Genomic DNA, 143237 nt, shown 5'->3' on the forward strand with positions numbered 1-143237 from the left:
AAATGTTTATATCATAAATAAACATTGATTTTCGCTTAACTTAAATGTTCAAACTTCCAAGAGGCAGGGAAGACAGGACTCGAGTTCTCTGAAAAGACCATTTTTATTTAATGTACTTAAGATTAACTTCTGAATAGAGGATAATTGCCATTTCCGAAAAAATGTATTTTTAAGAAATTATTTCATGATGAATTCTGAAGGGAGCTTTTTTGTCGGGGCTATTTTGTCGGCGGGCTATTATTCCGCGGCTATTTTGTTTGCAGGCTATTTTGTCGGAGCTATTTTTTGTGCGGGATATTATGTCGGGGCTATTTTGTCGGAGTTTTTTTGACGGGGCTATTTTGACGGGGTACCGTATAAATATAAAATTGGTTGTACTCACATATTATAGAAAGTCTCGTAAACCATTTTTTTTATTAATTTAACAAAACAAAAGTAAAAATAATATACATAAAAAGCAAGTTTTCTTAATTTTCAATTCCAGCAAGCCACTGAAGAAATTAACGTTCTTTACGCGTTAATTTTACTAAAAATACAAATTAAAATTAACATTTCTTCTGAAGCTATTTCTTTGTGGCATTTATGTAATTAACTATTAATATTTTGTATTTTGATAACGACGTCCGAGGTGGAATTCGAAACGTCAATAAAATCAATTTTTCAAGTTAAATTGTGGCTTATTTCCCAATTAGAATAGGTAAATTTAAAAATGGGTTCTTAACCAGTGGCGCACCTAGAATTTTCCCCTGGGGAGAAGGGGGTTTGCTTGGGCACCGAAAGTTTTTTGTATTATTTGTGGAAGACAAGTTACATTTTCCTACTTTCTTTTATATATATTTCTATATGCTCTGGGTGGGATTTTAACCCCCAAACCCCCCTCGGTGTGCCACTGTTCCTAACCTAATCCAAACAATAATATTTTAATTAAACCTACCTAAATATCAAATAAAAACCTAAAAGTTTCTTTGAGATAATAGAAACGTGATTTCACTGTGATTGCACGCGCAGTGAGGAATTCCCTCACTTGAAGAGGGATGTCTCTTCTTTCAACTATCACACAGCACACTGACCGCCTGAAATATTCTATAACTTTTTCATACCCTCTCATGAACCATGCTAAAGGCATTCCTGGGTGCTTAAGGTTATCGTATTAGTTTACACAATTTCATTGGTTATAAACAAATATGGTGAGGGATTCCGTCATAGCGCGTGTAATGGCGGGTTAGGTAGCGCGACTAGAATTATAAGCCTTATGAGTCATTTACTTAAAACATTTCTAAAGGTCATTCACAAAAGAATATATACAAAATGCGAGGAAAACTAACAAGAACACAATTCGGACTTCGTGATGCTCTGGGAACACGGGAGGCCCTTTTTTGCTGTACAAGTGCTATTTCAGAGATGTAAATTGTGATTACAAAGATTACCAGAAAGCATTTGACAGAGTAAAACACGAGAAATTAATAACTCTAATACAAGAAATTGGAACTGACCACAAAGATCTGAGAATTATCAGAAACATTTATTAAAATCAAACGGCCACAATCAAAATAGAAGACCAGTTAACTGATAAAATTGCAATAGAACCAGGAGTACGACAGAGCTGTATTTTATCTCCACTACTATTCAATATTTTCTCTGAATGGGTAAGGAATCTTTAGACGGTTATGCGAAAGGAGTATTAATAAACGGTGAGTGGTTAAATAACATTAGATATGCAGATGACACCATAGTTTTTGCCGATAATCTGAACGATTTACAAATATTAACAAATCGTATAAAAGAAGTCAGCAACCGATACGGACTAGCTCTTAACATAAAGAAGACCAAATTTACGACAATTAGTAAAAAACCAATACTAAACGCTCAACTTAAAATTAACCAACAAAATATCGAAAGAGTTAAGCAATATATATATCTGCGCACGAATTTAAATAGCCAAAGGGACTACTCAACAGAAATTAAACAACGAATAATAAAAGCAAAGCAGCATACGTTAGAATGGATCTCATTTTCAATAGCCGGACATATAATTAAAAACAAAATGCCGTCGGTTGAAATGCTACATATTCACAGTTCTGCTCTACGGAATGGATGCGTGGACACTGGACACTAAGTGCTGCATCTATAAATCGGCTAGAAGCTTTCGAAATGTGGTGTCACAGGCGCATCTTGCGTATATCCTCTGTTGACCGAATTACTAATGTGGAAGTCCTGCGTAGAATGGGAAAAAGTGTGAAATTCTCATAACCATCAAAACAAAAAAAAATTGAATATCTAGGACATGTAATGAGAAATCAAGAACGTTACGGCCTTCTCCAACTGATTCTCCAAGGGAAGGTAGATGGTAAAAGAGGAACGGGAAGAAGGCGCATTTCCTGGCTTCAAAATTTACGAAAGTGGTATAACACGACTACCACTGAACTGTTCCGCGCTGTGGTAAACAAGGTCAAGATAGCTATGATGATCGCCAACATCCGGAACGGATAGGCACTTTAAGAAAGAGAAGAAAAAGTATTTTTAATGAGAAACAAGCCACAATTTTACCAAAAATGATTTTATTAACGTTTCGAAGCCCAAAGCGAGTTTCGTTGTCAAAATACCAAATGCTACTAAAATAAACAAAAATGTTGTACCTAAGTAAAAAAATTCTTCTAAAAATTTATTTAATCTGACTCATTTATATTGGCAATTCAGACGTATATTATACATTTTAAAGTAGAAGACTTTAAAATGATATCGCCAATATTTATGAGTTGCGTCTCTGGGACGACTTTACTAAAAGATAGTTCATTCGAGTACATGATAACAATCCCAACTCAAGAATATCCGTCACAAAAAAATCATAGCATGTGATCTGTTTTTAAAAAAACAACCAAATGCAACGATGGCAGTAAAATTCTCGCGTTAGAGATTCCATAGTAAATCACGAGGAAAAACCAGGAAAAAACCTCGTGATACTATCCCGACATCGTAAGTATTTGGTCTTACATTTAATTTACTTTTAAAAAACTAATACCAAATTCTGACTTTAATATGTTTAAATTATAAATAATATTAATAATACATAGATATACAATCAGTAATACTGTAATATAAAATTTGTAATAACTTGATATGTTATTGACTTACTAATCGTGGTATTTTCTTTCTATTGACTTCCTCTTTTTTTATTTTCTATTTCCATACTGAAAGATGAAGTCAATGGAAAGAAAATACCACGATTAGTAAATCAATAACTTATCAAGTTAGTACAGATTTTATATTTTAGTATTACTGGTTGTATATCTATGTATTATTAATATTATTTATAATTTAAACATATTAAAGTCAGAACTTGGTATTAGATTTTTGAAAGTAAATTAAATGTAAGACCAAATAAATACGATACCGGGATAGTATCAAGAGGTTTTTTCCTGGTTTTCCCTCGTGATTTACTATGGAACCTCTAACGCGAAAATTTTACTGTCATCGTTGCATTTGGTTGTCTTTTTAAAGACAGATCACATGCTATAATTTTTTTGTGACGGATATTCTTGAGTTGGGATTGATTTCATGTAATCGAATGAACAATTTTTTAGTAAAGTCGTCCCAGGAACGCAATTTATAAATATTGGCGATATCATTTTAAAGTCTTCTACTTTAAAATGTATAATATACGTCTGAATTGCCAATATAAATGAGTCAGATTAAATAAATTATTAGAAGAATTTTTTTACTTAGCAACAACATTTTTGTTTATTTTAGTAGTATTTTGTATTTTGACAACGAAATTCGATTTGGGCTTCGAAACGTTAATAAAATCATTTTTGGTAAAATTGTGGCTTGTTTCCCATTAAAAATAGTTGATTGTAAAAATGCCACAAGGAAATAGCTTCAGAACAATATTAAGAAGAAGAAGAAGAAGAAGAAGAAGAAGAAGAAGAAGAAGAAGAAGAAGAGGAAGAAGAAGAAGAAGAAGAAGAAGAAGAAGTAGCGCGACAGATATCCTTCGTTGCTAAGCAAAAAATGAGCATTCAGTTAAAATAATAATTATTAATATTTTACAACTTATTCTTACTCTTACTCTTTTACAACTTGCCAAAAAGAACACCTTTAGCCAGTTTAGCAAATATTTAGGCGAATGTATCAACAAAATATTAGTTATGATGAATTCAAAATACAGTTTTAGTCATGAAATAATCATACCAAATTACACTGGAGCTATTAAAAATTACCGATTTGTATTGATCTCAACCTGAGAGAATGGTACGGATGTACATCAAACGAACTTTTCAGAGCAGCCGTCTCCAAGGTCCGAATAGCTATGATGATTGCCGACCTCCGTCGCGGAGATGCCACTTGAAGAAGAAGATTGATCTCGTGACAAATTGACAAAATTTAACTGTCAACTGTAATTTGAAATCTCTCTTTGTAATTATAAGTGAAACCGATACTCTGTATCGGAATGTATCTATATGTAAAAATAATATATTCAACACTGCCTGGGGTAATTGCGGGGAGGATCGAGTAGCTCTGCGGTTACCACAGCTGGTCCCAAGCCCGGATAAAATGTGGAGGGTGATTGGCAAGGTTAGCAACCTACCAATCGTAAAAACGAATACTGCTCATAGAAACAATGTGAAGCCTCGGAACCGGATTGATAATATGAAGACGATCACGGCAAGAAATAAGGACACGAGAAAAACATCCAAAACCCAGATGAGAAAAACCACTTGGAACATAAGATCGCTCAACACTAGAGATCAAAAAATAACCCAAGAGCTAAAAGAGAAAAAAATAAATTGCGCTCTACACGAGACCAATAAAAAAAAGGAAAAGGCCAGTCAAAATTAGGCGAATATATACTAATCTACAGTGGAATAGCAAAAGAAAATAGGACCAAAGAGGGTGTAGCCTTACTAATACACCAAAGATACCAAAATAACATCAAAGAGTGTCAATATGTATCAGAATGGGGACACGCGCCAACTCGTAACTTTTAATGACAACAATTTTCAAATCAAAATGTACACCGGCCAATTCGTAACTTTTTTTTACCTGACCTGCCAACCCGAAACGTTCTTCAAGCGAATTCGAAACCATTGATTAAATCTAATACCTTAAATCTAAACCGAATGTTTATATCTTAATAAAATAATTGAAACAATATTATAGTGTTTCATTAACACGTGTTAAAATATTATTTCCATCAAGTATAGCTCTACACGAGCTTGGTTTTTATCAAGTAATTGTAAATTTAATATTTTTTAGATGTTTATCAATGATAAATTATTTAAATCCATCTGATAATTTAAAAGCAAAGAGATTTTCCATAAGTTTATTTCAAGTCTAAAAGATTATACCTTTATTTAGTTACGAATTCACCGGTAGTTGATCGGTTACCGAAAAATTACCTGAGAGGGTCAGAGTTACCAATTGGCCTGTAATTAGGATGGGGGATTAAAATAGTTACGAATTCACCGGGACCCCAGAATGGATTGTCACAGCAAAAATTAGAATGGAGAAAGAAGACCTGAACATCATCGGAGTATACGGCCCAGAAAATAGTAAGCCCCAAACAACAAGGGAAATATTCTATGATCAATTGCAACAAGTAGTAGATCAAGTTAGAGGAAAGTTGATAATACTGGGGGATTTTAACGCTCGAATAGGCAACCAAGTAATACCTGGAATTAAACAAAAGCATAATGAGAATGTCACAAACGAAAATGGAGAACTGATGATAAACTTCTGCACGAATAACGAACTTCGAATAAACAACACCTATTTTGACCACAAAGACCAACACAAATATACAATCAATGGGCGCGTTCACCAGATTGGCAATCAGTTTGCGCTTTATGGTTCTGAACGACTTGCTAACGTCAAACATGTTTGGAAAGCGGTCGCCATTTTTGCAAACATAAGATATTTAAGTTGAACTTTGCAAACGTGTTGAAATATGGCGGGAATTTAAATTGTATATATTGTAAAATATATTGATAAGGGTTTTATATATAAAATAAAGGCTACTGAAGACATTCTGCTACGTTATTATCTATTAAATAAATTTTCTTTTTTCCTTTAATAAAAAAAAATAAATTTAAAAACGTATTTATTGAGAAAATTTATTTTAGGTTACGTTCAAACCAAGCAAGCAAAATGTCAAATTTTAACCTAAATAACCAACCGTTCAGTTCGCTGTCAACAAGTTTAGAATCAAAGCGCAAACATTTGTGAATGTGTTTGCATCTGGTGAACGCAGTCAATAATACCAGTGAACAAAGATATATGATAGATTATGTTATCACTACAGAGATATACATATACATCCATCAAAAATAATTGACGTAAGATGCCTCAACTCAGCAGATGTAGGTAGTGACCACAGCCTAGTATTATGTAAAATTAGAATCACCATGAAATGCTTCACACCTAAGAGAGTGGCACCAACACAAACAAAAATCAAAGTCGAAGGACTAAGTACGGAATCCACGGAGTACTTATATAGAAAAAGAATATCAGAGAAGATTGTTGATAATGAAATACTAGAAAAGGATCACATTAAGGAAAGCTGGGAAAAACACAAAAGTAACATAATTAACGTATCAACAGAATCACTTGGAGAGAGGAAAGTAACGAATACCAATATATCAAAGAAGAAAACCCCATGGTTTCGAGAGGAAGTGAAGATAAACTGTGAAGAAAGAAAAAAGCCTTTTTACAATACAAAACACAACAAACACAACAGGCATACAACCACTATAAAAGAATTAGAAACCAAACAAACACTTTAGTCAGACAAATAAAAGGAGAACACTGGGAGAGCTTCTCAAAACAGATGGAACACAACTTCTACGGAACACAAAAGAAAATATGGAGAATGATCAGAGGACAAAGAAAAGAGATGAACGAACTAATAAAAACGAAACACATTCAGAAGGAAACTTGGGCAGACTATTTTCGATCTCGGTTTGCTAAAGATTTTATTTATTTATTTAGCGTATGGACTTTTTCAGTACGATAAATACACAAATATAATATATATTATTCAAACACCAAAACATAATGAATGAATCTAAATATTAATGTCCAATTTACATAGCCATTCAATTGCATCTGGGGAGCATTCCACAAAGTCCTGGAGGTTTCCACGGTAGGCACGATTTAGGCAATCTGAAACACAATGACTTATGGTCTGTCTAGGCGATCCACAATCACACTGTGGACTTTCTGCACGACCCCATTTGAACAGAGAATCAGCACATTTACCATGTCCGGTACGTATGCGATTAAGCCTCGCCCAGGTGGGCCGGGGCAGACCCGATCCGATGAAACCCTGGGTTGGGATGGATATCTGAATATAGTCTGCTGCTATTGTTGGCATCCATCTTGTGGACCATTGCCTTTGTATATCATAGGAATCACCAATTGTTCGGGCAGTTCTGATTGGAGGATTTCTAGACCTCAGTCGCTGGTGCTCTTTTGAGATGTCTGGTATGTCTTGATGGATTGGTAATTGTATGTTGGCTACAATTTTCTGATACTCTCTCACTAATGCTGCTGTACGGCGTAGATCTGGTGGAGCAATATTGCTCAAAGTAGGCAGCCATCTCACTGGGGTTGATTTTATTGTTCCAGTGATTATTCTCATGGTTTGATTAAGTTGGACATCGATTTTGTTTGTATGTGCACTATTTAACCATACTGGTGCACAATATTCTGCCACTGAAAAAACCAAAGCTAGAGCAGAGGTCCGAAGAGTATCTGCAGAAGCACCCCAAGTTGTTCCAGCAAGTTTTGTTATTATATTGTTTCTTGTTCTCAGTTTACCGGCTGCGTTTGTAAGATGGCTTTTGAAGGTGAGTGTTCTATCAAGTGTGATGCCTAGATATTTGGGGTTGTTGTTATGTTTGATAGCTGCATCATTTAGAGTTACATTGAGGGTATCGCCCGCAAGTTGATTCGACAGGTGAAAGAGACAGGTTTCAGTTTTGCTTGTGTTAGGACGTAAGCGCCAGTTCTTAAAGTAGTTACTAAGTGTAGTTAGGTCCTCGTTTAGAGCTCGTTCTCCAGCTTCCTTACTATTATCTTGGAAGCCAATGGCCAGGTCGTCTGCATAAGCGAATTTTCTCGATTTTGTTTCAGGTATATCCGCCGTATAAAGGTTAAATAATAAAGGAGCTAGCACTGAGCCTTGAGGTAAGCCGTTGTTAAGTTTTCTAACGCTACTTCGTGCATCATTTATCACCTGAAACAGTCTGTTAGTTAGTAGATTGTTTATCAGCTGGCAGGTTTTGAGACAGGGTATGATTTTCATCAACTTATAAATAAGACCCTCTCTCCACACAGTGTCATAGGCAGCCGTAAGGTCTATAAATGTTATGGCAGATTTTTCACGTCTTTCAAAGCCAGCTTCGATGAATGTAGTTAAGGACAGCACTTGGTCACAACAGCTTCGTCCTTTTCTAAATCCAGCTTGCTCAATTGGTACAGCGTCCTCAATGGTGTTACATATTCTATTATATAAGAGTCGTTCTAGTAATTTATAACAGCAACTGAGTAAGGCGATAGGCCGGTAACTTTCAGGCAGCTTGTTGTCTTTGCCAGGCTTCTGGATTGCGATAATTTTTGTTCTTTTGAATTCTGGGGGTAGCATAGCTGTAGTCACAATGTCGCTAAAGAATTCTTTGAGCCATTGTCTTGTTTTTGTACCAGTGTGGACTATAAACTCAGGATATACTCCATCGAAACCAGCTGCTTTTCCCGTTTTGGTTTGGTTAAGCGCTTCGTTTATTTCATCCAATGAGAAGGCACGTGAGTATTCTGATGATGCGGGGGTATTTGCTTTAAGTTGTTTAAGAGCTTTTTTTACCATCGATGTATGAGTTTTCTCAGATGGAGCTCGAGAGTTCTCAATTATTCTATTGGCTATCTTATTTGGCTCAATTGTTGATTTGTTTAAGTGTTGTGCTCTGCTTGCTTCGCCCAGTTTGCGGATCAGTCCCCATGCCTTCCGACTGGAACGGGAGAAATCAATATGTTCTACGGTAGATTTCCATTTATTAAGTCTAGTTGAATCCAGTGACTTGAGTAAGTTGTCACCGATTTCGGGATCTTCTGATTTCATAAATTCTTCATATAGTTTTTGGCTTTCTTCCGTCCAGCCTGGGATGTACTCCTTTCGAAAACCTCGGGGGATATGTTTTTTGGCGATAGAGATAACCATTCCTAAAAAACGGTGGTAATTGTTGGCCTTCGGGTCAATGAAGCGAATGCAGGTGTCCAGCTCTTTGGCGTATTCAGGCCAATTTGCTTTGTTAAAATTCCAACGGGGTCTTGGCGTGGATTCAACGATAGAAATTTGTATGCCTATTTCGATTATGACAGGTCGATGTTGGCTGCGAGGGAAACTAGGCAGTACAGTTCGGGAGCTTGGGAGTGGTTGCAACTGTGAGTTACTCGAAACCCAGCATAGATCAGGGTTGTAGCCTTTGCGCCATCTTCTAGAAAAGAAAGTAGGTTTATCTTTCAGACTATGGATAAGGTGGATATTGTTTTCTTCGGCCCACTCCAGGAGTTTTTCCCCATTTTCATCATTGTTTTCATACCCCCATTTATTGTGGTGACTGTTAAAGTCCCCTATGTAAACTGTAGGTTGGTTGCCCTCAGTTTTGATTACATTTATTGGCCATTTAGTTAATGGTGGTTTGTAGATGTTCTTTATGGTTATGTCATTCACTTCTGTAGAGATTATGGATACACTATTTTCGCAGCTGCAGTCCTTCACCTTGGAATTTTGTATACTGTTATTCACGTAAGTTGCAGTTCCGTAAACATTGCTGTAAGTGGCTCCAATCATGCTATATCCCGGAATTTTACCCCTCTTAATAAGCTCGGTTTCTGATGATGCGTGAGTTTCTTGAATGGCTATGACGTCGACGTTATTTTCGATTAGTATTTTTGAAAGAAATTCAGATTTTGATCTACTAATTCCCTCTATGTTTATTTGACATATACGGAGGGTTGGTCCGATACGTCTCGTCAAATGGTGTTGATAAACACCTTTGTAGTTTTCCATATTCCTATATGGAGATTCCTTTCCTTGCTTTTCTTTATCGTACTGGTTGCCAGGAGAGCTTAGCAGCTAGTTTGGCGTCCAAAAATTGATAGACCATTTAGCGTTACCCAGGGTGCACCACGTGGAGGCGATCTATCACTACACCCCCTAATCTGGAGGCGATCTATGCTAAAGATAACGATAACGAACCACCAACACCTGAAGTGACAACAAACGAAGAAATAAATATTGAAGACGCAGAGGTAACGGAGGCATTACGGAAATTAAAAAATAGAAAATCACCAGGAGAGGACAGAATATCGAATGAATTCCTAAAGTATGGAGGACAAGACCTGACCAAACAATTATTAAAACTAATCCAAAAAATAATAGAACAAAACAGAATACCACAAGAATGGAGATCACGCATCCTAATACCTCTCTTCAAAAAGGGAGAAAAATTGGACCCGGAGAATTACAGAGGAATTAATTTATTAAACAGAATACTAAAATTAACGACCAAAGTGATAACAAACAAACTGAATCAAATTATAACATTAGCAGAAGAACAACAAGGTTTTAGGTCGGGAAGATCAAGCGCCGACGCTATATTTATAATGAGGCAGATTCAAGAAAAATCGTTAGAATAAAACAAACCGGCATACTTATGTTTCGTGGACCTTAAGAAGGCATTTGATAGGGTCAAATTAAAGGACGTTATCCATTTATTGTACGCAAGAGAGGTACCTCTAGGAATAATTAAAACGATCGAAAATATCTACCAGAACAACACAATAAAAGTAAAAGTAGATTAAGAACTAACTGACCCAATTAAAGCTGGCAATGGGATAAGACAGGGAGATTCCCTGAGTCCTCTGTTGTTCAACCTGATTATAGACGAAACAATAAAAAAAGTAAGAACAAAAAAAGGATACCAAATGGGAGAAAAACAACTTAAAATAATCTGCTATGCAGACGACGCAACACTAATCTCTCAAAGTGAAGATGATTTACAACGTATGCTGCACGAATTTAATATAACCGCTAGAAAATTTAACATGTTAATTTCTTAAAAAAAGACTAAATGCATGGTTATAACAGCAGATCTAATAAGGTGTAAATTAGAGCTGGAGGGTCAAAAAAAAAAGAACAAGTCATGGGGTTTAAATATCTAGGCATCACATTATGCAGCTACGGAAAGCTCGAAACAGAAGTGGAAGATCAGGTGAATAAAGCAAACAGAGCCGCAGGTTGCCTGAATGAAAAAATATGGAGAAATAAAAACATCGGGAAAGAAGTGAAAGGCAGAATTTACAAAACAGGCATCAGACCAATAATGACATACGCGGCAGAAACACGACCTGATACAGAAAGGACAAAAAGAATGCTAGAAACAGCAGAAATAAAAACATTGCGAAAAATCTATGGTAAGACGCTGTGGGATAGAGCCCAGAAGTGCAGATATGCGAAGGAGATGCAAGGTGGACAACATTAATAACTGGGCGAAAAGCAGAAGAGTAGAATGGAACGACCACATAAGCCGAATGACAGCAAATAGAGTAGTAAGGACGGCGAGAGACGGTTCCCCAATAGGAAGATGATCAGTGGGAAGACCAGGAAAAATGTGGAATAACAACTTACTAGAGGCACATTGAAAAACAGAGAGAATAATGTCTATATAAAAAGAAGAAGAAGAAAAATAATATATTCGAGTCGCAATAATCAATGACAACCACAAAAATTACTTTCATACACCTTCAGTACACCTCTTCAGACATCAAATCGGTTTTTAAATAATAATTTGTCTGGTTTTCCTTTTGTCTCCACTTTTTGCTGTGTGCAATCATTCTTTATGATTATAGTTTCTTATGCATTCATGTCACGAATATAAACTAAATTTATCTGCTAGAATTTCATCGAGTTACAATCCAAAATAAAATTTCAATCATCTTTCCAATTATTTTTTAGTCATATTAACGGCTGCAACTTAATAGATCCTGTAAATCATTTAAATAGAAAATTTACAATCCGTTATATTCAATTTCGTCTGTTTCTAAAGAGCTGGTGTAACGAATGAAAAATGTACGGGAAATTCTAGGGACATTGAAAAATTGTAAAATGGCAATTTATACAGACGTTCCTTGATATTTTCCATTTGCATCACGAAGGAGCAATATTTGAATGTTGTAAAATCTTGAACTAATTTCAACTGTGGAATATAGACCCATTAATCATCAGAATCGTTTCGCTTTAACGCGATGCACGTTTCATTCTCGCGTTTTTATACCTTGCCACGTACAAGAGCGGTATTACTTTTTTGACTAAACGCTGACTTTTAGTATATACTTACCTTAAATAATGTTAACATTTTAAAACATCCATTTTTTATTATGTGGGATGGTTTTATGAGGCCATAAACGAAATGCAAATTTGTATTTTTATCTACAAAAAATGTGTTTTTCTTTAAATCCACAGTGATGAGCGCGACAGTAACCGGCAAAATAGCATAAAAGATGGAAAACGTATTAAGTTGTGAGATAAAAAGGAATGAAACTAGTCGAGCTGGGAGATGTAGCGATATTAACATATAAATTCACATTGTTTTGATTGTTTTCCACCTTTAGACGTATCGGACGAATTTGGCAACTGCCACTGTCACAGCGACAGTTTTAGTTGACATACTCCTCTGATACGTGTAAAGGTGGGAAACAATCAATACAATGTGAATTTATATGTTAATATCGCTACATCTCCCAGCTCGACTAGTTTCATTTCTTTTTATCTCACAACTTATAGTTCAGAGAAATAAGATTTTTCTCGTGACACATCCCCCTCCAGGGCGAAACCAAATTTTTTGAGTAGTATGGACATCTATATTAATAACCTTTATGTTTCCTGCAGTCGATTTTGATGATATACATAGTTAGAAACAAATGAAGATCAAAAAACGATAAATTTTCGCTTTTTTCGTCTATAACCAAAATTTAAGCATTTTAAACAAAGAGAGTAAGGAACTCATAAACTGTCTAAAAAATTTTAATATGGCGTTCGCTGAATATGTTTATCCTTATTGGTTGCTTAGAAAATTGCAAAGTAAATCATATATTTTGAGTTTTTATAAATATTCATACCTTACGTAAAAATTAACTTAGAACCTTCTTATTACACGAATTTCTGAGACTTCTGGTGCTTAAATTATATTTTTAATTTTAAAGGAATTAGTCAAATAGTTTAAAAGTTATTTAATTTGGTTATCCCAAATTTTTTTTTTTTGCAACACTAAAAATCAGAAAATTATAAGGATACAGTAAGACCTCTGACAGTTTATGGAAGAAGAACATTTATACTATTGACTTAATTAAAAAAGAATGACAAAAAGTAATTTTAAACAATGTAAAATTATTTTGAAAAAACACGTCGATTTCTTGCTTACTTAAAAACAACTAGAATAACTTTTTAACCGTCACCCGTAAAAAAATTATTTTTTCATATTTGGAAAGACCGAATTTCTATACACATTTAGAAAGAAAAACATTTGTCCTAGGACAATTAAGGACAAAGTTAGCCCCCCTTTTTTTAATTTACATGTTTTTGCAAAATAATTATGCAGTATTTAGAATTATTTTTTGTCATTTTTTTTAATTAAATTAATAGTATAAATCTTCTTCTTTCACATACTATCCAAAGTATTAGTGTAACTTCATCATTTTCTGACTTATAGCGTTGCAAAAAAAATTAATTTGGGATAAACAAATTAAATACCTTTTAAACTAATTGACCAATTGCTTTGAAATTTAGGATATGATTTAAGCACCAGAAGTCTCAGCATACCGTGTAATAAGAACGTTCTAAGTTAATTTTTAGTTATGAATATTTATAAAAACTCAAAATTTATTATTTATTTTGCAATTTTCTATGCACCCAATAAGGATAAACATATTCAGCGAACGCCATATTGAAGTTTTTTATACGATTTATGAGTTTCTCACTAAAATTTGTTTACAATACCTAACTTTTTGGTAATAGACGAAAAAAGCAAAAATTTACCGTTTTTTGATCTTTATTGGTTTATAACTATGTATATCATCAAAATCGGCTGCAGGAAACATAATTATAGGTTATGAATATAGATGTCCATGCTACTCAAAAAATTTGGTTTCGGCCTGGAGGGGGTTGTGTCACCAACAGGATATTTTTTTTCCTTATTTCTCTGAACTATTAATAGGTACGTTTTCCATATTTTGCGCTATTTTGCCGGTTATTAGCACGCTCATCACTGTGTAATAACATTCCGCTTAATGACTTAACATAATTAATACCAAATTATGAAAACATGAAAAAGTTAAGACTCCAAGCAGCATAATCTTTTCGTCGTATGATAACAAACATAGAGATAAAATATATGTAATTATGCAAAATTTTGGGATACCAAGGAAATTGGTAAAGTTAGTTCAAATCACCATGACTCACACAGAAGAGCAAGTACGAGTTCAAAATGAATTGACAGATCCCTTTCAAGTAACTAAAGGGCTAAAACAGGGAGATGCAAACCCTTTCAAAATCACACCTTTTTTATACTGAGGGTTTTAGAAGGATTTGATACTAATAGCTTTATTGATACTGTAGAAACCTACGAAATGTTTTTTTAGCAAACTTTCTAAGGTAAAAAATAAAAAAGATAGAGGTTAAAAACCAATATATTATTATTTTTTTGGAAAAAAATGGCGAAATCCAATTGGAAGCATAATAATGTAAGTTATCGGTGTTTTTTTGTATTGTGTACGATAGAAACTCATATAGCCGCATACATTGATTCACACTCGACTCATGGAAGCATCGAAATCATAACGTGTGTTCCAAAATTATTGTCACCATAGAGACTGTCTGAACGACAGAGATAGCAATACAGTGCATGTCTATTCTTAATTCAGATATACTTTCCAGTTTACGTCAACTTTGCAGTGTACGTCATCTTAACAAGAAAAGTTAGGTTATGTAGAGATGTTTGATTTTATTTATTATTGTTACTTTATAATTTTGTTAATTCTTTTTATTTTTGATTAAAGTTATGTGTTACAGATTTTGACGGATTTTTTATGTTTCATAATGTAAAATTAATTGATAAACCAATGATAAAAATTCAGATTAAAACAAGGCATACGTAATTTTTTGCACGGCTAGCTTTGATACCAATAATTGTGGATCGCTCGTTACGAATATTATGTATACGGTATTATGCAAATATCTGGAATAAATTTGATATTTCGTGAACCGGCGATCTTGAGGAAAAATCCCGAAAAATGTCGATTTTTATTTTTAAATAACGATATTTTGGCAAATATTTCATATGAGTGACGTCAATAATATGGTGGACGTGATGACGTAATCGACGATTTTTTTAAATGAGACTAGGGGTCGTGTGATACCTCGTTTGGAAAGGTATTCAATTATGTATTTAGTAATGTAAATATTAACACAATTGTATATACAGTGTCCAAAAAAAATCTAAATTAAATTAATTGACAAAAAAAGAAGAGTGTAGGCAGGTGGTTGGCGGGAGCTGGATTAAACACTGAATTTAAATGATTTAAAAGTCCGTTTTATTGAAGAAATAATCTCAGCGAATTACACTCGACCTCTAAAATTATTATCGACTTGTTGCCCTCGTGACACTTTGACATCCCCTTCGAGTCGTGAACTTAAAACTGTCAAAGTATAATTATTTTGACCTAATATTCAAAAGTCAAATCCGTAGACAATAACAGTGGATTTAAATCGTCGTCATGGAAACCAATTGTATTTTTTTGAAAATTTGGTTTTGACAACCTTGTCAGAGAACGTATTTAACAATAATTCACGTATCAGCTTGCATCAGTGATACATTTGTAAAATGCCACGAATTGCCCGTTTACATTTATTATTATCAAGCAATAAGTAAAGACATTCCTCTGTTTTCAAATGATTAACTTTGCATACATTTTTGTATTACGTATTGTTGTATGTTTTATTGTTTCGTAAATAAAAATTGATATAATTTTATCTGTTGTGGCTTTTTCCAAACGTACGGCCGTAGAAAAAATATTGTTCCTAACTCACGCGGAAAGTATCTTTCCCTCACTCGACTGCTTGCCCGAACTCCGCTATCGCGTCGCTCGTTCAACGGCAGTCGCGTGCGGAAAAGTATCACTTTCCGAATTAGTTACGAAAACGAAACGAAACGCAAACTGACACGACAGAGCGGAGTTGCCAACTGACCAATATATTTTGTAGCTTGAAGTAGATCATAGACATTTTATATGTCCATGGCATAGAATAGAATATAATCGAAGCAAGTTTAAATTAAAATTAAAAAAAAGGTTACAAATAATATTTAGTTAATAGAAGAGTTCAGCGCCAACTAGTTTCAGAAATAAAATAGTAAAACAAAATACAAAGTTAACAAATGAATAAAATCAATAGAAAAAAAAGACTAAGTTTTCACTCTAATGGCATATAAAACAACATAATGCTATTCTACATCCCACCAGAATGAAAACAATGGGAACCTTCTCTGGTTACACCTCCGAGGCTTCTACAATTTGCAAGCCATACGGATGCTGAGACTAACGAAGATGAGGGAATTCTACAATTTACAATTCACGTCCCATCTGCTCAGCGCGGTAAAGTTCCAACGAGAACGGTTCCCTTCATACTCCACACAGAGTAAATGTAAAAGGATGTAAAGGATCAGTTACACGAGAGCTGTAAAATTATTGATTTGTCTCCCGAGTGACACTTTGACAGTTTTCATTTCACGACCCGAAGGGGAAATTATGTCAAAGTGTCACGAGGACAAAACAAATCGATAATTTTTAAGAGCTCGAGAGTAACACGGTAAGATTATTTCATGAATAAAACAGTCTTTCTAAATCATATTAATTAACATTTTATTGATATTTTCGCCTGAATATTTGATGACGGGAAATTGTCGAAAAAAATTACCGCTGTCATTTTTATTTCTGTAGTTTTCTATTGGACGGACTATATATGAATGAAATAATAAAAAAAGACACTGAATATTGGTGAAATATTAAATGCAAAGAGAAAAACTTACCCCAATGAGGAAGATAAATAAATTTTTCGACTAAACCCTGTCACTAGATAGATCATAGATTCAGAAAAAATATTTCACTTTCAGTGAAGTGAAAACTGACGTGACAGAACGGATTTGCCAACTGACCAATATATATATTTTGTCTCTTGAAGTAGACGATACAGGTTTTATTTGTCTATGGTATATAATAGAATGAAGTATAGAATCGAAGCAAGTGGAAATTTAAATTTAAAAATTACCAGAGAACTGTAGTTCTCGTCAGTGGCGCACCCCCCCCCACACGCGACACTATTATTTACACGAAATTTTCGATTTTCTAAATCTGACTGAATTGAAAATTGGGCCAACTCCCATCTTAAACTTTAGGAAAAGACTCACCCATTTATATATGTCAACCATCCATTTTGGTTTAAGGGTGTGGATTTTACGGCCCTTCCTATTTAGCGTCTGTTTTTCGTTCTCATCCCCAAAACTCCCAAAAACTTCGAAAATGTATGTCCGAACTTTGCGGATTCAAATAGTAATGATCATTACCTTTCCAACGCATCTCTAATTTTGAATATCGGTTATACCATTCAAAAAGTTACCGAGCTCAGCAATTGGGACCGTGCAAGTTCGGCAAAGCGACACTTATTTCTACGCTCTGCAACTTTATTCGCACTTTTAATTATATTGGCCAATCGTATTAGTCCTGGTTACTGGATAATTGTCAAGGCCATAGTCCAAAAAAATAATAAGAAGAAAAAATAAGATTCAGGTTATGTTATTAAAACGTAAACAATTGTATGTAGTAAATACAATTAGTTACTAAATGCAGTACTGCAAGCAAAATACAATTAATTAAATTTACCTTTATATAATAATTGCATATCATATCAATATTGTGGAGCAACATATAATTTTTCTTCTTTAATGACAGTCTTCAATGTATGCCAATTTGACAATTTCAATCGACAATATGAATTATTTTTAATTTATTATTTTTAAGAAAGTTGCAATATTTCTCCGCTATTCGCGCACGATCGTTTCTCAATTCCGTTCCTAGTACTTGCACACCGCGAATATGACTCAATTCCTATTTTAAAAAGGGAAAATGTTTGTGGATATGTATGTATGTGGAAAAGTTAAACCGATCTAATTTTTTTTCTGTGTTTGAAAAGGGGGTCAGGGCCGATTCAGAACCGGTGTAGTTTTTAAATTTTGACCAGCCATAAGCCAGCTAGGACTTGGTAGGTACAAAATGGCATATTTTTTGGGGTAAATATCTTCAGTTCAAGAAGAGACAGAAGAACCGCAAATACACCAAATCAATAGTGTTGAGTTGTGCTTTCAAATGGTGTTTAAGCCGTCAAGTTCAGACATACATACGGCTCAGTATAGCCAAAAAACTGAAAAACAAACTTTGAAAATTTTGGTTTTTCGATAATTAATCAAAATTTCAAAATACGAATTGCGCCAATAACTAAGCGTTTGTAAAAGTACTCTAGACAAATCTAACGGCGTTATACCTCATATCCGGAAAAATTCGAATTTTTAAGTTATAGGCTTCATAAGTATGATCAAATCTATTTCCTATGGGAAAAAACGGTTTTTCAAGCTCAATAATTCCTGTAGTAGTTTTAGTTATCATACTTAACCTTAGATGCATCAGATGCTACTTGTCAATACGTTTCAAACTCATGTTTAGTGATCAAAATCGGTTAAGCCGTTTAGAAGTTATTAAGCTACAAATGTATAATCCAATTAACGATTATTCCCGAAATGGTTTATGTAGTTGTAGTGGTTACGATGCTAAATTTGAGCAGGCAACGGGCAATCCGAGTATATTTACCGACCATCCCAATATTTTTTTCAATATATTTCGAATAGAAAAAAATCTAGTGTCCATTCGATGGACACTAGATCATTTGGGAGATAATGCGACAAAGGCGACCATTTATAAAGCTTAACGTGTAATCGAGAAACATTGCACTCAACTTCATACATTTAATTTAGAAATAGCTTTGAAAAACTCCTGATACAAGAATAAAAATCCGCTAAACTCCGTAAAAATGAGTGGCGCATACAATATTCCAGCTACAAAATATCTGATATGAATATTCCGTGGCGCGAAAATGTATTTTCATTTTGATGCAGAACAAAATTCTAGTTTTATTTTAAATGATTTTTCCTTAATATTTGCTAAATTTGAAGTAAACGCGCCACAAAAGAGCTTCAAAATTCAAACTGTATCAAAGTTACTCTTTTAGCAAATATTATGAAAAAATTTTTTAAATAAAAAGTAGAATTTTGTTTTGCATCAAAATGAAAATACATTTTCGCGCGACGTAATATTCATATCACATCTTTTGTAGCGTTTAGCGGTTTTTTATTCTTGTAAATATTACAAAGAATATTTAGTTGATAAAAGAGTTGGGCGCCAACTCTTTTTAGGAATAAAATAGTAAAACAAAATATGAAATTAAAAAATGAGTAAAATCAATAGAAATTTGAATATAATAGATATTATAAGATACATGTAACGTTTATAAGGTTACATCATAACAAAATAAAACACAGGATTGTCATAAGAATTTAAAATTTCGTAGGTATGTACTGAATAAAATACCAAACAAAAATGAAACGAGCGGTTTTGGGATAAAACCGCAATATGCGGATCGAAAATATAATGTTAATTACACAGCGTCATCGTTCCCTCGGCGAAGTTAACGAGTCTTTTGTTTTCTACAATGTTATTCTCTAAGGCGCACAAACCACATGATAACTCCTGTGTCTGAATACATTGTTTCATTTCAACATTTAAATAAAATTACAATTTACGTTTCTGTTTGGAAATGTTCAGTTCAAACAGAACTAGGAATACATTTGACTTTGGGGATTATTAGATTGCTAAATCTCCAGGGTATTTTTAAAAATGCACAGTTTTAATTTAATGTTAGAGATGTTAAAGTTAGTAGTAATAATTGCAGCGTTTGACTGAAAACACTAAAATTTAAAAGGAGAAGCTTTTAATAATATCTAATGTTTCTGTTTTATGTCATGGGAGCTACTTTTATTACTCCAAAAAGATTTTTAAATAATATTATTAAAACTACAAATTTTTGTTCTGATTCTGATTCGCTTTTCACAGGGGAATACTCTTGTTTTGTTCTCTTTTTCTCTGGTGCCTTTTATCACAGGTTATTGTATGATTTCACTCTATTAAAGATTAAGCTCCATTCTTTTGTAGTTCCTAATTTTATTCTCTAGTTAGGTATCTCGGTCTGTTGATATCTTCTCTGACCTGACCTTCCCACCTGCACTTTGGTCTCCGCCTTTATGACTTTTATTTGTAGGTATCCCCTTTAATATTTCCTTTATTAATATAATATCCTGTTTCCGTCTTGGTGCATGCCCGAGCCATTTCAATCTTTGAGCCTTTATAATATGTCTCACTGTATCTTCTACATTTATCTGAGTATGTTGTATTTTGTTGTCAGCAATGTTATTCTCACACACCACATGATAACTCCTGTGTCTGAATTCATTGTTTCATTTCAACATTTAAATACAGTGCGGTGGAATAAGTGTTGCCCCCCCCCCTGTTAACTTGTTTATTTTATGAACATAGGCAAAACGCTCGGACAGGTCGATTTTTAAACTAACCATAGTATATTATAGCATCAACGTTTCGAACTTTACGCGATCCCTCTTCAGGTGACAGCCATAACTTTGATTTTTTAAATAGGAAAGTACACCATGCGATACCTCATTTAAAAGCCCTTAAAATGCTGATTTCAAAAATGTATAATAATTTAATCCTGTTTGAGAGCATAGGTGCAAAATTTCGGTCGAATTCTTTCTAAATGCAATCATTTGTTTCGAATCCTGAAAAAACTAATAAATATTTTTGAAAAATTTAAACGCAGAATGTAATATTACATGTCATCATGATATTTAATGTCAAATATATCATTTAAAAGAAACTTTTTGTTTATTCTAAAGGACTGTCAGCCCTCGGTAATAATCTAATTTTTCATTCTGCGTTTAAATTTTTCAAAAATACTTATTAGTTTTCTCAGAATTCCAAAAAAATTAATACTTTTAAAAAGAGTTCGACCAAAATTTTGCGCCTACGATCTCAAAAAGGATTAAAGTATTATACATTTTTGAAATCAGTATTTCAAAATCTGTTAAATGAGGTGTCACATGATGTACTTTACCATTTAAAAAAATTAGAGTTATGCTATTCACCTGAAGAGGGATCGCGTAAAGTTCGAAACGTTGATGCTATAATATACTATCGTTAGTTTAAAAATCGACCTGTTCGAGCGTTTTGTTTATATTATTGAAATAAACAAGTTAACAGGGGGGGCAACACTTATTCCACCGCACTGTAATTACAATTTAGGTTTATGTTTGAAAATGTTCAAAGAGAACTAGGAATACATTTGGCTTTGGGGATTATTAGATTGTTAAAGCTTCAGGGTATTTTTAAAAATCCACAATTTTAATTTAATGTTACATATGTTAAGGTCAATATTAATAATTGCACCGTTTGTCTAAAACACTAAAATTTAAAAGCAAAAGCTTTTAATATATAATATTTCTGTTTTCTTTCATGGGAGCTATTATGATTCGCATTTCGCAGGGGAGTACTCAGCTTTTTTGTTTTCTTTTTCTCTGTTGCCTTTAACCCATTTAGCGCCAACGGTTCGAAAACGCACCATTTTTTTGTAGAATTTTTTTTTGACAATTCGTTAATTTTTTTTAAATCTTTGTATTTTTTAAGCAACCAGAAGATATAAGTGTAACTAAATTTAATTTTGTTTAATTTCCAAACTCATGTTTTCATCACAAAAATATTTTCTAAATGTCGGACATTTTCAATCCTTCGACACAACTTTATTTTTTCCGTAGTAATTTTATTGGTATGATACTTTTGTGGTCAAATAAATTAAAACATTATTTTTTTAACCTGTTTGTACATCAATTGTTATAAAAATAATAAAAAAAAATTATCTGAGTCATCAAATCTCGCGTTTGAAAATAATGGTTCGATAACGAACCGTTGGCGGAAGTCGACTTATAATCCTGTCTGATCAGGAATTTCAAGGTGACGTACAGGCAGTAATTTGTTGGGATATTTTTATGTGTAAAATGTGTAAAATTGTGTGTATAAAAAATGTGTATGTTTGCGCTTTGAGCTCCTGCAACTGCTCCACATAGTGGATACGTTTGCCGCTCCCGGACTGTGCAATTGTGCGCACTCTGCCTCGGCGTTCCAATCTGTGGATGTTTATATGTAAGGGGGTGCATACCCTATCGATTGGAGCAGTTGCAGGGAGCGCGAAGCGCAAAAGGTTCGTAAAAATAGTCGATGGTTGGCGCTCTCGGACCGTGCAACAGTGTGCGCTCCGCCTCAACGGTCCAATAGGTGGCTGTTTATATGTAGAGGAGAGGATGCCGTCTCGATGGGAGCAGTTGTAGGGAGCGCGGAACGCAAGAGGTTTGTGAACATAGTGGATGGTTGGCGCTCCCGGACCGTACAACAGTGCCCGCTCCGCCCCGGCGGTCCAATAGGTGGCGGTTTATATGTAGAGGATCGCATGCCGTATCCATGGGACCAGTGGCAGGGAGCGCGGAGCGCAACGTTTCACTATGTTTGTAAACATAATGTATGGTTGGCGCTCCTGGACCGTGCAACAGTGCGCGCTCTGCCTCGGCGTTCCAATTGGTGTTGGTTTATATGTAGAGGAGCGCATACCGTATCGATTGGAGCAGCTGCAGGGAGCGCGGAGCGCAAGGTTTTTGTGAAAATAGTGGCGCTCCCGGATCGTGTAACAATGCGCGCTCCGCTTTGGTAGTCCAGGCCCATTTACACTCTAAATGTTTTGAGACTTTTCACAAAAAATAAAATTGTGTATTTCAATTTTTATAGCTCAATTCCGCCAAAGGTTCGAAAACGAACCATTTTGTTGTTGTGACACCTGCCATTATCAAAGTGTAAAACAATTTTTTTACGATTGTTTAAATTTATTTTACTCTAGTTAATTAAATATATTACATATTATTGCAGTATTTCTGTGCTTGGCGGTTAATGGGTTAATCACAGTGCTGTTTTATGACTCCGCCCGATTGGTGACTAAGCTCCATTCCTTTCTAATTTCTATTTTTGTTCTCTAGTTAGGTATCTTCAGTCTGTTGATATATTCGCTGACCTGATCTTCCCATCTGCAATTTGGTCTCCCTCTAGGTATAGTATTTGTAGGTCTTCACTTAAATATTTTCTTTAATAATGTATCTTCTTCCCATTTTAGGACATGCCCGAGCCATTTTAATCTTTGAGCCTTTATATGTTTGACTATATTATCTTCTTCATTTATCTTAGTATGTTGTCTTTCGTTGTCTGCAATGTTATTCTCTAAGGTGGACAAACAACGTGAAACATAATAATTCCTGTGTCCGCGCCCAGATATCTGGAATTGGCAATGAAGTTCAAAAGACCTGGAAATGGAGCACGACATTAAACTTAAAAGCACATTTCGAAACTGAATTTGAAATGAAGACCCAAGCACTTGTGCTACTAAAAATAACAATTAATTGGACTTCGTATGTCCTAGGTTTTCACCCAAAGTGATCGAAGGTATAACCGGAAGCCGATATTTGAACCCTTTTTGTAACTTCGCGTCGATTGATAAACGATTTGACTAACTTTGATTCAGTTTTGCTAAAATTTCGGTCATGCCATAATTGTTTAAACGGAAATGACCTTACAACCGGTACCAAACATTTAAGCTAGATTTTTCAGTACGCTTTGATTGGCATGTCACATGTACTATTTCTACGACTATAATATGACACTTCTGCTTAGAACTTTTTAACCGAAAATTATATAAAACCAAAAGTATACATTTGTTCTCATCTTGTTTCGAATAAACGTTTGAGACTTTAAAACGTTACTTCCGGTTGCAACTCTAAAACCGGAAGTCCGATGTCAAATTTCGCATCTTTAGTACTATCCTTGGGTAATAAGATTTAATTGGATACCCCACTTGTCATTCTATCTGCATAAATAACGGATGCGTTATATTCGCGGACGGACGGACAGACAGTAATGAAACCGGAAGTATATATTTTTTGTTCTTGTCGATCTAAGGCGCGTCGAATAATATATCCCATGTATTATTCCGGTGACTTTAAAACAGTACTTTCGGTCGCATTTCTAAAACCGAAAGTCCAAGGTTAAATTTCCTACCTTTAGTACCATCCTTGGATAATAAGCTTTCATTCGACATCTCATTTGGCACTCTACCTAATATAATGACGGAGAAGTTATTGTCACGATTGGACGGACAGACGAACAGACAGTCATGAAACTGGAATTATACATTTGTTCTCGTCTTGCTAAGTCGTGTAGACATCGCTTGCACTATGACAGTGACTTTAAAAAGTACTTCCGGTTGCGTTTCTAAAACCGAAATGCCTAGCTCAAATTTCTCACCTTTAGTACCATCCTTGGATCATAAGCTTTCATTCGACACCTCATTTGTCATTATACCTGGTATAATCATATATATAATTAATAAAAAATGTTGGATCGGAAATAATACCAAAAGTAACAATTTCAGAGGTAGCTACAGCATTGGGAAACATGAAGAGAAATAAAGCTGCAGGAGAAGATAGGATTGCCACAGATATGATATTAGAAGGAGGTAAGGAACTCATTGCAATTGTAACTAAGCTTATAGCCAGTTGTTTACACCAGGGCAAAGTCCCTAAGAGCTGGAACAACTCTAAAGTAATCTTATTACACAAGGAAGGTGATAATCGAAAGTTGGAAAACTACAGGCCCATCAGTCTATTATCACACCTGTTTAAAATACTCACCAAAATCATAACTACCCGACTAACAAGAAAATTAGATGAATACCAACCATATGAACAGATAGGTTTTAGAAAAGGCTATTCAACTTCCCACCACCTGTTAACCACAAAAATATTAATAGAAAAATGTAACACGAATACAAGATTCCAGTTTTTGTAGCATTTGTAGACTACTAAAAAGCTTTCGACACTATAGAATACACGGCCGTAATAAACGCAATGCAAAATTGTAGAAGAGACAGCAGATATATTAACTTAGTAAAAGAAACTATGAACCAAGCTACAGCTACATACTACCTAAATGAGAATGAATACACGCACTCTGTACCAATAAACAGGGGAGTCAAACAGGAAGACACTCTATCACCCAAAATGTTCACCTTAGTTTTGGAGGACGTTTTTAAAAATCTAAATTGGAAATATAAGGGAATAAACATCACTGGCCGCTACCTCAGTAATCTACGATTTGCGGATGACATAATCCTGATATCTACTGACCTACAAGGACTGCAAACCATGCTTCCAGTACTACACACAGAATCTTCTAAAATAGGACTGAAAATGAATTTAAACAAAACAAAAGTCATACGCTCCGAAGAAACGATGACAATAATAAACAACAAAGTTATAGAAAAAGTTGAAGAATATATATTATACTTATGACAAAAAATATTACTAAATAGGGAAATTCAAACGGAAGAAATAAAAAAAAGTAGAAAGTTAGCATGGGCAGCATTCGGCAAACTGAAGTATATACTCAGGAATCAGCAAATTCAACTGCATCTTAGATCTAAAGTTTTTGATGCATGCATTATTCCGATATTAACATATGGGGCACAAACATGGACAATCACAAAAAAGAATATGAACATACTCAGCGTCACTCAACACGCGATGGAAAAAGCAATGCTTGGCATATCACTTAAGGACAGAAAAACAAACACATGGATATGACAGAAAACCAAAGTCACCGATGTGGTACAAAAATCACTAAAATTAAAATGGGAATACGCTGGACATGTAGCTAGGAGCGATCTTAACAAATGGCACAGAACAATTTTAAAGGAAAAATTGGCTACACGTAGCGTACAACAAAAAACAATGGAAAGGAAGACTTGAAGAGGCTTATGTTCAGATGTGGACGTGAATGGCTAGACGAAGAAGAAGAAGAAGAATCACGGAGGAGTTGTGTTTTCGGACGGACACACGGACAGTCGGACGGCCACACGGACGAACAGACCGACGTGGATAATTCAACGTTTTCACATTTTTTCAAAATTGGGTGAAAACAATAACAAAGAATCTAATGGAGAAGGAGATAGAGATAAAATCAACGAACGAGAACATAGTGAGTTTTTTGCAGCCGATCAGGATTTTATGGAATTGGAACAAACCCAAACTATAAAAGAATCTGATTTTGAATCGCTTGCATCTGAGGAAGAAACACAAAAAAAGAATGACGATTTATTATATAATTTATTATTTAATATAAAATGTTTCTGTTTTATTTCATGGGAGCTACTATTATTATTCCAAAAAAATTTTTTAAATAATATTATTAAAACCAAAAGTTTTTTCTGATTCTGATTCGCATTTCGCAGGAGTACCCAGCTTTTTTGTTTTCTTGTTCTCTGTTGCCTTTAATCACAGGCTGTTTTATGATTTCGCTCGATTGGTGACTAAGCTCCGTTCCTTTGTAGTTTCTAATTTTGTTCTCTAGTTAGGTATCTTCAGTCTGTTGATATCTTCGCTTTCCTGATCTTCCCATCTGCACTTTGGTCTCCCTCTAGGTTTTGTATTTGTAGGTCTTCACTTTAATATTTTCTTTATTAATGTATCCTCTTCCCATTTTAGGAAATTTGTCTTGTTATGGTGCCTATCCTTTACGGATATTGGACACTAACGTGGCTATTTTGACTTTGTTGACTGCTGCCCTGAAAAGTCCGGTAGTGGTTAAGTTAAACTATTTTCGCAGGTTATGCAGCCAGGATATTCTTCTTCGTCCTGGACCTTTTTTCCCATGCACTTTACCTTGAAGTATGGTCCGAAGTAGGTCATATCGTTTTTCATTGCGCATTATATGGCCCAGGTATTCCAGTTTGCGACGTTTTATGGTTACGACTAGTTCGCACTATTTTAGGACATGATTGACCCATTTTAATATTTCAGCTATTATTTGTCTGACTATATTATCTTCTTCATTTATCTGAGTATGTTGCCTTTCGTTGTCTGCAATGTTATTTTCTAAGGTGCACAAACAACGTGAAACATGATAACTCCTGTGTCCGCGCCCAGATATCTGGAATTGGCAATGAAGATCAAAGGACATGGAAATGGAGCATGATATTAAGCTTAGAAGCAGATTTCAAAACTGAATTTGAAATGAAGACCCGAGTACTTGTGCTACTAAACATAACAATTAATTGGACTTCGTATGTCCTAGTTTTTCACCCAAAGTGATCGAAGGCATAACCGGAAATCGATATCTGAACTCTTCTTGTAACTTCGTGTCGATTGATAAACGATTTGACTAATTGATTAATCCATGTTCACATATTTTATGTATGCTTCCATGACGGATCAATTGTAAAGGGTTTTTACACACATATTTTTGTATATTGGTGGTTAGCATGTTAGAATCACGTGAGTAGAGCCTACAACTTTTTAAAACCGTAGTCAGAATTTTAAAAACTTTGCATTATCTTATCAGGTACGCATTTTAGGTAAATACTGATGATGATCGGTCATCCGATCGAAACCTAGTTCTGTAATATAGCCTTTTTTAAGGATTTTAACAAATGTACCTTTTATAAAGGATTTTGTTCGTTTTTGTAATATACGGTATACAGCCAACTACAGGAAAACTTTTTCCTCGTGGATTTTTACTTCTTTTATTAGTTTAGAATCACTAAAACTATCGCGGATTTGCGACAGTTCCGTCACGCAACTGTCGTCGCATTTATTAGTTTTAGAGTTAATACTCTCGCGTATTTACGTATGTTACTTAATATCAAGTGTGAATTCGTAGCATTTAATATAATTTAGAAAAAGAAACTAACGTCAGAACGTGTATGTATCGATCTGTAAATTGGTGCCGTAATTTGTAATTATTACTGTAAATACTAGTTATTAAAACTATTTTTCGCTCAAACAGTGACTAATAACAATTGTGTTAAGTGTTGATTATCAAGAACAAGCTGTAGCTTCAGTCAGTAAGACCTTTTTTACGTAATAATCTTCCAACTTAAACACTTTCAGTGTGAAACTGTCAATAGTTTTCCACGGTTGCTCTCTGGCCCCAAACGGTTAGGCAACCAGTATTGCAGTGATGTATTCCAAGTTGTCGCTTATTTCCAGACAACCAAAGCGTTAATATAAACAAATTCGAGTTACTTTTGACTACATGAGTAACAATTTAAATCAATGTTCCCCCACTGTTAGCAACACCATGTCTATACCCAATTCTTCAAGTAATCTTACTAGTTCATATGCAACCGCTACAATGACTAAAGCACGTTCTAGGTATCCGAAGAAGACCGAAGCTATTTTAATTCATGCAGAACCAAATTTAGTACTACTAGACTATGTCAAGGCCATAGGTAATATTGTTAATCCGAAAAACATCTGCTTCGCCTCAAGAATTTCCAATAATAGAATCTGTATTTACCTAACAAATTCTGAACTTGTTGATCAAATTATTACTGAACATCCTACAATTAAAATAAATACAGTTGAACTACCAGTACAGTAACCCCAGCTAAAAGGCTTATAATCTCCAACGCTTGTCCATCAATTCCACACGATATCATAGAGAAACATCTCAAGGATCTTGGTCTACAACTCGCGTCACCAGTGTCATATTTAAAAGCTGGAATCCCCGGTGATGTATTTACCCATATTATGAGTTTCAGAAGACAAGTATATGTCACTCCATCCACAGAAAACTTTGAGCTCCAAACTTCAATAATAATCCCTTTTGACAACAACTCTCACAGAATATTCCTCTCTACGGATAAAATGGTATGTTTTCTATGCAAACAACAAAATCACACAGCCAATAATTGTCAAAATCCTCCTAGAAATCCCTCCCTAAATGAACAATCGTTTCCTACTGAACCCATCCCCACTTCCCAAATATCAAATAATGACACACTATCAAACCCAACAAATAATATAGATCTTAGTCAACAAATAAATACAGTCGATGTTCCCATTACTTCCATAACCTCAAATAATGATTTTATTCCCCCATCCACCAGTCAGAAACGAAGTCGTTCGGATATCAGTGATACAAGCTCTTTAGAAACACAAACTTCTAAAAATACACCCACTAAAATCAATGAAATGCCGTCACCAGATGTAATTGTTCCCACTAAGCATAAAGCCAAAAGATCTAAGAAAGACTCTCCCGATAAGTCTAAATTAACTAATCCCACAATTCACACTATCCAAAATCTTTTTCAAGAAAATCCAGACTCATTTTCCCTTCCTGTTGAAAATTTTCTGGCCTTCCTAGAAAATACATTCAGCAGTGATAACCCATTGCACGAAGCACAGGAGTTCACTCAAAATGTCCAGGCACTCCTTGACGATATGAGAAAAATATACCCCTCACTTGAAGACAGAACAGCGAAAAATAGATTCACAAGAGTCTCTAAGAAAATTAAAAAACAGTTAAATATAGACAACACAGAAACGGAAGTACAGCATCTCAATCAACAAATAATGATAACGATTATCTCTCAGACGCTTCCTTAACTACCTAAAGCCATTACTTTCACGCTAGTTCAGTGGAATTGCGATGGGTTTTACCCTCGCTTAGAACGCATACAACAGTTAATCAACAATACAGAAGCCGATATCATTTGCTTTCAAGAAACTAATTTTAAACACTCTCATAAACGAGAGCTTAAAAACTTTGAAGGTTACCATTTTCTTCGAACAACATTTACTAGAGCAAGTGGAGGAACCTCTATTTTCGTGTCTAACGATTTATTTTCTTTACATCATATCCTAACCACTAATTTGGAGGCTATAGCAGTAACCATCTGGTGTCGAGATAAAATAACTATATGCAGTATTTATATTCCACCTAACTATAACCTCTCTGAAACCGAGTTAGATGATTTAGTCCGCCAACTACCTAGCCCATTTATACTAGTCGGAGACTTTAACGCCCATAATACTATGTGGGGCTCCAAGAAAATTTTCGGAAGAGGAAAAATCATAGAAACCGTATTGAGTTGCAATAATGCTTGTTTGATGAACAGTGGAGCTAACACATATTTTAATATCGCATCAGGAAGTTACTCCTCTATTGACTTAAGTATATGTGATCCCAAGTTAGCTGATTCACTCTCATGGTATACGTTAGACAGCCTATACGATAGTAATCATTTCCCGATAGTCATAACAAATAGGCATAAAAAATATTGCCCCGTCACTAAGTGGAATATTGCTAAAGCAGACTGGAATCATTTCAAAAGTAGTGCCGAAAACTTACTATCCTTAGTACAAGGGTCTGAAGATATAAACGAGACAATAACTCTTTTTAATAATTGCATTATCATGGCTGCAGAAACTCATGTTCAGAAAATAACAATATGCCCCTCTAAAAAGGCTGTACCATGGTGGAATCCAGAATGCGAACAAATAGTGCAAGAATATAAATCTGCTCTTAACAGATATCGAAGAAAGAGAAGTCAAGAAAGCTTGATTTGCTTCAAAAGACTAAAAGCTAAAGCTAAATATGTTGTTAAAAAAAGTAAAAAAGATTCCTGGCAAAATTTTGTTTCCACTCTTACCAGTGATACTTCTCCAACACAAGTGTGGACAAAAATAAGACAAATGAAAGGACAGAAATCTTCACCAAAAATCCCAGCAATTACACGGGAAGGAAAAGTAATTACAGATAACCAAACAATTTCGCATATTATGGCTGAAAGTTTCGCACTGAAATTTAGATATGAACTCGAGCATAACCAAAGTTTAAATGAGCAAAATCCGTTAACTTCTCACACTCCTCAAATTAGTAGACATGATATAGCCGCTATCAAACTTCCTTTTACACTAGAAGAATTAACAGTAGCTCTAGCGTCTTGTAAAAACTCCACTGCCGGGCCAGATAATATTCCATACATATTTTTAAAAAATTTATCTAATTCCAGCCTTGCAAAACTTCTAAATCTGTACAATAGAATATGGCTTACTAAGAAATTTCCTCGCATATGGCGCGAATCAATCATCATCCCAATAAAAAAACCTGATCAAACTTCCAATCTGCCAAAATCATATAGGCCAATTTCACTAACCTGCTCGTCATGCAAACTTCTCGAGAAAATGATAAACTCAAGATTAACCTGGCTTCTAGAAAAATATGCTATAATTAACGAAGCCCAATCTGGTTTCAGACGCCACCGTTCTACACTTGATAATTTAGTGTTACTGCAAACACAAATAGCTACCGTCTTTTCGAATAAACAAGATGTTATCGCTAGTGCTTTTGATATAGAAGGAGCCTTCGATAGCATTTCACGACCAGCCATTCTTCAAAAGCTTCTTCAATACAATATTACAGGCAATATTTATTTCTTCATACAAAACTTTAAAAAAAAAAGGACTTTCAAGGTAAAAGTAAACGGTGAAATATCTGCAACATACCCGCAAAATAATGGAGTCCCACAAGGTTCCGTACTCAGTACAACCTTGTTTATTCTCGCAATAAATGACTTATTTTCGAGTGTTTGTCTACCAGTCAAATATGTAATGTATGAGGATGATCTTATTCTATATTGTCAAGGAAAAAATACAACCGCCACATGTAAAGTACTGCAAACCGCCGTAAATCAACTTAACGAATGGGCTAAAAACACAGGATTAACACTATCACCTTCCAAATCAAAATTAATTCGATTTAGCAGAAGACCTTGTAACCAAAATCCTATTGTATATCTCAACGAAATTCCATTGCAAACTGTAACACACTACAAAATACTTGGTTTAACTTTTGATAGTAGACTAACTTGGAAAGAGCATATTAACAAACTAAAAGGAAATGCAATGAAGAGGCTTAATATAATCAAGGCACTGTCACAGTATACTTGGGGTGCAGACGAAAGCATTTTACTTAATATCTATAGAGCCTTAATTCGCTCTAAACTGGACTACGGTAGTTTCATTTACATGTCTGCGTCAAAGTCTGACTTAAAGTTACTCAACTCTGTGCATAATACTTCCATTCGTCTCTGTTTAGGCGCCTTCAAATCTAGTCCTGTAGAGAGCCTTTATTGCGAGGCTAACGAGCCACCCCTCTGGATTCGACGAGAGTATCTCCTACAATCTTACTTTGCTACAGTATCTGCAAATCCATCTAACCCCGTCTATCGTCTAATAAATTCAAAGCCCCTCTCGGATTTACCGAGAACGATCCAATCAATTATTGAAATCCAGAAATCAACCTTAAGAAATGCCATCGATCTTACCAAAACACTTCCATATCCAATTCCAACTACCCCTCCTTGGAGCAGATCAATCCTACATTTAAATACTTCTTTGTTGGCCTATAACAAACACGAAATTCCGAGCATTTTAATAAGACAATACTTTGAAGAAATCATAGAAAAGAACCAATTCCAAAAAATTTTATACACAGATGCTTCCAAAAGTGAAATAGGAACTGGATGTGCTGTTACCACAGTTGATAAGACAATAAAATCATTTTTATTACCAGATGTATGCAGCGTATATACTGGTGAATTATACGCGATATTAGAAGCTTTTAAATCCTTAGAAATCGATAGTAAAAACCAAGCAATGTGCACAGATTCCTTATCATCACCCTTCTACATAAAAATTTTATATGTTCAACCTCCTTTAGTTCATGAAATCCATAACATATATAGTACACTTGCCTCTCAAGGCGTAGTTGTTACTATCATCTGGGTACCATCCCATATCGGCATCCCCGGTAATGAAAAAGCAGATCACGTCGCCAAAGTAGCCTCTACCCTTAATGGTCAGCACTCAAAAGTACATGTTCAAATCTGTAGTGACTCGAAGCAGATGTTTAAGCAGCAACAACATATATCTTGGCAAATCCACTGGAACACAATCAAAAACACATTACACGAGATCCGGCAGACTGTCAATATATTTGAACTCCCAACTATGACTAGAAAAGAAAAAGCAGTCATTCGAAGGTTGAGAATTGGACATACCCGATACACACACTAATACTTAATGAAGTCTGAACCGAAGCCTAATTGTCAAATTTGCTGTAGTGTTTTGAGCGTGAAACACATCCTTATTGAGTGTCCTCAGTATGTGACTCAAAGAAATCGACATAAACTTAAGCCAAATATTAAAGATATTTTAAACTCGTCTGATAAACTTCATAACCTAATTAGTTTCTTGAAAGACATTCGATTATTTAACACAATATTATCTTTTGTCTTTATAATCTCTACCTATTATTCAAAATTTAGTGATTAATAATTAATCACTATAATCCATAATTAATAATTATTGTAATAATTAGTTGTAAGTCTCTATAGTATCTAATAATTGTACTCCCAATATTTCTGTCATAATTTTTACCTAAAGCTATTTAAGATTTAGAAATTAACTGTTATAATAATTAATTTTAAGTCCTCATTGTAATTAACTATTGTATAACCAATACTGTTTGTGTCAATGGCCATTGCAGCCGAGACACATAAATTTAAATAAAAAAAAAATATAATTTAGTTCATTTATTACAATTATTTATTATAATTTAGTTACATTATTACCATGAAATATAATTTACGTATAAAGCGTAGACTGAGTAGGAGCAATTTAAGGTTAATTTCTAAAATCGAATTCAGACCCCTTTTACTTCCACGGTTTATATAGGGTTAACTTTTCTTTAATTTTTTTTTTGTATTTAATTATGAACCATCTTCTTCATTATTTTCTTATCAATAATTCTTCTTTTTTTAATAGAACTGAGTTTATATTTTGTTAGTAAAGTAAGTTTTTTTATCCTACTTTCAATATAATATCTTTCTTTGAAACAGTTGGTGCAGTGCATATTTCCATTGTACTCCATAACTACTTCAGTAGGTACTCTATGGATTTTTGCATATATGTAAGATCTAACAAATTTTAGTAATACATTATAAATTTAATATTCACCATTGCCGCGCATACGGGTATTACGAGCCATCGTATGCGCGCCAATGGTGAATATTAAATGCTTAATTGTATGCCAAAAAATGTGCAATAACTACGTATTAAAACCCACCAAATTGCATGTTCATGACTCAACCGGTTTTAAAGTAATAAATAAATCGTCAGTTTGTCAGAAAAATTTCAACACCCCCTATCTCGGAAACGAAGCATTTGCGGACATAAGTTTATAGAGCAAACTGCCATTACTTTTTCATGCAGAATTACCCCTTAAACTTTGCCAAAAATTTTTAAAAACACCCCGTATTGATAAAAAACTTGTTTAGTTGTTAAAGCACCTAACTTTTTTATTATCCAACATAAGCGAATCAATCAAACAACAAAATGTTGAGAAAGCATGAGGCTATAGTTAGGTTTTAATTTCAGTATTCTACAAATGCTAGAATATTCCACACTATTCCACATTTCCGCCAACTTTAAGAAAAAAAAAAACACAGTTTGATTCGTACACCCGGTATACAATGAAAATTACTTGTTATGCAAGAATATTATTATAGCGATATTGTCAAGGAATAAGGCTAGGTATAACATATTAAAAAATTACTTAAATTGGACAACAGGTTTAGGAGATATAAGACATCAAAAACGACCCATTTTAAAGGTGGCCAGTTAATTTTGGCCCAGAGTGTATATTTATACATACGAGTACGAGTTAAAATAACATTACATCAGTCAAACGTTTATGCATGTATTAGACAGATTTAATCTTTGTTTAATTTATTGCTAAATTTTAACCTAAAATTAATCACGGCTGCGTCATATTAGTAGATAGTTTATATTAAGGATTATCGGTTATTGATTAGTAGTTTCATTAAACAATAAATATTTTCGTTTTCAATTAAATTTAGTAGTTAATAATTTAATAAACTGATGCACGGAATATATCTCTAAACCACCACGTGTACAACTACATATTGCTTTCAAAATTATACTAATAAGTATAATAGTAATAGCAGTGACTTACTTGAGGATCGCATACATTCATAATAATATGTTTCATTTTCTTGTACTTATCTAATACTCCTGTGACTTTAAAGTACTGAATATTATTCTGTTTCTCTTCCTGTGCTATCCATACAGTAAAATCTACAAAAACAACATAACAGGTGATTGCATTGGCAGTTGTACTACATAATTGTAGCTTAGGTACTTTTATCTAGTATCTACCTACAAAAAACTATTTTTGAAACCTAAATTTTTGATATCAACATCAACCTTAATACTTAAAAAATAAATAATAATGTGGAGGTTACAGGTACCTACTTAAAAAGTTTTTGAACTGCAATTTTTTCAACTGTGTACTTAGGTTGCCCATGTTTTCCCTCCCAATGAAATCGTAAATATGTATCTATAGCCATTAAAAATAATTTGCACTGTAAACAAGTATATTCCTTTTGAGCTCCATTTCTTTCAAAACACTGCAGTATAATGAGTTTTAATAGTTATTTATGATATAAGTGTTAACAGTACACGTTTAAGGCACGGATGTGAAAGTTTGCAGAATGAGCGAAGCGAGTTTTGCAATTCACATGATTGCCTTAAAAATGTACATTTTAAAACGTATATCCTACAATATTTTTTCTACAAACGTAATTACAGGACAATATCTACAAAAACTTTTAATTGAACTTGACTGATATTCCATTTCTATATTTTTTAACATTACATCAAAATTGCCTATACGGTCAATACGAACTGCAGTGCCTTAAAAATTTTAAAGCACTAGTGCCTTAAAGTAGCATTTTTAATGCTCGTATGGAGTGCTAAAAATTGCATTTTTAACACGGTTGTAGTAAATAGTTATTTATGAAAGAGTTCGTGAAGTATGCTTTTTTGCGAACGCTCGCGATTTTTAGAGTGCTGCCGTGATCAAAGGTATATAAAATATACATTACAAAATAGAGCCCAGTCTTGATTTAAGTTCAGATCACACTGCAATAATCTTAACACTAAATTCAACTATAATATGGAAGGAACCTGTCGTAAAACTCTGCAATAGAAGAACCAATTGGGAATAATTTCAAGCTATTATTAACACAAATATAAACTTTAAACATTGATTTAGAGAACCCCATGAAATAGAAAAAGCAATGCAACATTTAACAGAAGTAATACAAGATGCTGCATGGAAGTCAACTCCAAGGAAAAAAAAAATACCACCCATGATCATAACATTCCTTTACAAAGTAAAGAAACTTTAAATGAAAAAGGAAGAGCTAAGGCCAAACGGCAGCGGTCAAGTGATCCCCTGGATAAAACAAATTAAATCGGTTAACACATCAACTGCGTACAGCTTTAATCCACACCCGTAATGAGACTCTTAAATATTATACCTCCAACCTATCACCTAATGACCGTTTATTATGGCAAGCGACCAAAAAATTCAAGAGACCAATAGCATCTATTCCACTAATTAGAAAATAAGATCTAAGCTGAGCAAAAACTGATGAAAAAAAATCAAACACATAAACACCTCGCCCAGGTATTTAGTCTTCATACCGAAGAAGTCAATGCTGAAGATGAAGAAGTATACAAATTTCTCGACGCTCCTTGTCAATTATAGTTACCGCTGAAGCCATGTACATCAACAGAGATCTGGAAGGTGACAAATAAAATAAATCCTCATAAGGCTCCAGGTTATTAATTAATTAATGGTGATGTACTAGAACTCTCCTCCTATCGTTCTATAAGCCTTCTACCAATAATGTCAAAAATTTTCGAAATACTTCTCTTAGTCCGAATTTTCGAGGGAATAAACATAAATAGCATACATAATACCTGACCATGTTGTCTTTCGGCAGAACTACTCAAAAATACAGCAGTGCCATCGGATTGTAAATTATATAAAAGAATCTTTACAGGGAAAGAAAATGAGTGCAGCCGTATCCCGCGACTGTGCAGCAGGTTCGTGTGCGGCAGGTTCATATAAACAACATTCATATTCCCTTAAAATCAGATCGTGACCTCAATTTCGACCAAAAGTTGACATGAAAGAACCATATCAAAACCAAAAAAACACAACTCAGCTTAAAAGTTAGACAAGTGTATTGGCTGCTAGGTAAAAGATCCCAGTTATCATTAGAAAACTGTAAGGGGATACAGGTTCACGTGATAAATTATGGTCACACGGGGTAATATGGAACAATGGCGGGAGGAAAAGGACTATGGGTAATAATTGCTGTTCCTGCGTGAGCAGTTCCATCAGGATGATGAGTAAGGTACGTTGTGTATAAAGGGATTTTTACTACTGTTCTTTCGGTTGGGTGTGATTCTGAGATAAGAAGAACATCTAATTGATTTACTTTTAAAAATGCTATGATTTACTGTACATGGTTTGGTAGCCCGTTGGCGTTCCAGGAGGCTACTTTAATTTAACGGCATAAATTCGTTATTTTATTAATGGCTGTTGTTAGCATGTTCAGGACTATGCTATTGTGGTTCAGTAGTTGATTGAATAGATTTTTGAATTCCTTTAAGAAACTTGTCATCATGTGTGATAAAACTTCGCCATTATTTTGTCTGTTGATGTTTCCTGAGGTTACTTGAGCATAATTGATTCCATTTTGCGCATATTGTTAAGTCATTTGATGCAGTGCTGGATTGGGATTGATGTATCCTTGTGTGTTTCTAGGTCTAGTTATGTCGTTATTCCTGTTTTTTGCTTTTAATAAGTCTCGATAAACAGTGCAGCTTTTATAGTTCGCTGGGTGGTTGCCCCTGCAAAGAGTACATGTTGCAGGTGTGTCTTTCGGTTTTGTGCAACTTTTGGTGTCGTGTGGTCCTCCACATTTAACACATTTATAAGGTTTAAAACAGTATGATTTGGAGTGTCCGTATGCCTGACATCTAGTGCATTGCACAATGTTGTTCTTGTGTTTCGGAGCTTCTACTCTAATTCTGGTATTGTACATATACATATAAATATAGATTCCACATTAAAAACTTTATTATTGTTGTTTTTTGGTTCCAAATCCACGAAAAATAATGGTAGGGGCTCTTTTGTTACTCTGTGCCAGATGTTTCAACCATTTCTGACTTTGTGGCCTTGCTTTAATAATTCAGCTTTTATTTTCTCTAAGGGTATATAATGGTATAAGCATCTTAGTACAACACTATATAAACCTCTTTCTTGTTTGAGTTGATTACGTAATTTATTATTTTCTTATAAGAATTAGCTATTTTAGCATTTATTTTAAAAACATTTTCAGGAAGAGTGGTAGTATAATAAATTTCGTCTTCAGTAACTTGCGCTATAGAGTCAGTCATTGCTTTGTAATCTATTACTCCATGAACAGAAATAGGGGGCGGCTTGGAATCTTTCGTTTGGGTATTTGGGTTGTCATCGTTTCTTTTACTGGTATGGATTTGGTTTGTATCTGCGTTTTCTTCTAAGAGTGTTTCAAACCTATTAGATGTGCTTACTAAAGCACCTTGCTCAGTAGTTTCTGCTATATTTCTACGTTTTCTTTTTGATCTCGACTCTTCTGTCACGGACAAACATTTGCATCACTTTCCATGTTTTCATCATCACTTGATGAGGACGGTAGGGAATAAACTATTCTTTCTTCGAAATGTTTTGTGTATGTTTGAAATGTGTATGTTTGAAATGTGTATCTCTGGCTGTGGAGAAACTGCATTTTGGCTCATTTGAGGTAAGGATAAGTTTTGGAAATTAGATGGATGAGCGTACATATTTGGAAGAGGTGGGAATTGATTTTGATAATAGTGCATCATGTCTGCTGATACAGAGTTTTGTTGTTGCATAAATTGATGATTTCGTTGCATTGGTATCATTGTATTTGAGGGTTGATTCATTTGTACATTATATATATTGTTGACTGGAACGGATCCGTTCCCATTTCCGGCCAAAAACATTTTTATAAATGGATGATTAATATTTCTTGACATGTGCAATTGAGTCTCACCCAAGAATAATTAAATAAAAACATTCGAAAATAAATTAATTGTAAAAAGTCTATATATAGTCTTTGTGTAATTCTAGTTCTAATTAATAATCTATTTGGCAACATTGGATTTTGCAAAAACACTTACCCAGCTAGTGGATAGTGATCTAATAGGTGGATCTAAGAGGTTTTAAACACTCTCAAAAAAAAACGCAGATACAAACCAAATCCATATCAATAAAAGAAACGATGACAACCCAAATACCCAAAGGAAAGATCCCAAGCCGCCCCCTATTTATATTTATGGAGTAATAGACTACAAAGCAATTACTGACTCTATAGCGCAAGTTAGTGAAGATGAAACTTATTATACTACCACTCTTCGTGAAAATTTTGTAAAAATAAATGCTAAAACACCACCTGATTCTTATAGTCAAATAATAGATTACATGAGAGAAGAAAAAATAGTACACTATAGCTATCAACTCAAACAAGAAAGAGGTTTATATAGTGTCGTCGTAAGAGATTTACACCATTCTACACCCTTAGAGGAAATAAAAGCTGAATTATTAAAGCAAGGCCGCACCTCACACAGTCAGAAATGTTTTAAACATCTGGCACAGAGTAATATCCTATCATTATTTTTCGTCGATTTGGAACCAAAAAACAATAATAATAAATTTTTTAATAATATTGCGTAATGATAAATACCGACTGCTACAGTTGATTCTACAAGGCAACATTGAGGGCAGGAGAGGCCCTGGACGTAGACGTATATTCTGGCTGGCCAATCTTAGGAAGTGGACTGGTCTAACCTCAACTAATCTACTTCGAGCTACTGTAAATAGAATAAGATGGGTCAATGTGGCCAACATCTCCAAAAAATGGGCACCTTTAGAGGAAGGATCAGACAAATACTCTCAATATACATTGAAACTAAAACATGAGACTACCCGCAGGGATTTGGAGAGGGAATGTCAACAAGAGACGCAATACACATAATCACACAGTCAATAACTGAGAAGTGTTAAGAACATGATTTTGACTTACACATCCTTTTGATAGATTTCAAGCAAGCATTTGACAACCTAACAAGACCTGACCTAATAGAAAACGTGGAAATCCTAGATATCCCCATGAAACTTATAAAGATTACAAAAATGAAAATGGAAGAATCGACAGCAACAATAATATTATAAAATAAATGAGGGATTCACCGAAAATATAGAAATAGCAACTCGAATATACGACAGGGCAACTATCTATCAACAAGACTATTAAAGGAACAATAAGAGCTCCAATAATAAAAGGTACAATCGTAACACTGACGTCGCGTCGCAATTTGAGCCGTGTACTGACGACATAGAATTTTTAATGTATTGGCCATGTAATTCGATGTTGGGCGTGAAAAAGGGACCAGTCAATTTTTGGCGAAAACGGGATTAATTCAAATATGGGTTAAAAAAAAGTATGTTTTAACTGTGGGTAAAAGGGGATAAGTCAATGTAGCTAAAATTGTAAGTTAAATTGATTGTTCCAAAAGAATCACTTACAAAACAGTAAATAAGGTTTAGTGTAAAAAGGGATATTATGTTAACATATTCCTTTTGCCACTGCTCATATAAGTATTTATCTACTAGTAAATAATGAGACAACTTGACTTAGCCCCTTACTTACGGTTACCTTTTAATACAACAGGATGTTGCGTTCTGGGGATAGTTAACATCTTAACATCCCCTACAGATGGTGACATAATACAAAGAAAGACATTTACATCATACCATTCCAAAATTGATCATTTACATATTGATGGCATTAGTAATAGTGTTTGTAAGAACTTTTTTATGAAAACTTATAATATTGGTAATTAATTCTTAGAAGTTACAGCAGGGAAAACAGGTTCTCAAATATTGAGACGTAATGACAGTAGACCAACGAAGATACCATTAAAATCGAAGGAAAGTTACCCATAAAGAAAGGGTAAGGGATCACATTTTATCTATACCCTTATACGAAAGTCACTATACAAGAAGGCAGTCATTGTGGAAATATTTACCTTCACACTACCCTCGCTATTTATGAAGCTTACAATAAGAGGTACACAGATAATGTTATTAATCGTAAATTTTATGAGAAGATCTATCACAGCCTGAACATAACTATAAAAAAACCTATGAAAGACTCATGCGGTACATGTGACAAATTAAAAATGAATATTATTGTATGCAAGAATGAGGAAGAAATATATTACAACTAAAAGATCAGTTAAACGAAGATCATTTACAAGTTGATCAAGGTTACAAAAACAAAGAAGACGATACATTTCTGACTAAGGATCATGCTAAAATAAAAACTATTATTTTTGATATCTAGCAATGTCTGCTAACACTAGACCAGTGGTCGGCAAACTTTTTAGCCAAAGAGCCAAATATGAACATTACAACAATTTAAAAAAAATTGGGAGCCAAATCTGCTTGTTCAGCCAACTTATATTACACGAAATAAAATTAAAGCCTTACTACCTAGTCCCATCCATAACACCCAAAAAGTTAAAACGTGGTTTTTTCGTGTTTTAGCGATATTTTCGTTTCTAATCATGGTAGAAACTTCTATTTTCTTTCGTTTTGTAAGGTTTTATTTCCTATAACACTGTCTTATTTACAAAAATTTTGGCGTAAAATCCATTTTTTTTAAATGTTGATATAGAGAACCAAAAAGGGAAAGAACAGAAAACGTGAGCTTTTTCAGCTGATCATAAGAATCAGGAATACTATTTCAAGCGTTGAAAATGATCATGTCTTCCTTCTCCAGGTCATTCAAAGCAGACCACTTGTGTTGTGAATTTTTTTCTTTTCCAATATTTCCAATTCAACACGAAGACGTTCGAATTTAGAGCGCCATACCTTAGTGTTCTTAAATACATATTTCAAAGCTATTAATGCAAATGTCAAAAGGAGAAAATTTCAACTCTGTTATCGTAGCCTTAAGAGGAATTTTGACAAATGCTAAAGTTTGTAAGTTTGATAAAAGCTAATTTATCAGAATAAGATGTATGGTTCATTCCACGAATATACGACTGTTTTGGATTACCGCGACAACGAATATTTTAGTGTACAACATAAGAAGTACGAAAGTAAATGGCTCTAATAATTATTCCAATAAACAACAATGTAATTTTCAATTTACTTTCGTTCTTCATATTTTGCACAATAAAATATTCGTTGTCGAGTTAATCCAACACATTCGTATGTTCGTGGAATAGGGTATTACTCCAGGCTGTGGGTGAAAAATAGGTCGATTTCAGGATATAATACAGGCATTTTTGAAACCTATTAGGTGTTGTAAAGGACGATGCCAGGAATAACTTCTACTATAATGTGACCAAAAATATTGTGAGCTTTTTTTGTTATTGCGATTTTCATTTGTTAAATTTGCAATTTTTAAAGGTTTTTAATTTTGCAGCTTAGGATATTGACTCTAGGGAAAAAATTTTTAATATAAAGTTGTAGTGAATTAAAAAACCTATAATTTGAGCTATGGTAAGTATAATTTCGCTTATTGGTTATTGCAACACAGCCTGCGAAAGGTCAAAAATGGTCGTTTTTTTACAATTGCGTTATTTATTGTACAAATATATTTTTTTATTTTTTAAAGCTTTAAAATTAATATCTTTCAATTCCAAACATAAAAAAAAATTGTAAAGCCGGATTAACGAATTTGTTGCTTAGATATTTAAATTGTTTATCCCAAGAAGTAAAATGTCGAAGGCTATAACTATTTGAAAAAAAATCGTAGAGAGTTGGTGAAACATCCAATCTCCTTCTAAAGAGTTATATCTTCATATTCTGATGTAAATAAATGCGTAAAATATTTTTAAACCTCTAATTTTTGGATTTGAAAATAAGGGGACAAATTTCGTTAAAAACATTTAGAGCTGAAGCGGCCCTGTACATCCTATGAGTTTTTAACTTACAGATTATTGTTGCTAAAAACGAAACGAAGATTTATAAAAAAAAAATAAAAAATTTCTACGACCAACTGAAGCCGAGCTAAATGTTGGGCTTGAAAATAAGGGGGCAATTTTCGTTATAAACATTTAGAGCTGAAGCGGCCCTGTACATCCTATGAGTTTCTAACTTACAGATTATTGTTGCTGAAGACGAAACGAAGATTTATAAAAAAATAAAAAATTTCTACAACCAACTGAAGCCGAGATAATTGTTTCTTTTTTCTTTAATCGTAGTGCCCTTATTTAGAAGAATTAAGAAATTATTTTACAGTCATTGACTAAAGAAAGACTTATATTATCTTAAATTACAAATAATTATGAAATATATTTACATTTAATTATTAAAAATTATTTTTAAAATCGGTGCTTTTGCGAGCGTTCGAATTTTGCAAATCGCCCGGCTCGCTGCAAATCCGCGCGCTCGAAAAATTTTTACGTAACTTCTATTAAATTTTGACCGAAAACAATTTAATAATATTACCATTATAATATACAGTCTAGTTACCACTGTATTTTTTTTCTTGATAAACTTTTATATGTGAAATCTCATTTCTGAAGAAATAATATTACAAAAATGATACATATATATGCAATATATAACTATATTTTTAATTTTTTCATTGTTATATAAATATAATAATAACGTTACCTCTTATTATACAATATAAAACTTTTTCTTCTTGTAGTGACTATCCGTGTTGGATGTTGGCGACCATCATGGCAATCTGTACTTGCACACTAAATCGGTAGAGCTGCTCTAAAAAGATTTGTAGTTGTTGTGTTGAACGACGTACGTAAATTTTCTAGCAAGGTAATCCTTCGCCTTCCTGGTTCTCAGTTTCCAAATGGGGTTTGCCAAATTGCCATGATGGTCGCCAACATCCAAAACGGATAGTCACTACAAGAAGAAAAAGTTTTATATTGTATAATAAGAAGTAACATTATTATTATTATATTTATATAACAGCAAAAATTAAAAATATAGTTACATGTATCATTTTTGTAATATTATTTCTTCAGAAATGAGATTTCACATATAAAAGTTTATCAAGAAAAACAAATACAGTGGTAAATATACTGTATGTTATAATGGTAATAATATTAAATTGTTTTCGGTCAAAATTTATACAAGTTACGTAAAAATTTTCCGATCGCGCGGATTTGAAGCGAGCCGGGCGATTTGCAAAATTCGGCCGCTCGCAAAAGCACCGATTTTAAAAATAATTTTTAATAATTAAATGTAACTATAGTTTATAGTAATTTTTATTTTAAGATAATATAAGTCTTCCTTTAGTTAATGACTGTAAAATCATTTCTTAATTGTTATAAATAAAGGCACTACAATTTAAGAAAAAATAAACAATTATCTCGGCTTCAGTTGGTTGTAAATTTTTTTTATTTTTTTATAAATCTTCGTTTCGTCTTTAGCAACAATAATCTGTAAGTTAGAAACTCATAGGATGTATAGGGCCGCTTCAGCTCTAAATGTATATAACGAAATTTGCCCCCTTATTTTCAAACCCAAAAATTAGAGGTTTAGAAATGTTTTACGCATTTATTTACATTAGAATATGAAAATATAATTCTTTAGAAGGAGATTGGATGTTACAAAAACTCTCTACGATTTTTCTTCAAAAAGTTATAGCCTTCGACATTTGACCTCTTGAGATAAACAATTTATAATATCTAAGCAACAAATTCGTTAATCCGGCCTTGCAACTTTTTTTTATGTTTGGAATTGAAAGATCTTTATTTTAAAGCTTTTAAAAAAAATATTTGTACAATAAATAACGCAATTGTAAAAAACGGTCATTTTGGACTTTTCGCATGCTGTTTTGCAATAACCAATAAACGAAATTAAACTTACCATAGCTCAAATTGTAGGTTTTTTAATTTACTACAACTTTCTATCAAAAAGTTTTTCTCTAAAATCAATATCCTAAGCTGCAAAATTAAAAATCTTTAAAAATTGCAAATTTAACAAATGAAAATCGCAATTAAAAAAAAGCTCACAATAGTTTTGGTCACATTTTAGTAGAAGTTATTCCTGGCATCGTCCTTTACAACACCTGATACGTTTCAAAAATTCCTGAATTATATCGCGTTTTTTCACCCACAGCCTGGGGTAATAGATAATGTTTTCCTACCAAGTATTTTTTAAATGAAAATATTGCGCTTTCCGTGGATATTTGTGCCAGAGCCGCACCTAAGGAGCTGAAGAACCACATGCGGCTCCGGAGCCGCACTTTGCCGACCACTGCACTAGACCTTCAAAGTGGTTAGTCGTTTTTTAATACAGGCAATTGTGGACATTCGATCTAACGGTTCACGACTGTGACAATTCACAAGCTCACTGCTATTTATGGCATGAGTCTTTAACAAAACGCGGCGGAAATGAAATTGGTTCCTGCTTATATCAAAACCTTACTAAAGATTTAGATCCTATCGTCGAATATCTAATAATGTATTCAGACTGCTAACTGTCCTGGTCAGAATAAAACAGTTTTATAACAAAAGCTTGTTTAACCGCTTTAAAATGCTCTGCAAATTTAAAAATTACACAGCCCAACAAAAAAAGTTTTTTGTCTTGCTGCCGGAAAAAAATCAACTGATTTTAGTTCATTCATCTGTGCTAATTCCAAAAATACAAACCTTTTCTTTGTATCAGCTCTAGTTTTCGAGATATAACATACTTATCAAATACTTAAATATTCTTACATTTCTGTATATTCCACCACTATAATTGCAATATATTTATAAACAAACTTAACAAATTCTAAGACAAATGGGCAAATGAACAAAAGGGCCTATTTTGGTGTTCATTTAGGAGATCAAATAAATCCTGAGCTCCACATGTAGTGTGCAAAACTTGTACTGAAATCTTACGACAGTGGACGAAAGGACAATTTGTTTAAATTTGGTTTTCCAATGGTATGGAGGAAACCAAAAAATCATTTTGACGATTGCTATTTCTGTCTTGTGAATATAAAGGGCATTAATCGTAACAATCGACGTACGAACATATGCCTGGATTCAGCAATAAGACCAATTCCACATCAACTTGAGCAGATACCCATTCCAATATTTAGCAGTCTACCTATATTGCCAGAGGATAATGCCGAAACGGTATTTGACGAACTGCAGACTAATAGATTTGAGGAAGACGACAGTGATTTTGAAGGGGATTCAACACGTCCTAAGCGCTTTACTCAGGAAGAACTAAGCGAACTTATCAGAAATTTGAATCTTCCAAAGGATTCTTCCGAGTTGCTTACCTCCAGACTAAAAGAAAAGAATGTTCTTCACCCAGACACCAAAATTACGTACTACCGTAATAAAGATAAAAGATCTTTTGTCTTTTTTTCTCAGCAAGATGGTATGGTTTTTTATAAAAATATTAAAGGACTGTTAGAAAAAATGGGTGTACCGGAGTATACACCAGATCACTGGCGTCTTTTTATCGACAGTTCCAAACGAAGTTTAAATGTGTCCTTCTACATAATGGCAACAAATATGGAAGTGTACCAATTGGGCATTACAGTGGAATAAATGCTCAACAATTTTAACAAACACGGTTGTCATATGAGTATTAAAATTCATTACCTCCACAAACACTTAGACCGTTTCCCAGAAAATCTTCACCAAGATATCAAAACGTTGGAAGAGGGGTATCAGGGAGATGGAGCTATCACATGATGGAGGATTACTGCTGGGGTCTTCAAAGGGACCGTCCTTTTAAAGCCTTTACAAGAAAATCATATAAAAGGAAGTTTTTATGTGACGCCTAATAACACCTTCTTGTTGCGACGCTGCCGGTTAGGTTAGATGAAAAGTTAAGTTTGTTTGGCAGATATGTGTGACGATTTTTGTAAGTACATTATTGTACAATAAATATCTTACTTTTTATTCGTATTTGGTTAATTTCATGGGTAGCAACACTACATATATGTAGGTAGTGCTGCGTTAAATTACCCTATATGTTAGAAATGTGATCTGTTGTCGTATTTTCTGAAAACGATCTGATGGAGCAAATCTGGTGGCATTTTTGGATTCAGCAGACCCAAATTACCCAAAAACAGTAAAAAAATTTCCGGCAGCAAACTGTGTGTTTACCAGTGTTATCGATCACAAACTGTTAATACCAGTCCATACACATATAAAGTGTGAAAAGGATCATAGTCTAATCAAAAAGAGACGAAAATTTAGTAGTCAAATAAAACATCCACATGATTGGGCTCAACTAATTCGACAAGTGGGAAAAGAAACGTAAATTTTTAGTTTCGGTGCTGTTCTATTCTTAATTTTGTGGGTTTATTTAATTCCGTACTTACTAGTTAACCGCAAAACGGATACTCGGGCTAACAGGATAAACTGGAGACATTTTCGATGGTAACGATACGAAAAATCTAAGTTTCAGTACAAGTTGTCCTTTGACAAAGGGGAACATTTTAAGACCGTAGATTTAGAACCGAGGAGAAAAGCGGCTACAAATGTATTACCCAAGGTGGCATATACCAAGCCTGTGCCTATATCGCTAGAAAAGAAAAAGCATCTGATGGATTTACTGCCGCATATATCAGAACAACTGTGGGCCTTTTATAAAAATTTATCCACAGATAAAGACTCAGCTGATTTGCTCTTGGATTTCGTCATTTTTTGACGACAAATAAAAGTTTGAGATATCTGTCAGCTAAATTAGTAATTAATATATTATGATGTTTTATAATATTTTAAATATACGTTGCATTTAAGTGGTAGTGCTGCCCAAAATCGGTCTTGGTCTTGCAGTCTTGGTCTTGTTCTTGTATTTTCGCAAGATCAAGACCAAGACCAATACCGCCTAATTTTAGCAAGACCAAGACCAAGACTGACCGTGCAAGATTTGAGCAAGAACAAGACTGACCCTGCGAGACTCTTGCGTCTTGCAGTTCGGACCGAATGTCGTTTTAGGGAGTATAGTAGTTCGGGTATATGCTTAGATGCATAGAGGCTCTATGAGACGCAAAAAATATGTAACAAAAATTTGGAAAATTGGACTTACAGTACCATAGGCATACATAGCCAATCAAACTATCCAATAAAAGAAAACTTGGCACATTTGATACGTATTCAGAGGTCATAAAACTACAATGTAAAAATAAAACATTTTAAACATACTTCCCCAGTAGACGATTTTTTCGCTCTGAAATTAATTGTCCAGATTTTGATAATAGGCGCCACAATAGCCGCCATCTAATCGTTTAGAAATAATATATGTCATCTTACCTTAGCTGATAAAAAATATAATAATACTCATGAGGAACTGTACATACTCCTACGTCGTATGGAGGCCCCTATGTGGAATAAAAAATGACCATTAAAAAGTGTCTGCTCCCATTATTTGGGCGAATTGTTAATTTTTACATAAATTTGTATTCATCAAAATTTTCGAACGGTCAGATCGATGTGTCTCTTATTTTGGTCAATTGTTACACTATTAACACCCAATCAACTGATTTATTCAAACTAGAAAAAAAAACAGGTCCGGCTTTAAAAAATTAGTTCGTTTTGGTCTTAGAAACAATTTCACCCTGTATACGGTGTTTGAAAATTCTAATAATTTTACAAATTAGACAAATAGACAACTAAATTGGTATATTTATTTTTTTCCCACACGATTACTTATTTTTGTGTAAAAAAATCAAAATTTGAATTTTTGAAGCAAACACTTTTTATTGGTCATTTGTTATTCCCCATAGAGGCCTGCATACGAGGTAGGAGTATGTGCAGTTGCTCATGACTCACCCCGTATAATAAATATTGGCGGCCTAAATGATTATGACTAAACATCGTTTGTGCTGAGTGTGCGATATCGGCACACCAGAAACAAACCAAAATTTGCTGAAAAAGCGCGGATAACTATCAAATAACAGTCTATTTCTATTATATTTATTGAACATAATGAACAATAAGTTTCTTTGACATTGTTTATGACACCGACACATATGTCACGTTGTTAATCACGAAACAGATTATGTTACCTTTTCGATGTGTATATCTTTGATAAAGAAATTTAAACTCATCATTCGACACACACAACAATATCCTACTTAGAGTATTGGATAGTAACGGGTATAAAAGAATCTTTATATTAATTCTTGGTCAAAAAACTTAATATAAAGATAAAGTAAAATCAAAGCAATTTTAAAGTACTGTTCTGTAATTTAATTTGTATTGTATTTTACTTTTTATTTAAATAAATGGCAAATTGTATAACTCTTTTATTCCATTTCATATAAGGTGAGGGTCGATCAATCCTTTTCTACAAACATAGAAAATGTTCTTGGAATACAGTCAACTTTATATCATTGTCATTAATTGGGGTTTTGTATTTTAACCATGTTTTAGCACATGTAAGCTTATTAAATGCGAACGTTTATTAAGAAACATACATAGTCTCTCCCGTGAGCCATGGTATATAGTTGTTAGTTAGAGCAGTGGTTCCCAACCTTTTTCCCGTGATCGCCCCCTTAGACAGGTTTCACCAGTTGTGAATAATATAATCGCCCCCCTCTTGTCCACGTGTTGGTGAACATTGTTAGTAATAATTGTTAATTTCTCCCTTGGGCCTGGTGATACTCACATAATTTCTTTATGTCTGGCTCAATGTTGGTTAATAGCTATGTACCTCAAATCCCCTCCAAGGTGGAGGCAATATGTTTGAAGATCCTCAGAATAACCACATGATGATTTCTGGGGAACTTGGTCAGACCTTCTCTCTGTATATTTTCTTCAAAAATAGATAGTTTGTCAATGAATGCTCCGACTACTCCCTTCGCTTTGGCCATATTTATGTTCTTCCTTTGTAATTCCAGATTCGTTCCATTTAATTTTTAAGAAATATCTGATAGTTAAGCGATGTCATTTCGCTTCTCCTGTGTTGCTGTATTCAGTGTGGGGTCAGTAGTTATAAGAAATTCGATAACAGTATCCATGAGACTGCAGAACCGCCGCTAAGCAATTACCTTTTGAAAGCCAGCGGATTTCCGTTTGTAGTACTGTAGTAGCAATGTATTAAATATCTCATCATTTTCTTTACAGAGTGTCAGAGTGTACGAAATATTCCATAATTCTTTGGTTTTGCTTTAATTTTATTTACCTCATCTATGACAAGACCAATATTTACATATGAAGCACAGACATGGACCTTCACAAAGGAAAATATGGAAAGGATGGCCAATACTCAAAGGGCAATGGAAAGAAAGATGCTGGGTATCAAATACATGAATCAGAAATAAAACCAAAGTGAAAGATGTAAACAAGCATGCAGCTACTCTCTAGTGGAAAACATGACAAAACAATAGACAAAAAGACGGAAGATGGAATGAATCGATATTCCACTGGAGTCCTTGGGACCGTAAAAGAGGAAAGGCAGACCACAGATGAGATGGTCGAATGACCCAAAAAGATACGCTGGTATCAGATGGACAGGAATAGTACTGAACGAAGAAGAGTGGAAAAATAAGGGGGAGGCTCACGTTCAACTTTGGACAAATGAAGGGCAAAAGATAGATAGATGACAAAACGACCACAATTTCGGCTGTACACTTTTTGTTAGTCAGATCGGCACGGTCGGTACCTACTCTCATTATTCTTATCCCACTTCTATCTCTTTCTATTTTGTGCGGATATTCGCCTAATACGAAAGCTCGATAAAAGAAAAAGGCAGAATTAATTATAATGTATTACTTACCTATAGAATTAAATTGTATCATAATTCATAGCCCTCTGTTACTAGACGAGATGTTTGTGTTATTATTACCTGCATTGATGTAAATTTAATTACTTTTTATTATCCTATGGATGTCCGATCGAAAGTATTGTTTTTTCTTCTCTATTACCCATTTCTCGTTTCCCAGATGCTAATCGCCCACCTTATCGCCCCCTTTTCTCTATTGCCCCCCATATCGCCCCCTTCGCTCTATCGCCCCCCTGAAAATGTCAAATTGCCCCCAAGGGGGCGATAGCCCCCCGGTTGGGAATCACTGAGTTAGAGTATAGGCACGGATCGCTTAGATGCTTGGATCGTGAGTTCATACCTTACCCAATGTCAGTTTAGATATTTATTAATTTTGTTGGCCACTACCATGGCTATGATAATTCAAGATTAAAAAATGTACCTACTGTGTTACAGTTTACATATTCTAAAGTATTCAAAATCATGAAATAAGAAATTTTATATTATTTGTTATTTCATTATTTCGAATACGTTCTCTCTTTACACTGACTATAATACTGCGCATAGACGCCATCCCCCACCGGTACCTTTAGAATCTGTGCACTGTACCTACGTTGTTCTAAGATCTAAAGTAACGCTTAAAGAATAGCAATAGGCTAATGTGTAACTGCGAGACTTGCAAGATTCTTGCTGCAAGACCAAGACCAAGACCAAGACCGAGAGCGCCATACCAAGACCAAGACCAAGACCAGGTGTATTGGCGCAAGACCAAGACCAAGACTGTCTAAGTCTCGTCTTGTTCTTGCATTTGGGCAACACTATTAAGTGGTCTTGTTATCTAAAATTTTCCATTATTCTTTATAATCATTCTTATCTTCAACTACAAAGAGAATAAGTCATTTGCGTATTTGTGAAGTAAGAGGTAAATCAATCAAATATCGATTTAAAAATATTTTTCTCCCAAATATTCAGAAAATACCTAAGCTTTAATTTACGTAGGAAAAATACATGTAAAAACAAATTTTAAGTAGATTATCATTCTAAACATCTGTAAAAAATAATCTTTTTTTTTTGGAAGAATTTTAAATATCGTTTTTCTCGTTTTGCCCTTTTATGACTTGTCCCCCTTTTCACGATCAACAGCGAATTATAAGCCCTACTCGCGAGGCTCATGTGTTGCTCATTATCGCATTATATTTTAATTAGTTTACAGGTAAAAAATAGTCAACCAGTTGTGTTTGATATGTACGCAAATAAAGATTTATTTTCGGCTCATAAGTATTTTTGTACCACACATTTCAGCATTGATTATCAGAAACCTAAACAATTTAAAGCAAGAATTTTCTAAGTTCATCTTCGGAATTTTTATCATCTCGGATTCAGTGTTTGCCAGTTTCCCGGTCATGAATAAGCTTCGTACATCTGGACTTTCTGTCCTCTTCTTGGATCTCAATAGTAGTTGACGAGAAGATTCCTTGCACTCTCTTCCCATTTAAGGGGTGCCCTGGACTGAGAGCAGGTTTTTGGTTTCGATGGCTATTTATACTTGGGGGAATTATAATGGGTCATTACGCTCTTTTAACTCTCTAATGCAATTATTCCTATTGAGAGCTGTGTAATTATTTAAAAAATATTTATTTAATTAGATAATCTTTATTTCATCAAGGAAGTATACACACAAATGACATTTCTTCTGGAACGAAATTAAATTTGTTCTGAAACCGTAGAAAAAAAATTAATTATTTTTAAACAAAGATTGTTCAAATAATTATACAGCTTTCAAATAAGAATATTTGTATTTAGAGCATTAAAAGGTACACCTCTGGTAACTTAACTTTAATTTATTATAGCGAAACTTAAGCATCTTTGGGAGAAGACAATGCGTTGTTTAGTATTTTCACTCGAGTTAAATCAGATTAACAAAAATAAAATTGCTCTATTGGAAGCGAAGAAAACATATTTTTTGGTTTTTTGCGTATACCCATTTTGAACTTAGAAATTCAATTTCATTCAACCTAGTTTTTTGGTATTTTTGGTATTTTTCACGCGCAATGCCGATCGTTTTTGCATAATAAATGTTATGAGTATCTGAGTATGTTCAATAGACGACAATTTGTATGGAGTAAGAGAGCCGAACTAAGAAGATAAAGCTTCGAATACTACCATCCTATTGTTTATAACTTCGTCACAAGTGCCGGTCAAAGTTAACCAGTTGTACCTCAGGAACCACTTCCCATAAATAAGCGTCGTTTTCTAAATTTAATTTATGCTACCCTAATATTTATTGAGATATTCTATTTATTTCTATGCCAAAAAATTATTTATAGCTTTAAAGTATTCCTGAAGCCGTCCAGATATACCGATAAAATACGTTAGGTAGGTGGATTACTTCTAAAAACAAAAAAAATTGACAAATTTCTATAATGGTCTAGTTTTTGTTGTGCAAAGTTTAAAAAATCCAATTAAAAAAAATAGGTTGCAAAATCATTATGCTAAATCTTTTTATGTTTTAACCTTTGTCGAGCGGCATAATTTTACACCGGAAACAGACGGCATATATACAATTGTACCTATAACATATTTTCTTAAAAATTCCTTAATCTAAAAGTAATATTTATTAGTTTTAAGGTAATATTATTTATTGCTAGCATAACTGGTAAAAAAATGTTTAATATTGCAATAAATAAATAATAATATTCGGTAATTTGTTCTTGTATGGATTTACAAACAAAAATTGAAAGCCGCTTTTAAGTGATCCCTGTTACCTATCGTAAATTATTGAAATAACTGCAACAATAAACTTTTGGAAATAGTGGTCGTAAACAAATTCTAGGAAGAGTAGTATTGTATTGTATTTCAACTGGAAACGTAGATTTCATCCACATTTAGTTGTTTTGTGTTTGTCAATACACGTATAACTGAAAATTATCATTAGTATTAAAGATTCTACATCTAGTTTACCAAAATACCGACAAAAGAGGTATTAATAAAATCAACGAAGAAAACTTGTGTGAGATGGGGAATATGGAGCCTCTGCCACTCATACGTGCAGCTATGTCTCGTGATCATCTAAAGACTATGCTAATATTTATAAGATTTGACAACGAAAATACCCCTCAATAACGCAATAAAGCTTATAAGGCTGCACTCATACGAGATATCTGGACAATGCTGAATACAAATGTGTAACAAGACTACAAACCATCCCATTGCATAACCATAGATGAACAATTGTTTCCGTTTAGAGGCCGTACCTGCAAAATGTACATATGGTATTTTGGGTTTGTAATGCTTCAAACACCTCATCCCATACAAATTCATCTTCATATTTGAAAAATAGAATATGGTTCCTGACAAGTTAACGTTGGCAAACGAACACTTTTGGATCTGGTCACGTCTTAAAAATGTTCTAGGCGATAGGTTACCACAGATAACTTTTTACCAGTTAAACTCGCTAAAGTCTAGAATTCGTGTCACATAACGTTGGTGGGCTTATTTAGAAAAAAAAAATAAGAGATTTTTGCTCACCAATAAGCAAGCAAGGAAAGAGCTGTTTTCCACAAATCTGGCATACAATCATGCTGCTACCGTAGTTCTTATTTGCTAAAGAAAAACAAAGCAGTAGTGTTACTCTCGTCAATTGATATGACAGGACAAGTAGCCTGAAATGATTAAGAATTAGAGTGAAACTAAAGGGAATTTGATACGATGGATAAAATGCTGGGTGAATGTATGCTGAAGCGTCGAACATTGAGTTGGTACTTGACCTTTTTTTGTAATATGATTGACGTCACTGGCTTAGCATCCTACATTATATCGAGACCACAATCCATTACAAAATAGGACCAACGCAAGAAGTTTTTGAAGGATCTTTCTAAAGATCTTTGTCTTGCTGTTGATACTCTTCCTTAAGAATCTCACAGCATTCGTGGATTTATTTCAGTAACCGGAAGTTACCATGTTTGTCGAAACGAACGGAAAAAACAGCCTAAAACGAGAAAAAGTTGTGTAGCATGTTTTCTACCTGTGTGTTACGAACATTCTTTATCTAAAACGACATGTATGTTGAGAAAGTCCACACTTACATTCATTTTTGATTTTTGTTTCAAATATACTATGATTTAAATACAAAATGTATTGAGTTTTTTAACATTTATTAAAAAAAAATACAAGTTACTAATGTACCTATGCCGTCGTTTATGGGGGTAGGAAAAATTTAAGCCCCCTGCTGGGAACTGAATGAAGATTTCTTTGTTATATTTGGCTCACATAATCTACTGGATAAATGTAGAGATATCGCAAAAGTTCAAGTCTCTATATCTTTAACAAAAAAAGTTATTACAATTTAAATACTCAAAAGTTACAATTGTACCTATGCCGCCCGACAAAGGTTAAAATTATAAGCAAGCAACATAGAAAAAGAAATGATGATTTTAGTAACTCTTAAATATTTTAATTTATATGTCACACTAAACTTGATAACCCCACTCAACCCATGATTTCTTGATGTCCTTAGGAACTCGTCTAACTTAGGGTTGTTAATCACAAGAAGTGCTTAACAAACCTACAGAATTACGAAAACTATACAGTTTCCAAAAATTGTTCAGATTTACCCCAAGATTTAACCTAATAAACATTAGTGAAAGTGATATACTTATTTTTGTTTTCCTTATTTAGTGTAGTGTGCTTGGCTCGCGTGCCGGTGGTCCGGAGTTCAAATCCTACAGCAGCGCCGCGCCGGCAAGAACAACTAGACATTTTTAAAATGTTTAGAGGCCTCAGATCGACTCAGCCTGAATAAAATGAGTACCTTGGGTCTTGGGTAAAACCAGGGGTAATAATAGGCGGTTGAAGCGTAGCACTGGCTCTGTTACCTTCCTTGTATACCGTAGGCCCTAGATATAGCAGACTACCCTGCTATACTCCCGAAGCCACAGCGGTATAAAATGGGAGACTATTATTATTATTATATTTTTCTAATATTATTGTTCCTATACATCATATTTGTCGAGATACTTTATGAAAATAAAAAAAAAATGTTTTAAACAGATACATTTTTATATAAAATGATATGAATATAATATAAACAACATCAAAGTTATCAAAGGTTACTGTTTATGTAGATTAAAATAAAATAACACAACGAGAGTAATATTAATTCAAATGTATCAATATTTTTCGTATAAGTACTACAATAGCAGTGCTATAATGAAATTTTGTATTATTTCAATCCTATTATGTGTTGGTAAGCAAAATTTGCATTTAATTATTACTCTAATTTCTAGTTTATTCTCTGCTACATTGAGTAGCTAATATTACGACTTATTTTATCTATAAGCACCAAATTTACAAAAAGAATGATAAATTTTCAGAGTGCCTAAAGACAAAATATTATTACTCTTCATAAGGGTGGTGAAAAATCGAATTCCTGCATTTATAGACCTATTGAATTACTACTGGTACTCAACAAAATTATTGAAAGATTCATAAAAGTCCTACTTGTGTCCTTTCTCGTTGAAATCAAAATTTTATCACAAAATCAGTTTGGCTTTTTAAATAATAAATGTACCACTGATGCCACGTTTTCTGTACTGCATCATTTTTATCAAGCACTGAACAATAATCTGCACACTGGCACGGTTTTTGTAACTATGCCAAAGATTTGGATTGTGTAGATTATGACATTTTAATAAAAAAAAAAAAGAATGTGTGTGTACTTTGTACGCACGTAAGAAGTTATACTTCTATTATAATATAATTTCAACGAAATAAATATACCTACTTAACAGTTACAATACAAAAAATTAACAATAATTACCAAAAATGAACCAAAATTTAACAATGCCAAATATTAAAAAAAAAAAAGAAAAAATTATCAATCGTCCGGGATTTGAACCCGCAATCTCGCGATTTTTTTATCTCTGGTCCAATGCTATACCAACAAGGCCATCAAGCCGCATGCTAGTTACCTTTCAGATATACATAAAGAGCTCGGGAAATATGCACTTAAAAAACACTAAAATGTGCATGAAAATATGCACAAAAAACAGTTGAAATATGCACTAAAATATGCTCTTATACATTTCATGCATATAAATATAAAACGCAGCAATCTTTGTGTTGAAGGTATTTAATTTATTTTATGTTAAAGTCCCAAAAGTATTTCTTGAAATTTCTATCACCTACATCATTATATTCATGTATTCTTTATATTTATCATCATCATTCTTTATTATATTATTATTAAAGTTAAACCTATATATTATTAAATGATTTTCTAAATTTTCTAGAGAAAAACTCTGCCGTCTATCTGATAATAATTGTTTATACGCGGAAAAACTTCTTTCTATTTCACCCCTGTTGAGCTAGACTCCCATCTTGTAGAAACTAAAATACAAATAGCGCTAAACTACGAGATATTTATGAGCTTTCATATACCGTAGATTAAAAATTTTGGGCTCGTTACACTGGGCTGGAATTTAATATTTTTTTCATATGTTTAAAATAGAGATATTTAGTCAATCTTTGCCGCGGAATTACGAGCTATTTATGAGCTTTCGAAGGGATATAGGTAAGATTATATTAAAGGTATATAATAGTTTAGATTTTTGAGCTTATTCCTTAACTAGCCATTTAATTGATTCAACTCAAGAGAAAAATGTCGAGAAAAATTAAAATATACCGTATCGCGGATATACTTCGTATAATAGCGTATAAATTTTAAGAATAAACTTACGCGCATTTCGATTATTGAGCTACTACCCTTTCGCAAGAAAACCTCTCCATTTTCCCGGCTTAAGAGAGAACAATTGTAATTAAAACTAATAAAATTAATTATTTTGCGGCTACATACTTAGTGTTTACTAATTTATGAGCTTGCAAAATACGCGCATTTCGATTATTGAATTGCAATTTCTTGTCTATAGTGCAGTCACTGAAGGTAAAAATCAACTATTATCTTTGATTTCGGTAAACCTCCATCGATTTTCACGAAAACTGATGAAAATTTGCGATTTTACCCTGGGTTAAATGACACCCCCTTTTCGTGGATGAAAATTAATTTATTAAAAATAACACCATAAATCGATAGAGGGACAAATTCTAAGGAAAATTTGTTATATAAAGTTATTAAAATAAATCAATGCTTTTTAAGTTATCGAAGATTTTGATTTTTGGTGATAAAATGCATGTTTTAAAGAGATTTTTCCAAAATAACTCAAAATATGCACTTTTAATAAAAGCATATGCACTTATAAAATTTATCCAAAATATGCAAATATGCACTTAATATGCATTTTGCATATTTCCCGGGCTCATATAATTATGTAACATAATTATACATCACGGTTACAAGTGAAATATAAAAATAGATGTTTTATTATTTTACGCCCAAGGAAGACAAATCCAAAGACACAAAATTATAACAAAAAACCTTCTAAACCACCTTTTTCAAATTGCGCAAGTTGTATTATTAATATTAATGTTAATAAATGAAATATAAATATTTTGACGTTTCACAATTTAACAATTTACTTTTAACTGCAGTGCCTTAAAAATTTTAAAGCACTAGTGCCTTAAAGTAGCATTTTTAACGCTCCAATCGAGTCCTAAAAATTGCATTTTTAACACGTTTGTAGAAAAATATATTTAAAAACAATAATATATTCTTTCCACACCTTTTCTGGAATGATACATATATAAATTAAAACATTTTGAAGTATAACTTTAAAAATATAATATGAACTCATTAAAAAGGCAGTATAACTATAACTAACCTTTGTTGTTTCTCTTCCCACAAATTTTAAAACGCAAAAACCATACATAACCAAACCGTCAACCGTCCAAACCACAGCTGCGCTACAGCTGCCATATTGGATAATTTTTGACATGTCATTTGAACATCCAATCAGAACAAAGTTATAATGCGCATGCGCCGGGATCGTAGGTTTTAACATATAAAAATTCACCCTCATATCGCGCGTAAAGAAGTATAACTTCAAAAAACTAAATTTCTTCGAAACTCGAGGTATTTATTTGAATTGGTTTCAATATTACTTGGATAAACGCTTTGATAATTTTGCTGGAGATACCAGTATTACTTGGAGTAACTAAAATATTGCAATTCTTCATACTACTACTTTTGATCTACTCTCCATAAAAACCGGGTCCGATTCTAATTTACTCTCTTTCAACCTAGATAAAATAGAAGCATTATCCTTTAAGGGAGCTCTTCAAACCTTACCTCTAAATAACAACCAGATGATTATTGTTGATTCAGTAAAACTTTTTGGTATTTTTTTTAAAAACAATTCAGTGGTCGTTTGCCAAAATCAGATATGTCCATTTTTGGTACTTCTCAGGAGAGCCAATTCAAATTTCCACGAAGACCATAAAATTACAGTTTTGTCTTATATGTGAACTCATATAAATAAACATTAAACTCAAAACCAAATATGATATTTCTAAAACTGTGATTTTATGGGCATCGTGGACATTTGAATTTGTTCTTCTGAAAAATATCGAAAGTGGACACATCAGCTTTTGACAAACGGCCACTTAATTCTAAATGATCCCTTTATATCGATGTGTTATGTAAAAAAGTATCCTCAGCTTGCTATGCGATAAGATCTGTTTCAAAAACAATTAATTTAGCGTGTTTCAAAATGACATATTTTTTTTGTTCGAGACACATCTTCGATATGGTCTTCCTTTTTGTCGTTCTGGTACAGCTGGTCAATCCGATGTTATTTTTAAATTATTACAAAAAAGAGCAATAAAATGTCTGTTTGGCCTCAGAAGAACAACACGTTACAAAATCTACTTCAAAGACCACAGGCTTTAACACTTCCTTCTTTATATATTTTAGAAACTAATTGATGGATTCGATCGTTACTTGATGGAAGTTCATTTTATCTAACAATAAAACACTGAAAACGTATATTTTCTATACTTCCACAAAATTTATTATAACTATGTGGCTACAGCCGTTTCGGCAGAGTTCCTTTCTCAAGTGATTTAGTTTACTATGTGTTTGCCTTTTTAAAAATTTTAACTGAACAGGTTGAAGAGTGGGGAGCTGTTTGTCTCGAGTTGGTCATTCAGAATTATATCTGTATCTTTCAATCTATTAATTTCCATATATTCTAATAAATATAGCTTAAGGCCTTTATTTTGAATATGCAGGATTTGAAACTCTTCATTAAGTCTTCATAAATCGCTTGAGAAAGATACTCTGCCGAAACAGATATAGTCACATAGTTATAATAAATTTTATTGCTCTTTGTGGAAGTATAGAAAACATTAATTCGTAAACATCTATGTGTCTTTCCAGTAAGACCTAATCCTGATTATTCCACCAGAAATTCTACCTTTGACGTCTATTTACCGATCCCGTCCACTGAGTTAGTAAAGAAATATATATGTTATAGTCAAAGCCCGAATTTCAGGCACTCCTAGGTTTGACTAGGCAATCCTCAGGTCTGACTGAGGGTCTTAGTCAAAGCCCGAAATAAATTACAGTTTCGGCCTTTGACTAGTCAAACCTAGGAGAGACTAAGTTGGTCAGGCAAAGGTCGAAATTTAATTTTATGAAATCGGTTTTTGCTCTAAATTTTAAAGAACCGCTTGGATTGACATGAAATTTGGCATACATATAGCTTACATGTCAAAAAAAAGTGATATTTTGTCGATGTGTGCTTTTGCCCTGGGGGTGACTTTCACCCCTTCTTGGTGGTGAAAAAATATATGTCCAAAATAAATCCGGAAATGGGTAAAACTGACTAATTTTAAGTAACTTTTGTTCCATAGAGCTTTTTCGCCAAATATACACTTTTCGAGTTATTTGCAAGTGAATAGGTTCATTTTTGAACAAAATAACCACACTTTTAGACGGTTTTTCGCAAATAACTCAAAAATTAATTATTTTGTCGAAAAAAACGCTCTTACCAAAAATATAGCCTATAAAATAGTAAAAAAAATGGTGTACGCGTTAGGTCTCTGGATCTCGTAGAACCAGAGTTATAGGCACTGAAAAATAGATTCATATTCACCAAATTTCAAATAGAATATTTCGACGTGAAATATCCAAAAAATTAAGCACTTTTTGGGAAAAATCTATTATAACTTTTTTAAAGTGTTTAAAAAAAGCTTTATTCCTGTTTTCACGAAAAGTTTCTAGCATTAAATATAAGCCAGTTACGCTCAAAACAAAGTTGGCCCCTTTTTTTTTGCAAAAAAAAATCGGGAAGACCACCCCCTAATTAGCAAATTAAATTAAATTAATCGTTACCGCTCCACAAATTATTTTACTTATGTTGTGTTTATATGATCTGTAAGTTTCATCGATTCAAAGTGCTTATTTTTGAAAGAATTTGGTTTCAAAGTAAAATTTTTAAAAATCAAAATTTTGAAAAATATGCTTTTTTTCAAAATAACTTAAAAATTGTTAGAGATACCAAAAATCTCGAAAAACAAAAAAAGTTAGATTTGCTTTTCTGAATGTCATGTATTTTTTTGTTTTTCTGTTGGACAAAAATGGATTAAGATTTGGTGTTTCTAAATTTGCATACATTCGTGATCAGTGACTCGTTTAACCCCTTTTAACTACAGCCCTTTCAGTAATAAGGACTTTGAGCCGATGAAACATACAGATCATATAAACAATATATACAAGAGCCAAGAAACTTATGAAGTCCTAACGATTAAGTTCATTTAAGATACTAATTAGGGGGTGATTTTCTCGATTTTTTTACCAAAACCAAAAGGGACTAACATTACTTTGAGCGTAACTTGTTTAATTTTGATGCTAGAAATTTTTTCTATAAAACAAAAATGAAGCTTTTTTAAACACTTTAAATAAGTTGTAATAAGTTTTCCCCGAAACGTGCTTCATTTTTGGTTATTTCACGTTAAAATATTTCATTTGGAATTTGACGAATATGAACCTATTTTTCATTAGCTATAACTCTGCTTCTACTAGGTGTAGAGGAGTGATGTATACACCATTTTTTAAATTTTTTACAGGCCATATTTTTGCTAAGAATGTATTTTCGACAAAGTACTTACTATTTGAGTTTTTTGCGAAAAACCGTCTAAAAGCGTGGTTATTTTGTTGAAAAAATGAACATATTCACTGCCAAATAACTCGAAAAGTATTGACTTAGTGAAAAAACTCTATAGAACAAAAGTTACTTAAAATTAGCCAGTTTATCCATTTCCTGACTTTCTTTGGACGAAAATTTTTTCACCCCCCAAGAGGGGGCGAAAACCACCCCCAGGGCAAAAGCACATATCGGCACAATATCACTTTTTTTCTTTGACTTGTTAGCTATGTGTATGCCAAATTTCATGTCAACCCAAGCGGTTCTTTACAATTTAGAAGTTTTGCAAAATTTTACCGTTAAAGAACGGACTAATTAAAATGTCGTAATTTGTTAGATTAGGTTTAATAAAACGTCATTTTTTAATTGTAATATTTATTATGTTTATACTGTCGTAATTAAAATAAAAAAATAGAGTTTATTCTCACATATTGATGTTGAGGCATTATGGGATTTAGAGTTACACAATAGGTTAGGCAAGTTGCTTTCAATTTTTTTGAGTGATGTACCTACCACAAAATTCTTATAATTATTTTTGGTACCACCCAACTAAAATACCTATGGCGGTAGTTAATCTAATTAACTATAAATATAATACATTTCTGCTGTTTTTGCGTTTTGTGTACCACTGCACATAATGATATGTACCACCATTGGTTCATGTATCACAGATTGAGAAGCCCTGCGTTAGACCTTTTACATTTACATAATTTTGAAGAGCAATTCTTATTGCAGTAGCATTTTATAAAGCCTTGTCCCCCAAATTTAAATCTTTTGTACTAATTTCTCTTAGAGACAGAACGTCTTCGAAATTAGGAAAATTTTCTTTGCATTCTCTTATTTGTTGAAAAAAGTGTGTTTATTGTTCCGTATTTCGTACTAACTCTACAAAAACCGTCAACTGCTTTATCTTGTATGATACCCAAAATATTTAGAGTATTTCCTTTAGCTCTATCAAAGCTGGGAATAGGTATGGTTAAAGTTTCTCTGATCGAAATTGGAGGAATTTTTTTTTCACTTAATTGTTTCGTAGCATTGGCTTGGGCATAAAGACCTTCAATCGCCTTTCCCTTTATTTATTTTAATCTTTTCTGTCTTTGCACAACGCATGTATATACCATCTGATTACAAGTTATGCTCGAATATGCGCCAGAGCTCTCTTTTTGGCAAATACAACAAACCACACCTGAAGAAGTAATCTGAATTGTTTGACAATTTTCTTCCTCCACTAGTGACGACGGTCCAGGGCCTTCGTTAGTACTATGGTGATCCTTACTTTTGATAGTGCTAAGCCTACAGGTGGGTTGACATTACGAGTGTATTACATTTATGCAATGCATAGATACAAATGTACCTACTGCTTGAGTTTGAAAATAGATAATAAAATATCTGACAATGGCACGGGCAAAATACGTAAGCGTAACCCACCTTAATGCTATGAAACAATTAAGTGAAAAAAATTTACTGCAATTTCGAATGGAAAAACTGTAACAATACCTATCCTTAGCTTTGATAGAGCCAAAGAAGGTGCTCGAAATATTTTGGGTACAATAAAAGATAAAACAATTGGCGGTTCATATAGGGTTGGTACGAAATAGGGAACAATAAACACACTTTTTTCAAAAAATCGAATAAGAGAATGCAAATAGGATTTTCTTAATTGTCTCTAAGAAAAAATAGTGCGAGAGATTCTAAATTTGGAGGACAAGACTTTATAAAATGCTACTGCAATAAGAAATGCTCTTCAAAATTATGTGTAAAAGGTCTAATGTATTGTGTAACTATAAATGCCATAATGCGTCAACATCAACATGTGAGAATAAACACTAATATAAAAAAAATATTATTTCGACAATATAAGAATAAAATTAAGCATTAAAATTAAAAAATGACGTTTTATTAAACCTAATCTAACAAACTACGACATTTTAATAGCATAAAATTAAATTTCGACCTTTGCCTAACCAACTTAGTCTCTCCTAGGTTTGAGTAGTCAAAGGCCGAAACTCTAATTTATTTAGGGCTTTGACTAAGACCGTCAGTCAGACCTGAGGATTGCCTAGTCAAACCTAGGGGTGACTGAAATTCAGGCTTTGACTATAACATATATATTATATTCTGCAAAAAAACTATATGGAGTGAAGTTGACAGGAATCGACAGGAGTGCCTTATGGAGCCACTTTTGATGATGGTGAAACAAACTATACAACCATCTACCTCTACAACTTAAATCTGCAATATTTTTCCCCAACTTCCGTAAAATAACAAAAGCCTATATATCTGAAAGACAATATTTATTTATATTATTGAGTGGCAGAAGTTCTTAATCAATAACTAAGAAATTACAGTACTCTTATGTATAACATACATACACACTCTCGCCAAAACTAATCATAACTTCTGGAATATGCCTTTAAGATGCTCAACTGGGACAATAAAGGGATCACAATAGATGGAGAAAAGTTAAATCATCTTCGTTTTGCAGATGACACAGTCATTATAACTGATGACCTAGGAGAAGTAAAGGAAATGCTAAATGATTTAGACGCTATCTGCTGAAAAATAGGGCTGAAAATGAACTTTTCTAAAACTAAATTTATGACTAATCTGATTCCTAGCGGACAGCTAATTATACGTGAACAAGAAGTTGACCTAGTGGAAAAGTACATTTACTTGGGTCATGAAATTATAATTAGCAGAGATAACCAAACGTGCGAAATAAAAAAAAATTAACTAGCAAGAGTTACTCTTGCTTGGGCGCCTACGGAGCTCTAAGAGACATATTTAGGAGCAGTATACCGATCGGTTTGAAAAGACAACTGCTTGATCAATGTGTGCTGCCGGTAATTACATATGGAGCAGAGACACTGACTCTAACCAAGGAAACTACGTCAAAAATGCGGGTTGCTCAAAGGCGTATGAAAAGATCCATGCTGGGGATAAAATAATAAATGAAAATCTCAGACAAAGAACCGGTATCACAGATTTTACAGAACGTATCACCAGGCTCAAATGAAACTGGGCACGACAGTCGCCAGGCTGAAAGATTCAAGATGAACACGAAAGCTGATGGAGTGGAAACCAAGAGAAGATAAACGCAGTAGAGAAACGCCGCCTACACGATGGATAGATGATATGAGGCGGATTGGTAAAAACTGGCAACAATCAGCACAAAACCGTGAAGTGTGGAAACAATTGGGGGAGACCTATGTCCAGCAGTGGACGTGAATTGGTTGGATGATGATGACGATGTATAAGTTGAATTTTTTATCTATATTTGGGTGTAATATGCAGCAGCTTAACTTAAATTATTATTAAACTTATTAAGATAAATTAAGCTTAAGATAAATAGATTTATTTTGTTTTTAGTTTTACTTATTTTATCCTTTTACTTATAGGCCTGGATCCCGTGTACCACAAAAAAAGTTTATTAATAGCAAGCTGAAAATTTGTTGATAGAATCACGGTGTCTAGTCGGGCAAACTTTGATGTACGGGAACACTGGAAAAGGGGAAGTTTTAATTGGGTAAGAGTTTAAAAATTTGGAACGTCAGATTACGAAAGCATCCCATGTATTTTGTCGGACAGAACATCCATTTAATTTGGTACCCTTTCGTTAAACTCTCATGCAACAATCAGACTGCTATTACTAACCAACATGATTCCTGTCGTTTGACATGTTCCTCATGTTTCACTCATTAAAATACCCAGTTGGTGATAAAAACAAGTCTGATTTCTGCATAAGAGTTTAATGAAATGGTAACAAATCAATTGGAAGTTCTGCCCGACAAAATACCTGGAACGTTTTCGTAGTCTGACGTTCCAAATTTTTAACCTGTTCCACAATTAAACTTCCCCTGTTCCAGTGTTCCCATACATCAAAGTTTGTCCGACTAGACACCGTTAAGCTATTAACAAATTTCAGCTTGCTATTTGTATAATTTTAGTAAACTCTGTTTTTTATTGTTTTGTTTTTTATGACTCTTTGTAAAAAGAGCTTTGTCTATAAAATTGTAAAGTTTTCCATAAAAATAAAGCATATTTCTATTCTATTCAGTAAAAGGTAAAAAATCATCATCGTTATCATTTTTGTCTTTGTTGGCTGCACTAATTATAAGTTTTTATTTATTCCATATATTTCTATATTTTTCTATCTTAGGTCTTGCGAATGAATATGTATCCCAGTTACGGAAAGGTACTGTCTAAACGTCTCTAAGTATACCTTTTGTTCTTATTCTCCAACTTCTTCCAAGATATTGTAACTCTTTTTGTTTGCTAAATATAATTTCAAAGTTGAATAATATTATGTCTTTACTACCACAACTTGTGCGTTCTTATTTTGGTATAATTGGTATTATGCCTAGAATTCACTAAGTATTTTTATTCTTTATTGTATTTTTATCACTACACTCATCCGTAAGATTCTTATTTGCGCCAAATTAATTTGGTGATTTTCTTCGATTTTAATTGTCCAACATTTAGTGTGACAAACGATATTTCTTTTTATGGAAGTTTTGTAGAATTGTGGAATCTGTTTCATTGGAATCTTTGTGTCACATAAAATACTATTCCCTGCATTCATTATAGTAACCCTGACAACTCAATGGTATCTCAACTTAGCTATATCCCTAACTGGAAAAACAAACTAATTGTAATCAACTGTCATGTTGTAGAGGTTTTACGTTTGTCAATACTTTTCGAGTTATTTGCGATTGACAATTTTTATTTTTCGACAAAGAAACCACATTTTCAGGCGGTTCTTCGCAAATAACTATAAACTAAGTATTTTATCAAAAAACAAAATATTCTTAGCAAAAATGTAGCATAGAAAAAAAAACGAAAAATGGTGTGTATTCGTGAAGTCTATACAACCAGCCAAAGGGAGAGTTGTAGCTCACCAAAAATACGTTTTTATTCGTCAAATTTCAAATCGAGAATTTCAACGTCAAATTACAAAAAAATAAGCACTTTTCTGGGAAACCCCAGCAAATATTTTTAAATTGCTTTAAAAAAAATATTATTAATTGCCATAAGAGTTTCTGGCATTAAAATCAAGCGAGTTACGTTCAAAAGAAAGTTGGCCTTTTTTTTTAATAAAAAAATCGTGAAAATTTCCTCCTGTTTAGCACCCCACGTACCTTTTTTTTCTGTCCCTTTCAACTTAGGGGGGGTAAAGAGAATTTGATAATCTATAACGCAGTGAAAGAAGGGATTGTTTTGAATATATTTTTTTACTAGAAAAATATGCTGACATCAGCAGTCAATGCGTTTCTAAAACATTGAAATCGTAAATAAATGTGAGTTATTTTCCAAATGTCTATTTGACATTAAGAAAATTCCTCACCTTTATTTACTATTTAAATGTTTTGACAACGCTGACGCTGTAGGGTTTTGACGTCGGAAATCTCGAGTGACGTAAGTATATTTTTGTATAAATAACATAACTCTATAGTCCTCATAATTTAATCACTGTGCCGGCATGACAAGAATGAATACAAGCAACATAGAAATGAACCGATGTAAACACGACATACTGAAGTCGAATCAGCTTTTTTTATAAACGTGATATTTACAAAATTTGACTATTTAGTACGTGCCCTTCATACAGTGTTTTTACGATAAGAATGAAATGACGTCACACAGTGGTCAGATGCGTAGTTGTTAAACTATTTTTTCATTTCAGATATTCTTAGGAAACACACATAACCTAACTTCTGGTTTCTTCTTTTAAAAACAATTTTCTGGGGACAACTTCCTAAAGCTTTAAGCATTTTTGAAAATTTTTAAAGGTTTATAAAGTTTTCAAAACAAATTTTTTAGTTTAGTTTGCAGAAAAAATTAAAACGAGAAAGTAAGTAACCAAAATGACCTAACCTCCAATTCACACAAACACAATAACAAAAAGCCACGAGAACTGCACTGGCAATAGGGCTTTTCATCGATTGTCATTTGTTTCAAGCTTCTGTCATATGTTGTATAAACTCTGTACCTATAATATTAATATACACGGATTATACGACATGTAACATAAGCTCGAAACAAATGACTGAGAATGAAAATCCCTATACTGCCATATTTTGCCAACTGATAATAATTCACTAAAGTCACTAGATTATAATATCAGAATCTGGGCATAGGAAGTTTGTGTATGGTTGGACATTTAAAAGTTAATAGACTGACATCATTTCATTCTTATTGTAAAAAATTATATTTCTTTCTCCTTCGTCCGTAATACTAAATACAAGTCGTATATTATATGCAGGGTAGCGAGAAAGTATGGAAACACGGTGATTTCTCGGAAACCGCTTGAACGATTTTTATAAATTTTGGTGGGTAGAGGTGCCCTAATGTGGCCGATATTAAAGTGGTAATTACATTGTTGTCAAATCTTTCGTTTTTCTGAAAATCGAATGAACTTTCTTATTTTAAATAGAACACCATGTATATTTTTTGCGTTTTGAAGTTTTTGAGAAATACTAATTATTTTTCATGTTACGTTCCCTATACCTAAATGCCATAATTTCGGAGTTATTGCTACATTTATTGAAAAAAAAAATTTTTTAACAAATTATAACAATCAATTTTTCGGCCCAGTTAGACATTATTTTAGGTTCTTTGGAACATTGGGAACAAAAAAGGTCTTTTGTAATTTTCCTCAAAAGTTAATCGTTTCCGAGTTATAAACAATTTAAAACTGAAAAAAATTGAAAAATGCCGAATTTCAAGGTTCAAAAACTCAAGTAAAAAAATCATTTTTATAATTATGAGGTACCTAAATCCAAGCTCAAACCTTTTTCTATCAGATCTCTATAAGAATTTTCGGCATATTTGATTCTAAAACATTGTTTTTTAAATGCTAATAAAGCTCTTATGCGAGGACGGGCTATCGGGCTGCATTAACAACTAAAAAATTATGTTTTAGAATGAAATAAGACCAAATCACTTATCGGCATCTGATAAAATAAGGTCTAGACTTGAATCTAGGTACTTCATTGTTTCAAAAATAATATTGTTTAGTTATGTTTTTGAACCCAAAAATCGTCATTTTTCGATTTTTTTTCAGTTTTAATATGTTTATAACTCGGAAACGATTAACTTTTGAGAAAAAATACAAAAGACCTTTTTTGTTCCCAATGATCCAAGGAACCTAAAATAATACCTACCCGGCCCAAAAAAATAAATTTGTATAATTTGTTAAAAAATTTTTTTTAATAAATGTAGCCATATCTCCGAAATTGTGGCCTTTAAGTATAGGGAACATAACATGAAAAATAATTAGTATTTCTTAAGGACTTCAAAACGCAAAAAACATACAGGGTGTTTCATTTAAAATAAGAAAGTTCATTAGATTTCCAGAAAAAAGGAAGATTTGACAACAATATTATTACCACTATAATATCGGCCGTATTAGAATACCGTTACCGACCAAAATCTATAACAATCTTTTAAGCGGTTTCCGAGAAATTACCGTGTTTCCATACTTTCTCGCTACCCTGTATAGAAACATTCACTTTATTAATTATTTCTTTTCTGCAGCATAAAAACATAATAACTAATGTTTTTGTTTTTGGTTTTAGCTCTCTCAAATGCTGAATATGCATTAGAGAAGAGAAGTGGTAAGTCATTATTATCTTATTTACTTACATATTTTACTGCAATGCAGTAAAAATAGCTTAAGGGCGTAGGCGCAAAATTTTGTTCCAGTGCTTTTTAAATGCATTTATTTTTAATGAATCCTGAGAAAACTGATCAATATTTTTTTAAAAATTGAAAGCAAAATAAAAGAAATCATTACCGAGGGTAGAAAGTCCATGGCAACTTCTATAACGTTTACTTTAAACCTTTGAATGTTGATGAAATCTAATAAAGTCATAGCGTTACCGTTACTACTGCCGAGTGCGCTTGAGCTCTTCAGTTCAGGTGTCATATGCAGACATGCACCACATTCGTTTAGAAGTTAATACTTGTTTGACTTTGATTGAAACAAATTCTATTTCTATTGAGTACGCAGATAAAAGTATTTATAACGTCAGTTTAGAGTCATATTATGGATGAAGCAATTCCAGGGCTATCCCGGCCAAAACACGACAATGTAAATGCAGCGAAATATCAAGTTAGCACCCAGATCGCGTTGGAAATATTTCGCCAGCAATGAAAAGGTTAATAAGTTACAGGGATAAAAAAGAAGAGAAACTTGATTGAATGTGATTTTTGTTACATTTCTCATTCAAAAGGAACTTTATGTTTATTTTAGGGATCTTTCTACCCTTGGTAATGATTTATTCTCTCATTCTGCGTTTAAATTCTTCAAAAATATTTATTACTTTTTCCATGATTCAAAAAAATGAACAACACATCCGTGGTAATGTTTACTAAATCGCTACATTCACTATCTTTGCCATACAATGCCTCAGTCGAACAGAATTCTGTGACAAGACACTGACAAACAAGGCTACTAAATATTTAACACAGCTTCAGGATTATCTTAAATTGTTTATCAAATAATATTGATGATGTGTTTGATAAATAATTGATTTTAGACGAGAAATTAATAAAAAGTTATTTATTGTTTATTATGTATGGAAGATAGAAGCACATACTACACCAGGGTATATTCTGTAATTCAAATATTTTGTTGTTAAAGATTTTCAAAATTTATCTAAGCGTTCCATAGTAACAATTTATTATTAAACATTCAAAAACTGAACGACATAGCAATCTCTATGTTAATAATGGCAATGTCATTGTCAACTAACGTTTACATCTCCTTACCAGTGAGAATTTTACTACACGTAATTTGCCGTGTAAAGAAAGAAAAAATAGAGATAGCTGTAAAATATTTGCACATACGCTCTTAAACGTCTACCGTTAAGTTATTTGTCTGCACAAGAGAAAATAAACACATTTTTTATTTTCCGGAAAATACTTTTGTTCGGATGATGAGAAACGAGAAATAAACGCTGTGAAAATAAGAAATGGTGCCTAATTTTACAGAAGTATCAAATAACTTTTTTTTGTTCAGCTCATTACAGACTTATAAGAGATATATCTAGTTCAAACCGAAATCGATTTCTTGTAAATTCCCGCTCGGATATAATAGAAAATTGCAAGCGAAATGGAATAACAGCAGAAGCCAGAACTAAACTTGAGGTAAGAATTAAAGGTTTTTGTAAATTAGTAGAAGTAATCGCTTGCAAAATACTTGAAAATTAATTTTTACACTTACATACATAATCCTAAGCTTTTTTACCTTTAGGTGTAAGGCTGGGAAGCTTAAAATATTAATATTTTGTTTTTGATAACGATGTCCGAACTGGAAGTCGAAAGGTCAATAAAATCATGGTTTAAGTTAAATTCTGGCTTATTTTCCAACTGGAATAGTAGATGTATACGTATTAGCCCAGTAAATGAACAGAAAATTCGGCGATACCGTTTAATTTTCAGGGACAACTCCGAATTGCACGAAAATTTGGATTTAGGTTCTACTTACCCTCCACTCCAAAGTTGAAATTGTGCCGTTGGTTGCTTTTACTTGTGGGGTGACAGTCACCCCTTCTCTGGGGTGAAAAAACATACGTTCAACATAAGACCGTAAATGGATAAATTGACTGATTCTAAGCAAATTTTGTTCTATAGAGTTTTTTAAGTAAGTCAATACTTTTCTCGCAAATAACTCAAAAAGTAAATATTTTATCGAAAAAAATATCGTTAGCAAAAGTGTAGCCTATAAAAAACCCAAAAAATGGTGTATCAGTAAAGTCTATCAATCAAATAAAACCAAAGTTGTAGCTTATGAAAAATACGTTCTTATTCGTCTAATTCCAAATAGAATATTTCAAGGTGAAATCACCGAAAAATTGAGCACTTCTCGGGAAAAACCCATTTAAACTTTTTTAAAGTGTTTATAAAAATCTTTGTTTAAATTGTTAACAAAAGTTTTAGCATTAAACATAAGCGAGTTACGCTCAAAATAAAGTTGGCCCTCTCTTTTTTGTAAAAAATCATGAAAATCTCGCCGTGTTAACTCCCCAAATGAAATTAATCGCTAACGCTTTACAAACAATTTACTTACCTATCTATTTTGTATACGATCTGTCAGTCTTACCGGTTTAAATTGTTTATTTTTGAAATGGTTATAATTAAGTAAGCTTGAATGGGTCACTAATCACGAGTGTATGCAAATTTTGAACATCCATAATATCTTAACCAATTTTTGTCTTACGGAAAAACAAAATGAAACTAGCATATTTATAATAGCAAAGTCTACATTTTTTTACTATTTAAGATTTTTCTTATCACTAATACTTTTAGGTAATTTTGAAAAAATGAAATTTTTCAAAAATTTTTAGAAATTTTTTTTACTATAAAACCAAATGTTTTCAAAAATAAGCACTTCAAACTAATCAAACTTACAGATCATATAAACAATAATACACATACAGTTAAAATAAATGGTAAAACCAAACGATTAATTTCATTTAGGTTGCTAAATAGAGGGAGGTTTTCACGATTTTTTTTACCAAAAAGGGGCCAACTTTTTTTTTCAGTGTAACTCGTTTAATTTTGATGTTGTTAACTTTTGTAAAAAACAAATAATATGCTTTTTTCGATACTTTAAAAATGTTGATAAGGTTTTCCCGAAAAATGCTTTTTTCTTCGGTGATTTCGCGTTGAATTATTCGATTTGGAATTAGACGAATAAGAACGTATTTTTCATGAGCTACAACTTTGCTTCTACTCAATTTGTGTACTTTACTGGTACACCATTTTTTTTCGTTCTTTTATAGGCTACACTTTTGATAAAAATATATTTTCGATAAAATATTTACTTTTTGAGTTAGGTATTTGGGAAAAACGGTCTGAAAACGTAGTTTTTTTGTCGAAAAATAAACATTTTAATTCGCGAATAACTCGAAAAGTATTGACTTACGTAAAAAACTTTATAGAACAAAAGCTGCTTAAAATAACTCAATTTATCCATTTCCGGCCTTATTTTAAACACGCGTTTTTCACCCCACGAGAAGGGGTAAATGTCATCTCCCAAGTAAAAGCAACCAACGGCTAAATTCAACTTTGAAGTGGAGGGTAAGTAGAACCTAAATTCAAATTTTCATGCAATTCGGAGTTGCCCCTGGAAATTGCATTCCAAAACGGTCATTTATTGTGCTATATGTATGGTACAAACATACATACATTGATAATTGCGCTCGAAACCGGTAAAATAACGCAAAAGACGGAGAACATATATCGTCGGTATACTACGAAAACCAGATAAATATTGAAATACCGAAATTGAGAAAAAACGTTTTTAAAGTTTAGTGCTTTATTTTGAATTAAGCTTACCAGTTGTGTTTGATATTCGATATGCTAGTGAAAGATGCATATATCAGAAATAATATTCTATCATTAGTTTGAAATAGTTAAGAGACCTGGCTGATTAAACCTTAATTTAAGATCGAGGTGCGATCACTTACCTGGTTTTACCTGTAAATCAAAATAAATCACACTGCATTAAAGACACTTATCACCTTTTTACTGAATATGGTAGATATAAAGCAGTAGAAATAAATTGTTGTCCGGCAAATATATATGTGCGCTTAGTTGGTTTTACATGCAACAGGACTTTGATTTTATGGAAGTAAGTAGCGATATATTGTTTTATTTGAAAATGAAAAGTTGGTTAGGTGTAACTTATTTGTTTATTACACAAATTGTCTGCTGAATGGTAAGTCGTATCATTTATTGGGTTTTACCTGTATGTAGAGCGTAAAAAGCTGAGAATTTTGGTATACTTAACTCAATATTTTAAAATTTGTCATTTATCTGGTTTTCGCAGTATACCGATGATATTAAGTTGAGATAGTACAAGATAGAGCGTTTTCTGATACGTAGCTAGTTGACTTCAGTCATAATTATACGTATGACTTTAAAAACATTTTATTTTAATATCCCTTGTCATCTTGACAAGAGTGTATGCGAAGTCTCAAATCCTAGTAGAAATTTATTATTAAGGGATATATCTTAATTTTGGATTAAGAAATGACTATTAATTAAACCGTTCCTATTTACATTTGCGGTACTGGCTTTAGTCAGTTATTAGAAATTAATATTGTCTGCGGATTAGAAACAACATGATTAATTAATGTTGATAAGTACTCATAAATACTCCAAACCTTCTTAAGCCATAAATTTTGAACTCCGTTTGGTCAAGGAGATTTACAGTTAAGCCCTTTGTTGATATTTGAGACCTCTTTGGTGGTGAATGGTTCGTAGAGAGAGCAGTAACGTAGTGGTCACAATTCTGCGCCGTATCTTCTATCCATTTAGCATTGTTGTTAAAAGCAACTGAAAGTTGATTTTCCCAAAACTCATTAATTCCTTTTTGGCTTGGGTAAGACTTGTCGACACTTTCTACGATTGAATTGAGTTTTCGATAGAAAGCCTTCTCAGAATTTTCAAAAAGTGCATTGTCACATTTTCGGTTGCTACTAACTTTGTACCTCCTTACCCATATAGCACACAACGTCCGATGTACGTCAATACAACGTACAAAGTCCAAACGTCCATGGACCAAAACTGGACGTACTATGTACGTACATTACGGGACGTCCATTGGACGTTTGATTTCAACGTACATTGGACATCCATTTGTGGTCCATGGATATTTTACACAAAACGCGACTATTATATTAAGTCCCAATACCTACAAACTAAATGAGAATCTTCTTGACAACGTTGTCGCTCTTCGCGCTATCGGTCGTGAAAGGTAGTATTAGGCAGGTACTTTTAGGGGATTATCGCTGTTAATTGTTGTGGAATACTGAAGGAGGGTTTATTTATGATAATTCACAGAATGGCAAACCTGCTTGTAATATACAACAACGGTACTGACTCTAAAAATAATTTGGAACAGAAACAGAACAGAGATTAAACCTCTTTTAATGTGCATGCTTCCTAAGGCGTCATTATCTGAATCTCGTCTTTATGAAAATACATCCTGTGATATATTTGTGTTTTCTGTTTATCGTGCAAGTGCAGTCGTGCATTAATGAAGTTCCTAGTTCCTATAGTAAAGTATATATTATAATGAAGTTATAGTAAAGAGAAATAAAAAAGGTCTTTTGTGTAATATTTTTAAGTATAAGATTAGTATTATAAGCAACTATTCCTATAAAGGCTTTTTGCTATGTATTCACAAAATTATGGATACTAGATTGCTTTCTGAAAAGTGCCCTAGAAATGTCCATAAGACGTACATTGAATGTACATAAGGTGTACACTGAAAGCTCCAATACAACGTACAATGTACGTTTGTAGCGGACGTACTATGGACGTCCAATTTTGTGAACTCTGGACATTCGTTGGACGTCCATCGGATATCCATTGTACCTTAGCGGGACGTCCATTGGACGTTCCAATGTACACATATGTACGTCCATTGGATGTCCATAAAACGTACTTGTGCTATCTGGGTTGTCGTTCTGAATAAATGAAGAGTTTTTGTTTTAATATATCCAGACACTGTTGGGCTGTGTTATTTTTTGGATAATATCTCTAGTGTTTGCACTATTCAGCATTATTCCTTCAGGTCTCCTAATGACCGTTCTACTTAATACACCTCTTTAATAGTGCGTCCATAAAGTAACGCATAAATTCATTATTTCGTAAACCGGCGACTTTAAGGAAAAATCCCGACACAGGTCGATTTTTATTTTTAATTTTCGATTTTTTTTCATATATATCATACTAGTGACGCCATCCATCTGGGCGTGATGACGTAATCTATGATTTTTTTAAATGAGAATAGCTGTCATGTGATAGCTCATTTGAAAGTGTATTCAATTCTCTATTCCACAATATAAACATTAACATAATTATTTGTACAAGGTGTTCAAAAAAACATTTTTTAAATTAAAATAATAATTGAGAAAAAAAGAAGAATGTATGTAATTTATCTAATTCAAAATACATTTTAATATTGTCAGAAAACAGGAAAAAAATGTTTATTTGACAAATAAATATTGTTTTTCGATCAAATTCAATGTTAAAGCTGCCACCCACCTGTCTCTTGGCAGATTGAACATTTCGTTTAAGCGAAAATCAATGTTTATTTGTCAAATAAAATTTTTTTCTGTTTTCTGACAGTAGTAAAACTCATTTTGAATTAAATAAATTACATACAGTATTTCTCATGATCATTTTTCAGTGCGTAAAAAATGTTAGGAAAAAGGGTAAGTCCGTGATAATACACATTTATGACATTTATTCTAACATGACATTTTAGTTAAATCTGACAATTGTCACATTTTATTTTCAATTTGGAATAAAAACAAATCAAAAGTGTTTCTTGCATTGATAAAATGGTATTTTCTTTGATTTGTATAGTCTTATAAATTATACAGATTATATTTGTAATATTATTATCTAATTAAAAAAAATTATTCTTTTATTATGGCGCCATCTATCGACAACTAGAATAACAAGAATAAATGTTATAAAAATTTCACCGACGAAATGTAATCACCGACGTGCCTTTTTTTCTGTCACATACAATTTAATGCGTTAGAAAGAAATCGAAAAACTGTGACGCACTGAAAGATGATCATGAGAAATACTGTACATTCTTCTTTTTGTCTTAATTATTTTAATTAAAAAATATTTTTTTGAACACCCTGTATAAATAATTATGTTAATATTTACATTAGTGAATAGAGAATTCAATACCATTTCAAATAAGTTATCACGTGAACCCTATTCTCATTTAAAAAAAATCATCGATTACGTCATCACGCGTAGACGGATGACGTCACTAGTATGATATATATTCCAAAAAATCGTAATTTAAAAATAAAAATCGACCTTTTTCGGGATTTTTCCTTAAAGTCGTCGGTTTACGAAATATCGAATTTATGCATTACTTTATGGACGCACTGTAGTCTGTCCCAACAAAAATTTGATCCCCCCCCCAGAAACTTAGAAACCAAGAGATTCTTCAAAATATAAAAAAAAACATAGGGGGACGAATTTTCATGTAAAATTCATGCCTTCAGATGTAACCCCTTACTGTGCCTCATTAACCACTCCTTTTTTAAATAGCAATCTACTCTATTTTAGTTACTCTAGCACTCTATTTATTTTTTAATTTGCGGAATAAGCTTGAAAATAATTTTGGTTTTAAAAAATTTATTATAAATTAGTTAAATCCAAAATTATCCTTTAAAGTTATTCCGCCAATTAAACAAAAATAGAGAGTCGTGTAGAGAAAAAAAATACCTTTTGAATGATGAACTATATTATACCGAACAGTATTTTTCCCTGGCTGCAATTATGTTACCAGTCCTTCCGTTATTAGTACCCCGTCATGTTCTGATCTTAATGCCCATTACATTAGCAATTGCTGTTGCTGCACAGCAGATTAGCATAATATGCTAATATAGACTAAGAGCCGTATAGGAAAAATTTGCTAATCATTTTAGGCACCATAAGATTCTATAACTTAAATAGTAGAACTTAAAAGAAAACGTTTGAACACTGTGCCGTCACTTTTCAGTGGCACATGCGTCGACAGTGGCGCATCAAACTTTTCTCTTTTGGAGCGGATAAATAAATTATTTTTAAATTGACGGCATTAAGACGCAAGGAAGATATTAAAAATATAAGACATAAAAACTATATGCCGTACAAAAATATTGGTTCTGCAAAATAAAAAAAATTTCATATTCCGCATATTTTCATTGATAAAAAAATTATAGAAAACTGTACGGCATGCATAATATTAAGTAAATACATATATTTTAAAGTTATATTTTAATATGCCGTACGAACCTACTGGCTCAAATAGTTTCAACCCTTATGTAAATTTTCTCATTTCAACCCCTATTGACAAAAATTATTTAGAAAAGTACGGCACTGATTTCAGATTATTACTTATGCTCTAAAATGATGAAAAACATGAGTGCCGTACAAATTATTTGGCAAAAAAATAATTATTCCATAATATTGAGTGTTCTATACTAAACGCCATTTTTTGTAGTGAAAAATTATTATTTCCTGAACGACATAAATTTTGGAAGCTAGTTATTATACTTTATAAACTGTATGTAAAAATGCCGTACTAATATATTGACATAAAAAAAATTGATGGTGAATACAAATAATTATTTTTTTTCAATATTGCTATTTGGGAAATCCATTTCCCAGCTACTATAATAATATTTAATATCATATTTCCACACAGTTTTAGAATATTATATGACTAATAATGACAAAAATGTTCATTCCGTACATTTTTAACTATAGGGTTTCCAAAAATAAGTAGGACTTCCAAAGTAATTTTCATCACATTATGAAATCATACATTCCTGTACAGCACACACTTTATAACATTAACAACATCAAATGATGATGAACAAATATAATGCCGTTCATTTTTAATGGAACATTTATATACAGTGGGGTTCAAATTTTGAATTTTCTCGATAACCCTGTTTTGTCAAAGTTCTAGGCATTCCTATGCACACAAAAATTTGACAAACGTTTACTGTTTTTCTCAAAATACTATATTTGATACCAGTTACTGAATATTTAAATGTGCTATTTTTACTATTAACTGAAGCAGGTTCACACCAATGCACAGAATTCTCAGATTTGTGGCTGGAGGTTCCCCAGAACAAAAATTATCAATCGGTACAATTTCAAATAATCCCCATAAAGAAGGTATACCTATTTCTTATTAAACACGGTAATTCAGTTTTTTTTGTATATGTCGATTTAAGCTCTTACCTTAGTAGGAAATTTGGTAATAACTGAAATACAGTGTGTCAAAGTTAAAGTTTTTTTTATTTATTTCTGAATATTTCCTGGCAGGCATGAACACGAAATTTCGTAAGCGGCGGTTTTTTGAAACGAGAAATCTAAATTCGCCACCAAAAATGATGTATTACCCAGAGGGCGCCACATACGTCTTTCAGCACTCATTTAATACCTCCAATTTTTGTATCCCGCACTCTACATACTTTTTGTGTCAAAACTTTTATTCTCTTAATATTTTTTTACTTAAAATAGATATATGTACTACATTCATCTCGCTAAACTCAACCGTTTTCGAAATAAACGAATTTTAAATCTGCGATGCTACAGTAGTTATATCCGAAAAATAAACTTGAAACCATAACTGTAATTATACACATAGTTTCAAAAGTTATGCATTACCCCTCTAATTCACGATGTTTACGCTTTTATAAATCCGTATCTTTATCACATATTTAATGGGTCTATTTTATAAAAAATATACCTTTTTTGGTTTTTTATTTTATTTGAATACTCATTTAATTTATTTAATAAAAAACGAGGGTAGGTCGTCATAAAGGAAATAATTATTATAATATCAAAGACTCCTACGATTCCCTGTATGATTACCTCCGCTTGTTCGTCAAATGGACTGCTCCGGACTTACTTAACCCGGCGGGTGTAATTTCCTCACCCAAATAATCTTTTACCTGCGTTTGGAAGGGTATGCCATAATCCCACAGGTACTTTCCTCACCAAAATCGAAGTCATTATTTCAGGTAGATTTTACAAAAAGGCATTCAAGGGAATTATTTATCTACCTACTCTAAGATTACAGTAGGTACCTATAATAAATAATGAATTAATAATTATGGTATTTTATTTTTAGTCACAATTGCAATTTTGGCATATTTAATATGCAATGGCATATTTAATAGAAAGTAATCGCGATAAACCTTTACTGCTATTTGAAAATTTTATTTTTTATTAAGTGAAAGTTTTATAAAGTGAAAGTTTTAAAAAGTGAAGAAGTGTACTGGAGGTGTAATAAAACAATTTGTAGTGCGAAATTGTTTACTATTGGTGCAAATTTTACAATTTCTAGAAGTAGCCTACAACACAATCATGTACCAGATCGTCAGTAGATAGGTCGGAAAATTGTTTCTAACTCTTGTAAACGTTAAGCCGAAGAGAATATTGCTGAAAAACCAGCAAAAATTATACGCCAAGAGCTTGCAGCTAATTTGCCTGAAACAATTCTACGATTGATATAAGAAAAAATACAAGTTAATAATAAATATACGTTAAATATACGTTATAAGTTACATAAGAAAAAATATATAATTATCGACAAAAAATGATGCCTGGTCGACTTCCTTCCAATATTGATAAGGTTCAATAAAGGGAAAAATATTCCCTCTATAAACTGCGTCAAAGGTAAGATAATAGTGAAACAAATGTGAGACTTTTAGCCACATTGAATTTTATATATTATATAACTGGCACATTTTCTTACTGTTCCATATATTATTTGCAATCATTCACTATTCACGGGCTAATTAATGGGTATTGTATTTCTTTATTATACTGTTTACTGCCAAACAAAAAAAAAACATAAACTTACAAAAATCTTTCTTATTTGTTAAAATCAAAAATTCTTAAAGCTCTCAAAATTAAGTTTAATCCTAGTAAAATTTTTATAGATTTTGAAAAAGCTATACATAATTAAATCATTCAAATATGTCCGAACACTGAAATACATGGTTGTAGATTTCACCTACTGCAAGCTTCTAGTATGTGGTATAGAAAAATTCTGTCTCTTGATTTAACATCAGAATCAGAATATACGAATGATTGTGAAGTAGGCAAGTGGCTCAAACATACTTTTGGCCTTACATATATAAAACCAGAAGACGTATCAGATTGTCTTGTGTTTGATTTAATGTCATGCAAACCAGAAAATGAAATTTTAGATAGATATGTTGATTATTTAGTTGAAACTTATACAGGGTGTTTGGTAAGGAAAGGACCGTAGCTTAACCTTAGATTTCTCAGGTTAAAATAGGTCGATTTAAGCTAACTTACCTTAGTACGAAAGTTGATAACAACCGAAATACAGGGTGTCAATGTTAAACTTTTATTTTATTTATTCTTAAATATTTCCTAAACTAACAGGCATGGGATAATAATACGAAATTTGGTAAGCGGGGTTTTTGTGACAAGAAATCTAAATTTGCCACGAAAAATGAGGTATTATCCAGAGGGCGCCACATATTATGCTTTTCACCGCTCATTTGATAGGTTCATTTTTTTATTACTCACTCTGTATACTTTTTGAATCAAAACTTTTATTCTCTTAAAATTTTTACTTAAAAAAGATATGCTAGATTTATCTCGCTGAACTCAACCGTTTTCGAGATAAACGCATTTTAAATCTGAGAGGCAACCTAATTGTATGCATAATAATATCATTGTAGTTATAGGTACCCTAAAAATAACTTAAAACAACAAAAATTTCCAAAATTATATCGCAAATTTCTACAAATGAAATTTGCGATGCAAAATGGCAAAATCTCCGCTTCGCGTCGTTCGGCAAACTGCAATCGCGTGTGGAAAAGTATGATTTTCCGCACTTGTTAGGAAAATAACTATTGCCGGTCGCTAACGTTCACTTTCCGGTCTTGACTGACAAAACGGTATTTTCTGTACAAAAAATTATTCAGAAAGTGTAAAACTATGAATCAGTATAAAACTATCATGCACCGTTGGGAATTTTAATACAGAAATAAAATTAAAATATTGTTTCTCTGATGTGGTATTGCACGAGTTCTTTTAGCTATAAACATTGAAATGTGTATTATATAGAGTGTCCCAAAAGTAGTGGAACGGTCGAATATTTCGCGAACTAAACATCGGATCGAAAAACTGAACAATACGTTTTCAATCATTTTCAAAAATCTATCCAATGACACCAAACACCAATCCCCACTACACCTCCTGGAGGTGGGGTGGGGGGTAACTTTAAAATCTTAAATGGAAATCCCCAGTTTTTCTTTCAAATTTGGATTCGTTACGTAAAAGTAGGCAACTTTAATTCAAGACGTTTTTTCGAACTATGGATAGATGGCGCTATAATTGGGAAAAACGATTTATCCTGATACCATAGGTAAATTATAGAAACGCTCTAATATCTCACGAAATACACTTCCAAATGAGAAACCAAAAAACAGATTTTTAATCTTTTTTGAAAACCTATCGAATAACACCAAACATGACCCTCCAACCCACCCCCTGGATGTGGGGTGGGGGTAACTTTAAAATCTTAAATAGCAACCCCCACTTTTTATTGCAGATTCGGATTCGTCATAAAAAATTAAGCAACATTTATTCGAAACATTTTTTAAAATTTCTGATAGATGGCGCTAATAAATCGAATTTTTCCAATTAAGGCGCCATCTATTAACAATTGTAAAAAATGTTTCGAATAAATGTTACTTAATTTTTCATGACGGATCCGAATCTATAATAAAAAGTGGGGGTTGCTATTTAAGATTTTAAAGTTACCCCCCACCCCACATTCAGGGGGTGGGTTGGAGGGTCATGTTTAGTGTTATTCGATAGGTTTTTGAAAAAGATTAAAAATCTGTTTTTTAGTTTTTCATTTGGAAGTGTAGTTCGTGAGATATTAGACCGTCTCTATAATTTACTTATGGCATCAGGATGAATCGTTTTTCCCAATTGTAGCGCCATCTATCCACAGTTCGAAAAAATGTCTTGAATAAAAGTTGCTTACTTTTATGTAACAAATTAAAATCTGCAAGAAAAACTGGGGGTTTCTATTTGAGATTTTAAAGTTACTCCCCACCCCACCTCCAGGGGGTGTAGTGGGGGTTGGTGTTTGGTGTCATTGGATAGATTTTTGAAAATGATTGAACACTTATGTTTCAGTTTTTCGATCCGATGTTTAGTTCGCGAAATATTCGACCGTTCCACTACTTTTGGGACACCCTGTATATGTAAAAACACAGAAGTAAAACACTTCTAAGTAATATACCTATTACGTAGAAATGTTTTGCATCGGTGTTAGAGTTTTTTACATATTTTGTTTGTTACAAAAACCTCCTAATATACTTTTTCAGAGTGATTTTGTCGATTTATCTTGATTTGACTTTAAAATGACCTTTACCTGACGTGATAGAGGTCAGTGGACTCCGGATTCGTGATCAGCGACCGCAAAAACTTCCTAGTCATATGGTTTCGTCAAATAGTCAAATTTTTTTTTGTAAACATGTGTTATTATTGTAGACCTACGTTTTCGGGTTGTAGTTTCGAAATATCGAAAGCAAAGCGTACTATTTTGGAATTTGTGAATGGCTATTGGTGAAAATTTAAAAAGATTTTTGTAAGAAGTCAGGACCTCGATTTTTGACCCTTTGCTTCGTTATCGATCATTCGCTATCTGTACACTAAACAGATACGAAGCGAATAAGTTCGATAACGAAGCGAAGGGTCAAAAATCGAGGTCATGTAATTGTAAGCCCGGCCACACATCAAAGAAACGTGAAACGTAAATTACGTTTCATGGAAATAAACCACTGCTAAACAAATATATATCCGGCCATTTATGAGACTCTCCGAAAATAAAAATGTGTCATGAGCATGAATCACACTCGTTTCATTAGTAGGCGGACTTTGAGATTTTTTTAGCAGTGTTTTCTTTTCATGAAACATGTTTTTCGTTTCATGTTTCATGTTTTTCGTTTCATGTTTCTTTGGTGTGCGGCTTGGCTAAGTCTTATAAATTTCTGAGATTCTACTAAATATAGGTTTTCCACGTTCAGTAAAACTTTTATAGGTCTAGATCCCGGTATGAAAAAAAATTTATTAATAAAAGCTGAAAATTTGTTAATAGCTTAAGGGTGTCTTGTCGGACAAACTTTGATATAAGGGAACACTGGAACAGGGTAAGTTTTAATAATGGAACAGGTTAAAAATTTGGAATGGTCAGACCACGAAAACGGCACATGTATTTTGTCCGACAAAACACACTTAAACTCTCCGAACAGAGATTAAACTCTCATGCAAAAATCAGATTGCGATTTATCACCAAATGGGCGTTTTAATGAGTGAAACATGTAGAATATGTCAAATGACAGGAATTATGACAGGTGATAAATAGCAGTCCGATTTTTGCATGAGAGTTTAATCTCTGTTCGGAGAGTTTAAGTCTGTTCTGTCGGACAAAATAAATGTGCCGTTTTCGTGGTTTGACCGTTGCAAATTTTTAACCTGTTCCACAATTAAAACTGCCCCTGTTCCAGTGTTCCCATATATCAAGTTTATCCGACTAGACACCTTTAAGCTATTAACAAATTTTCAGCTTGCTATTAATCAACTTTTTTTTCATACGCGGGGTCCAGACCTATTAGAGCATTCCACATTGTTTTGATTGCAAGTAGTTAGGTATTACAAAGTGAAAGTGAAAAGAAATTTAAACTTTCTTAAACTCAAGTTGGTTTTCGCAGAAATTATAATGTAAGGAAATTAACGACTTTATATTCGGATTTCGGATTCTTTCACAATAATATTCTTAAATTACATCTATTTTTTTTTATTACCTGAGTGAGTTGGTGAGGAAAATACCTGCCAGATTAATATGGACCTTTAAATTTGGTGAGGAAAATACCTGTAGGATTATATGGTTTTACTGGTTGGTGAGGAATTTACCCCTGCCCACTTAACCTAGCCACCATGGATACCACCAATGATGGTCCAGTATTACTAGGGATATCTTCTCCCGGTAAGGCTGGTTAACCCTTATCCGAGGGGTGGAATGATTAATAGTCGTTTCACTGTTGAAGTTGTTTTATTATACTCGCATGAGTACAAGCTGGTAGCAACCTACGTAACGTCGTCTCGCGGAGTGTAGATGACACTATCTTTTAATGTGAATAATCTTACATCTAATAAAATAGAATGACGAATGTGTAATGAGGATTCCCTTATTATGTTTTGGTTGTATAAATATATTTAAAAGTGCAAAGTCAGCGTCGACCCTGAAAAGTGTTTATAGTGGCTGTATGTATAATTACACCTCACGATCTAGGTCAACAATGTTTATGTAACGAAAGAAGGTTGGAATTGTTTATGATGACATTTAAATAACCGAAAGAAATTAGCGTAGATAATTAAAGGGTGTTTTTAAAAGATATCTAATGAGTACAGATGAATTCTTGTACACCTAGCTCCAGTGCAGCTGTACCCATAGATGCAGTGAATTTTAAAAATCTTCACGGAATTCCCGCGCAACGTTCTCTTTTAGGTTTTACTATTTAAGTTATAGATTCTTACGGTGCCTAAAATCATTAGCAAAATGGTTTTCATCCTTGATTATTTTTTTTTAATTAATAATAATATTATTATATATAATAAATATAATATATAATATTATTATGTTTACACAATATTATTATATAAAAAAGAGGTACTTTGTGTATACGTAATGTGCACTAACGTAAGAAGTTGCTTTTCTCTTGATGAATAACCAATCGCGCCTAAAGAAGTGGGCGGAGGTAAATTCCTCACCAACCATTAAAAACATATAATCCGACAGGTATTTTCCTCACCAAATTTAAAGGTTCATATTAATCCGGCAGGTATTTTCCTCACCAACTCACTCAGGTAATAAAATAAAAAGGTAGATGTAATTTAAGAATATTTATTATAAAAGAATCCGAAATCCGAATATAAAGTCGTTATTTTCCTTACGTTATAATAATAGTTTATAATATAATAGGCAAAACGTATAATAGAGGAGTCAATAGAGTTTTTGCTTATGGAAAAAATCAAATAAGATAGAACTTTTTATAATTTCATTAAGAAATGTTAAATAAACAACATATCAAAAGGTAGTAGGTACTCCAAAAGTGGGTGCTTCACTTTTTATTAAACAAATGAACTGCGAAATTAATTGTTTTTTTTAAATGCCGACGAAAATTATAAATTTTAGAAAAAAACTGACTTAAAAATTCTACGTAAAGAACCGAATACAAAGATTTGTCTAATATTAAATCTACAGCTTCTATAATTTTTTTATTTAGAACGCTCAAGTCACCTTTCTCACAAACATTGGCGCACTTTATAGAAGCGTTCAACGCTGCGCGCGTTTGAATTAATTTATTATAAAAATCGACAAGGGAAATGCTTTCCTGTAGGCTGTATACCATATAATACAAAAAACGAATAAAATCCTTTATAAAAGGTATATATTTAAAAATCCCTAAAAAGGGCTACATCACAGAACTAGTTTTCGATTGGTTGATCAATCATTTTAGATAAGCACTGATGATGTGTGCTTAAAAAATACCTTTCATAAAGGATTCTATTGGTTTTTTTTTAATTTATTATAATTTCTTATCTAATTGATCAAACAAAATTTTACAAATTGGAAACGAAAGAATAATATTAAAGCTATCCTAAGTTGAAATAAACAGAAAACATATGGGCAAACGTACGGTGTGGGCGGAAAGTGAGACGTACATGAATTATAATCAAAAATGGTTTAAAAATGTGTAACTAATAAAATTTTACCTATAGGACCCTAAAATATTACTAAACAACTTACTTATTAAATATCTTACTAAACGATGTTTTACTCAAAAAAAATCAAATTAAGGTTTTTAAGTAAATTAGAAACAATTATTTAGGTTGATGGAACTTATACTGCACAAAATTTTTTACTTAACTATTTACAATTCATGGACTCAATAATGGACACTTTATGCCATTATTCTTTTGCTTTCAAATAAGTTAGCAAATTTATATGTGATTGCCTTAAATTGTGTCAAAAATTAAACCTTTTTAATCCCAAGAGTGTGAATTCCGATTTCGAAAAAGAGATCCATGCAGCCGTAAGTGAAGTGTTTCTTTCTGCGAAAATAAAATGATGTAGATTTGATCTCGGACAATCATGGTGTAGAAAAATTCAAAAAGTTGGATTTTCCTAGATCCATTAGACGTACGTGAATGTTTTGCTATAGACTTTAGTTAGATTTGCTGATTACTTAGTGAACAAGGAAAACAGTTCATTACTTGAGCGTACAACCATTGCCTGTGAAAGCCTGCTTAACCATTAAAGCGAACCAGTATGTATACAGTTTTCGGATCGAAAACTATTATTTTTAAACTGTATTATATTAAAAGGAATTTTTGAACTCGCGAGCTAACTAGTGTGCTCCGTACTCAAGTTTAAACGGATATATTACAGTTTTATAGGTGGTTTAAAGTGCACTAAATTATTTTACTTCAAAAATGTAATAAACAACTTCTTTTCGAGAAAATTAAGAAAGGTAAAAAATGTAATACAAAATCCGAAAATTATCAGTTAAAAAAATGTTTACACAAAGTCATCAAAATTTTTTCTTGATAAAATGCTCTGCATCGTATAGAATATAGAATCTAAAATGCATCAAATATCAAATATACCTTTGTATTTGAAAATATGAATTTCGCTCAAGGGTAAAGTACCTTAGTATTTGAAAATATCGAAAATTGTTATTAAGAAAATATCTGGTTGAATCTTAGGTTTTAGACCATGCAGAACCTTTTATGAAAAATAACTTTTTTTCGTAAAATTAATAATAAAAAAGTTTTATATGATTCCAACCTACAGGGACATATTGTATATTGACTCCCCTATAAATTATTATTTAATATTTACTATAATAATATACACACTTTACAAAATCCAGTCTAGTCATTAGATTTGACTGATATCTTATTAATAAATTTTCTACATTTTTCAATTTTAGTTTAACTTTTTTATCTTTGATTGGTTTTGCAATATGCACACTTTGAAATTTTAACATACGTATCTACCTGAAATTCTTTAATTTTTTCTAAGAAAATGTATATGGATGGATGCGTATTATAAAAAGATGAATTAAAATGCGAATGAAAAGATTCGCAAGCATTCGTGGTACGAATAACAGAAGAATTTGCCTCTGCCCATAAATATGGGGAGAATATGGCATTTCCGTCAATATATGTTTCAACTAAATAATCAACATATCTATCTAAAATATCATTTTCTGGTTTGCATGACATTAAATCAAACACAAAACAATCTGATACGTCTTCTGGTTTTATATATGTAAGGCCAAAAGTAAGTTTGAGCCACTTGCCTACTTCAGAATCATTTGTATACTCTGATGTTAAACCAAGAGACTGAATTTTTCTATACCAAGCTTGGTGTAGGTGAAATCTACACTATGTCAGCGTTCGGCCATATTTGGCTAATTGCATTATGTATAGCCTTTTCAAAATCTACAAAAATTTTATTAGGAATAAACTCAATTTTAAAAGCTTTAAAAATTTCTGATTTTAATAAGTAAAACAGATTTTTGTAAGTTTCTGTTTTTTTGTTTGGCAGTAAACAGTATAATAAAGGAACGTAGTGACCATTAATTAGCCCATGAATAGTGAATAATTGCAAATAATATTTGGTACAGTAAGAAAATGTGCCATCCATATATACAAAATTCAATGTGGATAAAAGTCTTATATTTGATTCACAACTAAATACAATTACCTTACTTTCGACACAGTTTATAAAAAGAAAATTTTCTCCCTTGGTTGTTTTTGGAGCACACTTCTTCACAAACTCTTGAACCTCATCAATATTGCAAGGAAGTCGACCAGGCATCATTTTCCGTCGATAATTATATATATATATTTTTCGTATATAACTGACATCAGTTGTAGTAATTGTTTCCGGTAAATTGGTTGCAAGCTCTTGGCGTATAATTTTTGCTGGTTTTTCACTGATATTCTCTTCGGCTTTACGCTTGCAAGAGTTAGAAACAATTTTTCGATCTATCTTCTGACGATCTGGTTCATGATTATGTTGTCGGCTACTTCTAGAAATTGTAAAATTTGCACTAACAGTTAAACAATTTCGCACTACAAATTGTTTTATTACACCTCCAGTACACTTCTTCACTTTTTAAAACTTTCATTTTATAAAACTTTCACTTAATAAAAAATAAAATTTTCAAATAGCAGTAAAGGTCTATCGCGATTACTTTCTATTAAATATGCCATTGCATATTAAATATGCCAAAATTGCAATTGTAACTAAAAATAAAATACCATAATTATTAACTCACTAATTATTATAGGTACCTACTGTAATCTTAGAGCAGGTAGATAAATAATTCCCTTGAATGCCTTTTTGTAAAATCTACCTGAAATAATCACTTCGATTTTGGTGAGGAAAATACCTGTGGGATTATGGCATACCCTTCCAAATGCAGGTATAAAGATTATTTTGGTGAGGAAATTACACCCGCCGAAAGAAGTATAATTTAAATAAAAATTAATATTATTTTTTTAATTTCGGGTTATTATGTATTAAACACTTTCTTGTGTTGAATTATTTTAAAAATATACAAGGCTTTATTGAAATTTAAAAAATAATTTGTCAGGCAAAGTGAACAAAATAGATTGTGAGGTAGCCGCGCGTACAAAAATTTAAAAACAATGCATGAAAAAATTATTGCAGTTAATATGCAAAAGATTTTGGAGGCTTTTTGCTTCATCGTGCCACAATATTTACACGGGATTAGCTTTTTAATAGTATTTTTAATAAACTGAAAAAAGACAATAATTTTTTTACTAAACCTTAAACGGAAAATTCATTTTCCTACTGTGACCTCATGTGCCATTCAAAACGTACGGCATAATAAATTGGGACTATTTTTATATATAACCTTCTAAATGTTTTGGTTTTAGGATGCCTGAAATAAATTACCTTATTCTACGTAACAATTGAGGGTTGAGCAAGGGTTAAAACTGAATTTGGGCTAGTGAATTTGTACGGCATAATAAAATATAGTTGTGAAATAAATATATTTACTTAAAATTATACACGCCAGTTTAAACATACAGTTTTCTATAATTTTTTTTATCAATGAATATATGCGAAAAATGAAATTTTTTTTAACGCTGCAGAACCAATATTTTTGTACGGCATATAGTTTTTATATCTTATATTTTTAATATCTTCCTTGCGTCTCAATGCCGTCAATTTATAAATAATTTATTTATCCGGTCCAAAAGTGAAAAGTTTGATGCGCCACTTTCGACGCATGAGCCACTGAAAAGTGACGGCACAGTGTTCAAACGTTTTCTTTTAGGTTCTACTATTTAAGTTATAGACTTTTATCGTGCCTAAAATGATTAGCAAATTTCACCTATCCCGGCTCTTAGTCTAATATTCTAATATGTGGCCTTCTACGACATAAGTGCGTAAGACTTCAGTGTTCACAATTTGTAACACCGCACCTAGTCTCTTACAAGAGTTTATTCCTGGTAGCAGTGGTCTGATAGAAGGATTTGTTCCATTAAACTCTTGTACGGCACGAGCCATTTCGTTTACTAGACTATCACGAAACTGGTTATTTTCCTGCTGTGTATTATCAAGTTTAGTTTCTGGTATGGAAAACTTTGGAATCTACTCATCAAGAATCTTATTACTCATCATCTCGTTATGCATCTCCCGTCGACTTCGCTTTTGATCGTATTGATCTGACACCCCTTTGCTCCGATACTTGAATATCCGAATACTTCCTACAAAATTTGGCATACAGCTGTTGTTTGTAGTCAATCGTTTCTTGACCGAGGTTTGTCACCTTACAATAGAAGCGAAAAATGTTTTCGTTAAAGGACACGCTCCATTTCGTGCACTGGCTGGGTCGTCCCGCTTGAGTGAGCGCCTGCTGATGATCCAGCGCAGCAACTTCAGATAGTGGAGCTCTTGGTGTTATTTGGCGCGCTTGTGGTTGTTAATATTGTTGGGCTGTAGATGATTGTATGACAGGGGCCTGCCTCCTCAACACCGTGCCATCGACGTTTCGCCTGCTGTCATGTCCAGTTCCGGCTCCTGATGTGCCCTGGCGATCCCCAGGTAGCGACTCTAAATATAAATTATTAGGATCCACCATTTTCATGGGTGTGCATTGTATACCGACTGCCCGGTGTCAGTCTTTGTTCCACGGCAAGTATCCCTACTACTCTCTGGGCATTGGCGCTACGAATACCCAGAAAGTATCCCCCACTCGCAGGGGGCCGCGCTTGGTACAAGAACTGACAAAACACTCCCATAGATAAGATATGTATAATATTTATGTTGTTATTATTTGTAGGAAGCGTTTGATGAGGTCGAATCGTGTGCAGGTAAAAAAAATATATATGCTGTACCAGAAGCTGAATTTACACAAAACATTAATGACTGCAGCAAAGAAGTGGTTAGACTTAGTAAAGCCTGCTTAAAGGAGAGCCAGAGCTATTTTCCAGATTTGCTTATATCAATGAGAAATTCAGTGACACATTTTTTGTATGCCAACAAAGATGTTTTAAGATGTAAGTCAATATTTTTATGTATTTTATATATATTGGTCGTTCAGAAAGTAAAGAATGGTTTTGCAAAAAGAACCAAATATAAAATGTATTAACACAAAACTTTGAGTAGGGTTAATATAGAGGTATTTCAAAAAATAGGGTATTTTTCAATATAAGTTACCTTTGTTGTCAAGGCATTTAACGTATCGTGGAATCAGTTTTTCAATACCGCTGTTGTGGTCTTCGACCGCTTAACGTCTGGGGCATGATACCATTTTATCTTTAAGCTCTTCATCGTTTACAAACTACTTTGCACCCCACAATTCCTTCAGTTTCGGGAACATAATGTGATAAAACAATGGGTGCGTTCCGACGACCCAGCGGCTGGACAGCTCAGCCAGCGGTAGCGTTTAGACGACACCGCTGGAAGTCAGCCGCTGAGAGATTTACTAAGTTTTCCCTATCATCGCTGGATACAACCACTCAGCCAAATTCTGCTGACAGTCAGCAGCTGTGGTCGTCCAAACGCAACCAATGTAAAACAAAAATAAGGGTAGGACATTTGACGACAGAAGACATAGGTATAAATTAAACACAGGCATCTGTCAAGGTGATTCACTGAGACCTTTCAAATTTAATTGAATAATGGACAAAATAATAGGAAACCTTGCCAGAAGAGCTGGATTTAAAGTAGGTATCACATTCTTTAGAGTCATTTGCTACGCTGACGATGCTCGCCGATTCTGAAGACAATCTCCAAAGGCATGAATTTAATGCTAAAGCTAAAGAACCAATTATGCTCATCGACACCGAGAAGACTCAGTGAAATTAATGAGAACACCACGAAGTTTACAAGGCAAAACTCTACGTGACACAGAAGTGAAGACATCAGACAAAAGTGTGGAATACATGACATAGGAAGGTGGGTCAGACAGAGATAAAGATATTGGAACAGACATATAAAGATAATGGAGGACAGCAGACTCGTTAAAAGCACAAAAACGAATAACCCAGTATGTGAAACACCACAGGGGAGAGCAACAAAACGATGGCAAAAATGCTGGAACTCATCGTCTGATCGGTAGTCCACGATCATGATCGATTATGCTAAAAAGAAGAAGAAGAAGAAGAAGAAGAAGAAGAAGAAGAAGAAGAAGAAGAAGAAGAAGAAGAAGAAGAAGAAGAATATGACAATCTGAAGACACAATGTCGGGGCTATGGGGAGGGTGTTTCAAATTTCCCATTATAGACGTTGAAATTCTAATAGATGCGTGGGTTCTAGCATCGTCGTGAGTTATAAACACTTTCATCGATAACATCCTACGTCATTTATTTTGTTTTGCGCGTTTGAACCTTTAAAAAGTTTCAAAATATGCTCCTGAATTTATTGTTTCACCCCTAGGGGGCGAAAGTAGAGTAGAAAGTAGACTTTGTCTATGTGGATGAAACTATTACGGTCCAAAAAAACAGTTACGATCAGTTTTTGTCTTCAGGTTCGTTTTTTTTACTAAGTTTGCATGATGCCACTACATACATACTTTGTTTCAGGAGTTTTGTCTGAAATCTAAGTTTCGTGTCCCGTTACAATGCGTTCAAGAAATTTGTCACTTTAAGATCACAATATTATGGATTTCTGTAAAACATTTGTTAATCACTGTGTTCACTGTGATTGAGAAAATTGTGGAAAAGGGTCATGCAATGTGGATAAAGTAAATCGCCAATTTTTCGGAATTTTTTTATCCGCTTTTTCCTTCTACTCGTCCATAAAAAGGCCTCCCTATCCATTCTTCTTCACGTAAACAGGTTATTCCTTTCGTTGAACATATGGCACCATTGAAAATATGTTTATTACATTTTCACCTTAAACAGCTTTGCTGGCCTTTAATGTCGTTAGAGTAAATTATACCAGGGCGCGTCTGTAAAAATATTATTACATTTGGATGTTGAGAGGTGACTCATATTTTTTTGCAGAAATTGCTCGAAAATGAATCATATAATATTATTAGAGTTATCATATAGGTCCGAAACATTATTTAAATAACAAAAATGTCAAAAAATTAAAGAAAAATTCGATTTTTTTCTTCGTTTTTTGAATATAACTTTAAAAGTATTAATTTCCGACAAAAGTCCTACCCACATAAAAGTTGCGCAATTAAATTTCCTATAATAAAGGATTAGTTAAAAATTTTAAAAATGGTCACACTAGTTGCAAAATAGCAATAATTGTGAAAAAACCATTAAAAAAACAATTATCCGTATCTTAAGTTTTTCAACCATTTCTGCTACACTTAGGACCTTCACATTTTACTCAGAAAAACTATATAATATAATAAAACAATACTTTAAATTTAATTAAGATCGGTTGAATAGATTATGCAAAATAAATTTTGCAATCCAGCTTTCGCAAAAAAATGCATTTTTTCAAAATGTTGCAGGACTGAAAATAAAGCAGATTGCAAGTTAATAATTTTTTTTAGATATCGAGGAGTACTGTACCTTTTAGTTGCAATTTGCAGAATTAAAATCGGTTAACTACCACGGCGTCAGAATTTTTTTTAAATAAACAATAATTTTTGGTGCTGGGCTCAGGACAGCGGATACGTCTGCTCTGATTTGGCTTTCCAATGACTTTTGATAATGATTGATAAATTTAAATTTTTAGTACATTGTGATATAAATATATAAATTTGTTTATTTCAAAATAAAAACACATATTCGGTCCTCTAAAATAACACATTTTTAGCAAAAACTTTCTTTGTTCTTATAATATTTTAATTTAGAGAATAAAACTTTATTATTTTTAAATATATGCAATTGTTTAAACAATAATCAAATTAGTTTGATTTTTCTGGAATTGAAATATTAAAATACAACAGAGTATAGAGCAAGAAAATAATATATTAGATAATGATTGGAAGAAATTTTGGTGGAAATCAACTTGTGTGAATCGAACATCGCTGTCCTGCTCGTAGCACCAAAAATTAATGTTAATTTAAAAAATTCCTGACGCCGTGTCAGGAATTCCTTCTACTTATATGTAAAAAATAATAACTTTGCAATCTGCTTTATTTTCAGTCCTGAAACATTTTGAAAATATGCATTTTTTTGCGAAAGCTGGATTGCAAAATTTATTTTACATAATCTATTGAACCGATCTTAATTAACCTTCCGATGACCAACCTTTTTTTGTTACACGGATGACCAAGGGGGGGGGGGGGCGGGAAATGACCCCAGGCCAAAAATGTCAAAAATGACAATTAACACAAAAATAAAGGTTTTTTTTTTAATTTTTAATTTTTTTGCATGGACTTTATATCATTCAGCGAGTCACAACATGAGTATTAGTGTCATGTGTAGTGTTTATGTTGAGTAAGTGTCTTGTTACTTTGCAAAGTCGACGTCATTAGCGTAAAACTACTTGTAATTACACATAATAGACGCTATTTTACTAAACATCAAATTCAGAATATATGTTTTATTCGTAAAATATAGGGAATTTTTTTTTATTTCAGAATATGAGGATATCTAGAATGATATTAAAAAATAATGAGTAAAAAATTAAAAATGCTTTTGAATTTATTAAAGAAAAACATACGCTGGGGTCACAATTTCCCCCGCTTGGTCATCCGAAGGTTAAATTCAAAGTGTTGTTTTATTATATCATATAGTTGTTCTGGGTACAATATGAAGATCCTAAATGTAGCAGAAATGGTTGAAAACGTAAAATTCGAATACTTTTTTATGGTTTTTTTTCGCAATTATTGCCATTTTGCAAATATTGTAGGAAATTTAATTACGCAACTTTTATGTTAGTACAACTTTTCTCGAAAGTGGATACTTTTAAATTATGATCAAAAAATGAATAAAAAATCGAATTTTTCCTTCATTTTTTGAAATTTTGATTATTTAAACAATGTTCCGGACCTTTTTGAGTGGGAAGATAACTCAAATATTATTATATTAGTTAATTCCAAGCAATTTCTTCAAAAAAATAAGAGTCACCTCTCAACGTCCATCTCAAAACAGATGCGCCCTGGACTAATATTTTGTGCCTTCAAAAGACTAGGTACTTCACATTTGGCGGAGGTTTCAATGCACCTCGCCCTTTCAACATGTTATATTATAACAAACACGCATGACCACATTCATATTCACGAAACTTGGTTCACAATAAAGACTCAATTACACGACGCTAGTAACTAGTACGAGTAACTGGAGCGAGTACTGGAAGCGAGTGTTTCACAGAGATTGTCGTGTCTACACGCTAAATTCGTTTTTAATGTGTAGAACGCGTCTTCGGAGACTTCTTAGTACCTTAACTAGTCACTGGTGCCAGCTACTAGAACCGTTTAATCGGTCTCTACAATGCTAGTGACTAATACCGCCGATTATTACCCCAGAAATAGACAAACCACTTTGCAGCAATACTTTGTGGTGGCACAAAGTAGTTGGCTAGCCCTAAATTCTTATGTAAATTAAACATGCCGTCGCTCATATGGAATGGCACGTTTAATTTCGGTGCCGCCCAAAATCCCGACAGCCAAAATCCCGACAGCCAAAATCCCGACGGCCAAAACACCGACACGCCAGAATCCCGAGACGCCAGAATACCGACAGGCCAAATTCCCGACATGCAACAATCCTCGCATAAGTAAAAATTCCGACCAATACATTTTGAATATTTATTGTTTCCTTTTCAAAATATAAAAAACAGATGACCATAAACAAAAAACAAGAAATAAATGTAATTATATATTAAAAATAAAATTATCAAACATGTCGGGATTCTGGTCTGTCGGGATTTTGGCCTGTCGGGATTCTGGCGTGTCGGGATTTTGGCCATCGGGATTGTGGCTGTCGGGATTTTGCCAATCGGCATTTTGGGGTAGACTTGTTTAATTAACATAAGAATTTACGGATAACTACTTTTAGTTCAGAGAAATAAGAAAAAAAATATCCTGTTGGTGACACAACCCCCTCCAGGCCGAAACCAAATTATTTGAGTAATATGGACATCTGTAATTATAACCTTTATGTTTCCTGCAGCCGATTTTGATGATATACTTAGTTATAAACATTATAAACAAACGAAGATCAAAAAATGGTAAATTTTAGCCTTTTTTTGTCTATTACCAAAAGGTTAAAATCTTTAAACAAATTTGAGAGTAAGAAGCTCATAAATCGTATAAAAAACTTCAATATGGCATTCGCTGAATATGTCTAACCTTATTGTTTGCTTAGAAAATTGCAAAATAAATCATAAATTTTTAGTTTTTATAAATATTCATAATTTAAGTAAAAATTAACTTATAACCCTCTAATTACACGGAATTCTGAGACTGCTGGTTCTTAAATCATACCCTAAATTTTAAAGCAATTGGTCAGATAGTTTAAAAGTTATTTTATCCCAAATTAATTTTTTTTGCAACACTATGTCAGAAAATGATGAAGTTACAGTAATACTTTGGATAGTTTATGAAAGAAGAAGATTTACGCTATTTATTTAATTTAAAAAAATGACAAAAAATAATTCTAACTATTGCAAAATTATGGACATGTGAGAATTAAGAACCTGTGAATTAAAAAAGGGGGGGCTAACTTCGTCTCTAATTGTCCTAGGACAATTGTTTTTCTTTCTAAAGTCGCGTTTACACGATGGCAATTGGCGAGACAATTGTCATTGAACAATTGTCATCACGTGGTTGCGGATTGTCGGAGGCCAGTCCAGTTGAAAGAGAAGATGTTTACACGGGGCCAACTAAACATCATGGCCCCGTGTAAACATCTTCTCTTTCAACTGAACTGGCCTCCGACAATCCGCAACCACGTGATGACAATTGTCCAATGACAATTGTCTCGCCAATTGCCATCGTGTAAACGCGACTTAAATGTGTATAAAAATTCAATCTTTCTACATAGGGAAAATAGTTATTTTCCTAACTAGTGCGGAAAGTGATACTTCTACGCACGAGACTGCCGTTGACCCGAACGACGCGATAGCGGAGTTCGGGCAAGCAGTCGAGTGCGGGGAAGACACTTTCCGCATGAGTTAAGAACAATATTTTTTCTAGGGCCGTACGTTTGGAAAAATAGCTTTAGAACAACAAAAAATAGAGACATATCAATTTTTATTTAGGACTGAAAATACACAAATTAATTCTTTGACAAGGTTGTCAAAACCAAACTTTCAATATAATGGGTTACCACGATGACGATATTGGTTTCCATGACGACGATTTATAACCATTGTAATTGCCTACTGATTTGACTTTTAAATATTATGCCAAAATAATTTTATATCATCGAATTATTGCGTTAATTTCATACATGGCAGTATATTATAATGGCATGTTAGAAGGTATTCTACTTTCCCGTACGCTGTGCGGAAAAATTTACTTTCACGCACGCCGTGCGGGAAAGTGCAACTTTCGGAAACGAAATGCGTGCTAGAAAGCAGCTGTTTAAGCACGGCCGTAGAAAAATAATTTTTCTAAGGGTAACGGTTAAAAATTTATTCTAATTGTTTATAAGTAAGCAAAAAATCTACATGTTTTTGCAAAATAATTTTACATTGTTTAAAATTACTTTGTGTCATATTTTTTTAAAGTTAATAGTATAAAAATGTTCTTCGTTCATAAACTGTCCGAAGTGTTACTGTAACCTCATAATTTTCTGACTTACAGTGTTGCAAAAAATAATTAATTTGGGATAAACAAATTAAATAACTTTTAATCTATTTGACCAATTGCTTTGAAATTTAAAATTTAATTTAAGCACAAGAAGTTTCAGCATTCCGTGTAATAAGAAGGTTCTAACTTAAATTTTACAGTTATGAACATTTGTAAAATCTTAAAATTTATTACTTATTTTAGTCCATGTCGTGAGACCGCTCCCGTCTGGAAAAATTTCTGATTCGGTTTGTTTGTGGATTTCTATTCAAATATGTCCCCTTTAAACAAATCTGAAGGGTGCCGGGCGGAATTTTTGCGCAGAAATTGTTTAAACAATTTTTTTAAACAAATACAAAAGATCACGTTTTTTTGCTCTGGAACATATATTTTTAAGTTTTTTGGGTCATTCTAAACAAGAAAGGTATCCTGTAAATTCTCTTTATAATTGATAGTTTTCGAGTTATAAGCGATTTAAAATCTGAAAAATGCGAAAATACGCATTTCGAGGCCTAAAAACTCATATTTAAATTAGTATTTGTAAGGTTACCAGATATTTACACTGCAGATTAAATAATCAGCTTCAAGATTCTGAAGAGTGATCGCGTCTAACCTTAATTTTTACTGTTGTTTTTTAATTGTTAAATATGCGTGTTTATCCGATTTTTTTACCGGTGCGGCGAGCTCTATTTCAAAAATCTCCTATTTTCCTCCAAAATATATTTTTTCTAGATTCTTTGGGATATTCTAAATAATATAAGTTTATTGATATTTTTCTCAAAAGTTAATAGTTTTAAAGTTATAAGCGATTTAAAATCCAAAAATGCGTTTTTTGGCATGTTTCGGATTTTAAACCGCTTATAACTTTAAAACTAATAACTTTTGAGAAAAATGTCAAGAAACTTATTTTATTTAAAATATCCCAAAGAATCCATAAAAAATATTTTTTGGAGGAAAATAGGAGATTTTTGAAATAGAGCTCGCCGCACCGGCAAAAAAATCGGATAAACACGCATATTGAACAATTCAAAAACAACGGTATAAATTAAGGTTAGACGCGATCACTCTTCAGAATCTTGAAGATGAATGTTTAGTATTCAATTTATGTATCTGGCAACCTCAAAAATACTAATTTAAATATGAGTTTTTAAGCCTAGAAAATGCGTATTTTCGCATTTTTCAGATTTTAAATCGCCTATAACTCGAAAACTATCAATTTTTAAGAAAAATTACGAGATACCTTTCTTGTTTAGAATAACCCAAAAAACCTAAAAATATATGTTTTAGAGCAAAAAAACGTGATCTTTTGTATTTGTTTAAAAAAATTGTTTAAACAATTTCTGCCCAAAAATTCCGCCCGGCACCCTTCAGATTTGTTTAAAGGGGACATTTTTAAATATGAATCCACAAAGAAATCCAATCAGAAATTTTTTTCAGACGGGAGCGGTCTCACCATATGGACTATTTTGCAATTTTCTAAGCAACAAATAAGGATAGGCAGACATATTCAGCGAACGCCCTATTGAAGCATTTTATATGATTTATGAGTTTATTATTCTCAAATTTGCTTGAGTGCTTTACTTTTTGGTAATAGACGAAAAAATCGAAAATTTACCGTTTTTTGATCTTCATTTGTTTATAACTATGTATATTATAAAAATCGGCTGCCGGAAACATATAGGTTAATTAATATAGATGCCCATACTACTCAACAAATTTAGTTACGGCCTGGAGGGGATGTGTCACGAGAAAAATCTTATTTCTCTGGACTATTTGCGGCGCCACATAGTAATGCTGCAAAGTGGGTCGTCTATTTCTGGGTTTAAGTGGTAGAAGTGTTGGTTAATAATAATAATAATACTTTATTCATCCTTACAGATTATTTACATAATATAGGACATGTCAAAGTAAAGAATATAGACATTTAAAAAATAGAAAAGTTAAAGACTACCTATACAATATAAACATACACACAAACATAGAAACAACATACTAAGACATAAATTCCGAGACACTATAAAAACATGACTCAATGAGATAAGTCTTCAATTTATTCTTAAATATTCTAACATCATCTGCCTCACTTTTTATTTTGGATGGGAGCTGATTAAAAAACCTTATGCCGCTATATTCAGGGCTTTTTTCAAACATGGAAGTGTAATGTTTAGGAGCCCTAAAGAAATCTTTTTGTCTAGTACGATAATTGTGTACATCTGAATTTGATGTCAATGAATTAATATTAGCTTTTGTGTACAGAATACATCTGTATATAAAAATTGAGGGAACAGTAAGTATTTGGTATTTTCTAAAATGGTCTCTACACGTATGTCCATATGGTAAATTAAAAATCAAGCGGATTATGCGTTTTTGGGCTATAAAAACTTTTGAGACATTTGTTGCACTGCCCCATAGAACAATATTGTATGACAAATGTGAATAGATGATAGCGTAATAAACATTAAGTATCTGTTCCGTTGTGAATAAGTATTTAAGTTGCAAAAGAGCATAGTATCCAGAATTAATTTTCCAACATACATGATTAATATGTGCCTCCCAGCTCATATTACTGTTAAGATGTAGTCCCAGAAACTTTGTAGTATCAGATAAAGTGATAAAATCGTTGTCGCCTTTGATAGAGAAATTTTCCTTAATTGGAGTTTTTATATAAAATTGCATACATACTGTTTTACTCGAATTTACTATTAAGGAGTTTTTTTCGCACCAAGACGTAAACTCATGGGCTAAGGTATTGAGTTTTAACCTCAATTCCTCAGCATTTTCTGCAGATGTCGCTAAAGTCGTGTCATCAGCATATAAAAAAATATTTTCCGTACTCATATATTTGGGCATATCATTGATATAACAAAGAAATAACAAAGGACCCAGTATTGATCCTTGTGGAACGCCAAGATCAACGTCATACAAATCTGATTGATAATGTCCAATTTTGACATACATCTGTCGACATTCTAGATATGATTGTAACCACTTTAAAAAATTACCTCGAAATCCAAGGCCGTTTAGTTTACAAATTGCTACATTTAAATTTATAGAGTCAAAAGCTTTAGTTAAATCAAAAAAGAGGGCTCCAACAAACTTCTTCTGATTTAATGAATTATAAATGAATTTAAAAAATGTTGTTGATGCACTCTCAGTTGATTTACCCGGAAGAAAACCATTTTGATATGAACTTATTATGTTATATTTACTAAGAAATGACAACATCCTTTTATGAATGCATTTTTCAATAACCTTACACAAGACAGTTGGTACGGTAATTGGTCTATAATTTTCTAACATAGTTTTGTTTCCTTTTTTAAATATTGGGGAAACTATACCAACTTTTAAATCAGTGGGAAAAACACCCATCTCCACAGATTTATTTATTAAATCAGTTAACGGTTGAATAATGTATACGCTCATATGTTTAACTAGCTTTGTGGAAATGCAATCAATACCCACTGAATTTACATTTTTTAAGGATGAAACAGCTTCAGCAACATCGCTGTAGTCTATAGGATATAAGTAGAATGTTTGGCCAACATTTAAAGTCGTATAGTTTTTAAATTGTGAATCCCCATATTTGGTATTTAATGCATTTTTTGAAAATGATGTAAAGAATACGCCGAAAGCATTTGCCATCTCTTTTTTATCGTTTATAAAACTTCCTGAGTGCTCGATTTTTTCTATGTTGTTATACTGTCCTTTTTTTCCAGTTTTTATATTAACTGTTTTCCAAATAAATTTTTGCTTTTGATGGTTATTTTTGTTATGAAAAACATTCTGGAACCAGTGCTTTTTTGCTTCTTGAATTTTATGAGTATATTTCTTTTTGTCTTCTTTATATTTTAAATGTACATCAGGGTCTGTCGAATTTTTTGTCAACCAGAAAAGGTTTTTTAAATCAACTCCCATCTTCAAGATTTCTTTAGAGATCCAGTTATTATTATTATTTTGACCTAATTTTTTTACAACCATAGGACAACATATTTCAATATGATATAATAGAATATTTACAAAATCAGTATAAGCAGAATCAATGTTGTCGAGATTTTCATAAACACCCTTAAAATCCTCAAGATTCAACCTTGTTTGCAATGTTGATATATTTGGTTCAGACAAATTTCTAAATGTTATAGTATCAGTAATGTCACTTGTGTGGTGATTTGCTTTTGAAATTACATTTGGTATTATAAGTTCCAATCCACTATGATCTCCAATATGAAAGTCTCTAACTGTTTCCTCATATGGTAGGGGATAATTTGTAATAAAATAGTCAATTTTAGATTTTGTTGTTCTGCCGTTTTTATCTGTAAAAATCCTAGTAGGTTCTAAGTTTTGGCAAGTTAAATTAAAACTTTCAATAATGTCATTCAGTAAAGACTTTTCCCGAGACACACTCAGATAATTAATATTAAAATCACCACTTACAATAACATACTTAAAATGATCATAACAGTAGTTTAACGCTAAAAATAATTTGTTCATGAAAATCTCTACATCACCACTGGGTGCTCTATATATGTTTATCAAACAGTATGTACTTACATTTAAATTGAAGGTTATACAACAACACTCGAAATTAACTTCTTCTGCTAAACTATTTAAATACTTTGGTACTTTAAATGACATTGACTCTCTGACAAATATCAGGACACCACCGTGGATTTTTTCAATTCTATTATATGAGGCAGCTTGACAATAATTCTCAAAATTAATACTATTTACACTTAATTCATTACACCATGTCTCAGTAACACAAACAATATCCGGACAGTTACTATTTAAAATTAGCTCAAGTGCACTTGTTTTGTTAGCTATTGACTGTGAATTTACACATATGATTTTAAAATGATTATTATTTATCTCTGAACTACTTGCCTGAAATACTGAAATACTTTTTACAGAGGATCCAGTTAAATTGGCACCCTCCTCTTCACAAAAAACTTAGACACCACTGCACCCTTTGGCCAAACATCTTTGTTGCAAGCTCTCTTTAGGTTTTCTTGATTAATGGTGACCTTCATAGAACTATATGCTTCTGGCATTTTTGATTTGTGTACCACACATTGGACTTCAGGAAATGATACAGCTAACATTTTATGTAGGTTATCAGGGGTTGTTTGCGGTTTAAGACGTGTGACATGCAGAGACACAAATTTTGGGACGGTCTCCACTGATTTTTCCACCTCATTTCCACCAATTAAATATTGACGCCTACGCTTACGACGATTCTGGGTCAGCCACTCACCTCTCATAATTTCATCATTAGTTTCTTCTAAATTTTGTATTTCCAAAAACGTTTGTTGATTTACAGCATCATGGATAGCGTAGCTAACATCTTTCTTGCTAAATATATGCTTTCTATTATTGTTTACAACCTGGTTGTTATCAGCTGTTTTAAGTCGACTTTTAACCTCTCCGATATTATCACTAATGACAGTAATGTCAGGTGAAGTGGACTTGGAATGGCTAGGTTTTGCATCCATATCTGACACTGTGTTACCATTTTTAAAAACTTTAACGTTCATTGACCTTAAGCTTGGTTGGAGGTCACTTAAATTGCCAATGTCAACAGAGGTTTCGCCTGGCAGAGGGGAAAGGGGAAACTGGTTGTTTACGTTTTTTGCTGTATTATTTTGGATTAATTTAATTTTTTCTTGGAGTTCACGAATTATATAATTTTTGTGACTAAGTATAATTTTTAAGTATTCTACTTCCCTCTTTAAGATATGTTCTTCAGAAATATTCAGATCTTCAGTAATTACACTTTCAGCACTAATCTCACTGACTATCAGACTGAATATAAGACTCGTTCAATAAAGAGTAACTTTACTGACTTGGTACATAAATAACTATTGTTGCATAATTTAAAACTAAAAAAATCCAATTTTAGCTGACGAGGTACAACAATGTTACAAAAAAGTGGAGTCAAGTAGAGCTGTTAGTAAATATAGGCAATGTGTTGAAGCAGCTGCAGTAGGTGTAGACAAAGTCGAGCTGCCTCATAGTAAAGCTGAAGCATGTCGGTAAGTTAGACGTAATGGTATTAACAATTTAAAAAAATTATAAAAATTAAAATTTATTCTGATTCGTCAAATCATTGCTTGAACCACTCTGCATTGAAAAATAATTAAATAAGAGATATAGTCTGTTCGCTAAACTCAGACGCAACTTTCTAGATATTTTAGTCGGTAATTTTGCCAATTTTAGTAAAATTGGCAAAAAGTAATTACTAAATAGTTAATAATCACTAAATAGTTAGTAATTTTGCCAATTTATGCAAAATTGCCAAAAAACAAAAAAATTATCGACTAAAATATCTAGCCAGTTGCGTCTGAGTTTAGCGAACCGACTATACATTAAATGTAATAAAAGCGTTTTGGTAAAATTGTGGGTTGTGAGTTAGGCCACTGTTACTCTGAGCGCCTCAATTATGGAATAATAAAAAAACAAAAGAAAACAAAATAACTATTTATAAAACAATAATAGAAAGTATATGGGTCTACGACGCCGAATTCTGCAAAATAAATCAAAGAAACCAGTAAAAAATTAAGGTCATGAAAATTATCTATTTGAGACTTTTCTGGCTTAAAAGACTTGATACGGTGAGAAACAAAGATATTAGGAGATAAGTGAAAATTGATCTAAGCAAAATAAACACAATTGAAACCAAAATAGTAATGCGGCAACTGCCGAGAATGTCTAAAAATAGATGGCCAAGAAAGATATAAAAATGAACTGTGGCTACTATTAGAAATCGGGGTTGACAAAAGCGGTCCTGGAAATAAAAAGTGATAGATGTAATGACCGCCAGAGATTTAAAAACTAATTATTGCTTTGACAGAAAATGTTGGAAATTGGGATGCGGGAAATGGCCTCAGCATTAGAAGACTCGCATGTTTTGTATATAGCCCAGTAAATGACCGTTGTGCAGTGTAATTTTCAGGGTCAAATCCTAATTGCATTAAAAGTTGGTTTTAGGTTCTACCTACCCTCCACTTTAAAGTTGAACGTGTGCCATCGGTTGCTTTTACTTAGGTTGTTAAAATCACCCCTTATCAGTGTGAAAACACATACGCTCAAGATAAGTCCGAATATGGATAAATTGACTAATTCTAAGTAACTATTGTGCTTAAAATTTTTTAACATAGTTAATAACTTTCGAGTTATTTAAAAGTCAATATGTGTTATTTTTCAAACAAAAAAACCACGCTTTAAGGCGGTTTTTCGCAAATAACTTAAAAAAGTATCTATTTTATCGAACACAATAATTTAGCTCAATAAAAAAGCAAAATATAGCTTATTAAAAAAAACCGAACAAAATTGTGTACTAATGAAGTATAGAAACCCAGTAAAAGTAAAGTTGTAGCTAATGAAAAATACGTTGTTATTCGTCAAATTAAAAATCGAATATTTCAACGTGAAATAACCAAAAAATTAAGCAATTTTCGTAAAAAACCTATTAAAATTTTAGTATTTAAGAAAAGCTTAATTGTTATTAGTTATAAAAGTTTCTAGCAGCAAAACTAATCGAGTTACGTTCAAAATTAAGTTGGCCCCTTTTCTCTGGTAAGCAATATCGTGAAAATCTTCCCCTATTTAGCACCCTAAATAAAATTAGTCGTTACCGCTTTATCATTTCTTTTTTTATGTATTTGTATTATTTATACGATCTGTAAGTTTTGACCGGCTCAAAGTGCTTATTTCGGAAAAAATTTGGTTTAATATTAAACAAAAAATTTTCTACAAATTTTGGAAAAATGTACTTCTTTTAAAATAATTTAAAAACTATAAGCGATACCAAAAATCTCAAAAAGTTAAAAATAAATGTAGGTTTTTCTTTCATATATGTATATCCTAGTTTCATTTTGTTGTTCGGATAGACAAAACTTGGTTAAGATACAGCTGTTCAAAGTTTGCCTAAACTCGTGATTAGTGACTCGTTCAAGTCCTTTTAACTATATATAAACATTTCAAAAATAAGCACTTTAAACCACCAAAACTTACAGGTTATATAAAAATTCATAAGGAAATTCAATTGTTTATAAAGCGGGTAACAATTAATTTCATTTGAGATGCTAAATAGGGAGAGATATTTACGATATTTTTTAGCAAAAAAACGTACTCAGCTTTATTTTAAAAGCAACTTTCTTAATTTTGATGCTAAAAACTTTTATAAATAATAAAAATAAAGGTTATAAGTGGTTGTGGGTACACGGAAATCACGATGACACTTAGTAATGTAGATTATATTGAAAATAAAATTAACAGCGTGTAATTAGGTAACTAGACGAAGCAACAAAGCATTAAACCTAGGAATTTTGTGCAGTAAGATGAATCGTCATGCAACTTTTTGCATTCGATTAGAGAGAGTGTCAGTCAGCTTTGTGAACTAAATTTATCTAGTGCAAAAATTTTTGTGCATAAGAAAATGCATTTTAAAAGTGCATCTCGAAGAGGTGAAAATGAAAAATTTAGAACTCGGGCAATATTGATGGAAATGAGTTGAATTTTTATAATCGGGGGTTTTGGGGATCACTGAATACGAATATCATATCGGCGATGGTCTCCAAGTCCTTCTCGTCGCCTAGAGTTTTTAATTATAATCATTAAAAATCAGTCAATATCCATTACTCGGGGAGTTTTTGGGGTCGCCGGCCACGAATTTAGTGTTGGCGATGGTCTCCAAGATACCTGGTGCCCAGGGTGGAACTCGTCGCCTAGAGTTTCATGTGGTCGATGGTCTCCAAGATACCTGGTGCCCAGGGTGGAGCTCGTCGTCTGGAGTATTATGTTATAATTATTCCAAATCATTTAAAACCATTACGCGGGGGGTTTTGGGGTTCGCCGAGCACGAATTTCATGACGGCGATGGTCTCCTGTGTACCTGGTGCCCAGGGTGGAACTCGTCGCCTGGAGTTTTATATTATAATCATTCAAAATCAGTCAGTAACCACTACTCTGAGGATTTTGGGGATCGCTGAACAATAATTTCATGTGTTCGAAGGTCTCCAAGGTACCTGGTGCCCAAAGTGGAACGAGTCGTCTAGAGTTTTATGTTATAATACAAATCATTTAAAACCATTACTCAGGGAGTTTTGGGGGCCGCTGAACATGAATTTCATGACGGTGATGGTCTCCAAGGTACCTGGTGCCCAGGGTGGAACTCGTCGCCTGGTGTTTTATGGTATAATCATACAAAATCAGTCAATAACCATTACTGTGACGGTTTTAGGGATCGTTGGACATCAATTTCATGTTGGCGATGGTCTTCAAGGTAGGTATACAATAATTTAAAAAATACGTGTTAAATTAAATGTTAGTACACATATTCATAATCAATTTATTTGTATAATGTAATGAAAAAATATTAAAAAAGTAAAATAAATTAAAAAAATATATTTACTTACTTGAAGTTACACAAATTTCTCTCTTCCGCAATTTCGAAAACCAAAATTATAAAACAGCGCAGCTATAGATTGTAGATAATGAAAATTTCTTTAATACCAATCTTAAACAGCTTCATATTATAATATTATGATTTATTCTGTAATTAACAATACTAATAAGTATAAAATATATGACTTTATCGAAACACCAACATTAAAAACTTATTTTGCTTTAAATACGGTATCATTTTTTAGATGTTTTTTTATAATTAATTAAAAATTTTTAAAAGAACAGAACTACATAAAATTGTAGCTTGGAGGTATTCACATATACTATGCTTTGTTTTTAAACCAGGAGCAGTAAAATAAAAAGACAGATTCACACCCAAGAAAGTCAATAGAAATATCACCATATACATCTTCTTTTTTGGTTGATCATATCGGGCTTCGACGGTAATCCATCAACATTATATTACACTAATACGTCGCTAAAGAGTTCTAAAAACCACTGTTTTTTATATAAAAGCAGACTAGAAATCTAAAAATTAAAATAATACCGCAGAAAACACAAAAAATCGCTGATATAACTTAATTACCCTTGAAATACTAATTATGTCAAAATTTCATAAATGTCATTAATGTCAAAATTTAAGAACTGCTTTAAAAGCGACAAAATTTTAAAATAATTTTTAAATTGGAAATTTTTTATGATATAATATAAAAATATTTTAAGAAAAATCATTAATGAAAAATATATTTAGCGACCCTCAAAACACCGAAGTCATGGATATTGACTGATTTTGAATGAATATAACATAAAACTGCAGCCCACGAGTTCCACCCTAGGCACCAGGTACTTTAGAGACCATCGCCGACATGAAACTCGTACTCAGAGACCCCAAAAACCCCCGAGTAATGGTTATTGGCTGGTTTTGAATGGTTACAACATAAAACTCCAGGCGACGAGTTTCACCCTGGGCACCAGGTAACTTAGAGACCATCGCCGACATGAAATTCGTACTAAACGACCCAAAAAACCCCCAGATTAATGGTTTTTCACTGATTTTGAATAATTATGACATAAAACTCCAGGCGACGAGTTGCACCCTGGGAACCAGGTACCTTGGAGACCACCGCCAACTTTAAATTGTGTTTAGCGACTCCAACAATCCCCCGAGTAATGGTTACTGACTGATTTTGAATGCTTATAATATTGTTCTGAAGCTATTTTATATATGCTTATAATATAAAGCGCAAGGCAACGAGTTCCAACCCTTGGCACCAGGTACCTTGGGCACCATCGCCGACATGAAATTCGTACTCAGGGACCCTCAAAACCACCAGGGTAATAGTTTTTGACTAATTTTGAATAATTATAACTAAAAACTCCTGGCGACGAGTTCCACTTTAGGCACCAGGTATCTTGGAGAACACTGCCGACATTAAAGTCGTGTTCAGCTACCCAAAAAACCGCCGTGTAACGGATATTGACTGATTTTTAATTATTATAACATAAAACTCCAGGCGACGAGTTCCACACTGGGCACCAGGTGCCTTGGAGACCATCGCCGACATGAAATTTGTACTCAGCGACCCCCAAAACCCACAGGGTAATAGTTTTTGGCTGATTTTGGATAATTATAACTAAAAACTCTAGGCGACGAGTTCCGCCCTGTGCACCAGATATCTTGGATGCCATCACCAACATTAAATTCGTGGCCGGCGACCCCAAAAACCCCCCGACTAATGGATATTGACTGATTTTTAATGATTATAACATAAAACTCTAGACGACGAGTTCCACCGTGGGCACCAGGTACCTTGGAGCCCATCGCCGATATAAAATTCGTGCTCAGCGATCCCCAAAATCCCCGAGTGTAAAAATTCAACTCATTTCCGTCAATATTTCCCAAGTTCTAAATTTTTCATTTTCGCCTCTTCGAGATGCACTTTTAAAATGCATTTTCTTATGCACAAAAATTTTTGCCCTAGATGAATTTAGTTCACAAAGTTGCCTGACACTCTCTCTAATCGAATGCAAAAAGTTCCATGACGATTCATCTTACTGCACAAAATTCCTAGGTTTTTAGCTTTTTAGTGCTTCGTTGCTTCGTCTAAACACATTAGTTGAGAATACAATATAAAACGCCGGAGGCGAAGTGTCTTTCGCGATAACATATCTTCAACTGGCACTGCGCATGGCTTCGTACGATCTCGGTACATTCCTCGGGGCGGTTGACTCTATAGTATGGGAGATTGGAAGTCAATATACAGGTGGCTGTTATAGTCTCCCCCTTTGCACCACATATTCGCTCCGAATGTGGGACAAGAAGCTATCTGGAGATGGTATTCTTCGTAGGGCGTCCTATTCTACGGATGGGCCTAATTAGCTCTTGAGGGGCTTCTGTCTGCAGTGTCTGCACGATAGGGTGCCAGAGCAGATACATGGTACTTTCCGACAGGTACATCTGGGTTGCTGACAGAAGCGATTTCGTCGGTTGTAGGAGTCACTATGCGAAGAATGCGATAAGGTCCATCGCGACGCGGCACAAATTTAGATGTACGCATCGTACTTGCGTTACCTAGAACGTGAGTGTCTCCGAGAACTTGATCACCCACATTAAAAGCGACATCAGGGTGATGAGAGTTTTGCTAAGAATATCTGCGGTCCTGGGTTAGTTCGTGCTTTTCGCGCGCAGCGCGTAACGTATCACTAAGAGTAAGCAAATAGGGAGTGATTTGCGGCACAAAGTTTTCAGTCTGTACTATCGCACGAAAGTCTCGATTGGCATCATCCGGAGTGCGTAACTCGCGTCCGAATGTTAGATACGCCGGTGAAAAACCTGTGGATTCACACTTGGCAGGGTTCATTGCGAAACGTACGGCGGAAAGTTTATCTGACCAAATCGTATGATCATCTTTAGATAAGATAGCTAATTGGGTTTTCATGTCGCGATTCTTACGCTCAACAGGATTTGACGCGGGGTGGTACACAGGGATCAGCGATTGTTTGAAACCGAAACACCCTACGACCGTTTGCATTACTAATCGGGCGAATTGTACGCCATTGTCACTTATTACCCGTAGAGGCAATCCGTACCTCAGTATGACCTCGTCGATTAAACACTTGTCACACGCGGCAGCGGTTGCTGTTTTTAGCGGAAAAAGTTCTACCCATCAACTTGCGACATCTTCAACAATGAATACCCAGCAGTAACCATCTGTAGTCTCTGGTAATGGTCCAAACAAGTATATGCTAAGTACTTCGAAGCGTTGAGGCTGTATCGGCGTCTGTAGTAGGCCTGCAGGTTTTAAGTTGGTAGGCTTAAATTTCTGGCAGTCTACTTTGACAAGTATGTGACATTTTGATATTCATACAATATCATTAATATTCTTCAAAATGTATAAATAGCAATTTGAGATTTAGAGTAAAAGTATAGGCGTATCAGAATATTAACGTACTATAGATGTGCAACATACACTGCAGTTAAATTTAGTCAGGTGTTAACAAAAACCACTTGTATATTATTTTTCTTACTGTTTTTTTTTTTAATTTCATCTAACTGTTAAGATATAAAATACATTTCTAGAAAAAAGTTTTATATCTTTTTTATTTGTTTTTCAGGGTTCTCGTCGGGGTTTCTAAATGTTTTCCAAAGCTGTTTACTGACCAATGTGACGCGTCTGCCAACTTAGATAAATTCTTGAAAATTTACGATGAATCAATTTCTGGTCCATGCGCGGCTTAAAATCTAAATTGTTTATTATTATACTAACTAAATAAAGGAATTACTGAGTACCTATTTTTGTTTTTTAAACTCCCTGTTATTACATTTTAAAAGATTTTTTTATTTAGAAATTCGCATCAACCCAAAGGTTATTAGCGAGGAGCAGATTTACAATATTAAAAATTATATAATTACAAAATTAATACAGTCGGACCCGCTTATTAGAACCCATGTTATAAGAATATTCCAGTTTAAGGAATAGGAATTTGAGGTCCCGAAACGTTTCCATTTACTCCTGAATAAATGTAGCCGCTTATAGGAGTCCGTTTTGGTAAAACAGTACCGCTTAATGGAATATTTTTCAGTTAAACCAAAAACTTTTTATGTACCATTTCCTACAAATTTAAATGGTGTCTGGCTTACAGGGTTTGTCAAGTAATATTTTATTACATCTTTATGGGCACCAATAATTCTACTATCCGACAAAAATATTCAAAGATCATAAAGTAGGTACTTTTCCATTTTTGTAAAATGTTTTATTGCTAACCCATTGCGTTGCCTGTTAGTAGGTTTTAAGAAACAGTTAATTTAAAAGTCATAACCGCTTGTAATATTATAAGAAGTTTTCTTTAAGGCCAATCCAATGTCAATTTTTTAATCATTATAATTTAGGGCAATAAGTGAATAATCTTTTATGTAAAAGAAATTCGTCTAAGATTACCCATTATCTTTCCAGAAAAAAATAAGTAATTCTGTTGTATGTATTTTATTAAAAAAAATATATATTTCTATGGTCCTTTTCATAGGCATTTTTCAGTGCGTTACAAATGATAGAAAAAAAAGGTAAGTACGTGATAATACACATTTATAACATTTATTCTAACATGACATTTTAGTTAAATTTGAGAGGTGTCAAATTTTATTTGCAATTTGGCATCAAAACAAATCAATTGTGTTTATTGCAATTATAAAAGGGTATTTTCTTTGATTTGTACAGTCTTATAAATTGTGCAGATTATATTCGTAGATATATTATATAATCCGTAAATAATTTTTTTTTCGATTATAGCGCTATCTATCGACAACTAGAATAAATGTTATATAAATGTCTGTAATCACGGACGTGCCTTTTTTCTGTCACATACAATTTAATGCGTTAGAAAGGAATCGAAAAACTGTGACGCACTGAAAGATGCCTATGAGAAAAAATAATACCCATTCTCACTTAATTTTGTACTATTTTTTAGATCTAAAATAAAACCACCATTTCGATATACAATTAGGATCGGCCTCGTTTAAAATATTTGAAACAATAAGGCATCGTTTTATTTATACAGCGGTAAGTTCGCTAATAAACGGCAAAGTAATAGTCCAGGGCGCATCTGTGAAAATATGAGCAGATTTGGATGTTGAGAGGTGACTTATATTTTTTTGCAGAAATTGCTTGTAAATAACTCATATAATAATTAAGTTATCCTCCCACTCAAAAAGTCCGGAACATTGATTAAATAATCAAAATGTCAAATAATTAAGAAAAAATTCGATTTTTTCTTGGTTTTTTTATTACCACTTTAAAAGCATTCATTTTCGAGAACAGTTGCAGACATATAAGTTGCATAATTAAATTTCCTACAAGATACTGAAACAAGAAAGATGATGAACTTCTGTTGGAGTGAAAGTAAAGAGGACGATAAACTCCAACAGAAGTAATAAAAAAAGAAATTAACAAGATGTAGCTAATGGAACAAAAATGTGTGGCTTCTACGTTGAGAAGCCGAAGTAGAAAATGAGGATAGAAAGAAAATACTACTTTGCAGTAGGATTAGAGTAGGGGAACTGATTAAAAGAAAGAAGTTGAGGAAAGGGGAATTAAAAGGGATAGACGTAGAAGTATGAAGACACAGAGGCAAACTGAATAGAGTTGGCTAGCTAGAGATGCAAGAGAACAACTTGACACTCAAGAATGGATACGGCTCGTGTGCATGCCTGTCGAAGAACAGTAGCTCAAAATAGATAATGATGATGAAAAAATATATACTAAGTTAAGAATAATGTTCTGAAAATAAATAAAGGAGAATAATTTGCTAAAGAAAAACAAATTAAATAACACTAACAAATCATGGGCACCAGGAAAATGATCTTCGATCATTCTCCCAGGTATCTTACACTGCTGTAAAATATTAAATATTTTAAATATATAAGTAAATATAAATATAAGGAAATAAGAATAAATGATATGCAAAATAAATAAACGTTTATTAAAAAATAACTACTAGATTTTTGACAACCTCTGAGTTAAACAATGCATATAATGTGACTCTAACATGACAAAAGTTATCGTTAAACATGATATATCATATAACAGCAGTCCTTTTATATGTATGTACAAAACTTAAATACCTCTTACATATACATAATGTACAACTCACATGAGACTTCTACCAAATGGTTATAGTACGCTTGCTACGTACCACTAAATTGAAACCGACAAAGATGAAAATAATATAAATAAATAGGCATAAGCCTGACTAAAAGAAAATACAATAATGCATTAATTAAGCAAGTTAAATATACAATGAATGAAATAGAAATGAAGTTGAGATAAATACCGACTTAAATTTATATAATGACATGAAATCGACCTAAATTAACAATAAAATATAAAAACCTAAATATCTTTTGGGCAAATATGCCGAGCTCAACATACGATACCGCAGGTTTATACATGAGTTTGGGAACGTACTTAACTTTTATGTATATAAAAACAAATAAATAGAAGCTAAATCTGAAAAAAAAATAGTTATTAGCATAATACATCAACCAAATGTCTGCAATATAAACCACAATATTTACTCACATCATCACACTGATTGTTACCAAACAAACCCGAACGACTCCCAAAGAGGTTGCTGCTGCATCCCCGGAAATGAGCATCAGGATGGTGCAAAAACTATGCCTCCTGTAGATCCAGGTGCGAAAACGAAAAGGAACCGGAATGCCCCCCAAAAAGCTTGTTCCCCCAAAGTGACTAATCCCAATAGTGACTTGACTGTGGCTTTGGCTGGAATCGGCTCCTTCCAGGTGGCCTAAGGATACATGGTAGGTTTTAATATTTCTCCCAAATGGCTAAAAACAAACATTTCCCAGTCTTAGCTTCAATTTCCAATCGAACATGTGTGAGAAAAAAAAAACAAAAGAAGAAGTAATGAGGAAGAGGTTTTTTTTTTAATGAACAGCAATAAAAAATATATATTACATGTAAAGATTGTATTAGGTGCTTATCAAATGTAAAAAGGTATGAGTTTGACCTTGAGGTAGAATTTGGATACAGAATATGATATTTAGAATAAAATATTATAGCATAATTATACAGGGTGAGTCACCACTAACGCGACGGAAGATTACACCGAAATGGTAAAAGATTTGAAAAAAATTTAAATTGAATACTTTTTATGTTGATAAAAGCTACATTTTCAAATTATTTTAAAATATACAGGGTGTCCCAATAAATGTCGGAGTATCAAAGTTATATTTTTTCTTATGGAACACCCTGTATTTTATTGAATTTTTTAATTGTCCGCAAAAAATAAGGTATAGTTTTATAAGGCTTCGCTATACCTATGTACAGGGTGTTCTGAGTTATGTTGACTTTTCTTAAAATGTAAAGTTTTAAAAGAAGGCTTATTCTCAAGTTATTTACGAAATTATAAAGACATTACTTTTACATCAAAATAGTTGGATATTGGTTGAATGTATTCCATGATTAATTATTACACATTTGTCTACAGGGTGTTCGCAATTTACAGTTTCATTAGTGGAGTATTCAATGTGTCATATGCTGCTTATTTTAAATAGAACACCATGTATATTAATAAACAATTATACTAAACAAATTTACCTCTTTCGAATGGTATATGAATGTCCTATACCTAGGTGTCATAGTTTTTGCGTGATTTACAATTATTTAAATTCTTAATCTGTAAATCGATTAAAAAAAAAGATGAAGTTAATTAATGATATTGTATGACATTGTCAGTTTATGACAGTACGGTCTGGTAATTATCAAAACTATAAACATGGATGTATGATATTCAATTTTTTTTAACTTAAAAATGGCTATGGCAGAGCCCATTACATTTAAATTTAATTGTTCCTAAAAATGTGTGTGTGTGTGTGTAGAGGAAAGGGATGGCCTTAGACGCAGTCTATTAGCCACAGAATTTATTTTTATTCATACGCATATTTATATTAGATGTATATAAGATTAAATATCGATATTAGCTTCTTTAACGAAATTTATTATAGCATCGAAGACGAGTTTATTATTGCTAGATAACAGGAACCGATGTTGAGAGGGAGAGGTGTGTTGTGTTCTATTAAGGAATTATATAGTTTAAAAATAGCTGTGCTATTCTTTTGACACTCCAGGAACATGTGGTTAATGTCACCTATGGACATGTTGTCACAGTCACATAACGGGGAGTTAAGTATCCCTAATTTATGAAGGTGCGCCGGAAAACGGCCGTGATTCAATTTTAAGCGAGTTATAACTGAAGTATGTCTTTTGATATAATCAAAAGTCGTATGCGGTATTTTATTTGGAAGTTGTGGATAAAGCTGAAAATAAAGATTTTTCGATGTCTTGCTAAAATTATTGTAAGATTCTGTCCATCTGTCTTTAATAGATTTTTTTAATTTAGTACTTAAGTCGGTATGTGAAAATATTTTTACGAATTTATCTGATTTACAAGCTTCTTTCGCTTCATAATCAACCCTTTCGTTACCGATAATACCGCTGTGACCTTTTACCCATATGAGAATTATTTTTTTATTTTGCTGATTTACTTGGTACAATAAGTTTTTTATTTCACAAATTAATTCTTGATTATATATATTTATTGGAGGTCCTTCAATAGCTTGCAAAACGGACTTAGAATCTGACATAATACAAACAGTTTGAACTGGATTTAGCGTGCACCATAATAGGCTTTTTTTAATCGCCAAGGACTCGGCGCTGTAAATAGAGAATATATCCGCTAGTTTAAATTTTTCGACATGATTGATGTGTGAAACAGAAAATGCTGCACCTATTCCAACCTCACTTTTGGACCCATCTGTAAATATTTTAGTTACATCCTTTCCAAAAGCATTCAATGTGGTGGTGAGTATTAGGTTATTTAAATTAGGGATTTCTGAATATTCAGGGTATATAATTGTTGGCCGAAATATGATACTTTGATAACTATATTGAAATATTGGATATTTGGGACTATTTAATATAAAAATTTCATAATGGTTGGTATTAACAAAGCCATCTGCCAAGGGAGGGGAATTTTTTATCCTCCAATAAGGTGTTGTAAGATTACAAGTGTTAATAAAAGCTATTTTTCGGATCATACTCGTATTAAATGTTCTGTATTTAATTATTTGTTTTTCAGCTAAGTACTGTCTACGTATATTTAATGGGGGTTCGTGTATTTCTGCAAGGACTTCTTGGTTAGGCGATGACATCATTAGACCCATACAAATTTTTAAAGCCTTATATTGTATACGATCAATAGTGATTAGATTCGTTTTGGATGACGCCCCGTATAATGTACAACCATAGTCCAATATGGAACGAATATATGCTTTGTAGAATGTATACGATACAGTAACATCTGCTCCCCATTTTTTTTTTGGAAACCACTTTTAGTAGATTTATGCCGTGTTCGGATCTTTTTTTAATATATTTTATGTGGTTAGTCCAAAGCAGTTTTTTATCTAGTACTATACCTAGGTACTTATATTCGTCGACGAATGGAATCGTGAACTCGTCTAGACAAGCAGCTCTAGCAGTTCTAACTCGGTGACGAGTAAAACATACCAAGGCAGTCTTATCCTGAGAAACACTGAATCCCATGTCATTAAAGCAACCTGTTATCAAATGCATACATTCATTTAAGTCATCTAAACATTTCTCATATGAACCATGGCTGAAGTAAAAACATAAATCATCCGCGTATTGTATCATGTTGAATTTATCACCTACTAACGTATGCAGATCTGCAGTGTATATATTAAATAAAATAGGGCTCAATACAGACCCCTGAGGTAAACCGTTACATACTGTGTGTGGACCATGTAATACGTTATTATGATCACGTAAAAATATTTTTCTATTATGAAAGATATACATCTTACTACATTCCTGATCCCACCAAATTGGTCTTGGGGAAATGGGAGTAAAAGATTTTTTAACAGGCATAGACCGAGTCGCTGCATTGGAAATCATTTCGAAAAATGTTGATGCATTACTTGTGTTATTTTCAGTAAGTAACTGAGTAACATCTTTTTCCAAGAGTGTTTGGAATAATTCCCAGTCTGCGCATGTGTCATTCCACTTAGTGGATGGGTTTATTGAAAAATTTGAAGGCTTAATTTGGATGTCGATAGCTATTGGGTAGTGGTCCGATCCCATAATGTCATCTAAAACCGTCCAAGTTAATTTATCAACTAAAAAATGAGAGGGTAATGTTATGTCAACAGCTGAATGATTTCCACTAGAGTTAATTCTAGTGGGAGTACCATCGTTTAATACAACAAGGTCTAGATGATCTATTGCATCTACTAAAATTTTACCATGTCGATCATCAGGTATAGGTCCCCACCTATCATGGTGCGCATTAAAGTCTCCGCAAAAAAGAGTATGGGACTTGAACTGCTGAAATAATTGTAGCCAGTCGGTAAAATTGACAATCACGTCAGGTGGTCGGTAAATAGACACTATTGATAAGTTTATAGAAGGTAAAGTAATTGCGCACACTTCTAAATCTATGTTTAACGGCTGGATGATATTAACCTCTTTAAAACCGAGCCCTTGCGCTACAAAAATACCAACGCCACCATAACCATCAATTCTACATTTTCTAACTAAATTGAACCCTTTCAAAAAAAAGTTTTCGTCAGGCTTAAGCCATAGTTCTGATATAACAATGATGTCAATAGTTGTACTGTTAACAAAATTAATTAAACTTGCTTTATTTGATTTTAAAGATCTGCAGTTCCACTGCAAAATATATAGTTTGTCTTTTTTAATATTATGGTCAGGAATCGGGAAGGTTAATAATATTCGGATTCAGATCCACTAATATTAATGTCCATTCCATCTGTGTGATTGTCGGTATCAAACATATTATTAACAAATTCTCTTATATCTGATTCTGCAAAAGAAACTGGGCTAGACGGAAAACTTTTTTGAAGTTGTTTAACGAATGTAGATAGTATAAGTACTGACTTTTCTTTATAGTTCATATATTCGTCCCTATAAGGATTAGGAAGAACAGTATTAGCATTTGATTTTAATTGGGGGGTTTTTTTTATTGGTGACATTTCTGTAGTGGGAGATAGTGGGGAAGGTTTTCGTTTTTTGGAAGTAGGAATATTTGTTTTGATAAAGGGTTTCCTTAATACGGCTGTAGAACTCTGAGAAGATGTTTGCCTTACTTCAGGCAATGGTGGAAAGTTGTTAATATTATTTAACACCGAGAACCTGTTATTCGTAATAATTTTGGCATAGGAAGGATTTACATACATATTTTCAGCTTCTTTAAAGGAAATGTTTTCCTGAGCCATAATATGTTTAATTTGTTTTTGTTTTGTGAAAATAGGGCATTTACGGGAGATTGAAGTGTGTTCATTGTTTTTACAGTAAATACAAACATTTTCTGATTGACACTCATCTTCCAGATGATCCAAACCTGTGCATTTTTTGCATCTGCTTTCTTTAGATTTGCACTGTCTGGCCGAATGGCCATAACGCAAACATTTAAAGCATTGGACAACCGGTTGTACATAAGGTTCTACTTGAAAGTTACAAAGATTAATTTGTATGTTTTGTGGGATTTCATTGCCCAGAAATTGTACTATAATCATTTGTCTGTTAACTAAACTGGAATTTCCGTCTGAGTCTATAATTTTTCTTTTCATTCTTTGAACGCTTACAATTTGTTTATTGGAAATGATGGCTTTTAGTAGATACTCCTCGGAGAAAGTCGTATCAACCATTCTGACGATGCCTTTTTTATGGGTGTAAAATTTAGGGATATATGCTACTAAGTTATTTTGATTTATAACATAATGATTTACTAGCGAATTAGCGGATTCCATAGTTTTAAATATGACTTTTACGCGGTTTATTCCTACCGATTTTATATCCTCCACTTGTTTACTTAATTTCTCCTCCGGGAGTATATAGTGACCAATTTTAATTGGGAAAAGCCTTCCAATATGTTTTTCTTTACTTTGCACGAAAACAAAATAAGGACCTTTATCGCCTGGTCTATAACGATTTTCTAAATCAATAATATTATTATAACTAGAATCAATATTTTCTTTTTCAGTATTGTTCGGACAATTATTTAAATTTAAATCGGGCGGTTTCCCGCCCGTATTTTCCCCCATGGTTTATAAAATATTAGAAATGTTTTTAAATAATATTTGTAAATAAAATATATAAATCGTAAAATCAAAACCAAACTCTTAAAAATATAAATAGGAAACAATAGTTGAAATACTAGGTATTTCAATTAAAATATAATTAGCAGGTAATATACTTATCTCAGCAAACAGTAAAAATACCAGCACACGAATTTATGTCCGCACTATTAGACTGATGAATTCGAACTCGTTCCTAAAAATGAATAATTACGATATCTATGAAAGAGTAGACATGCTACTTTTCATTGGGGAATATTTTTAAAATTGTCTCTTAGCTTCTAAAGTTTACGCGTAAAGGTATCCTGATAGAATACACCGAAAAAAGGACGTTTTTGAGAGATTTCTCGATAGATTCCGAGCTAATGTTAATGTTGCAGATAAATAAGGTGCGAAAAGATAAATAAAAATAAACCATTTACTTTTAGTGACGTCAACGAACTTATGTCCTGCTTTCTTTTACGAAAAACCCAAATACTAGTACGTGAAAAATTTCGAGTCAATTGGAAATCAGTCAAACGAGTGTATGTAGAATACATAAGAAAAACTACTATCATCCGTATAAAACTTAACTACACCAGTATTAGATAGAACATGAACGTTTAACTTTTCGTTTATAGACTTAAGAATTTGGAGAAGATCCTGATTATTTTAAGAATGTATTGTGTACAGACGAATCTACCTACTTTTCATAATAATCGTCTAGTTAATAGACATAGCTTTTATTTTATTATGATACAGTAAACAAACATTTTACTGTTGATCACCAACACCGATCAAGAGTTAATGTTTGGGGCAGAGCGAGTACGTTATCGATCCATATATTTTGACGAAAATCTGAATAGAGCAGCTTTTGTAAATTTCTTAAAACAATTTTTTTGGATCCTTCTTAAAACCTTCCACTTAGCGTGCGAACAAACATGTGGCTACAGTTGGACGGAGCTCCTGCTTATTTTTGACGTGATGTTAAGAACAACCTCAACATAAAATTTAGAAATAAATGGATAGATAGATTCGGTCCATACATTTGGCCACCTAGGTCACCAGGATTTACCAAGATGAATTTTTTAAATGGGGTTATATTAAACATATTGTAAATGCTACACTTCCTACCCTACTACTTCAGATGACATTTTTATGAAATTAAGAATTTCGAACACTTTTGCGTCTATAACACCAGCTATGTTAAATAATGTAAACAAATCATTTAAAATCGCTTGTTGTATAAACATTTTGAACATGTATTTCATAACTCATAATTTTTTACTTATAGTAAGTTGTGGTTCATTTTGTATTTAGTTATTTTCTTAATATTATTACCTAATAACGAAAAAATTTATTTTACAAATAGCAAATAAAAATATATCTACATATTTACTTACAACTACACTCCATAACAACTATGCCAAAATGATGGGTTTTAAAGTCGAGAGTTACTATAAATATTTTTAATATCGATGTACCGTTTAAGAAAATTGTAAATTACGCAAAAGCTATGACTCCTAGTTGTAGAACATATACCATATACCATTCGAAAGAGGAACAACCTGTGTTTAGTATAATACTTGATTAATATACATGATGTTCTAATAAAATAACCATCATATTATGCTACATTGAAAAATCCAATAATGAAACTGTAAATTTTGAACACCCTGTAAATAAATGTGTAATAATCAAGCATGGAATGCATTAATTATAAGATAGTTACCAGACCGTATTGTCATAAAATGACAATGTCATACAATGACATAAAATAAATATTAACTTGATCTTTTGTTTTAAAATCGATTTAGAGATTAAGAATTTAAATAATTGTAAATTACGCAAAAACTATGACACCTAGGTGTAGGACATCCATATACCATTCGAAGGAGGTAAATTTGTTTAGTATAATGATTTATTAATATACGACATGGTCTTCCATTTGAAATAAGCATCATATGATACAGTGAATACTCCACTAATGAAACTGTAAATGAAGGTAATCCAAGCACAGTAATAAAGGTAAAAAATTTGACCTAGGCTGTCCAGTCCGTCTGTCCGTCCAACCGCGAATATAACTCCTTCGTCTTTATACCAGGCAGAATGACAAATGAGTTGTTAAATGAAAGCTTATAATCCAAGGATGGTACTGTAGGTGATAAATTTGACCTAGGCTGTCTGTCCGTCCAACCGCGAATATAACACCTCCGTCATTATACCAGGTAGAATCACAAATGGGGTGTCAAATGAAAGCTTATAATCCAAGGATGGAACAAAAGGTGGAAATTTGACCTAGGACTTCCGGTTTTAGAAGTGCGACCAGAAGTACTGTTTTAAAGTGGCTGGAATATTAAAATACTGGAATATGTCATTCGACGCGCCTTCACAAGACGAGAATAAATATATACTTTCGGTTTCATGACTGTCTGTCCGTCTGTCTGTGCGTCCGCGAATACAACTTCCTTCGTTATTAATACAGATAGAATGACAAATGAGGTGTCGACTGAATGCTTACAACCCAAAGTTGGTATTAAAGATGAGAAATTTGACATCGGACTTCCGGTTTTAGAGTCGCAGCCGTAAGTACTGTTTTAAAGTCACCGAAATTGTATAAGCGGTATATAATTCGACGTGCCCTAGCAAGATGTAAAATTATGTTTTCTATATCATTTCCGGTTAAAAAGTTCTAACCAGAAGTGCCATTATAATCTCAGAAATAGTACATGTAACACATCAATCGAAACGTATTGAAAGTTGAGTTTGAATCTTTATTTCCGGTTTTGAAGTCATTTCTGTTTGAGCAATGATGACCAAAGTTTAGTAAATATGACTCAAAATTAGTAAAATCGTAAATCAATCGACGCAAAGTTGCACTTTGATATGAATAATTAATTATTAATATTAATTAGTAGTAAATATACCTTGTATACTTATGTATTAACGGTATTATTTATATTATTTTAAATTGGGCATGCGATTTTCTGATAATTTATCACTGACCAAGGATGGGACGAAAAATTGGAAGTAATTTTTTCATGGAGCTAGTGCGAAAATGTTGCGTTTTGATATTGAATACAACTATTCTTTTTATTTCAAAATGCTCTTGCACCGATTGTTTTCATCAGCTGACTTTAGTATCTTTTATTATTCTGACCTATTTCGTTCCACCTTCCGACGGACTAAAGTTCTGGGAACGCAATTTTCGTACGATCAAATTTAAAAAAGGCTATTTTTGGGAAAAGTTGTATGAATAAATAATTGTTCGAATACATTTCCTTTTCATTTAAACTATTTCTTATACTTAATGCTTAAAGTTAACGTGTTTACTTTAAATATCCATACTTTTAGGTTTCTTTAACATTACACACGTAAATTACTTAATTTTTGGCGGATTTGAATTTGGTATTATGTAGTACGAATCCAATTCCAGGAAAATGTTAAATTGCAATAGCCTCTCATTATTTAGTTTTAACTCATATTTATATCATTAGATCATGTAAGTTACTCACACTGGAGTGTATTTCCGGAATTTGGTGTAGGTGTTTGGGTACTCGCTTAGTACTTTGGAAATTTTAACACTTCCATCTTTATATATTCTAGAAACGGTTTGTTTAATTCGTAAACACCTTCATGTCTTTCCATCAAGGCCCAATCATCTTTACTCCACCAGAAATTCAATCTTTGATATTTATTTACCGATTCCATCCACTGAGTTAGTAAAGAAATCTACACAGAATGTTTCATTGGAAAAGTAACATACGTTAACTGTAGAAAGAGGACACTTAGGCGGTCTCAAAAATACCATACTTAATGGGTCTTACTTCATTAGTAACAAAGATAACGGGTGTTTTTTCTATTTTACCATTTTCTTATTTAGTTCATAACTTTTTAACCACACTGTATATTTATTTCATATTGGCACGGAAATATTATTTAAGGTGTACAATCAATTAATTTATTTAAAATTGTACAAAATCCAGGTCCGGATTAAAAAATATTGGAAAATATTCCGACCCAAAAAAAAACACCCTGTACTTTAAATTTTTTAAAATGGATTTTGTATTTGAAAAGAGGATGAAAAACTAAATTTATTGGTATACTTTGAACTTTTGGCAAAATGATTTTTCTGATAAAATTTTGAATTTGAATTCTGAAATTATGCGAATTGCGAGAGCTCGAAGTAGAAAAAAAATTGAAATAATACTTAAAACTTGTTAAACACACTGTATATTTATTTTATATTTAACACAGAATATTGTTTAAGGTGCCAATCAATTCATTTATTTACAATTTTAAAAAATCCAGGGCGGATTAAGAAATATTGGAAAAATATTCCGACCCAAAAAACACCCTGTACATTAATTTTTTTAAATGGATTTTGCACTTAAAAAGAGGACGAAAAACTAATTTCAGTGGTATACTTTGAATGTTCGGCAAAACGATTTTACTGGTATAATTTTGAATTTGAATTCTGAAATTATGTGAATTGCGAGAGCTCAAATTAAAAAAATTAAACTGTGACTTAATTTTAATTAATGCCATTGTTTAATCTAAATTGGTTAAATGTTAACATTTTAGTGTTTATTTTTATTATGGCGACAAATAATTCCTAACAAATATTCACCTTTAGTTAATGAATAAATAATAAAAAACCAATACAGAAGTAAAAACTTCGAGATGTATTCTGGTATAAAATCGTTTATTTAAAACTATGAAATGTCATGGATTGCAAAACGTTTTCGTTCTATACAGAACATCTTCAGTGCATCCTTCCGAGTAGTTTGAAACTAGCACACTGTAAATAGTGTTAACCTCATCGTATATAATATTAAAATTTTATGACTACAAGTCGATGTTGATAGATAAAGTGGAACACATGCTAAAAGGGTGCCATGGTTCCCTGCTCGAAGATGCTAGGTACTTGCCAATTCAATGGGCACAGACCAACCTATTGGGTGCCCATTGAATTGGCAAGTACCTAGCATCTTCAAGCAGGGAACCATGGCACCCTTTTAGCATATGTTCCACTTTATCTATAAACATCGACTTGTAGTCATAAAATTTTAATATATTATATTATGTAAACCACATACGATGAGGTTAACACTATTTACAGTGTGCTAGTTTCAAACTACTCGGAAGGATGCACTGAAGATGTTCTGTATAGAACGAAAACGTTTTGCAATCCATGACATTTTATAGTTTTAAATAAACGATTTTATACCAGAATACATCTCGAAGTTTTTACTTCTGTATTGGTTTTTTAAACTATGGTAGGTATACAGCCAACTATTGGGATTTTCCCATTGATTTTTTGAATAAATAATAAACTGTCCACAAAAAAATACATAACTTTAATCAACGAACTACCTTACAAATTAAAAAAAAACAAAAATTTTTCCAAAAAATAACTTATCAAAATTATAGTAATTGTTCAAGATAGCCACCATCAAAATTATAGTAATTGTTCAAAATGGCCAAAGTCTTGCTCTTTTTGTTATTTGTCTGACTGACTTCCTAATATCGTCAGGGTTATTCTTCATTAATTGGAAGGCGTCTCGAATCCGCTCAAGAAGTTCTTCTCTACTATTTATTTCCTAGTTCGAAATTTTGGATATTAGATATCCAAAAGTTATTTTTCAGCAATCTTTTTCTGTTTTTCCTTTAATATTTAAGATAGTTCGTTGATTAAAATTATGTATTTTTTGTGGGCTCTGTATTATTTATTTATTAATTAAAGGTGAATATTTTTTATGAATTATTTGTCGACATAATAAAATAAATACTAAAATATTAACATTTGGACATTTTACATTAAATAATTCTATTAATTAAAATTAGCCACATTTTAATATTTTTACTTCGAGTTCTTGCAAGTCACATAATTTCAGAATTCAAATTCAAAATTTTGCCGGAAAAATCATTTTGCCGAAAATTCAAAGTATACCACTAAATTTAGGTTTTCATGATCTTTTCAAATGCAAAATCTATTTAAAAAAAATAATATACAGGGTGTTTTTTGGGTCGGACAATTTATAAAATATTTTTTAATCTGCACCTGGATTTCTTATAAATTATAAATTAAAATATAAATTAATTGATTGGACACCTAAAAGAATATTCGCGTGTTAAATATAAAATAAATATACAGTGCCGTTAACAAGGTGTAAGTTGTATTTAAATTTTTTTCCATTTAGAGCTCTCGCAATTCACATAATTTCAGAATTCAAATTCAAAATTTTACCAGAAAAATCATTTTGCCAAAAATTCAAAGTATACCACTAAATTTAGTTTTTCATCCTCTTTTCAAATGCAAAATCATTTTTAAAAAATTCAATGTACAGGGTGTTGTTTTTGGGTCGGAAAATTTTTCCAATATTTTTTAATCCGGACCTGGATTTTTTACAATTTTAAATAAATTATTTGATTGTACACCTTAAATAATATTTGCGTGCCAAATATAAAATAAATATACAGTGTGGTTAAAAAGTTATGAACCAAATAAGAAAATGGCAAAATAGATAAAACACCCAGTATCTTTGTTATTAATGAAGTAAGAGCCATTAAGTATGGTATTTTTGAGACCGCCTAAGTGTCCTCTTTCTACAGTTAACGTATGTTACTTTCCCAATGAAACACCATGTATTATATTCCGCAAAGAAACTGTACAATCATCTTCCATTACAACTTAAATCTGCAACATATTTCCCTAAGTTCTGTAAAATGACAAAAGCCTATCTATCCAAAAGACCATATTATTCAATAGAAGAATTTCTCAATGAATAACTAAGAAAATTGGGTTTTTTTACGCAGTAGCATAAATTTGTCAGTTCCTTATATTGTAACTATTTTATTTTATTTGTTGTATGTTCAATTTGCAATTTATATAAGTTTTGCAATAAATTGTTTTTGTCTTGGCTTTTATATTTTATACTGTATATTATTGACGATTTATCTAATTTTAGTAAATTGTAGTTGTTATTTGATATTTATATTATGTTTTTCTTTTGACTGTATGTAAGCCTTGTCCATAAAATTGTAAAAATTTTCAGTGGCAATAAAGCATATTTCTATTCTATTCTATTCTATGGACTGAAATAAATTTTGTATATATATATTTTTGTGATTTATTTATTTTGCCTTTAGTTACAAATAAAAATCTAGGATTGAAGTTATTAAATATTATTATTTTAAGCCACAATTAGTGTCGCTATTTTCCTACAAGAACTTACTCTTGGTTCTTTATTTCGTATAGACATGAGTAAATAGTTTTTTTTTTCAATGTGCCTCCAGTATGTTATCGATTTCGTGGTCTTCCCACTGATCATCTTCCAATTGGGAATTATCTCTTGATGCCCTTACTACTCTATTTGTTGTCATTCTGTTTATGTGGTCATTCCATTCTACTCTTCTGTTTCTAATCCAGTTATTAATGTTCTCCACTTCGAATCTCCGTTATATCTACTTCTACCTCTGTCTCGTAGTGTGTTACCATTGATTTTTCGAAGGGTTTTTATACCTCTGCTGTTTCAAGCAATCTTTGTCCTCTCTGTGTCAGGTTGTGTTTCTGCCGCGTATGTCTTAATTCGGAGTGAGACAATGGGAAATAGTGGCACAGGACTGACAAACACGGAAGGCAATAGTAAACGCAGCAAAGACTCACGAAGAGTTGTAAGTCCATCGACGATGATGACGTCATTATTGGTCTGATGACTGTTTCGTAAATTCTGCCTTTCATTTCTTGTCCGAAATTTTGATTTCTCCATATTGTGTCATTCAGGTAACCTGCGTCTCTGTTTGCTCCATTGTCAACTTGTTCTTCCACTTTTGTTTTGAGCTTTCCGTAGTGTGATGCCTAGATATTAAAGTACGTTCTTAAATTTAGAGTTCGTTCAATATTCTGTCTTCTACTGGAGATTTTCTATTCTTTTAAATTTCTTAATGCTTCCTCTACCGCTCCCTCCTCGATGTTTATTTCTTCGTTTGTCGTAACTTCAGGTGTTGGTGGTTCATTTTAGTCGCCTTTAGCAAATAGAGATCGAAAGCAGTCTGCCCTTGTTTCCTTCTGACTGTGTTTCATTCCCTTGGTTCATTCTAATTAATTCCTTTAACCCCTCCTCTCGTTTTAGGAAGTTGAAAATTCACTTTAAAAATATTCTTATTGACTTTGCTTCATACGGTGCAACTGTGACGATGGGAACCAATTATTCTGGCGTGACTCTTAAAAATTTATATTTCTTTACTGTTCTATATAATCGTTGCTGTTATATGATGCATATGCTATTGTTACTATTTATGTGCCTCCTAATTTCGGTGACAATTTTAATGTCTGTTGTTTATTGTAGCCCAATTTAGGTTCTTGAACCTCCTAAGTAGAGCTTCAGTGAAAATACGCCAACAAGTTCTATCTTGTACTAGGCCGGCACTTCATTCTTAGACTTTTCTTGACCTCTTATCTCATCCATTATGGATCTTCTCTAAGTTTGTGCTGGGCGAACCCTTTTTCCTTGCGGATTCTACTCTAGGGCATTCTTTGCAATACTGGAGCTTTTAATACTGGATCCAACCCGACTTTCTGGACTTATATTTCATTTTCTACCCTCTTTTGTTATGTCAGGTGTAGCAGATGTTCGTTTCTGATGTTAGCCTATTATCAAACATATTAGTTTTATTTACAATTATTTATAATCCACACTTCAAATTTTAATTTTTTCAAGACACTATTTACAAATTATTATATTTATTATGTCTATGGTTACGTAGCAGCAGAGTCGAGCGCGGTTAGAGTTACATTGGTGACCGCTTCGGAACCGCGTGGCTCTGGAACTAACACCTCATGGTGTTGCTGTATTATTTTTTATTATTATTATTTTAAGTAAATTTTAAGTAGTAGTATTAAAATTGGTGTAATATTTACATAAAATGAAAATAAACTCTTTAAAATATATTTATTTCGTCGAAATCATATATAAGAGAAGTATACATTTTTACGTGCGTACAAAGTACTCACACTCTTTATTTTTCTTTTAGAAGAAGCGAATTGCTTAGTTCTTCCCTGTTTTACTGTTTTATTTTATTAATTTTTATATAAACACGGTTTTACTTATTAATTTAACTTAATGTAATAGTTACCGAGATATTCTATTTATTCCCAGCTAGCAAGATAACGTTACATTAACGTTAAAGTTAGGTTTTTTTGTATTGTTACGTAACATCTATCAAAAAATGACGTTACTGATACGAAATTATAATACGTATATTATACGTATGAATTTATTCGTTTCTGAAACGTGGCTCTTTGGTAGGTATAGACACGTATAAGATCTCGTTTCAGATTGCAGCGCCATCGCGTATTTATTTCGAACCTTTCTTTAATACCTAACCTTACATTTCCGTGATTAAAATCGTGTTTATTTTTATGGAGTATGGAGTTATGTCAAAAAAATCGAGTTATTATTGTTGTGTGCCTCAATGTGATTCTTGGATAAAGCGTACCTAATAATAATTTATCGTTTCATTCTTTCCCTAAATAGGATAAACAAAATAGAATTCTATTCAATGACAGTTTAGTTGAAAAACGAAATGTATGGAAATATCTTCTAAAAATGGGGAAGCAGCCTAGTCATTTATGAAAGTGTGCAGTTTACGAATGAAGATTACTTCAAGGGTATGTTTATGTATTGTATTATAAAGTAGCTATTAATAATTTTGTCTCTTTCTCTCACATAAATGTCAAATATATAATGAATGTTTATTTCAAATATTTAATAAATGCGTCAGCATTATGTATGTGGTTTTATTTACACAATAATTTTAAGTCCTATTTATAAATATCATTTATACCGAAAATTCTCCTAAAAAGTGACGTTTTGGTGGCGTCAAAAAGGTTACGTAGAAATAACGTAAAATTGCTACGTAACATCGCTGTGATTTTATACGTATATTTTAGGTAAAATTTGATGTAACTTTTGCCGTAACTTCTCCCAAAATATTGACGTTTATTTGACGTTATATATACGAACACTGTTAGCTGGGTTTATAAGCCAAAAAATGTTTATAACTTAAAAACGTATAAATTTATTAATTTTAGAGCTCTTGTGTAAATACTAATGAAAATTTTCGAGAAAGGAATTCGGGATTAAAATATCTCTGTGCATAATTAAATCACTGTGAATTTTAATGGTTGTTTTTGGTTTAAAATTAAAATCTTCGGAATTACAGAGCAATAATAAAAAAAGCAAGATTTCGGAGCGCTAATTTGTTAATAAAAAAAAATAGCACACTTTCTGCGGACGTTGCAAACCGATATTACTAATATATCCAATCTTAAAATTTGATTCCAGTAATAAAGTATCTGCTAAGAACCTTTTCTTTTTTCTCCTAATTTGCTCAGACTATTAGGTATACGAAAGCAGGGATTGCTAACTCTGCACATGGTCAACAGATGACAATTTCTAAAAAATCTTTTTCCGAATAAAGGGTTTTATTTATCTGAGCATAAAGCCGTACTACAAGCGTTTATAGCCGACGCCAGCCGTAACTGTATGCGATCGAATGGAGCATTATGTATTAATTTATGGATATACTTAAAACATATAATTTTATCTAAAATACATCAAAGTCTAAATAATTCTGTGATAAAGAAATATGATATCAACTATTATCTTAATCTTAAACTTCGTTTTTATTTTCATCTGTTTCTAAAACCAGATTATAATTATTTTTTTTGCAAAAAAATGTTTTAATAGAAAGTGAAATCCGCAATAACGTAAAATTTCTAGTTCTTTTTTAAATATCCACAAAACGAAACATACTAGATAGGTACATACAACCATATACATAAATATACCAAAAGAAAGTTTGTAATAAACTTACGTGCATAGAAATCGGCCCACCTAAAAATTTGGTCATTTTTGAAGTCTCGTATTTCCTAAACCTGTTGGCCGATTTAAGTGATTTTTTTAATGTGTTATAGCCTTATTCTTCAACAATACCGGTGTAATAATATTATTGCTAAACAGGTAAGTGTTATTCTATACCGAATACCGGGTTTAACAATGATAGAGTGTTTTTTCTTCAGAGTTCGGAACGCCCTGTGGAATACTTTAGCGTATATAAAATATAGAAATTAAAATTCGTCTGTAGCCTTAGGCTTTTTTAACATTTTGCTTTTTGATTCATTCCCTTATGTTGGATAATAAAAAAGTTAGGTATTTTAAAAACCAACAACGTTCTTCATCAATACAGGGTGCTTCTAAATGCAAGGTGCTACAAACTTTAAGGCGAAATTCTGTCCGCTCTGAAAAATAATGACCGTTTCATTTATAAACATATGTCCGCCAATACTTTGTTTTCGAAATACGGGATATTGAATTTGTTCTTACCAACTGACGATTTATTTACTGCTTTAAAACCGGTTGAGATATGCAAATGAAATTTGGTAGGTTTTAAGAGGTAGTTATTGCGCATTTTTTGGCATACAACTAAGAATTTTATATTCACCATTGTCGTACATACTCGTATCTCGAAAACGTCGCATCTCGCCGTATCTAGAAAACAAAGACAGTCAAGACGGACGGACGGACAGACGGACGTGGACAATTCAATGTTTTCACATTTTTTAAAATTGGTGAAAATAACAACATAATAAACTTTACTTAATTGGTGTTTCAAAACTACTTACTCAAGGTTTCTAGCAAGTTAAACGTCACAATGATTTAAAATAATCGAGTAAAAACCTATATATACATAACATATTAGAACATACCTAAAATACACAAAAATGATACATTTCACACACACATATAATATCAAAAAAATTGTAACGTGATAGTATGAAAAAATAGAGGATACGGCAACGGTGTTACATGTGACGGTCGGATCCAATGCCAATATCTACACAGACATATTAGGGTGCGCTAATATCCAAGATGACCAAAAAATGAAACCTTCCGCCATTGTGGAACCAAAAGTTCGTCGACCTACTTCCAGCGCACTTTCACAGTCAAGTAAAGCACGAACGCCTTGTCAAATTTTCAGAACCCCGAAAGAATATTTCTCGTTAGGGGGCGTATATTACAAATCAACCAGTGATACCAATATACTTAGATGTGGCATCGTTGCACGAAATTTTAAATATAAAAGATAATAATTAGAAATGGTTAATTACGCGAAAATTAGAGAAATTAATTAAGAGATCAGCCTTATTCTTCAACAATACCGGTGTAATAATATTATTGCTAAACAGGTAAGTGTTATTCTATACCGAATACCGGGTTTAACAATGATAGAGTGTTTTTTCTTCAGAGTTCGGAACGCCCTGTGGAATACTTTAGCGTATATAAAATATAGAAATTAAAATTCGTCTGTAGCCTTAGGCTTTTTTAACATTTTGCTTTTTGATTCATTCCCTTATGTTGGATAATAAAAAAGTTAGGTATTTTAAAAAGCTAACAACGTTCTTCATCAATACAGGGTGCTTCTAAATGCAAGGTGCTAGAAACTTTAAGGCGAAATTCTGTCCGCTCTGAAAAATAATGACCGTTTCATTTATAAACATATGTCCGCCAATACTTTGTTTTCGAAATACGGGATGTTGAATTTGTTCTTACCAACTGACGATTTATTTACTGCTTTAAAACCGGTTGAGATATGCAAATGAAATTTGGTAGGTTTTAAGAGGTAGTTATTGCGCATTTTTTGGCATACAACTAAGAATATTATATTCACCATTGTCGTACATACTCGTATCTCGAAAACGTCGTATCTCGCCGTATCTAGAAAACAAAGCATTTGCGGACATATATTTATAAATGAAACGGTCATTATTTTTCATGCAGAATTTCTCCTTAAAGTTTGTTGCACTTATTTAGAAATACCCTGTATTGATGAAGAACGTTGCTAGTTAATAAAATACCGAACTTTTTTATTATCCAACATAAGCGAATAAATCAAAAAGCAGAATGTTAAAAAAGCCCAAGGCTACAGTCGAGTTTTAATTTCAATATTTTATATAGGCTAGAATATTCCACAGAGTATTCCGAACCTTAAGGAAAAAACATACTATCATTTTTACGCCCGGTATAAAATAACACTTACCTGTTTCGCAATAATATTACTACACCGATATTGTTGAAGAATAAGGCTATAACATATTAAAAAATCACTTAAATCGGCCAAGAGGTTTAGGAAATACGAGACTTCAAATATGACCAAATTTATAGGTGGGTCGATTTCTATGCACGTAAGTTTAAAACCTATTTACTACCAAGTGAAATACTAATATACCTACAGGGTGTTCCATTTAAAAAAATGAGAACAGTTTGTATTTGCAAATAGTAATCACACTATATAATTTTTAATAATTTCTTATAGACAGACTTTTAAAGAAATTATACAAAATATATTTTTCTGAAGCTATTTCTTTGTGGCATTTATAGAAATTATTATTCTAAATTGAAAATAAGCCACAATTTAACTTAACTTTTAACTACCCGGGCATCGAGTTATAAGATAACTACATGCCACAAGAAAATACACTTAAAACAGCTGATTTGTTTTTTTTTAAATACACTTAGTTGTTTGTTATAAACCTTATTCGGCATCAGCGAATACTTGGGGTTTCTTCTCAGTCAGCAAATTGGAATTTATAACTGGAATCTGATTCGATGATAAATAAAATTACTAATAAAAATTTGTTAGAAATGTAACTTGTTACATGAGAAAAAGCATTGTTTATAAAGAAAATAGTTATTTTTCTAACAAGTGCAGAAAGTCATACTTTTCCCCACGCGACTGCAGTTTGCCGAACGACGCGAAGCGGGAGTTCGGCAAGCAGTCGAGTGCGGGAAAGAGACTTTGTGCAAGCGTTAGGAACAATATTTTTTTCACGAGTCTTTAAAGAATGACCAAATCTTAATCAATTATTTTAATTAATATGATTATTTCATTCATAGGAGATTCTTATTCATAGGACGCGGTCAGACGGAGCAGTTATATTCGCGGTCAGACGGACAGACCGCTTAGGTCAAATTTCTCACCTTTAGATCATCTTTGGATTATAAGCTTTCATTTGACACCTCATTTTTCATTCTACCTGTTATAGTGACGGAGGAGTTATATTCGCGGTCGGACGGACAGCAGGACAGACAGCCTATGTCAAACTTCTCACCTTTAGTACCATCCTTGGATTATAAGCTTCCATTTGACACCTCATTCGTTGTTCTACCTGGTGTAGTGACGAAGGAATTATATATGCGGTCGGGCAGATAGACGGACAGACAGCCTAGGTCAAATTTCTCACCTTTAGTACCATCCTTGGATAAGCTTTCATTTGACACATCATTTGTCATTCTACCTGGTATAATGACGGAGGAGTTGAGTTTGCAAACAGACAGACAAGACGGACGGACGGACAGACGGACGTGGACAATTCAATGTTTTCACATTTTTTAAAATTGGTGAAAATAACAACATAATAAACTTTACTTAATTGGTGTTTCAAAACTACTTACTCAAGGTTTCTAGCAAGTTAAACGTCACAATGATTTAAAATAATCGAGTAAAAAGCTATATATACATAACATATTAGAACATACCTAAAATACACAAAAATGATACATTTCACACACACATATAATATCAAAAAAATTGTAACGTGATAGTATGAAAAAATAGAGGATACGGCAACGGTGTTACATGTGACGGTCGGATCCAATGCCAATATCTACACAGACATATTAGGGTGCGCTAATATCCAAGATGACCAAAAAATGAAACCTTCCGCCATTGTGGAACCAAAAGTTCGTCGACCTACTTCCAGCGCACTTTCACAGTCAAGTAAAGCACGAACGCCTTGTCAAATTTTCAGAACCCCGAAAGAATATTTCTCGTTAGGGGGCGTATATTACAAATCAACCAGTGATACCAATATACTTAGGTGTGGCATCGTTGCACGAAATTTTAAATATAAAAGATAATAATTAGAAATGGTTAATTACGCGAAAATTAGAGAAATTAATTAAGAGATCAAGAGAAAATAATTATAAAAATAATTAAAGAGCTAATTTCGTAACGTGAACCGTTACAATACGATTGGTTAAAATTTTTAAAAATTGTCACCCTTGTGGCAAAATAGCAATAATTTCATAACGTCCATAAATAAACAAGTATTTGCAATTTACGTTTTCCGACCATTTTCAACCATGCTACCTTAGGAGATTCATATTGCACCCAGAAAAACACTATGGTATATTAAAACAATACTGTAAATTTCATTAGGGTCAGTTCAATAGATTTTAAGAAAATAATTTTGAAATACAGCTTTCGCAAAAAAATCCGATTTTTCAAAATTTTGCAGGAATAAAAATAAAGGAGATAGCAAGTTGAATTTTTTTACATATAAAAGCCCTATACCTCTCATTTTCAATTTTCAAAATTAAAATCGGTTAATTATCACGGCTTCGGGAATCTTTGCTTCAGGAAAATTAATTTTTGCTGCTACGCACAGAACAACGGATACGTTTGCTCTGATTGGGAATTCAAATGACCTGTCAAAAATTATCGAGTATTGTGGCTGTGGACAAACAAATATGTTGTTGTTAATAATTATTGTTAAATTGGTGTTTTAGTTTTTGATGTTGTGAGAACAGAGACAAAATAATTTTATACTTGTAGTAACTTTTTAAATAGTTTTATTGTTTAAATGTACCCAATTGGACATCCGCATTGATCGTTTTAAAGTTTTTGACAGTTGGTCATAATTAGACTATGCAAATTGCATATTTTGCATATTATGCCTAAAAGGTGCAAAAATATTTAATTTTGCATATTTTTATATAAATGTGCATAAAGTGCTTATAATTTGAAATTTTGGTTGTATATAATATATTTTTATATTCATCTAACAAATGGTTTGGAAATCCCAATATTTAATTTTGTTTTATAATCTTTTGTTGTTCAAATTTTTTGTATCGGAACTAATAAATGATAGCGCATATACATAATTTTGTAGCGTTTTTTCCTTGATACAAGGGTTCCAAAATCTGCCAGTTTATATCACTAGGTAAAAATTTTTAGTTTGACGGCCCTTTTCACTTTTGATATAAAATAAGCCGTGAACATCTGTGTTCAGTATCATTCATAGAATCAAAGCATAGTTTCGTTCAGAAAACTATTACCCAATTTGATTCCTCCAAATTATCATTGTTAGACAGTACATTTTTAATAAAAGAATTGGAATCATTGTGTCAAAACGTTAAAAGTAATACATATTGGAAAGAAAACTTTCCAAACATTTTCCAACAACCATGAAAAAAAAACAGTGGTTACCAGGTTCTTTCTGAAGTGGTTCAAGTAGTAGCTTGGACATTATTTTCCGAACTACTTAATTTAGAGCCAACTATTATGGTGAATTTGAAAAATGCCCCAGTTTCATCATTTTTTGATTTCGAAAGAAATTTTTCTATGTACTCAGATAGAAGCCATAAATATGTTTCTGTTAAAAACAAAACAGAATTTGTAAATTTTGTTGCTACGAAAATTCGAAATAATATCATTTATTTGTTAAAATATTTAAATATTTAATGACATAAAGCTTATAAAATATATACACATGTTAATTAATACAACATGTGAAGATATTTTAAATATTTTTGTAAATTAAGAAATGTTGTAAATATTTTTTATTGCATGCATATTTTCTAGATAAACTTGCATATTTTTGGGTAAAATACTTTATATTTACGCGCATATTTCGTACCTTTTTATTTGCATATTTGCCTAAGTCTAGTCATAATATTTGCTTATTGCCTGAAATAATCAAAATGGCCTGGATAACGCGTACCAAAAAAAAAAGTTGATTAATAGCCAGCTGAAAATTTGTTAATAGCTTAACGGTATCTAGTCAGACAAACTTTATGTACGGGAACACTGCAACAGAGGAAGTTTTACTTGTGGAACAGTTTAAAAATTTGGAACGTCAGATTACGAAATCGTACCATGTATTTTGTCGGACAGAACAACCAATTTATTTGTTACCCTTTCATTAAACTCTCATGCAAAAATCAGACTGTTATTACTAACCAACATGATTCCTGTCATTTGACATGTTCTTCGTGTTCCAGTCATTAAAATGCCCAGTTTTATGACGAACCACCAGTATGACTTTTGCATGAGTGTTTAATGAAATGGTAACAAATCAATTGAAAGTTCTGTGCGACAAAAGACATGAAACGTTTTCGTAGTCTGAGGTTCCAGATTTTTAACCTGTTCCACAATTTAAACTTTTCCTGTTCCAGTGTTCCCATACATCGAAGTTTGTGCGACTAGACACTGTTAAAATATTAACAAATTGTCAGCTTCCTCTTAATCAACTTTTTTTTTGTACGCGGGATCAACGTCTAAAATTAGTTCGATTTTTGTGGAGTTAAAATACTAAATTTCAACAAAATATAGGGTGGAATGCATGAAATGCAGTAGATGCTATTGCTTCAGTAAATAGTATTAAATTTGTAGCATTTTTTTTACATAAAAGTAGGTGCTTTTGTTGAGATGAACATACTACACAATAGAAGTACCTACTACTGACCCAAAGTATCTACTACAAAGCGTCTCGCCAGCCGTGCCTGCATTACACCAATCGTGATGAAACTGGTTTTCCATGTGCTTGTGTTCGATAACATCGCGACAGACCAAACTTATGTTTTTTTAAATGGAACATCCTATATTTTATATTCTAAATCTTCTTAACTTCCCCATTATAAAAATATAAAGGTATGTTATGTTATAAAGGCAATGCTTTATTGATGCCATATTTTTTTATTTATTGTCAAAATTTTTAAAAACGTTTAACATTTTCATTGATTGACAGCTCATTTTCTTTATATCGAATACAGGGTGAGTGCAAACGCAAGTACCTTTTGTTTTTTATTTTGTATAATTTATAACTAATAAATTATTTTTCCTCCTTTATTTGTGACATTTACATTAGGGTGGAGCGAAAAAATCGATTTTCAAATAATAATTTGCCTATATGCGGAAAAGTGGTCTAAGATCGAATCTTAACTTGTGTTAAAATCTTTGCTCAATCAGATGTTATTTAGTGGTGCCCCCACCCACATTTGTAAATAGACACTTTCTCTTGCTTAGTAAAAAATTCTGCTATAATTTATTTAATCTGACGCATTTATGTGGGCAATTCAGACATATATTTTACATTTTAAAGTAGAAGACTTTAAAATGATATTGACAGTATTTATGAGTTGCGTTCCTGGGACGACTTTACTGAAAGATAGTTCATTCGATTACATGAAATCAACCCCAACTCAAGTCAAGTCATAGCATGTGATCTGTCTTTAAAAATAAAACCAAATGCAGCGGTGGCGGTAAAATTCTCATGAATTAAAATTAAAATCATTTTGTTAGTTAAATTGTGGCTTATTTCCCATTTAAAATAGTTGATTACCAAAGAACATATTGTGTTAGTTTCAGAACCAAACTCTGAGTATTTTGGACATTTTACTTTACAATCTGGTTCAGCAAAAAATATTGCAGACAATTTATTCAATTTCTTAAAAGAGAAATGTGACTTTCCTACTTCGGTTGCAATTGGATGCGATGGAACAGCGGTAAATACTTCTTGCGTTCACAATGGTGCAATTCGCAAATTAGAACTCTAAATTAGGAAACCACTACAGTGGTTCTGTTTGTCTTTTACATGGAAACAAGCTACCATTATGACATTAGATGAAGTATTTAGATGAAAAAACCGCAGGACCTACCGAATTTTCGGGTGAAAGAAAAAAGCTTTTAGAAACTTGTGAAACCCTAACTGGTTTTGAATTTCGAAAAATTCAAATGAACTTCCTGAAGTAGATATTAATACATTAAGTGCGGTTTCTGATTATAAGAATTTAAACGTGCGAGTTTTAGAACGCACGAGGACATTCCAACGGTGGCTCATGTAATCACATGGAGCCTTTATCATTAGACGGTGGTTTTCTCGTACGAGCGAACGGGTTTTCTCGAACGTTTCAACCACCGTCTAGTGAGAAAGGCTCCATGTGATTACACGAGCCACCAGTGGAATGTCCTCGTGCCTTCTAAATCTTGCACGTCTAAATTCTTATAATGAGAAACAGCCCAAAAATTTTTGTACGAAATAAGCAAAGCTGTAAGTAATTATACCGTATCAGAGAGCTTAAAATATCGACAACCGGGAAAGATGGCACATTCGAGATGGATTACAACAGCAAACATAATTTATGTAGGAACTTTAATCCCATTACCCATTTAAATATTTTGGCAACTTTTCTGCAAAATGTGTATGTTCCCACTTGGTCTTCAATTAAAGTAAAGCCAGAAGTTAAATATGGGCCAATTCATTTATTTAATATGATTCAATGCTCGCAATATTTATCACTAAAACTAAAGAACATAGTGAACAAAGTCATTCAAGGTAATGGATATTTTGCACCTCCAGAGAATATTCTCGTAACCATGTTGGGTGATAAACGACACCACATCCGAGAGGCGCATATTAAAGTCTATGAATGGGCAAGAAAGCAAGGAGATTCGCCAGTTGAAAATTCCAACTATAAATTTTGGAGACAACTAACTTTTGGCGAACTAGTGTAATATCAGAACCACCAATAACAAAACAATTGTCCACAGATGATGAACTTAGAAAAATGATTGATGACACGACTTCAAATAAATTTGAAATGCCTAAATTTCCTTGGCATTCGCAAGCAGTGGAAAGATGTGTCAAACTAGAGACAGAAGCATCATTATTGGTTTGTGGAGCTGAAGCAAGAGATGGATTCATAAGAAATCGAGTTTTGCCAAGACAAGTATTACCTAAGTTTAAAACAAAATCCGATTTTTTTCAAACTTTACAGTAAATAATTAAATATAAACTATGTTGTAGTAAGTTCTGAGTTGTAAACAAGCAAAAACAACATTAATATAAAATAAAAAATTTTGTTTTTTTTTAATATTTTTTTTAATTTGTAAATTTTTAAAGTTCTGGGGGCACCGGAAGATATTGTTCTATAAATCCTAAAGTTTGCATAACGTTTTGCAATAATATCTAACCACTTTTCCGCATATAGGACATATCAATTTGTAAAAAAAAATTTTTCTTTGTTTTCGCTCCACCCTAATTTACATACAAAAGTAATTTTTAATTGTTTCAAAAATGTTCTGTTTGTATTTTTTTTTTTGTAAAATTTATTACTAATAAATTAGTTTTCTTTCTTTATTTGCTACATTGTTACATTGATTACCAGATTGATAATCAGTAATCTTAAATTATCAGTTTTAAATATTCAGTCATCGCTTACTTAAAATTTGGAAAGATTTAGATTCTAATTAATAATTTGCTTTGAAAAATGAAAATATCTCGAAAACTAATAAATTTAGACATAGAAAATATTATACAAAAATAAAGTACGGTAACGGTATTTTTCGATAGGGACATAAAAAACAGGGTGTTCCATTTAAAATTACTGAGAAAATAATGTACTTGCGTTTTGACTCATCCTGTATTCGATTAAACACTCATTCTTAAAAATTTTAACTATCAACAAAAAAACATGGCATCAATAAACCATTGCTGTTGTACTTATTTTTATTTATACAGGGATCTGAACTTAATACGATTTTCATAGAAAATTGGTTATGTATGTATATATCGGTTTTAGAACGTCTTTCGACGTTGTCCGATGCCTAACTTCCACGTCCTTCTATCATCTCATTGGCCATCTCTAAAATCCCTTGTACTCATTGCTTTGGTTAGCCCGTCTTTCCATGTCTTTTTGGGTCTTCCTCGTTTTTTGCGGTTTGGTGGTACCCACTGCATGACCTTTTTGGGCAATCTTGTGTCTTCCATTCTTTGAACATGACCATACCAAATCAACTGTTTCCTCTCAATGTCTGTTGTTAAGTAACCATCTATTCCAATTCGTCGTCTTACTTCCTTATTTCGAACTCTTTCCCTACGGGATATACCTAACGATCTTCTAAACACAACCATTTCTACAGCTTCCAATTTTTTCCTGTTGTTCTCGGTTATTCTCCAAGTTTCTGCTCCGTAAAGTAGCCTGCTTTTAATAAGTGTTTCATAGATATTGTATTTTCGCTGTATTCCTATTTCGGAGCTCAAAAGTATTCCATTTAAGCAGCCAATTGTTCTTCTAGCTTGTGTTACCCTTTTCTTTATTTCCTCATTGTATTTTCCCGTTCTATCAAAGATTACTCCCAGGTACGTGTATTCACTACAGGATGTGATTTTTTCACATCCAAAATTGGTTATAACTTTCTAAATACCCTGTATAACATAACAGACTTTAATATTTTTGTAATGGACAAGTCAAGAAGATTTCGCATATAAGATAAAATATAGGGTGTTCCATTTATCTATCTATCTATCAGCGAGGTTCCTACAGCCTCTGCCGCTTCTCGCATTTCGACCGCCATCGTTTTCTGTCCATCCATTCGTCTTCTTTGATGGCCCTATCTTTCATGATGTGCCGTACATTTTCTTCCCAGGCAACTGAAGGTCTTCCCCTTCTTCTTCTTTGGTGTGGTATGTAATTTAAAGCTTTCTTTGGCCATCTATCTTCATTCATTCGTTTCACGTGACCATACCACACTAGTTGTCTAGTTTCAATTTTATCTTCACTGGAATATACAATATGTGTCCTCCTTCTAATATCTTCATTCCTGATGTGATCTTTTTTAGATATACCACACGCTCTCCTTAGATAATCCATTTCTACTACTTCTATTCTTTTCCTATCTTTTTTTGTCATCTGCCAAACTTCTGCCCCATAAGTCATAATAGGCTCTACCAAGGTACGATAGATTGTCAATTTCGTTTCTTGCCTTATATCTTTGCCACAGTAGAGAGCTCAGAATGTTTACCGCTTTTTTGCCCTGCTGCGTTCTCTTTTCGATGTCTCTTCTGGTAGTGCCTTCTTTAGATATTATAGATCCGAGATATTTATATTCATTACATCTTTTCGTGGTTCTAATTTCTAACTCTGGATCTTCTTCATCATCCCCTATTTTAAGATACTCTGTCTTTGACATATTCATATTGAGGCCCCATTTTTCATAATATTTCTTTAGTTTTCTAAACATGTAGTCCATGTCTTCCTCATCATTCGCTACGACTACCTGATCATCTGCAAAAATACAAAGTTGTTAGACATTTACCACTGCCTATGTCAATTCCCATTCCGGATACTTGTTTCCTCCACTGCTCTAGCGATGATTGAATATATATTTTAAATAAAGTCGGAGACAGACAACATCCTTGTTTAAGCCCCTTTGATATAGGGAATGATTCAGATATAAAGTTTCCTTCTTTAACGACACTTCTTGCATTTTTGTATATATTTGCGATAGCATCCACATACTCTCTACTGAGACCTACCTTCGTCAATATTTGAAACAGTTTTTTCAAAGGTACCGTATCGTATGCCTTCTCCAAATCTACAAACAATAGGTGGGTAGATAGATTCCTTGCCTTCCGTTTTTCTATTACCTGCTGCAGAACGAATATATTATCAGTGCACGATCTTCCTGCACAAAATCCACTTTGTTCTTCCATGTCTTCGTATTCTGATTCTATTCTTTTCTTTATTATTCGACCGTACAACCTCCCTACTGAGATGGTAACAGTTATTCCTCTATAATTAGAGCATATGCGTTTATCCCCTTTCTTGAATACTGAGCTGATGCATCCAACATTCCAATCATCAGGGATATTTTGTCCTTTTAAGCATTTATTAAATAGTTGAACCAACATGTCCTGTAATATGTTTGGTCCGTACTTTACCAACTCAATTGGGATGTCTCCAGGTCCTGCTGTTTTACCGTTTTTAGATCTTTTGTGGGCTCGCTTAACTCTCCGGTTGTTATCTCAACTGTTTGTGTATATTCGGCTAATTCTTCCATTTCGATCTCTTGGAATTTACATCTATCTTCTGTCAGTAAAATCTCATAATGGTGTTTCCACTGTTTAAGATCTATTAACTTTATGTTAGATTTTTCCTTTCCTTCCCTCTGGAGAGACTTTATTACCTTCCACGCTTGCCCAACTCTTGTTCCACCCATATACCTATCCACTTCTGCCCATTTTCGGTCCCACATCTCATTTTTACTTTTCACTACTTCTCTTTTTACATCTCGATTTAATGCTGCACATCTCTTGTGATCTTCCTCCTTTCTTGTTGAGATCCATTTCTGATAAGCAGTTTTCTTCTTGTTTACTAACGTTTGCATATTCTCCGACCACCATTCTGTATTTTTTATTTCATGTTTGTATTTATACCCCAAAGCTTCACTTGCAGCCTCATGAATGTGTTTTTTAATTTGCTGGTGTAATTCTTCCGCTGTTATATTTTCTCGTCCCACATTTTGTAATTCTGTGGCCAGTCGTAATTTATATAGAAATTTCGTTGAGTCTTCTTTCAAGCATTCTAGGTTATATTTATGAGATCTTACTTCTTGTCCATTTTCTATATTCTGTACCTGAGTATTATTGTTTTTGCGATAGGTAACTATCACGTTGGCCATAAGTAAACGATGATCGGATCCACATTCTGATCCACGGTATACCCTTACGTCAGTGGTTTTCAGCTGGGAAGTTTGACGTTGAATTACATAGTCGATTATCGAGCGCAGATTCCTAGTAGGTTGTATCCATGTAAATTTGTGGATGTCTCTATGTTGAAAAAATCCATTCATAATCTTGAGAGACATTGTTTCACAAAAATCTCTAAGACGCATTCCGTTTTCATTGGTTATTTGTTCCCCATATCTTCCTACGACTCTATT

At 32.9% G+C, this 143237-nt stretch overlaps 1 protein-coding gene across 1 annotated transcript; it reads left to right on the top strand.

Moving 5' to 3' along the window:
• The first annotated feature begins 55960 nt into the window (after positions 1 to 55960).
• LOC114337826 (uncharacterized) lies at positions 55961 to 111004 on the top strand. Its single transcript, XM_028288361.2, has 6 exons — positions 55961 to 56104; positions 69536 to 69574; positions 70981 to 71108; positions 90950 to 91166; positions 103710 to 103842; positions 110831 to 111004. The coding sequence occupies exons 1-6, from the start codon at positions 56023 to 56025 to the stop codon at positions 110952 to 110954; spliced, it is 723 nt and encodes a 240-aa protein (XP_028144162.1). The 5' UTR covers positions 55961 to 56022; the 3' UTR covers positions 110955 to 111004.
• The last annotated feature ends 32233 nt before the right edge of the window (positions 111005 to 143237 follow it).

The sequence above is a fragment of the Diabrotica virgifera genome, chromosome 5 (genome assembly GCF_917563875.1).
Source record: "Diabrotica virgifera virgifera chromosome 5, PGI_DIABVI_V3a".
NCBI classification, from domain to species: Eukaryota; Metazoa; Arthropoda; class Insecta; order Coleoptera; family Chrysomelidae; genus Diabrotica; species Diabrotica virgifera.

Excerpts from the sequence above, each read along its gene's own strand:
- LOC114337826 (XM_028288361.2), top strand. The coding sequence starts at position 56,023 with ATGTATCAATATTTTTCGTATAAGTACTACAATAGCAGTGCTATAATG. Across the intron at positions 91,167-103,709 it reads CAACAAAGATGTTTTAAGAT|CTGACGAGGTACAACAATGT; the intron begins GTAAGTCAATAT and ends ATCCAATTTTAG. Across the intron at positions 103,843-110,830 it reads AGTAAAGCTGAAGCATGTCG|GGTTCTCGTCGGGGTTTCTA; the intron begins GTAAGTTAGACG and ends TTTGTTTTTCAG.